This window comes from Panthera uncia (assembly GCF_023721935.1).
Source record: "Panthera uncia isolate 11264 chromosome B2 unlocalized genomic scaffold, Puncia_PCG_1.0 HiC_scaffold_24, whole genome shotgun sequence".
NCBI classification, from domain to species: domain Eukaryota; kingdom Metazoa; phylum Chordata; class Mammalia; order Carnivora; family Felidae; genus Panthera; species Panthera uncia.
In genome coordinates, this window is record NW_026057580.1 from 7,020,908 (window position 1) to 7,140,907 (window position 120,000).

The following is a 120,000-nucleotide window of genomic DNA, read 5'->3' on the forward strand; positions in this document are numbered from 1 at the left end:
CCAAAAAAAAAAAAAAAAAAAAAAAAAAAAAAAAAAAAAAGAAAGGGGCAGGCCACCTAGGCCACATGGCTTGTCTGAGATGGCCACAAGGAGTAGGTCTCCATACCTGCCTGCCGAACGTTAAAAGTGCAGTCGCATACATGTCCTTGAAAATGGCTCCCACAATGGCAATGGTGGGTAGAACATACATTCCAAGCATGGGGTGGGGGGATGAGGAGCCTCCGATTACCTAAGTCTAGCTCAAGGGTCAACCAACAGTCATGTCCTCTTGCTTACCTCCTCCAACAGGAAGTATATTCAGGCTGCAAATGATTACAGGAAGCAAGTAAGTGATTGCCATAGAAGTCAGGGTGGTGGTTCCTGTGAACGGGAGGAAGGGGCTGAGGCTTTAAGAGACTAACAATGTTCGGGGCGCCTGGGTGGCTCAGTTCATCAAGCGTCCAACTTTAGCTTGGGTCATGATCTCACGGTTTGTGAGTTTGAGCCTTGTGTTGGGCTCTGTGCTGGCAGCTCGGAGCCTGGAGCCTGCTTCGGCTTCTGTGTCTCCCTCTCTACTCTTCCCCTGCTCGCACTCTGTCTCTTTCTCTCTCAAAAATAAATAAATATTTTTAAAAAATTACCTAGAATCTAACAATGTTCTATTTCTTGGTATAGATGAGGTTACCTAGGAGTTGGCTTTATACTAATGCATTAACTTGTACATTTATGTTTTATTCATTCTTCTGTATCTATGTTATCCTCCACATAAAGGTTTTAAGTGAAAAAAATCTCCCCACATGATTCTGATGAGCAACCACCTTCAGGAACCCCTGATCGAGAGCCTAGTTGGAGTAACACTAACAGCCAGGTCCATTTCAGGCGATAGAATCCAACCCTGACTTACAAGACTTAGATATTGATTCATATATCTAAAAAACCCAAGGTAGTTTCAGGAATGGGTAGTTCCAGATACTCCAACAAGATGATTAGGAATTTCCTCTCTTTGTTCAGCTTTTCTTACTGTCCTGCAGGCTGTCTTCCCCAGGAAGGCCCCTGGCCAGTCCAGGCTATGTCCTGCCATCTGAGCCACATGAGCAGAAAGAAAATACCCCCTTCCCTGAAATCTCAGCGATAGTCCTGAGGTTGACTCTCCCTGGACTGACCAGATCACAGGACCAACTGCTGTCGGCCAGGAGTCTGAAATATGATTGCCAGATGTGCTTGCCCCTGGAGTTGAGGGGGGTAGAGACAGCCCCAGCTGAATCATAGTATCCATATCAGGATGAAAAAAATAAAAAAAAGGAATTTTCCTCCAAGGAAAAAATAGGTGCCATTACCAAGAGGAAAGAAAAAAGATGCTGGGCAGAATTGGGATCGATGGGCTGGAAGTTCCAATGGGGTCAAAGCAGAGGTGTGGTGGAAGAAAGTGAGCAAAGGATGGCAGGTGGCGTGTGGGAAGACTGTCATCGGAGTGGGATGTCTGAATTGTAATTTCAGAGGTGGAGCAGTTTCGGGTGATGACAGGGTCCAGGGTGTGTCCCTGGCAGTGGGCGACAGGACTGTCAGGGTGTTGGAGGCTGGAGAGCTCATGCCCCCATCTTCATGAATAAGGGTGGAGCCCTAATAAAACACAGTCCCATGTGGTTCAGTCTGAGAATGGTATCTGACCCAAGATACACAACCAAAAGCCTAAAGTAATTAACAAGCAATTACATTGTTTAGTCACGCTTCTTTTTTTAATGTTTATTTATTTTTATTTTTTTTAACATTTACTTATTTTTGAGACAGAGAGAGACAGAGCATGAACGGGGGAGGGGCAGAGAGAGAGGGAGACACAGAATCGGAAGCAGGCTCCAGGCTCCCAGCTGTCAGCACAGAGCCTGATGCGGGCTCAAACTCATGGACCGTGAGATTGTGACCTGAGCTGAAGTCAGACGCTTAACCGACTGAGCCACTCAGGTGTCCCAATGTTTATTTATTTTTGAAAGAGAGAGGCAGAGCATGAGCACAGGAGGGACCGTGGGGGGGGCGGGGGGGGGCAGGGAGAAAGGATCTGAGGCGGGCTCTGTGCTGACAGCAGAGATCCCGATGCAGGGCTGGAATGCAGGAACTGAATGATCTGAGCCGAAGTCAGATGCTCAACCGACTGAGCCACCAAAGGGAGTCAGATACACAGTTCACAGCCACCCTAATTAAAATCCTCTTTCCTCCCTTCCCTCATTCCTCATGCCCGGAAGCTACTCTGTGCTGCTCATTTCCATCTCCATCTCCCACCAAATAACAATAATGATTAATGATAATAAATTAAGACTCCTCTTCCATACTCAGATTTTTTAGCCGTTTTTCCCACATAGAAGAATCAGTCCTCTTTAGGAAGGGAAGAGAGATGGCAGAGAAATTGGACTGGCGATTACAGGACTCTTTGGTGGGCCAGGGGAGAGGGAACATCCCTGACCAGCCGCTCCCTCACCATTGTCCCACCACAAAGAGTGGGACCGAGATGTTACAAAGTAACAGCCACTGGGAGCCCATGGCGCAGGGAAATGAACAGGAATTTTTGCAACCCACCGACTGGCCGGCTGGTCCCCAGCCCCACCCCTCTGCCTTGAGAGCCTCCATTTGAGACCCCGAAATTCCTGAATAAGCAGGAGAAATCAAAGCAGAAGTCACTTCCCCCTCTCAATAGCAGATGTAGTAGTTTTATTGATACACTTTAACAATAAATATGGATTTGTTTTATTTAGTATAATAAATTGGCAATTAACATATTGGGGGAAAATCATTCCAAGGTTGTCAGTGACACTAGTAAATTTTGGACCTTCCACTTTATAACTAATAAATTTTAACGCAAAGTTAAACAATAATGAAGTATCATCTCTCATCTGTTAAATAAAAAAAAAGTAAAATGATAAAACCAAAAGTTGGCGACATTTTTGGGAAAAATACATTCATACGTTTTTAGTACAATCCTTTTTTGAAGAGAGAGGTGATTTGATAGTATTCCTCAATTTCCATATAATATTTATTCACAAAACCAAAAGGTAAAGGAGGGGTGCCTGAGAGGTTCAGTCGGTTAAGCACCCGACTTTGGCTCAGGTCCTGATCTTGTAGTTCATGGGTTCAAGCCCCATGTCAGGCTCTGTGCTGACAGCTCAGAGCCTAGAGCCTGCTTCGGATTCTGTCTCCCTCTCCCTCTGCCCCTTCCCCAGCTCGCGCTCTGTCTCTCTCTTTCAAAAATAAACAAACATTTGAAAAGATTAAAAAACAAAGATAAAGGAAATTAGGGCACCTGGTTGGCTCAGTCAGAAGAGCATGTGACTCCTGATCTCAGGGTCCTCAGTCTGAGCCCCATATTGGGTGTAGAGATTACTTAAATAAATAAATATAAAAAAAGATAAACCGGGGGTACCTGAATGGCTCAGTCGGTTAGGCCTCCGACTTTGGCTCAGGTCATGATCTCACCGGTCCCGAATTCAAGCCACACGTAGGGCTCTGTGTTGACAGTTCGGAGCCTGGAGCCTGCTTCGGATTCTGTCTCCCTCTCTCTCTCTCTGTCCCTCCCCTGCTCATACTCTGTCTCTCTCAAAAATAAGTAAACATTTAAATATTTTTTTAAAAATAAAGGAAATCATACTTATCTTCTCACTACTCATCGCTGTCACTCTCCAGGGCTAGGCACAGATTGTGGTCATCTTTTTTTTTTTTTTTTAATCTAGAGAGAGTGAGCCCAAGTGAGGGAGGGGCCAAGGGAGGGAGAGGGAGAGAATCCCAAGCAGGCCCCAAGCTCAGCACAGAGCTGACCCGGAGACCATGACCTGAGTCCTTATCAAGAGTCGGACACTCAACCGCCCATCCAGGCGTCCTCCGATATTTTTCACTGTGGTAAGATAAACGTAAAAATCAACGATTCTAACCATTTTTAGTGCACAGTTCAGGGATATTAAGTACATATGATTACGCAACAATTCCCACCATCCATCCCCAGAACTCTTTTCATTTTCCCACACTGTGTAGCTGTTAAGCACTAACTCCCCGTGTCCCTCTTCCCCCACCTCCTGGCACCCACCAGTCTACTTTCTGCCTCTGCGAATTTGACTCCTCTATGTACTTCATAAAAGTGGAGTCATACAGTATCATCTTTTTGTGATGGGCTTGTTGCACTTAGCATCATGTCCCCAAAGTTCATCCATGTTGTAGCATATGTAGGTCAAAAGTTCCTTCCTTTTTGAGACTGAATAATATGTAATTGTATTTGTAAGCCACATTTGTTTATCCATTCATCTGTTGATGGGTTGCAACCACCTTCCGGTTGTTGTGAACAAGGCTGCTGTGAACGTGGGTGTTCAAATATTTCTTCGAGACCCTGCTTTCAATTCCTTTGGGGATATGCCCGGAAGGTGAATTGCTGAATCATATGGTGTATTGTCTCATCTGTTTTGGGAAGTGATCTGGCTTCTGGATTTCAGGGTATTAGGAGCTTGGAGGAGACTGGCTGTGTGACCTTGAACAGGTCACTTTACCTCTCTGAGAACAGATCCATGTTTCCAAGCAGGGACTTTTGTTAACCACACACGTTCCCAGGCCTCTTTTCCTGGGACGTTCTAATTCAGTGCCTAGCCTGGGCCCCAGGAATTTGAAATTTTTCTGAAGGAGCCTCAGGTGATTTTTATCATCAAACAAGTTTAGGAATCACAAGACCCGAGAATTTCCAAAGGCCCTTGCAGCTCTGACCTTTTATGACCTCAGTGGTTAGGAGACTAGTATCTGGAGTCAGACTGACCGGGTTTAATTCCTAGTTGCCAGTTATCAGGACCACCTGAATTTCTTCACCTGCTAAAGGAGGATAAGTGCCTACCACAGGACTGTTGCACAAAGTAAATGGAAATAAAGAAATGAGACGTTAGCATATACCTAGCACTCAGGAAAAAAAAAAAAAGTCCTCTAATAACTGTGTTTTTCCCAGTCTTCCTCTCCTTAAGACTGGGGTGTCCTCCCCCAGTGGGTGGGTTCCTGTTGCCACCTGGTGGCGGAGATAAGTCAGTGCACTCCCATAGGCATTTCCTCTTTTCCCACCCCACCCTGCCCCAACTCCAGCCTGGCCCATTTGATCTCAAGCTCCCCCTATTCAGAATCGTCAAGCCCCTCAGTGAGGGCAGAAGCTCAAGGTGGGAAAGCCTGGGGCCTGAGGGTCCCAACAGCCCCTAAAGTCTATTTCACAGCCTCATTTTAATGATGGTGAGTCACTGGCGTCCCTCTTCCTTAAGGGTGGTCCTGCCTTGGTCTGATCCTGCAAGAGGCCAGGGCTTGGTCTGTTCTGCCCCCTCCTTAAATAGTAAGGATAGAGCTGAATGCCAGCTCTGTGCTATGGGACTTACAGACACCTCATTCAGGCTTGGCAATCCCTACATTGTCTTTTCCACCGATCTTCTTCCACACATGAGGAAATGGAAGCTCAGAGAAGTCAAGTAGCTGGCACAAAGTCACACAGCTTGCAACGATAGGGCCAAGTCTCAAACCCAGGTAGATCTTGACCCACAGCTATTCCACTAAGCCAGAAGGCCTCTAAACTGGTGGTTCTCCACCTTGGCTGGACATTGAATTCACCAGGAAAGCCTTAAAGAACACCAAAGCCCCAGGGGCACCTTGGTGGCTCAGTCGGTTAAGCATCTGGCTCTTGATTTGGGCTCAGGTCATGATCTCACAGGTGTGTGAGTTTGAGCTGTATGCTGACGACGCGAAGCCTCATTGGGATTCTCTCTGCCCCTCCTCAGCTTGTGCTCTCTCTCTCTCTCTCAAAATAAATAATTAAACTTAAAAAAGGAAGAAGAAGAAGAAGAATACTGGAGCCTGGGCCCTACCTCAGACATTCTGGTTAATTAGTCTGGGGTGTGGCTTGACCACTGGGGTTTTGTAACACCCAGGAAAAGTATTCTTGTGGACAGCCAGGGTGAGAACCACTGCTGTAAACTCACGCATTCTGTTTTGGTCCTTGGGGCTTTGCTCAAGGGCGAGTGGGCCATGGGACAGCCCCCAGCCTGGAGCAGGAAGCCTGGTTCTACTGCACCGAGCTTGGAGGAGAGTGTGTTCCCGTGTACGCCAACAACCTTCTCTCTGGAGCGAGGCCTTCGGATGTGGGACCCCCGGTTCTCCTTCAAACTGGCTGTGTGGCCTTGGGGAGGTGACTCTGCGTCTCTGTGAAGTTGCCTCGTATATTAAACGTGTATAAAAGTAGCATCTACCACGTAAAACGGTTGAGGGTATTAAACGAGCTAAAGCACTTAAGGCAGGACCGGGAACCCAGCAAACTCTCAATTCGTGTTACAATGGCTGCTACTACACCAGTAGCTATAACACCGCTAGTGTTACTATTATTCCTGACTCTAACAATGGTTCCCTCTGTGGACTACTCACCAACTGAGAAGTAGCAGAAGCCCTCTTTCCCCTTTTAGTGTTACCATACTCCCTGCGGGGGTGGGGAGGGGGGGGCGGGCTAGCAATTACAGGGAGCCCCTCCCACAGGCGGGCCCAAGACTCGAACTGGCCAATCGGGTACCCCCTCCCTCTTGGCCTAAATCAAGTCATCCAAGGAGAAGCACGTGACCCAAGTGGAGCCACTCAGGCCCCGCTGGGGAGGGGCGATGGTGGAGTCCTATGATCAGGAAGTCGCCAGAGGCCCCCTTTCCCGCCACCTCAGAGGAAAGCAGAGAGGGTGAGAGACTTGAGGACACCTTTTGAGCCCCTGGGTTCGGTTCGGCTTGCCCGAGGTGAGAATGTTCCCAGCTGGCCCAGTTAAGGGGCCAGGCAAGCAGAGTCCTGCCTGCCTTTAGGTTGGTGCCTAGTCCCTGCTCATCCCCGAGGCCACTGGAAATTCAGCTGAGATGATGTGCAAGGAAGTGGCTTCTTACCCCGAGGTTGAGTCCCGAAGGCAACTCTCAAATCACACTAGTTGAAAGTGAACATCCCATGTAGCACCTTTCCTCTGGACAACCCCGCACAGATTGAAGAGGACTAGGGAGACCTTCCAACCAATGCACAGCTTGGTCCTGGACCCGTAAAAGCCGTTATTCAGTTAGCAAATGGGGTCTTTGGCCAAGGGTACTGCAGAGTTCATTAGGCTAGTCTGGCAAGTTACGTGTAAATTTGCAATTGCAGGATAAAAAGGGGAAATCTCATAAACTGCCTGTCAAGTGTTGCACCAGGACGCGCTCATGCACCACCCTGGAGACGCACAAACGGACCAGGGACAAGGGCTGCAGGCGGTGCTCTACCCGTGCTGGGACCCGTCCATGTCTTGGCCCCTGAGCTCCAGGCAGACAGGCAGGCAGTTAAGGACCCATTTGTTTCGGAAATCTGTATCTGTAAACACAGGAAACACTAGACTCAGTTTGTGGAACCAAGAGAATAAGAGAAAGGCAGGGTCTCACCTTCCTGTTCACAGATAGTTCTCTCTGTCTCTCCTCATTCAGTTACTCAACAGGGGCTCTGTGCCAGGCCCTGGACGGACAGCTGCGAACAGGATGTTCAGAGTCCCTTCCCTCATGGAGCTTGCCGTCCACAGCTCATGTGACGTGGCTCCATCATTCACAGAAGTGTGGAGAACTACCCAAGGGGGAAGCAGTTATCAGTCTTTTCCTGAGGGACTCCTGGAGACAGCGCTGTATTGCAGTGGTTCTCAAATGTGAGCGGGCCTTCAAATCCCCCAGAGGGGTGCTAGAATGCTGATTGCTAGCCTCCCCCCCCCCCCCCCCCCACCCCCCAGAGCTGCTGATGGTCAATGGTGAAGTCTGAGAATTTGCACTTCCGGCACGTTCCCAAGTGACGCTGATGCTGCTGGTCCGGGGACCCCACTTCGAGAACCACTACTTTATTGAGACTGAGAATTTCAGGCACCATAGAAGGAAGGCTCTGACTGTCTAAGGAATTTTTAAGACCCCTACTGCCGAAGCCCCATGGCATACTAATTAACTGGGAAGTTCTGGAAGATAAGACATTGGCATTTTTTTAAAAAAAACCCTGAATGGGGGCACCTGGCTGGCTCAGTCAGAGGAGCATGCGACTCTTGGTCTCAGGGTTGCGAGTTCAAGACCCACGTTGGGTGTAGAGATTACTTAAAAAAAATAAATAAACTTAAAAAAATACCCCCCCCCAAGTGATTCCAATTCACAGCCACGGTTGGGCACCACAGCCCCAAAGTAACCCAAACCCAGACTGAACTTTAGTTTTACCCAGATTTGCCTTCAGCTTCGCCCAGAGCTCTGAGGATATCCATTTCCCCCAGTTGATCTCCTCTTGGGCCAGCTCTGTGCTAGGCCATCTGCAAACTGTGTTACCAATCTCCCCACAGCCCTGCAGGGCCTCTGTCATCATCCCATTTCATAGATGGAGAAACCGAGGGCGTTCATCCACCCAGGGAAGAACGTGGCAGAGCAGATTCAAGCCTAACGCTGCCCAGCTTCCTCTTTCTCCCCTAAGCTGCCTTACCTGCGTTAGTGTTTCCTGGGAGTGCGTGACATTTGGGGCAGGACCACTGTGCCTGCTTCCCACATTACAAGACGTCAACTCCAGCTCCTCCCTCTAAACACTGTGAGCAACCCCTCCTCCCAGTCTTTGTGCCCTGCCTGAGAGCCACTGCATCAAACATTAACCCTAAGCACCAGCTGCATCCCAGAACCCTTAAATGTCCATTTAAAAAAAAAAATGCTTATTTATTTTTGAGAGAGAGAGAGAGAGAGAGCAAGTAGGGGAGGGGCAGAGAGAGGGAGACCCAGAATCCCAGACAGGCTCCAGGCTCTGAGCTGTCAGTGCAACGCCTGACACAGGATTTGAACCTACGAACCATGAGATCACGACCGGAGCCGAAGTTGGACGACTGAGCCACCCAGGCGCCCCCATTTCTTTTTTTTAATGTTCTTTTTTTTTCTTTAATGTTTATTTATTTTTGAGAGAGACAGACAGACAGACTGTGAGCAGGGGAGGGGCAGAGAGAGATCGGGAGAGAGGATCCGAAGCGGGCTTTTTGCTGACAGAAGTGAGCCCTTAGGTGGGGCTCAAACCCACCAACCGTGAAATCATGACCCAGGCCGAAGTCAGACACTCAACCGACTGAGCCACCTTGGCGACCCTTAATTGTCCGTTTCTAAGTGTGCCAAACACCTCCCGTGACACCTAATCCCACCCTTGCAACTCTTCCTGTTTCTGACCTGAAATCCAACTCTAGTGTAAACTTCAGCCCTCAACCTCACCCCCACCCGACTCTAACCATGATCAAGTTCCCGGACGGTTGGTTAAATTTAATGCCGACCTCACAGCCTTCCTAAAATCTCATGTCCAGACCCAATCCTTCAGATGCTGTCATTGATCCAAGTCTCCTCACTTCAGCTGTCTCCTGCATGCTCTCTACTTATTCTCCACAGCCTTCCTGAATGTACAGTTCCTGTCAGCTCATATCCTGTTCCACAGCTTTCAAAGGCTTCTTAGCACCCACCAATACCCACTAGCATTAAATATCATTTTGGGCATGACCCAAACATAACTTTCCACTTGTAGCCATTAGCATTAGGTCTGATTACAAGTAACGGAAAATCCCCATGTCACAGTGACTTAAACAAGATGGGTTTCTTTTCTTTTCTCTCTCTCTCTCTCTCTCTCTCTCTCTCTCTCAAATCAAGGCTCCCAGCTGCTTGCTCCACAGTCGCAGCTCACTTCCCCCAAAGTTACCTCATGGTCCAATATGGCTGCAAGAGCACCAGCCGCTAGGTCCTCTTGCCAGCCAGTAGGAAGGAAAAAGTAACCAAGAAGGAAAAAGTAACCAAGAAGGATGCACCCCTCCCGTAAAGAACACTTCCCAGAAGTGACAGGCACACTTCCACTTACATCCCAATGGCCAGAATTTGGCCACGTGGTGACATGGCTGCAAGGAAAGCCAGAAAATACCTTTTTCTGGGTGTCCTTATGTTTAGCTACAAATCAGAGGGTTATTATTAAGGAAGAAGACATATTGGAGGACAAGTAGATGCGCCCAGACCATTATCTGTCCCTCCCTCACCCTAAGAAGGGCCTCAGTTTTGAATCTCATATCATCTGACTACACCGTTCTTTGAAGATTTGGGTCTTGCCTCGCTGACTCTCCTTCATGTCCCCGTGCTAATTCCTGGCGATTTCCGCAACCAAGTAAACCTTTCCAGTGCCCAGCCTCTCAGTCCTCTCTGATCTTGTCCTCTGATCCTTTCCTCTCTGATCTTGTCCCCAACTTGCCCTCTGCCACTAGATTCCATCACTGCTGTGTCACAGTGAACCAACCCCTCAGGATCTCCATTTCATACCTCCCACTCTCTGACCCAACTCCCTCCCTCCGGCCCCCCAACTCCCACCACCTTTCAATCCCACCAGAAACTACATCCACTGAGGAATCTGTCACCTTTCCCTGTCCCTTTAACTTACAGATATGTTATTTCTCCCAACTTAAAAGAAAAAAACAAAACAAAACAAAACCTCCCTCTCAAATCAACTCTACCCACTAGCCACCACCCCCATCTCTGTACTCTCCGAGACCTCCTCGTTCCCTGTCTTCACATTGTCTCTTAAACCCACTCCAGGCAGGATTTGGCCACCCCACTCCTCCCAGCAACTCCCTTGTCTGCACCACCTGCAACCTCCATGGCAGGACAGCCAGCAACCAGCTTCCTTGCTCACCTACCGTGACCCGTCCCATCATGTGCCCGATGGGGACAGCCCTGGTTTATGTTTGTTGCTCTGGTGTGATTTTGTTTTGTTATTAAAGTTTATTTGAGAGAAAGGGAGAGAGAGGGCACGTGTGCAAGTGGGGAAGGGGCAGAGAATTCCAAACAGGCTCTGAGCTAACAGAGCGGGGCTCGAACTCACGAACTGTGAGATCATGCCCTGAGCCGACACCAAGAGTCAACTGACCGATTGAGCCACCCAGGCGCCCCGCTCTGGTGTGATTTTGAATAGGATTCCCCTTCACTGCCAAGTGTCTGGGCTTGGACAATAAATTGCACCTGCCGCCCTCTCCCTCAGCAGCGTCTGACAGAGTGGCTTGCTCTCCTCCTCCCACACTCCGGCGTTTCTTCCTCCTTCCCTCCCTGGCTTCTCAGGATCCTCGGCTGGTCCCTCCTCACCTCCCAGGATCTTCTGACATCATGGTGCCCCTGGGCTCAGTCCTCAGTCGCTCCTCTGCTCTATCTCCACTCATTCCCTCAACCATCTCAGCCAAGTGTTTGCCTGCAACTATGATGTACGGACTGATGACTCCTAATGTTACATCTCTAGCCCAGACCGTATATCCGGCTGCCCTCGTGACATCACACGTAGATGTCCAATTGGCACTTTATTTTTTTTTTTAAGTTTTTATTTATTCATTTAAGTAATCCCTCCACCCAACATGGGGCTCAAACAATTCTGAGATCAAGAGTCACATGTCTTCCAACTGAGCCAGCCAGGAGCCCCTCAGGTTGGCAATTTAAACTGAACATGTTCACGGGCGCATGGGTGGCTCAGCATCTGACTTCAGCTCAGGTCATGCTCTCGAGGTTAGTGAGTTCAAGCCCCGCATCGGGCTCGGTGCTGTCTGCACAGAGCCTGCTTCAGAGCCTCTGTCCCCCAACTCTCTGCCCCTCTCAAAATAAATGTTCTCTCTCAAAATAAATGTTTGTGTTCTGTCAAAAATAAATGATTTTTAAAAATAAATAAATAGGGGCGCCTGGGTGGCTCAGTCGGTTAAGCATCCAACTTTGGCTCAGGTCATCATCTCACAGTTAGTTCGTGGGTTTGAGCCCTGCGTTGGGCTCTGTGCTGACAGCTCGGAGCCTGGAGCCTGGATTCTGTGTGTCTCTCTCTGCCCCTCCCCTGCTTGTGCTCTGTCTCTGTCTCACCCCCACCCTCTCTCTCTCTCTCTCTCTCAGAAATAAATAAACATTAAAAAAAAAAAGGAAGAAAAAGGTATTAGGGTTATCCGTGTTCCTGATCTGATTCTTATATTTAAACTGACCTGCATTTTAACCAAAATCTTGGTGCTCAATCCTAAATCCACCTCTCACCCAAATCTGAACATTATTTACATTGTCTGTAAATTCCCCACACATGCTCTCCAAGACCCTGAGGAGGGTCTTTTTATTCTTTTTTATTCTTTTCTGAATTCTCCTTTGCTACTTTCTCTTCCTATCATGATCTGGACCTGCATTACTTCTCCAAGTATTTTTTTAAAAATACAATTTCAGGGGGCGCCTGGGTGGCTCAGTCGGTTAAGCGTCCGACTTCGGCTCAGGTCATGATCTCAAGGTCCGTGAGTTCAAGCCCCGCGTCGGGCTCTGTGCTGACTGCTCAGAGCCTGGAGCCTGTTTCAGATTCTGTGTCTCCCTCTCTCTCTGACCCTCCCCCGTTCATGCTCTGTCTCTCTCTGTCTCAAAAATAATAAATAAACGTTAAAAAAAATTTTTTTAAAAATACAATTGCAGGAGCACCTGGGTGGCTCAGTTGTGGAGCGTCCAGCTTCAGTCATGATCTCACATTCGTGGTTGGATTTTCTGTCTCCCTCCACCCCCACCCCTCTCTCAAAAATTAACATTAAAAAAAAAAAAAGGATACCAATGCTAATTCATGAGAACCTTCAGAACACAAAAAGAAGCAAGAAAAACGGATATTTTATTATGCAAATATCTATCAGATTCATGCAACCTGAGAGGAGAGGTCTGAGAAATGAATTTATCTTTTCTTTCACTTAAGAGCTTCTGTGTTCGGAGCGCCTGGGTGGCTCAGTCGGTTAAGCGTCCGACTTTGGCTCAGGTCGTGATCTCACGGTTTGTGGGTTCGAGCCCCGCATCAGGCTCTGTGCTGAACGCTCAGACCCTGGAGCCTGCTTCTAATTCTTGTCTCCCTCTTTCTGCCCCTCTCCCACTCACACTTGTCTCTATCTCTCAGAAATAAATAAACCTTAAAAATATTAAAAAAAAAAAAAAAAAAAAAAGAGCTTCTGAGCACCGTCCTCTGAAATGGGCCGCCGCGCCCACACCTCTCCTGCAGACTGCACAGTCACCTCTGGTTTGGAGAACGGGGCAAGCACCCTGAGCACTGTTAGAACGTGGATGTTTACAGTTCATCTGGTCAGCATTGAGCCCCAGTCGTGTTTTTGTCTGGGGGTTTGAGATCCTCAGGAACTCTCTGAAGTGCGGCTCTTGGAGCCCTGGTCGAGGGGGCACCACTGCCCTATTGTGCCAAGCGCTTTGCCAGCTGGGAATTTTTGCATAGCTGTGACCTATGCCTGGAAGGCTCTCATTCTTAGTCTCTGAAAGCCTTCAGGTCTCAACTTATTTTATTATTTATTTATTACGTAAACTCTACCCCCAACAGGGGACTTGAACTCACAACCCTGAGACCAAGGGTGGCATGCTCTACCATTGAGCCAGCCAGGTGCCCCTTCAGGTCTCAGTGTAAAAACTTTTCTTCTCAGACAGCTTGCTCTGTCCTCTACATCCAGCCCGAATGGTGCCTGCTGTTCTCCTGGAACCCAGTTCTTTTCCTTCTTGGCATTTATTACAATTAATAGCAATGAGATTGTTATAACTAATTGGTGTATTTATGTCTTTACTCTCTGTCTTCCTCACCAGAATGTAAGCTCCATGAGGGCAGGGACCACAGCGTTTTGTCCATCACTGTATGACCAGGGCTTAGCATACTCTTTGGCACAAAGTTGTGCTCAGGAAGTGTTTGTTGGCCAATTCTCAACCATGAGTTTCCTCCCCTTTGATATCAGGGTGTTATCAATGTCTGCCTCATAAATGTTATCGTGAGGGTGGAGAAAGAATGGGAGCAAGGAAACTGACACACAATAGGTGGTCAATAAATTCTATTATTATTATTATTATTATTACTACCGTGCATTCAGAGGTGAGTGAGGACTGAGGAATCTTGGAGGTGGGGACTTGAGGACTACTTAGAGTTGGACGGGTTTCCTAGAATCGAGAGAGCATTCCAGGTGGGAACAGCTGAAGCAAAGGCTTGGAGGAGAGAAAATATGAAGGCTGTACCCAAACCTATGTGGCTGTATGAATAGTAGGGTCATGCAGTTAGAAAGGCAGATTAGGGCCAGACTAGGGAGAGCCTTGAATGCCAACCCAGCACATTTAGACTTGATCCTTAGGCAGTAGGGAGCTGATGAATATTTTTGAGCAAAGGTGTCAGGTGAAGAAGTGGTATTTTGGGGCGCCTGAGTGGCTCAGTCGGTAAAGCGGCCGACTTCAGCTCAGGTCACGATCTCGTGGTCCGTGGGTTTGAGCCCCGCGTCAGGCTCTGTGCTGACCGCTCAGAGCCTGGAGCCTGTTTCAGATTCTGTGTCTCCCTCTCTCTCTGCCCCTCCCCCGTTCATGCTCTGTCTCTCTCTGTCTCAAAAATAAATAAACGTTAAAAAAAAAAATTAAAAAAAAAAAAAAAAAGAAGTGGTATTTTAGGAAGACTGAATATGGCAAATCTGGATCAGGTGGACCAAGGAAGTGAAAAACAAGTGTGACTGTTTCATTGAAATCTCCTCTCTAGGGGCGCCTGGGTGGCTCAGTCGTTAAGTGTCTCAGGTCATGATCTCCAGTTTGTGAATTCGAGCCCTGGGTCAGGCTGTGTGTTGACAGCTCAGAGCCTGGAGCCTGTTTTGGATTCTGTGTCTACCTCCTCTCTCTGCTCCTCCTGTCTCACTCTCTCTCTCTCTCTCTCTCAAAAATAAATAAACATTAAAAAATTTTTTTAAATCTCGTCTCTAATCCTTGTGACTGAATGAAACACGCACAGGTTAAGGACAAAAACCCTGACAGGAGTTCTATCTGGATTCAAGCCCCAACAAAGCAACTTTAGGATCTGGCTGACCCTGAGCACTTCCCAAGCACTCACTTCTCCTCCCCAAGCCTCAGTTTGCCCATCTAGAAAATGGAGATAATAACCTCTACCCTGTCTCACTGGACTCTTGTAAGAATCAAATGAAATTAAAAATGCACTCATTAACCCATTCAAAAAACGAACCCAATCGTGTGTCAAGTTGTGTTGTAAATGCAAAGGAGAAAGAGATGAAATACAAGTGCACTGAAAAGGGGTACATAATATTACCAAGTACTGAGTGCTCACTGTATGCCCCTTTCCACCTGCCCATTTCACTGAATCGGAACAATACCCTCACCAGGTCGAGCCCATTTTATAAATGAGGAAATGGAGGCTCAGAGAGGCTAAGCAAGTCATCCAAGGACGTTCAGCCCTTAAGTGGCAGAGCTCAGGGCTGACCCATTCGTGAGATGACTGCCTGCCTCATAGTGCTAAACCTTTGAACACATCTGGCCATGTCCCACTTCTAGGCCTTTACCTTGTCCCTTTCCAGGTAACCCATCCCACTTTTTTTTTTTACCTGTAGAACTCCTATTCATTATCTTTAAATTTTTTTTAAGTTTATTTATTGACTTAGAGAAAGAGAGAGAGAAAGAACATGAGCAGGAGAGGGGCAGAGAGAGAGGGTGGGAGAGAGAGAACCCCAAGCAGGCTCCAAGCTGTCAGCGTGGAGCCTGATATGGGCTCGAACTGTGAGATCATGACCTGAGCCAAGATCAAGAGTTGGTCACTTAACTGACTGAACCACTCAGGTGCCCCTTTTCAAGTTTTAAATTTTAGATCAGACTGCAGGAAGCCTCCAGGACACCTGATTGGAGCCCCTCCTCTGGGCTTCCTCAGCATTTAACCAAACTCCTCCTATGATATAATCACATCAACACTATATCTTTGCGGGGCACCTGGCTGGCTCAGTTGGTAGCACAGGTGATCTCCGTGCCATGCGTAGGGTCGTGAGTTTGAGCTCCACCTTGGGCACAGAGATTACCTAAAAAAAAAACAAAAACAAAATTTAAAAAAACCACACACAAAGCACAAAAAATACCATATCTCTCCTCTCTAAACTTTTAAAAAAACATGTTCCCTATCTGTAAAAAAAAAAAAAAATTAAGTGTACACCCACGATTAGTCATATTTCTCAGTAAAGTACTGTATATACACAGCCTTCTGTTGATCCATATATATTAACTATTAGTAAATCCTAGTTCTTATTTTTTATGAAAAATAAAGATAAATACAGGATCTGGTCTAAGATTTTCTTCCACACCCCACTGTCCCCCAGCGAATTACAAATCAGCACGTCTAACCCAAAGCTGGGTGAGGGGAGGGTGGCGCTGACACAGTGATGGCATCTTTCAGGCTGCAGGGTGGTCTGAGAAGGACTTGGGAGTTGGGCCTCTTCCCTCAGTGGGCTGGGATTGGTGGTGGAGGGGTTCGTGGGCAGGAGCACCTCCCACAGTGCTGCCACCCCCTTGAGCCAGCGGGAGGTGGGGTGAAGTTGAGCCTGGATTAGCCTGGGGGGGGGGGCACTGGGAGGCTCCTAGAGCTGCACGGTGGCCAGAGAAGGTGGTGTGGATAGGCGAATGCACCATGCCGCTGCAGGACGACACCCTCCGAGAGGTGTGGGCCTCGGACAGGTCCGGAAGTGTCCCCCCCCACCTCAACCTACCTGAACCCTGGGGGGCCCAGGTGGAGGGGCTGGGGAAGGGCAGGAAAAGGGGAGGAAGACAGTCTGATTCCTTTGCTACCCTCAGCGGACATGAGGAGGAAGGCTCGGATATCCAGCAGCGCCCCAAGCAGGTATGTCGCCCCTGCTTGGAAAGGAGGCAGGGAGAGCCCCCCCTCGCCTCAACTGCATGTAAACCTCCTCAGGGTAGCGGATCTGGGAGTGAGACGCATTCCCTTTGGGGCAGCGTCTGGAGGTTGCTTTCCTGCAGGGGTGTGTGTGTGTGTGTGTGTGTGACTTCGAGGAAAGGGATGTTTGGGGGCATGGGATGTCCAGGGGAGGAATTGGGCCTTGGGGCCTTTGGGGGTGGCCATGGTGCACGGGAGGGGTCATGGTTCCCCACCCCAAGAAGGAGGCTGCTGTTCCCCTCCCGATAATCCGCGGTTATTTCTGGCGGCTCAAGAGATTAGAGGGTCATGGTCAGCCCTCAGACCCCCCCCCCCTTCTTTCCTCTCCCTCTTCCTGACCCCCCTTCAGCAGCGACCCGCCAAGGGGCAGAAGTTGAGGAAGAAAAGGACGGAAGCCCCTGAGTCCCCCTGCCCCGAGGGATCCAAGCCCCGGAGGAAACCTGGAGGCGGGCGGGGGGCCGAGCCCGAGGGTGCCCCCAAGGGTGAGGGACGCGGGAGGGCTGCGGCCGGTCCTGGATTCTCGAGGGGGTGCAGAGGAAGGGAAATGGAGGGGTGGGAGCCGGCCGGAGTAGAAGTGCGTGGGGGCCGGGCGGGCGATGAATGAAAGCCGGGGGGGAGACCCCCACGGCGAGGAGCCGGAGGGGACAGCGGCCAGGGCTCGGGCGCCGTCGGAGGAGGGGGTCTGGCCCTGCCTGACCCCGGCCTCTCGGCTCAGCCGGGCGGAGGGGGAAGCCGCGGGAGGAGCCCGCCCCGCAGCCGCCCGGGGCCCGGACGCCGCAGACCGTCTACACCAAGTTCCTCAGAGACCCCGAGGCCAAACGCGACCCGCGGGAAACCTTCCTGGTAGCGCGAGCCCCGGACGCAGTAGACGGTGAGAGGCCGGCGGGAAGGTTGGGAGGGGGGCCCTGGAGAGAAGGAGCCAGGTGGCTGGACAAGAACAGCGACAGAGAGGCGGAAAACTCGGGAAAACAGCCTCCCCTTCTCTGGCCTTCTCTTTGAGCCAGAAAACAAAACAAAGAAAACCCTTTATTTCCGGATGGGGAAACTGAGGCACGGAGGGGTTGAGAATTTTGTCTTCAACTACAGCTAGGGGCCAGAGGTAGCCCAGATGCGTCTGGCTGGAGGTCAGAAACAGACAAGGACAGGGAGCAACGAAGTAGGAGAAACAGCGAGAAACAGCCCAGGTGCGGTCACCGGGGCAGAGAAGGGCCAAACTGGAAGACAGGCAGGAATGTGTGAGGAGGTGAGTCCCAGAGAAAGAGAGAGGGGAAGGTGCTACAGGCAAGGGCATCCCCCCAGAACAGGATTGCCTAGCCCCTAGCATTCCCCCCAACTCCAGCTCACTCCCCCAAGCAGCCTGAGGTCATTCCCTCCTGTTCCAGGAGAGCCTCCCGCCTCTGGCTCTCATTTCCCAGCAATCTGGAGGGGACTGAGCCCCCAGCTAATGGGACACATCCCAGCCCCCATTATGAGTTTCTGCCTACAGAGGATGAGGAGGAAGAAGAGGAAGACCATGAAGAGGAAGAGGAAGAGGAGGAGGAGGAAAAGAAAGAGAAAATCCCTCTGCCTCCCAAGAAGCCTCCTAAAGAGAAGACTTCCGCAGGCATCAAGGAGAGGAGGGCCAAGGCCCAGGGTCAGAAGGGTGAGTGTTGAGGGTAAGAAGGGAGCACACAGACGTGTAAAACTAGCCCTGTCCTTCAGCGACTTGGGGGCCTCGTGGATATGCCAGAGCTCACACATCAAGAAGTTACCCAGCGCCTGGACACGAGAGTTTCTCTCCCTGGTGGTGTCGTCCCTGATGGTCCTTAAGTGCATAGCCTGCCTGGGGGCTCTGTGAGCCAGGGAGGGCAGAGGATTTTAGTTTTCGTTGTGATTTTTCAGCTTTTTAAGAAACTCAATATGAATTATTGTTATAATTTCCATAAAAGCATCTAAGTGATTACTGTAAAAATCAGTCAATGAATAAATGCTGTGATGGCTCTCTGGCCTGGGCACCTCACCCTACAGGTACCCCAGTCTGGTTTAAAGGTGGACAGGTAGCTGGCACCTTGGGCCCCTGTGGGAGAGGGAGAGAGTGCTCTCTGTATCACCTGCCAGAGGGGGTTTTCTGGGGATGGCATGGGAGCTGGGTTTCATTCATTCATTCATTCATTCATTCATCATTCATGTATCCATGTATTCTGTAACACCTATTAAGCTCCTGGTGTTTGTCCAGGCCTTTATGGACTCGGGATTAAAACTTGATGAGCGGAAGACAGACTCTGGGCCCTTGTCAGGCCATGAGGAGTGGGTTGGAAGGTGGCCTTCAGCCCCAACAGGCTCTTCTTTGTCTAACCCCTACCTCCATTTCCAGGGGACCTGGGAAGCCCTGTCCCCCCATCCAAACCTCTTCGAATGAAGAAGAAGGAGGTACCAGCGGGGGAGGGGACCAAGATGAGAAAGACAAAGAAGAAAGGTGAGACTAGCCTCTGGAGGAACAGGGGACTCCGGGTGTGGTGGAGGGTGACTCCTTCACATCCACACACACAGGGTCTGGGGAGGCTGACAAGGACACCTCAATGAGCCCGACCAGAGTGACAAAGAAGAGCCCAGCAGCCATGTTTCTGGTGGGGGAAGATGGCCCCGCTGAGAAAGCTCGGAAGAAGAAAGGTGGGTGGCAGTGGCCTCCGGTATCAGGACATCTAGAGGCAGTCCTGGGGGTCATGGAGTCAGAAGACTTGGGGGGCATCTTGACCTGCCCACGTTAATAGCTGTGACTATTAAGGCAGGTATTGTAGCCTTTCTGGGGCCCCTATGATAGTAATGTGGGATGATTCTCTTGTGGTTGTGGGGAGGGTCCAAGTGAGACATGGGTGTTAGATGTACTTTGCAAACCATGAAGTGCTCTGCAGGGTAAGGGGTTAACAGGCTGGTTCCCACTCCACGCCCAGGCACTCCCAAAGGCTCAGAAGAGGAGAGGAAGGAGGAAGAGGAAGAGGAGGAAGAAGTGACAAAGAACAGCAATCAGAAGGGCAAAGCGAAAGGAAAAGGCAAAAAGGTTGGGGCCCAGAGGGGAAGGGGACTGATGTCCTCAGGGAGCAGTGGCAGGGGCCTGGGTTTGGGGGACTGGGGTGTGGAACCTCGCTGGGGGGCTGGGGCCATGAAGTCACTTGGGGTTAGAATCATGACTCCCTCTCTGATGACAGGCTAGGAGGACAAAGGGCACCAGACTTGTGAGAAAAGAAAAGGCTGTTGTGGGGTCACCATGCTGGGATTGGTGCCCTGGGGGCCTGATGTTATCTGGGCTCTAAGCCCTCCCCTCCGCAGCCTAACATCAGACATGATCAGAGAGGCTCACACAGCCCCAATATGAAGAGACCCCATTTTCTTTTTCTTTTTAATTTTTTTAAATGTTTTATTTTATTTTTGAGAGAGAGAGCACGAGCAGGGGAGGGGAAGAGAGAGAAGAAAACACAGAATCTGAGGCAGGTTCCAGGCTCCAAACTGTCAGCACAGAGCCCGATGCAGGGCTTGAACTCACAAACCGTGAGATCGTGACCCAAACTGAAGTTGGACACAACCAACCGAGCCCCCCCAGGTTCCCTGAGACACTCATTTTCTGTACCCGGGAGGTAGAACTCACAGGCAGACAGGGACACGTGTACTCACCGGTGGGCGCACTGGCTGGCTGTAGGAGTTGTAAGAATATTTGCATGCTACTGCTCTAAGTTCTCCAAGTGCTTTCTGCTACCCCACCCCGGACCACCCAACCTTCCAGCAACTGAAGGGTTAACAGTGGCTGACAGGGGCCTCCTGCGCCCTCCCCCAGGCCCACCAGCATCCATTCTGACGCATTCTCCATGAGCAGAACAGGTTGTTAACAGTTTGAATATTCCTCTTCCTCACAAATAGGACTCAGGTACCGACATGCACAGGCGGGACCAAGCAGGAGAGAGAGGGCCAGTTGGAGAAAGAAAGCGATGGAAGTCTTTGAGAAATTGGTTTCCACAAGCAGAGAGATCACCATGAGGGCAGGGCTGGGGGCTTGGCCATGTGGGCTTATGAGTCTGTTCAAGAGCGGTTGGGTCTTGGGGGACCTGATTCACATGGGCCCACATCACCAGGTACCGATATATAGACTGCAAGGCCAGTTTATTATCTCCCATGGGGAATATAACCGCGGCACAGCCTTCAGTACAGTAGGCTCTAGAAATTGACAGCTGTGGAGATGTTTGAATAAGTTCTGGCTTTCTCCACATCACATTCCAAACATAGTCTTGTGTTTCCAAAGTTTCTTCTGGAGCAGCCCGGAGTGGAGAAGATGTTCAAGGGTCCGCAGGCTAAGGGCCTGCTTGCTGCCACCAGCCTCACCTCACACACAGTCCCAACCTGCCCTCAGCAAAAACAGCCAACCACAGCGTATCGGGGATTCCCAGTGACTCTCACGTAGCACACAGCCGGGCTGGCAGTCCCTTGCCCCCCGCTCTTGTGAGGGATAGCACATGAGGGCAGACGGCACCAGGCTTGTGAGAAGCAGAAGGGCAGCTGCGGGGTCGCCAGGCCAGGCCAGGCCAGCCTACGTTGTAATGCAACCAAACTGCTCTGAGGAGTTTTTCCCTGAGCAAAATAAGCTTATTTATTCATTCATTGTCTTACCTCTGTATTGCTGTGTAGCAAACCACCCCAAAACTTAGTGCCTCAAAACAACAAACATTTATTTTCTTCATTCCTGTAAGTCAGGAATGTAGGAGTGGCTTAGCGAGGCACGTACTTCTGGCTCGGGGGTCTCATGAGATTGCAGTCAAGATGTCAGCTGGGTCTGCAGTCACTCTGAAAGCTTGACTGGAAATAAAGAATCCACTTCTAGAATGGTTCACTGTCATGATTGTTGGCTGGGGCCCTCTCCATAGGGCTGCCTGACTGTTCTCATGACAATGGCAGCCAACTTCTCTCAGGGCTCAAGAGTGGCCCAAGAGGGGCGCCTGGGTGGCTCAGTCGGTTAAGCGGCCGACTTCGGCTCAGGTCATGATCTCGCGGTCCGTGAGTTCGAGCCCCGCGTCGGGCTCTGTGCTGACAGCTCAGAGCCTGGAGCCTGCTTCAGATTCTGTGTCTCCCTCTCTCTGACCCTCCCCTGTTCATGCTCTGTCTCTCCCTGTCTCAAAAATAAATAAACGTTAAAAAAAATAAAAAATTAAAAAAAAAAAAGAGTGGCCCAAGAGAGACAGCAAGGAGAAGGCACAATATCTTTCATGACCTAGCCTTAGACTAATCACTTAGAAGTGACCCATCACTTCTGCTATATTCCATCGGTCAGAAACACCGACCCTGATACAGTGTGGAAGGGGACTACACAAGGGTGTAAATACCAGGAGGCAAGGACCACCGGGGCTCGTCTTGGAGGTTGGCTACTACATTCACTGAGTATTTACTACACACTATAATAATAGCAGTAGCTAATACTGTGGTAACACTATGTGCTTAGAACACAGCAATTCATACCTTCGGCCTCACCTCAGTTCACCCCTTGACATCGTGTCCACTGAAGGAAGGTCTTTCTAAGGCCCTGGCTCTAACAGGAGGCTGCACAGCATTTAAAGCCTAGTTACACTTCTTACTAGCTATATGAACTTGGGCAAGTTGCTTAGCCTCTTTGAGCCTCAGCTCCTTCATCAGTAAAACTGGACAACTACTTCAGTAGTTACTGAGAAGGGAATTAAACCATGTAACATTTGGAAGATCCTTAGAACTATGCCTGGCACATTGGTAGGCTTTATAGGAGTGTTTGTTTAATATATCAATTAAGTAAGGTCTGTCCCGGGTGTCCAGCCCCAACTTATGCATTTCTCAGATGAAAACACTGAGTCACAGTTAAACTGGGTAAAGAGTTGGGGCGCCTGAGCAGCTCAGTTGGTTAAGCATCCAACTTTGGCTCAGGTCGTGATCTCGCAGTTCGTGAGTTCGAGCCCTGCAGCGGGCTCCGTGCTGACAGCTCAGAGCCTGGAGCCTGCTACGGATTCTGTGTTTCCCTCTCTCTGCCCCTCCCCTGCTCACACTCTCTCTCTCTCTCTCTCTCTCTCTCTCTCTCTCAAAAATAAACATTAAAAACAAATTAAAAAGGAAACTGGGTAAAGAGTTAGTGGTGGAATCAGGATTTGAATCCAAGCTGTCTGGTTCCAGAGCCAGGCTCTTAACCACAAGCTAAGCAAAAAAGAAAGCGCCAAGCTCCCCAGAGCCTCCTAACGTGGGCTGCTGAGCCGCTGGGGAAGTGTGAGGGGCCCAGCCCACTGTAGCTGGCCCGTCTGTTCTCTTCCCACACAGAAAGCGGTGAGTTGTCCGGCCCACCCTGCCTGTGTCCCAGCTCCGGGGACCTGCTGAGGGCAGAGGAGCTAGTGCTGTAGGCTGATACATGCTGTGCCCCCACCCAGAAGGAGGAGAGAGCCCCATCTCCACCCGTGGAAGTGGATGAACCCCGGGAGTTTGTGCTTCGGCCTGCCCCTCAGGGCCGGACAGTTCGCTGCAAGCTGACCCGGGACAAGAAGGGCATGGATCGGGGCCTGTATCCCTCCTACTTCCTGCACCTGGACACAGAGAAGAAGGTGGGTAGGGGAGAGGGGGCAGGGGAGAGAGAGGGCAGGGGGCAGGACCCAGGCTGAGGGTGGAGCTAGAGCCAAATTGGGGGGTGGGGGGAGTGGTGGATACAGGACAAATAGGCCTTCTCTCTCCCCCCACCCTTCTCTTTCCTTCACCCATCTTCGCCTCCCATCCTCTGTCACCTGTCTCCCCCTGTCCCCAGGTGTTCCTCTTGGCTGGCAGGAAGCGGAAACGTAGCAAGACGGCCAATTACCTCATCTCCAGCGACCCTACCAATCTGTCTCGAGGAGGGGAGAATTTCATTGGGAAGCTGAGGTAGGGCTGGGAGGCCCAGGACTGCAAGAACGCCATGGCGGGTCACTTTGGTCTCCCTGTGCCCGGCAGTGTCCACCACACTGGACACTCTGGAAACGTCCCCTGACCCAGGGGTTCCCACACTTTAAATGGGTACAGATCACTTGGAAGTGTTGTTAAAATGGCTCAGTGGGTCTGGGTTTGGGGCAAGATTCTTCACTTTTCTTTTTCTTTTTGAGAGAGACAGAGACAGAATGCGAGTGGGTTGGGGCAGAGAGAGAGGGAGACACAGAATCGGAAGCAGGCTCCAGGCTCCGAGCTGTCAGCACGGAGCCCGACGCGGGGCTCGAACCCACAAACCGCGAGATCATGACCTGAGCCGAAGTCGGACACTCAACCGACTGAGCCACCCAGGCGCCCCCCCTTTTTTTTAATGTAGATTCTTCACTTTTTTTTTTTACGTTTATTTATTTATTTTGTGAGAGAAAGAGAGGGCAAGTGGCGGGGGTACAGAGAGCATTTCAAGCAGCCTCTGCGCTGTCAGCAGAGCCCGATGTGAAGCTCAGTTGCAAGAACCCTGAGATCAAGAGTTGGATGCTTAACCGACTGAGCCACCCAGGTGCCCCTCTTCATTTCTAATAAGCACCCAGGTGATGCCCATGCTACTCGACCCTGTACCTCACTTGGAATGGGTCATAAGGTCCATGAGGGCAATGCCCATGCCTGTCTTGTTCATGGTTGAATTCCTAGCACCTGGCACATAGTAGCTACTCAATAAACATTTACTAAGTCAATGAATAAACAAATATCTGGCACCTACCCTGTGCTGTGTCTCCCCATATATCTCCTCTAATCCTCACTGCAAATCTGAGAGGTAAGGGGAAGGTGAATCCCTGAGTCAGGCCTTATTTCTTTTATTTATGTGTTAATAAACACATACAGTCCACCTATGTGTCAGGCATAGTTCTAATTTCCAAATATTAATCCATTTAATCCTTTTATTGGCCAAATGAGGAAAATACTGTTATTATGCCCATTTTACAGAGGGGGAAGTTGAGGCTCAGAGAGTTTAGTTTGCCTAGGGTCACACAGTAAGAGATGGATTTGAGATCTGAAGGCTGCCCAGTGTCCTTCCAGATCCAGCTTTAAAGTAGATCTCATGAGGGAAGCGTGGGGCAGAGGACATGAATTGCTCTGTCCTACGACACCCATACCCTTGACACAGGAAGCTTTCCGAATTGCCTGGCTGGGACGAAGGGTCTTGGAGGAGGGGTACAGAATCCCCTCAGCCCTGCCCCCAGCTCCACCCTGTTTGCAGGTCCAATCTCCTGGGCAACCGCTTCACCGTCTTTGACAACGGGCAGAACCCGCACCGCGGAGGCAGCACTGATGTGGGGCGCCTTCGGCAGGAGCTGGCAGCTGTGATCTATGTGAGAACTCGGCCTGGGCCCCCTGGCAGCACCCTCCCCTTTGCAGGGGCCGACCTAACAGGTGTGTCCCTCCCAGGAAACCAACGTGTTGGGCTTCCGAGGTCCCCGGCGCATGACGGTCATCATCCCAGGCATGAATACGGAGAACGAGAGGGTCCCCATCCGGCCGCGAAATGTGAGCCCAGCACCTCCCTGACGCCTCTCCCTGAGGGTCCTACTCCCATGTGACCCACCCATGACCCACTCCTGGGGAGCTGGGGGGGTGGGGGCTCAGCTTGCCCACACCCAACTTCCGGAGCACACTCATCACCCCGTGTCACAAATTCATTCTGGAAACTTGTGGAATGAATTCAGGGGTTTCGTCATTGAATTCACAGAAACAAATGCAATGAGGACTTTTTTTCCAGTTTACCCCAGATCATCCATTCCTATATTCATTCAACACATGTATATTGAGTGCTGAGGATTATTCTAGGAAACTGGAAGATGTCAGTGAATAAAACAAAGATCTGCCCTCATGAAGCCGGCATTCTAGTGGAGGAGACAGTAGACCGTAATTGTGATAAGCAAAAAAATTGTATAGTACGTTAGAAGGCGATAAGTGGTATGGGAAAAAAAAGAAAACGTCAAACAGGAGAAGAAAGATGAGATGTGTGTGCGTGTTCCATATTAAATACGGTGGTCAGAGTAGGCCTCACTGAGAAGGTGACATTTAAGCAAAGACCTGAAGGAGGTGAGGGAGCAAGCCTGTGGATATCTGGGGAAAGAGCATCCAGGCAGTGGGAAGAGCCAGTGCAAAGGCCCTGAGGCAGAGTGGTGCCTGGTGGGTTTGAGGTGAGAGGTGAGAGTGAGGGGTAGATTGGACCTGTACAACTGGTTTCTACCCCTGGGAGAAACAGGAAGCCACAGCAGCGTTCTCAGGAGTGACATGATTTGACTTTTATTTTAAAAAGCAAAGGTTGCTTGTTTTTGTGTGTGTATGTGTGTGTGAGGGAGAGGGTAAGATGGAGAGATGTCCTGGGGAGAGGTGGCCTCCTTAGGTGTCAGTCCCTTGCTCTGCTGCTTTAGCACTGCAAGTCAGTGAGCCCAAGGTTTCACAGACAGCCCCGCTGGGGCTGCGTGGCTCAGTCCCTGGATGTTTACCGGATCACGTGGCTCCGCCGCGCTCACCTGCGCGGCCGCGGCTTTGTGTTGGGGAGCAGGTTGCTGCTTTTGGGGAAGTTGCTGCCTTTGGGGAAGGCGCTGCCCTCTCTGAGCCTCAGCACCATCTTTGACCACATAGAGGTTGCGCTATCAGTGGTTTTCAAACTCCAGCAGATTAATTCTCCCTTCAACACAGTTTTTCTTACCCAGGGTATCCCAGTATCTACCCCAGGCTGAATGAAAAATCAGCCACCAGCTGATCACGCATCCTTCCCTGCTGGAAAGTCACACCGTATTGAGAGGCCGGGCCAACCCATGGGGCACGAGGCATGTAGGGTCCCACAGTTACTCCTTCCATGCCTGGAACAAACACACAAATGCTCCAGAGGCAGTGCGTCCTGAGCATGTTTGGGCTTCATAAGAACCACCCCGTGCTGCTTTAGGTAACTGTTTTTCGCTTCACAATTCATTCATTCTATGATCATTCATTAAAGCCAGGCACTGAGGATCCAAAATCAACACAACAGTTACCATCAGAACCATGATATTTACTGAGCATTTACTCTGTGCCAGGAACTGATCTGAATAACATTCCATGCACTATTAACTTATTTAATCCTCACAATACTCTGTTGTGAGGGAAACTGAGGCACAGGGACATTAACGAACTATTATACCCGCCCTTAGAGTATCTAATGTTGTCCATTAGAGTACAGTGGGAGAAACCATAAAAGCAAGGTGTCACGGAGACTCACAGCTAAGACATCTAAATCAGACATGGGGTCAGGAAGGCTTCGGGGAGGACATGATCTTGAGAGGACTCACTCTAAGCCATGAATGTGACTCAGGAAACTCGGGAAAGAAATATTTCAAGAGCACTATCATATAGACACCATTCCTTCCTTCAAGAAACTCTCTTCCAGGACATCTTATTTTAACTGTTTACCTGTCTCAGCAAGCGCAACTGTGAGCTCCTTGTGGGTCCCAGAATGTCTGGTTCATCCTTGTAATCAGGTACCAGCATGTGGCCATTCCTAAGACCCCTTGGGTATCCACAGCCCAGAGCACCTTCTGTGTGCCCGATGCTACTTTCCATTTTCCAACCTTCCGCTTTGGCATCCCACAGCAAAACCCCGTTCCCACAGATGTAGCCCATGCCCGCAAGGACACCACAGAGACCAAATGTGCTCTCAAGGATCCCCTGAACGGATGTTGATATCCAGGCTGCACGCTAACACAGACACGCAAAGCCGTGCTCAGGTTCCTAGGCCCCTTCCCCTCAGTCCCGAGATACCTCGGCCCCCTCTAACCGCCCTCTTCCTAATTCTCCCCCTGGCACCCCAGACCAGCGATGGGTTGCTGGTGCGCTGGCAAAACAAGACACTGGAGAGCCTCATCGAGCTGCACAACAAGCCCCCCATCTGGAATGAAGACAGCGGCTCCTACACCCTCAACTTCCAAGGCCGAGTCACACAAGCCTCCGTCAAGAACTTCCAGATTGTTCACGCCGATGACCGTGAGTGTCGGAGGGCCCGAGCCACCACCTCCAGAATCCCAACCCTCACTGAGGCCCTTTCCCCACCTTGCGTGCGTGCTCTCACTCTCTTGCTGCCCCCCCCCCCCAGCTGTCCTTTATTGCTAGAGCCAGAACAACCAGGAAGGTTACTCCCTCCTGCAGGGGCATTGACACCATGCTCCCAGGAGCCTCAGATATTCCAAGCAGGTGTCTTGGGGCTCATTGTTCCAGGCCTTCCTTCTAGCATTGACCAGAGCCTGGGGTAGATACTGGGATACCCTGGGTAAGAAAAACTGTGTTGAAGGGAGAATTAATCTGCTGGAGTTTGAAAACCACTGATAGCGCAACCTCTATGTGGTCAAAGATGGTGCTGAGGCTCAGAGAGGGCAGCGCCTTCCCCAAAGGCAGCAACTCCAGGAGGTTCCACTGGCCATCGAAATTTATTTCAAAAACACTTGCACAGTGCTTTCCATGTGCTAGGCACTGTTCTCTGGACTTTACAGATACTGAATCATTATATCTTTCAATAACCCTGTGAGGAAGGTATTTTTGTCGCTATTTGGCAGATGAGAAAACTGAGGCACAGAGAGGTTAAGTAACTTCCCCAAGGTCATAAAGCAATTAAGAGGTAGAGCTGGCTTAACGCAGGTGGTCTGGCTCCAGAGCCCCAGCTCCTAAACCCTTCAGGTTGGCTGCCTTGTAGGGGTAGGGAATATTAATCAAGCATTTCTGAATGCCTACTCTATTGTCCTCTCTCAAGTAAGGTCAAAGGCCTGGCCTCGAGGAATTAGGGAAAAAAGATATGCCCAGAAAACACAACTAAGTACAAATGTCCCTGTTACAAGCCTGGGGGAGAAGTTCCCACTAGGGTTAAGGAAGTTTGGGGATGGAAAGATATCTCCCAAGGGACACCAAGGTTCCCAGGATTGGCTACCATTGAGCAACTTCTCCATCCCCCACTCCATCCTAGGGATGGTTCCCCAGTGTCACCTGTCCCAAGGCCTTGGAAAACTGCTCTCCAGATCACATTTCTGGTGGAGCCTGGTCTGCAGAGATCAGGGGTATTTTTAGCAACTTCCTGTCTCTATGGATGCTGGGGGAGGTGTTGGGACTAGGGTTGGGAACCTGGACCAGATATGGGATGGGGTTGAGTGGAGCCACTGGATAAGGAAGGATTCAGGGGGCTAGTTAAGAGATAGAGCCTGGCAGTCTAAGATGGGACTTGGTGTCTGGGGATGGGAAGAAGGAATGAGGCCAGAGACAATGGAAAGAAAAGGATTCTAGGCTTGGGGAAGTGTGACAGGTTCCTATATTTAAGTGCCTGTCATACACATAGCCCTAGGTGGCAGAAGATAAGGCAGGGTCCCTGCCCTCAGGGGCTTACAGTCAGTCAGAAGTCTGGTAAACCGGCAGGTGGGACTGGTTGGGCCAGATAAGAAGGGGTGGATGGGTGGAGAGGTGAATACTTGAGAGGGTGGCTGAGGATTGGTGTTCCAATACAAGGGAGGGGAACTCTTCCCGGTGTTGAGGGGGCTGTCTGCCAGGAATGGGAACCCAGGAGGTCGTGGGCCACCCCACCCCTGTCTGTGTCCACAGCCGACTACATTGTACTGCAGTTCGGCCGCGTGGCCGAGGACGCCTTCACCCTAGACTACCGGTACCCGCTGTGCGCCCTGCAGGCCTTCGCCATCGCCCTCTCCAGTTTCGATGGGAAGCTGGCCTGCGAATGACCCCAGCAGCCCCCAGCGCCCCCCAAAGGTGGGGGAAAGGATTCAGTGGAGGGTTGCAGTGTCTATTCACCAAAGCCCCCACTGAAGACTCCTCTCTTGTCGGGGGCTGACCCCTCACTGTCTCTGAGTGACCTCCATCCACTCTCCAGCCTGGCACAGGCCGAGGCAGGGGAGGAGCTCAGACGGCGGTCCGACAGAGATGAAGAACATCTGGAGTTGGGAGCCACACATCTGGTCGCGGAGCTAGCCTGCGCCGCTTCACCAGCCGCCCCCCTTCCCCGCCCCGCGCCCCAGTCACTTCCTGTCCAGGAGCAGTAGTCAGTGTTGTTTTAACCCCCTCCGGGATCGTACTAGGGCTCCGCGGAGTGGGGCGGGTTCCGAGGAGGGGGTAGGTGATGGGGGACGAAGACCGGGTACCCACGTCCCCAATAAAGCCGCGTCCCAGGCCCAGCGAGCAGTGGTTCTTCAGCGCGTGCCGAGAATTGGGCGGCGGGAGGGGTCCGGAGCGCGGGAGAGGTCCGGAGGGCGGGCTGGAGGCCTCCCTCCCCACACCCCCACCCCGCTCCCGCCCAGGCCCGGGGCACTCCCGCGTCCCCTCCCCCGCGCCCAGCGCCGGTCCTACCGAAACTCGGCGGGCTCGTGGTGTCGAGACGCCCCCCCGCGGGGGCCCCGGGCCGAGAGGGAGGGCCCCGGAGGTCCGGGAAGAGGGGGAAAGGGAGAAATTCGAGAAACAAGCCTCTCGGGGAGAACCAGACAAACCGGGTCCGGGCATGGAGGGCGCAGTCGCCAGGGCGGGGCGGGGTCTGGGGCCCCGGGAATTGGGGGCGGGCTCTCGGGCCGGAGAGGGTGCTCCGCCTCGGCAGCTCCGGACTCGTGGGGGGGGGGTGCGGGGGGGCGGGTAGGGAGCCCTGAGGCCCGTGCGCTTCGGCCCCCCGGGGCTCCTCGTGACGCGGCACCCCGACGGGAGTCCAACCGGCTAGGCGGGAGCTCCGCCCTCGGCCCCGCCCAGCCCCGAGCCCCAAATTGCGGTGGGGTCCTGGGGAGGTGGGGTAAGGCCCGGCGTGCAGGGAGAAGTTGGGAGCGTGGCACTGGCAGGCGGGGAGCGAAGCGCCTAGGCGCGGGAAGGCCGGGAACAGCCACAGGTCGCGAAGCCATGGGGTGGGCAGCCCGAGCGCCGACTGGGGGCGGCCCCGCGCGGCCCGGCCCCGCCCCTCCCGGTCGGTGCCCGCCCCCCTGCGCGCCCCGCCCCCTCCTTCCCCGCAGCCCCCACCCCCCGCCCCGGCTCCTCAACACAAACTTTCCGTCCCGCTCGCTCCCTCCTCCGCGCCCGGCGCCTCCCGCTCCGGCCCGGCTCATTCCGCACATTCCGGCCAGCCCCCTCCCCAAGACCCCCCTTCCCCGGCCCCCCTCTCAGCTTTTTCGGGCCCGGCGGAGCGGCCCGGCCGGAGCGCCCCCCCCGAGCTCGGACCAGGTAAGCCGGGAGGACGCCGGGAAGAGGCCGTACTGGGAGAGGTGGTTTGGTTGGCTGGTTCTGGATTGGGGGGGCACTCGCGGGGGGCTAGATCCCCGAGCTATTGTCCAGCTTGAGCCTGAGCCCCGGATCTGGGTGCCGGGAAGTTTAGAGGGAAGGGGGGGAAAAGCTCTCCGGGAAGCCCCGCCCACCCCTCCCACCCCTACCCCCCTCCCCCCGCGACCCGGACGAGTTGGTTGGGGGAGGTCGGGGAACCGGGAGATTGTCTCCGGTGCCTTCGTCTGTCCCACCGTCCGAGTATGGGGTGCCGAGGCAGGGGTCTTGGGGGCGCACGGTTCGGGGCCCCTGCCACTGGGGAGCTCGTACCCAGGACTCCCAGTCCCGGGCCCCGCCGCCCTTTGGACTCCCGGCTCGCGCTCTCTCCGAGCCCGCCCGGCTCCAGCTCCACGCAGGCCTCGGGCCCGGCCTCCCGGCGTCCAGGCCGGCTCCTGCGCGCGGTGCCTGTGGCTGCGCTGGATTGTGGAGGGTGACTGGGAGCAGAGCTGCGCGCCCTGGGCGTGTGCCCCCTGAGAGGCAGGGGCTTAAGCTCTAGTCCGGTTCTGCCCCAGTGGGTGGGGATTCGGAGTTCCAGACCAGGGCTCTAAGAGCCTGGCTCCAAAGGGGGCTGGTTTTGGGGCCTTATTTTCGCTACACTTCCTCAGAGCCTTGTTTAGACTTTAGAGGGTTTGAAGGAGGTTTGTTCTCCCCCCTCCCTCCCTCCCCACCACCATTGTCTGTCATGCCCTTTACTCCTGCCTGGGGAGGAAAGGTCAGGAGTGCCTGTCTGCATTTGGTTTTCAGCTAGCCAGGCCCCAGGCAAGTGTCATTGAGACCCCACTCTGTCACCTTTTTGGGAGAGAGGCCCTGATCCAGGGCTCAGAGATTCTTTCTGGACAAGAGAGAATGAGGCCTTGAGGGAGGGCTTCTCAGGGGGCACCTCCCTCTGTGCTTTCTCTCTCTCCAGGTAGAGGCAGAACCAGGTCAGGCCTGGACTTGTAGTCCAGGAAAGCAGGGGATGGGGGTAGGGACTGGACACAGCTCTAGGGGCTGGTGCCCATGGTGGCTCTGTGTATCCCATCTCTTGTGGTTGGTTCTGTGTATATACATGTTCCACCCCAGTGCAGGGGCGAGGACACCTCCTTGGTTAGCATGTTGGGGACAGCCTGGGACAAGGAGAATATCCTAAGACCCCAAAAGTTGGAGATGTGGGAGAATTATGTTCTCCTCCCTTCCAGATTCTTGTAGCTCCTTTTCCAAGAACCGCCCCCCCCCTCCCCCCACCAGGAGGGTGTCACTTCAGGACATGGTTCTATGGTCTTCTGGATCCCTGCTCACCCTGTGGGTAGGGGATGGACAGATGTATCTTCTAGGAATAGGCTGTCAGGTGAGGGTGACTTCAGGGGCCCTGATGCCCCCTCTTCAGGGAGAGGTTAAGAACCAATTGGATTCTCAACCTCATGAGCCTTTCTCCCACCCCCCTAAGGGAGGGAACAATAATTAATGCTAATTAGCGTATTTGGACTGGGGAATGGCTCAGTGGGATGGTCAATGATTGGCAGGACAGAGCTGTGTGTGTGTGTATGTGTGTGTGTGTGTGTGTGTGTGTGTGTGTGTGTCTGCATCCTGGTCTGTGCTCCCACCCTCACCCTCAGGTGCACCCTGTGCATTCTGCCGGTTGAGGAAATATTAAAACGAGAAGGGGATATCTCAAAGAGAAGGTCAAGGAACTAGAGATCTGGTCCCAACTGGGCTTTTAACCACCTGTGTCATCTGGGCCCTCAGTTTCCCTGCTCAGAATAAATGACTTCTCAGGTCCCTTATCTTTGAGCACCTTCCAGAGTCCCAGCCTCCTAGTCAGCTGGCCTGCCTTCTCCTTCCATTATGGAACGTGAACCTGGTGAGGTCTGGAGAGGTGAGTGGGTGATCCAGTGGCCTAAGGAAGAAGGTGAGGACAAACCAGGGGGTGACTGAGGAGTATGTAAACCAGGGGAGTACGGCTGAAAGGGTCACAGGCAGCAGGCAGCAAGGGACAGGGAAGCCAGGCAGAGCTGAGGAAACTTGTCCTCTGAAGTGGCCCTGGGGTCTGGCAAGGCTGGCCAGGGTGAATTGTGTTGAGAGGTCACTTGGATGGCCTGCCCCTCAGCCAGATTCCTGGACCCCACTAGGGGCTCGGGGCAGAAGCTGGAAGGGAACAGAAGCTACCAGTACCCCCTACCTCCTCACTTACGAAGGGATGAAGAGCTGAAGAGTCCACTCACAGTGAGGAGAGGGGAAGGGATCTGGGGTGCCAGACCCCAAGGAGCCAGGGAGCCATGAGGGCTATTAATACTGCAGCTTAAGAGCTGTGGAGGAAGCTAGGAGGTCACAGCCTCTTCTTCCCACGTGGGGGCTGCAGAAGCTGTGGGGTTGGAGGGGTGGCCTTGAGGAACCAGGTCTCCATGGGCCTGTGGGGCAGCCCTGGGGCCATGGCGGGAACTTCTGTGGTCAGAGGTCAGCAGATCACATTCAGGCCTGTCCTCAAGGCCTTGCCCTGGCCTCACCTCTCTCCTGGTGTTGTGCCAGCCTAGGCTTGTCTGCAGGAGGGGTGCTGCCCCTCAGAGGAGGACCCGAGAGGGGAAAGGACTTCCTTGCCTGTCCTCTAAGGGTCCCGCAGAAGCCTGGAGGCCAGAGAATCCTGTGAGGCCACGGGTCTCCCTAAAGCCTCAGCCCTTGAGGTTTCCTAGAGTGCTGATTGTTTCCTGTGCTCCCTGCCAGTCCCAAAAGGACAGGAAGTGATAGAGGGAAATGAGAGTGCAGCCATGTGTGACGCTGGACGTGTGTGAGACAGAGGCTGAGTGGGACATTCTGTGTGGGTGACACTGCGTGTGCGGGGGGTGTGCGTGTGACAGAACCGGCTAAAACCAGCTTGCGTGACTGCATGTGAGGCTGGACTTGTATGCGAGGGAAGCCTTATGTGACATTGCCCGTGACTTTGTAACACTCGTGTGAGTGACCAACACCGTGTGTATGTGGGAGCCACCATGAACGACAGGCTCAGCGTGTGTGTGAAAGAAAGCCATACACGCGGTCTCTGTGTGTGAGTGGCCATCATGGGGGACGTGTTTTATGGAAGACCCAACAATGTGAGCCTCTGTCTGACATCGGATGGGATCCTGATGCTCGGAATACATGAGGGACGCTGCGATCGTTTGATGCCGTGTGTGTGTGTGTGTGATAAGCAGAATGAGCCACCTGCGTGATGTGTGATGCAGTGGTGTGACTACGTGTGTGTGGGTGTGAACAGCATATGAAGGAGCCTCAGGTGTGTAGGAACTCGGATAGGCTGTGTGTGCCACTCTTCGTGACACATGAGAAAAACTAGGACAGGACGTGGTGTGTGTGAGGAGAAGCCATCCTGACACGGTGCTGAGCGGCCGTCGTGATAAGGGGGTGGGAAATAGGCGTGTAGGTGAACCAGAGCTCCAGACCCTGCCCGGGCAGCGCCGCGTGGCACGGGAAGCGCGGGGCGTGACTGAGGCGGCCTCTGTGGCTGGGCACTATCTGAGGTTGCTTGGGACCATAGAACAGTGTGGGTGACAACTGTCAGGGCTGTGCCAGGCACACCCCGGATACCGTGTGTGATGAACTTGAGGGCCTGGGACCCTGATTTGTGGGGCGTCCACAAGGAGGAGCGTGAAAAAGATAACCGTCCGAAACAAAGAAGGAAAGTTGGTAAATGCCGCTGAATGGGGCACTTAAAAATGGCTAAAATGGTAAATGTGATGTTATGTATGGGTTACCACAGTAGAAAGTTTAAAAAGGAACAAAGGCTAGAGACGCAGGTAACAGTGACTGTGCAGGACAGTGGCTGGCGGGGCGGGGGGGGGGGGGGGGGGTTTGGGCGGGGGAGAGGGGGACCAAGAGGAAGCCTGTGTGTGTTTATAGAGGACACTGTGACTCTCATAGTGGGGGGATTGACCGAGGGACTGGTGGCAGCTCAGTGCGTGACGTCACGTGACACAGGGTACCAGGGGCCTGGGTGCAGGCAGGCTGAGGCGGGCCGTGGGCATGTGAATGGAGAACTGGGAAACCCACTTGCCCAAGCTACCCATTGACAAGCTGGATTCCTGGTCTTCGCTGCAGTGGGACAAGATGAGGAGACAGGGATGCCTGGCTGGCTCAGTCAGTGGAGCATGTGACTCTTGATCTCGGGGGTCATGGGTTTGAGTCCCACGTTGGGCATTGAGATTACTTAGTTAAAAAAAAAAAAAGATGAGACAGGACAGAGTCCCAGAGTAGGGGTGAAGGGAGGTCTGGTCACTGGGCCCCTTCTATCTGCAGAGGTTTGAGGTCGCTGAGACTCTACCTCCCACTCTCCTACACGGGTGGGGGGCGCAGCGCTGGGACAGTGAGGATCAGCTTTGGGGAAGGAAGCCTGGGGGGCTGCTTGCCCCCTCTGTACCCCAGGAAGCCTGTGCCCTGCGTAGTGGGGGTGGGTGTAGAGAGTCTTGATTCCCAAATTGGAAGCACATTAATAAGCCGGAGGGAGGGGAGGAGGCCTCCCCACCTCCCTCCTAGGGCTCTGCAAATTGCTTCCTCCTGTAAAAATCTGTACCCTACTCCAGGGAGGAGGGTACTCCCTCCCCAGCCTGGCAGGGTGTGGCCACTTGGCCGGGTCCCTCAGGGGTCCTTGTGCTGGAGGTGGGGGAGGCAGACACCATCCCCCTCCTGCCCCCTCTGCAGTCCCAACCGGAGCATGGCTACTTCTAGGGTGGGAGCTTCTGGCAGCTGGAGAACAGCTGGCCCCGCTGTGGGGGCGGGTGAGAAGGAAGCAGGGAAAGGCAGAGGGGGTGGGGAGGTTCCCTTAGCCCTCATCAACTGCCCTCCCATCCTCAACCCCCTGGCGGGTCAGCCCAGCCCAGGGTTGGGGGTGGGAGATTGGGGGTGCAACTGCTGATTTCACTAAAATCCCTCTGCCTTTTGACCAATGTTCTCACTCCGAGTGAGAGCACGGGGAGGCCCTGTGGTCCCTGCAGAAGTGGACAGCAGCCGGCCCCTAGTCCAGGAGGGTCACTGGGCTAGTTCGTCCTCCCAGTGGGGCTGGTATGGAAGGGAGGGGGCAGGGGGACATGGGGACAACACCCACCTGCCTCCACTGGCCTTGTCTGAATCCCCAGTCAGGGCAGTCTGGGGGAGCTCTCTCCTCTCCTCCCTTGAAAGGGAGGTGTGGGCTGGGTGGTTTGGAGGCTGCGGGCCCCGTGGGGGTGGGGGCCTAGGGCCCGTGCGTGCGGCTGCCCAGCTCTGGCCTCCCATCACTGGAGCTGTCCAGCCAGTTATTCCAGCAGTCTGGCCCCAGGGTGGGGAGTGGGCAGCAGGGTGCCCCTTATCTCCCCCAGGGCCCCAAAGCCTGCTCACCCAGCCTCCTAGCTCCTAGCTCCCAGCTCCCATCCCTGCCACCAACAGAGGCACCTCTGACCTCTGAAGGCTGAGGGCCCTGAGACAGTGGAAGCAGGAATGGCTGGTCAGACCGGGGGTAAAGGCAGTGGGCCACAGCCTGCAGTAGTAAAGGGCCACTGCAGAGGGAGATAGGAGGTGGTCTCTAAGAGGGACGGAGCAGATGGGACAGGAGTGGGATGCCCTGGACATGGCCCTGTTGTGGCTTCCCTGCCACTCCTTCCTTCTAGGTCTGTCCTGAACTCTGGGTCTTTCCGTTGCCGGCTCCTCCCCCCCCTCCCTGCCCGACTGTGTCTGAGTTTATTGATATTTCCCCCCCCTGCCCCCCCCCCCCCCCCCCCCCCCCCCAGGCTGTGTGCCTCTGTCTCTCGGGATCTTGGTCTCTATCTGTCTGGGTCTGTTGGTCACTGTCTCTGGGTCCAGCTCTGTCTCTCTCTGGATCTCTCCTTCTCTGGGTCTCACTCCAAGGTTTTGTGGGGGTTTTGTCTCTTATTCTCTGGGACTCTCCTGTCTCCCTTGTCTGTCTTTCTTGTCTGTCTTGTCTATCTGTCTCTGTCTACTTTACCCCACCCCCAGACTCTTCCCAGGCTCCACCCCCTTGCCCCTCACTCAGGTCTTCCTCCCTGTCTCCCACCCCTCTTGGTGGCCCAGTCCAGCAGGCAGACGCCCTGGACGGCTGGGTGAGCACCGACAAGCAGCTGGGGGCTGCCATCCCTCCCCACCCCACTCTGCACAGCGGGGAGGAGACCCTGCCCCCGGCCGCCTCTCACCCCAGGGCACCCCTCTCCGTTCCTCCCTCCACCGTGCCTGAGCCCCACACGTGTCCAGCTTGCAGCCGTCTGAAGAGCCCGCAGCCCCGGAGCTGGGTCCCCAGTGGTGTGAGGATCCGAGGTTCGGTCCTCAACCCACAGCAGTAACTCTGGGAAGACCAGAGCAGCTGGCCTAGACTCCTGAGCGCTGCCCTAGGACAGAGACCCCAGCTCAGCCCCCTGCCTGGCGCAGCTGCCTGCTCGCCGACCCCCACGGGTGTGCCTCAGCCTGGGGGGTACGGACATTCTCATTTGGATGTCAGTCCAGGCACCCACACAGCATACCTGTGCGTGGCTGTGTGGGGCAGGGGTCACCTGTGGGCCCCTGTGTTGGCGCCTGTGCCCACAGGAGTGTTCCTAGAAAGTGAGCCTTGCCCGTGCCTATGAGCCAGCGGAAGGGACGGTGGTCCCACTGTCTCCTTGACTCGTCCTTGCAGCCGCCCCCTGGGCTCCCCTCCCCCTCACCAGCTGCCAGCGGTCCCAGCCAGGGGCCGCCGCCCCGCCCCCCCCAGTCTGTCCCAGCTCCCAAGCACTGCTGTGTTCGCCATATTTGGCCACAGTGCTCCTGCGGGGGGCGGGGCGGGGCTGACATCACCCCGAGAAGGGGGGGGGGCCACCGCCTGGAAGAGGGGAGGCGGGCAGAGACTTGGGGGAGGCAGGAAAATTGCTGTAAAAAGTCTGGGGCTGCCAGGGCCCCCCATGCGCTGGGCCCCTGCTGCTCTGAGGGAGGCCTCAGGAAAGGATTTGGGGGGAAATGCGTTGAGGACTCTGTTGGGAGGGGTCTTAGCCCACTGTAGCCCCTCTTCTGCCTCCCCTCATAGCCTGTGGCAGTGTCGGATCTGGGAGGAGGCCCTGCATCTCAACTACCTCAATATGGGAGTCACTGGGTCTCCAGAGTCTTGAGTCTCTGCCCTCTCACATTTTTATTCCAAGAACGTGGCCTCAGGAGTTAAGGAGGGGATGGGGATATAACTTCCGGTGGGGAGAGACAGGCTGGGAGTAGAGGAGTTGGCCGTCTCACTGGTCAGGAGCATGGCTTCCTCTCTCCCTGGCCACCCCTCTGGTGTGGGAGAGCTGTTCCTCCTGGTCTTGGAGGCCTCACAGAAAGGGCTTCAGGAATATGGGTGTCCTTGAAGTTGCCCCAGCTACTTGGGCTGGGGGGAGGCCCCTGGTCTGGACCCCACTGGGTGGGCTCAGAGTGGTTGCCATGACAGCTGGGCCTCCTTTCTGGCTCAAGGTGGTGAGGCTTCTCAGCTTCATCCCCTTGGTTAAGGGACTGAAGCCAGATTGCCTACGCTCAGAGCCCAGCTCCAGCACTTACTAGCTGTGTGTCTGACAAGTTGCTTAACCTCTCTGTTCTTTGGTTTCCTCATCTGTAAAGTGGGACTAGTAATAGTCTCTACCCCATGGGTTATTTTGAGGATTAAATGAATCAAGGCGGGTAAAATCCCAGAACGGTGCCTGCCATATAACAGGTGCTCTCATTAGTAGTCTTTTTTTTTTTTTATTATTTATTTATTTATTTTTTTTTTTTTAGTAGTCTTTTTTTTAAATATTGATGTTTATTATTAAAAAAAATTTTTTTAATGTTTATTTTTGTGTGTGTGAGAGAGAGAGACAGAGCACAAGCAGGGAAGCGGTAGAGAGAGAGGGAGACACAGAATCCGAAGCGGGCTCCAGGATCCGAGCTGTCAGCACAAAGCCCAACATGGGACTCGAACGCACGAACCGTGAGATCAAGACCTGAGCTGAAGTCAGACGCTTAACTGATGGAGCCCCCCAGGCGCCCCTCATTAGTAATCTTAAGTCTATATCCTTCTGACATTTAGGCCTCCTAGGCCCTCCCCATCCTTTGCCACTAGCCACACTCTTCAAGCCTCCCTAAACAGGTGGCCCCGCAGAGAGGACCCTCTACCCATTTGGCAGGACCTGGAATTCTTGTCTGAGAGGAAAGGATTCTCTTCCTTGGCTGCAGAGGGGTCTCCACATCTCTTTCCTACCCTACCCACCCCCCGCTTTCCCTGCAGGCCAGAGCAAAGTCCTTGGATGTAGCCGTCTTGGGCTCCAAGGCTCCCAGGACCCTGATAATGCATTGGCCATGCAGAGTCTGAGGCTGAAGGGGGTTGGGGGTGAGCCTTGGAGCTGTGTGTGTTGGGGGCACTGCCGGGTGCGGTCTAAGTTAATAACCCGGTCTGGCGTGTGCAGGGAACTCAGAGTTTACAGAGCCCTGGCCCATCTGCAATGTGGGCCAGGGCAGGGGCAGGCGTGTGGGTGGTTTATGGGCTGCTGTGGGGCCGGGAGGTGCAGGAACAGGAAGTGGGACGGAGGAGCCAGTGGGGTTGAGCAAGGCTGTTGGCCAGGCACCTTCTCAGCTGCTTCCTTGCCAGCCAGCATCCCTCCCTCCTCGCAATTCCTGGGACAGTCCCAGCCCCCATGTTTAGGTTCCTTGTGAGTTATCTTTTAGGGAAGTCAAAACCACACCCTTCCTGGGTCAGGGACCCTCCCCATCCCGCATAATGGGTCTTCAGCAGGGTTGCACTGGGGCAGGGGGAGATTGAGGAGGTGGGGGGGGTCCCTGGCTGGGGATGCCCAAGCCCCGAGGAGGAGCAGGCAGAGTCAGAGCCGAGCAGCCCCTCTGAGAGCTGCAGACACACCGGGCCCCACTCCTGTTTCTCCTCTCCACTCATCACGATGCCTTTGGCAGCCGCATAACCTTGGGAGCCTCAGTCTCTCATCTGAATAATGGACACCAGTCCTTGCCCTCCCTGCCTTAGCTTTGAGGATTAAATGAATTTGAATATGCTTCTTCCCCACAAAAGTGCCATGTAGATATAGGCATTATTATTGTTGTTATCGATCACCACCAAGACTATGTCTTGAGTGTTTTATGAGTCAGGCATTGGGGGTTGGTACTTCGTCATGATCTCATTTCCCTCACAACCTCAAGGAGACCTTTTCCTTGTCTTATAGGACCGAAAGCTCAGAGAGGTGATGTAGCTCGGTCAAGGTCACACAGCGCTGAACAGGCATAACCTCTGGTTACCTCCACCCTGCCCTGGAGCACCTGCCCCTGGGGTGGGAGATTGCTGTGATCTGGGAGAAGCCTGGCCCTAACTCCTCTGTGTCTGCCCCACAGGCTCCGGCTGCCCAGTGGGCTCAGGCCCAGAGCCCAGAGCAACCAGCACAATAGCGTCCAACAGCTGGAATGCCAGCAGCAGCCCCGGGGAGGCCCGGGAGGATGGGCCCGAGGGCCTGGACAAGGGGCTGGACAACGACGCCGAGGGTGTGTGGAGCCCCGACATCGAGCAGAGCTTCCAGGAGGCCCTGGCCATCTACCCGCCCTGCGGCCGCCGCAAGATCATTCTGTCAGACGAGGGCAAGATGTACGGTGCGTGCGGGGAGGCACAGGGACACTGGACAGGACCAGAGAGGTGGCCTGGCCCTCCCTGGCACCTCCCCCTGCTCTCTGCCCCCTCACCGAACCGGTTTGGCGAAGTCCTGTGAGGCCGCCAGCCTGCCACGGGCGAGTCTGGGCGTGTAAGCCTGTGTGTCTGGATCCATCCTCCTCATAAACAAGCCAGGCTCGCCCCCTCCACCAGAGTGAGGCCCACACCTTGACACCCCCCCGGCGGCTCCTCCTCTCCTCCCCCTGCTGGCCTACAGGTTTCAGGGTGACTCAGTGGACACAGGAAACTGGGTCAGTCCAGTGTGCTCCAGGCTAGGCCTGGGACAAGGTCTTTCCCCACAGAGGGTGGGGAAGCCCCAGGGTAAGACCTGGGGTGTCCTACTGGCGAGTTCCCTCCAGTTCCTGGGTGTGGGATGGGGGCGCTGTGCGCTGGTGGGAGGCCGCACGGCGACAGGGGCCTGGGTTAGGACGAGGGCTGGAGAGACCAGGAGACGCCTTCGTTCCTCAGACCACCTCCCAAGTGTCTCCTGCCCTCCTGGCCTGCTCTCTGCCACCTTGCCCATCCCTTGCCTCCAGAAGGGAGTGTCCCCCTCTTGTCCAGCCCTGAGAGGGCTCTCCCAGAGCTGCATTTTTGGGATAACTCAACCCTTCTGGGCCTGGCTCCTTGCCGGCTCCCTCCAACCCTCCCTGACGGCCTATGGCTGACTGAGGCAAGCCCTTAGCCCATCCCCTCCCAGCGTCCATGACCGTGACGGGGGGCCAGGAAGGAGACAGCTGGGCCAAGTGGTAAGGACTGCAGTGTCCCTTGTCCCCACCCTCTGTGCCATGCTCGCCCTAGCCCCAGAGCCCACTCGTGGGCAGGCAGATGTTCCAGAGCGCTTCCATAGGGCGGGGGCTGCCTGTCCCTACTGCTACCTCCCAGATGGCTGGGGCAGCCCCACAGGGTATTTTTAGACAGGGCGGAGGGAGTGGGGTGGAGAGGGGCAGGCAGGAAGGGAGGGGCAGTGGGGCTGGTTCTGTCATGGAAGAGGAATTTGGAGAATGTGGCCCTTCTGGGGAGGTGATGGGGTTGGGGGCCAGGGAGCCTGGATTTGGGGGATAAAAGGTATTGGCTAAGCATTTGCCGGCATCTCAACAAGTCAGGAGAGACACTGGTAAGCCGTATCATGGCGGTGACAGGCTCGAGGACACAGTGATGTGCTCAGTGACATCTTGACACAGGCTGTCAGGGTAGAAGGTGTGGTGGAGACCATTGGGTCCTTCCTGCCTCTTTCACCAGAGAAGGAAAGGGACTTGTCCAGGGTCTCTCCTCATGGCAAGGACAGCTAGGACAGGAGCCTATCCAGAACTCCATCAGACACCCTTGGGGACGTGTGCCACCTGCGGCAGGCCTCACTCACACGTGAACACTGGTGACAGGCACCGGGAGGAAGGAAGTGCTGCTGGAGCTAGGAGTGAGCGGCCCAGCTGTCCTGCCGCACTTTGGCCGCACCTGCCCCTGTCTGTCTGCAAGGAAACCTGTCAGGCGGCCTGACATTGCCCCACCTTCCTCCTCCCACTCTGTTGCCCCCTACTCACTCCCCCAGGGCAGTGCGGGGAGCACCTGGGACTCCCCCTACCCTCCATCTGCCCCGCTCACTCGTGCCCTTGGGGGGCGGCTGGAGTGAAGAGGGTCGGGGGAGGGAACAGAAGAACAGCGTTGGGGGAGAGGCCTGTGGGTTTCCCAGCTTGGGGCGGGGAAGGGCGGGTCTTGGCCTCTCTTCATTCTTCTCTCACCCCAATCCAGGTCGAAATGAGTTGATTGCGCGCTACATCAAACTGAGGACGGGGAAGACGCGGACGAGAAAACAGGTAGGGAGACACAGGTGCTGCATCCCCGCTGCCCACACACACTCCCCAGGCCGCTCTTGCCGCTGTCGTAGAGAAAGGGGCACTGTCCTCTCTGACCGGCCACCACCACCCCAACCTGAGTGACCTCCGAGAAGCCCCGTGGGGCAGCCTCAGCGGTGCATGGTCACCGCCCTGAGTGGCCCACTGACCAGCCAGCGAGACAGACGGTTGCAGTGACAGGAGTGCGGAGCAGGGCGGCACGGCCAACAAAAGAGTGTGGGCGGGTGGACAGGGTCTGACCTGGACCGGGCAGGGGAAGGGAGGAGGGGGGCCCCCGAGGCTTTCTGGAGGAGGTATCGCCCAAGATGCATTTTTAAGTAGGAACTTAGGATTTAGGCAGGCAGAAGAAGGGGAAAGGATTCTGTTAGGCTGAGGAAGTTGGATAGACGTATAATAATTGGGAACCCATACAGGGCTTACTCTATATTAATATATTTATTCCTCACAGTAACCTTATGAGGTGGGTATAGTAATTACCTCCATTTTACAGATGAGAAAACTGAGGCGTGGGGAAGATAAGTAACTTCCTCCAGGTCACGTGGCTGGTAGGGGTGGACCCCGGACTGAACCCACCGGGCAGGAAAGAGCCACCAGTCAGCAGCGCGGTGGGTGGGGAGAGGGGCGGGAAGAGCCGAGGATGGTGGCTGGAGGCCCGAGGGACAGGTTTCCCCTCCGGGCAGCTGGGTCCACGGAAGGGAATAGAACAGGGAGTGGCAGGTGGCAGCTGTCGAGGAATGTTGGCCCTGGAGCAGCTGGGGCAGTGGATCAGGGAGGGCCAGGCAGAGGCAGGGACCTAGATCCACAGCGATGGTGGCCTGGGTAGTGGCAATGGTGAGGGTAGTGGTGGCGGCATGGAGAGATGATCGGGTGGCTCCCCGGGCCAGGGAGGGCAGCTGTGTGCTGACGGGAGGCCTGAAGGGGAGCTGGTTGGGGTGGGTTCCGTGTGGGGTGCCTGGGAGAGAGGCAGGCTGGGCGCACAGACGGGAGGACCGGAAGCCGCCTCTGATCCTCAGCTCTTCTAACCTCCCTGTCTGGTGGGGTTTGGACCTTGCACCCACCTCCCCGGATCCCCATGTGCATATGACAGAGCTGACCTGTCCCATCCTGTTGTCTCAAAGGAAGGTTTTGAGTCCACCCCCTCAGCGTGGGAGCAGGAACCTCCCTCGTTTATTCAAGCATTTATTATTTTTTTAAAAATTGTTTTTCATGTTTATTTTTTAGAGAGAGAGAGTGTGAGTGGGGGTGGGGCAGAGAGAGAGAAGGAGACAATCTGAAGCAGGGCCCAGGCTCTGAGCTGTCAGCACAGAGCCTGATGTGGGGCTCGAACTCGCAAACCGTGAAGTCATGACCTGGGCGGAAGTCGGACACTTAACCGACTGAGCCATCCGACACTTAAACGCCCCTGTTCAGGCCTTTATTAACCACTTTCCCTGGGCCAGTTCATACTGCACCGCATTTACTCATTTAGCGAATCAGTGAGCTACTACTTACTATGTTCTAGGCATGAGGGATACGGCAGGGAACCAGGCAGACAAGGGCCCTGTTCCCAGGGGCCTGGGACTGACTGTCAGAGGTGCCGACTGATCATGCCCCCAAGTTCAGATACCCTCGCCGCTACCTGCAGGGAAGGGGTACTTTGCCTCTCAGGCTCTTCCTCTGCCATTAAATTAGCTATTATGTGAAGACACTTAGAACAGAGTGGGCACTGTAGAAGAATTTGCCGCTGCTATTGCTGTTATTATTCTGTCTTTATAAGCAGAAAGCCAGGGCTCCTGACTGGCTGAGTTGGAGGAGCATGTCACTTTTTTTTTTTTTTTTTTTTTTTTTTTTCATTTATTTTTGAGAGAGAGAGCACAAGTGGAGGAGGGGCCGAGAGAGGGGGACAGAGTATCCAAAGTGGGACTCGAGCCCACAAACCGTGAGATCATGACCTGAACAGAAGTCGGATGCTCAACCAACTGAGCCCCCCCGATGCCCCTAAGAACTTGTGACCCTTGATCTCAGGGTTGTGACTTTAAGTCCCATGTTGGGTGTAGAGCTAACTTAGTTTTTTAAAAAAAGACTAAACAGAAAGCCATTGCAGACACAGGAGAAGGGCACTGTCTCCTGCTTCACCGAAAGAAATGTTTATAGGAACGTGTTTGTCAGAGTGGGAAGGGGTCAAGGGACCTTTAGGCTCAGTCCCTTTGACCTGAGGTGTAGGGAGGGTAGTAGAGCCTCTTGATTCAGAGGAACATTGTACCTGCTCCTGGCCAGGTATCCCAGGAAGGCTGGCTGTACGATGATGTGTTACAGGCCAGCTGGGGGCAAGGTCAGAATTTTAAAATTTGGTCATTTTGCAAGGGTAGCGTTCCTCTAACTTGATTCTTTCCTAGAACTCTGATATCTAATATCTCTGTAAAAGAGGACCCATCTCTTATGAGTTTGAGCCCCACGTTGGGTGTGGAGATTACTTAAGAAAATAAAATTTAGGTTGCCTGGGTGGCCCAGTCAGTTGAGCGTCTGACCCTTGATTTTGGCTGAGATCATGAGCTCATGGTTTGTGGATTGGAGCCCCACATCAGGCTGTACGCTGAGCCAGCTTGGAATTTTCTCTCTCCCTCTCTCTCTCTCTCTCTGCCCCTTCCCTGCTCGTGCTTGTGTGCTCTCAATCTCTCTCAAAATAAATAAATGGACAATAAACTAACAAAATAAAATCAAATCTTAAAAAAATAGATGTATGGATGGATAGATAGATAAGACAGACAGACCCATCCTATGGTTGTGAGGACTAAGCATGTCTTTATGTGTTGCAAAGAGCAACCAGATGACAGGCAGGGGTTTTCTTTGGTTGTTTTTATTTTACTTTTGGTTTAAAAATGTGGTTTTAGAGTTTTTACAGACACATACAGCAATTAATAGCAAGTACAATGCCTCCACATTGAAAAAACAGCTAAGCATTATATTAGGATTAAGTTCCATGTGACTTCCAGCTGTCACCGAGTTGAGCATTCGGCGGTGGTCCTCTGTGCTAAGGGTCCAGAGAATCCTGGCAGCACAGCTTGGTGGCAAGTGGGCTCTGGACTCAGGCCACCTCGGTTCAAATCCCAGCTCTAGCCCCCAGCTGTGTGACCTTGGATAAGCTGCTTCACCTCTCTGTGCTTTGGTTTCATCATCTGTAACTCGAGGGATGATGTGAGTACTGACTTGTCCGTGTCTCTATGAAGGTCAGATGAGGGAGGTGTAGAATGCTGACAGCAGTAATAGCTGTGCCCACGAAACATCACTTACTGTCATGATATAGAGCGATCAGTAATCTCGCCGGACACGTGTCTGATTGCTGTGCACGGTGAGGCAGCACGAGGAACACCCAGCCTGGGCCCTAACCCAGTAGCAGAGGGCTGCCCGGCATCACTTACACAGTAACTTGTGGTATATGATTAAAAAGAAAAAGAAACGGTTTCTTTGTGGGGATGAAAACAACTTGCAAAGAAAGCCCACAGCCATTGCTGATAATGCCTGTGTGAAGCATCCTGGAAGGATCCATGTGTCCCCTTGTGTTTCGTGGGAAAACAGTGACCTTTAGGTTCTCTCAGGCTTAGGGTTAGACCCTTGTAATACGCTGGAGAAGAAATGCTATTAAGGGCACCTACTGTGTGTGTGTGTGTGTGTGTGTGTGTGTGTGTGTGTAGATATATACATGGCCATATATTTGTCCAAGGAGAAGGAAGGTATGCTGGGGGAGGAAGCTGATGAGCAAAGCAGGAGCAGGGCCAGGCCTGGTTTTATCGGCTGGCAAGCTGTTGGGGTTGACACAGGATGTAGGCGGTGGTACAGGGGGAGATCTTTCGTAGAGGATATGGCCTCGATGTATAATCTGATGGCCCGCAGGAGCATTATGGCCATGGGTGATGACAATCAGAAAAAAGTCTCAGGGTACCTGGCTGGCTCAGTCAGTAGAGCATGTGACCTCATCACGGGGTCACGAGTTCAAGCCCCACATTGGGTGCAGAGATTACTTAAATACATACATATGTACATACATACATAAATCTGTTTTAAAAAGAGAAAGGGGCACCTGGGTGGCTCAGTCGGTTAAACATCCGACTTTGGCTTAGGTCATGATCTCACATTTCTTGAGTTCAAGTCCCATATCGATAGGGCTCTGTGCTGACAGCGTGGAGCAGCTTTGGATCCTCTGTCTCCCTCTCTCTCTCTCTCTCTCTCTCTCTCTCTGTCCCTCCTGCTCTCTCTCTCTCTCTCTCTCTCTCTCTCAAAAATAAATCAACATTTAAAAAAAAGAGAGAGAGAGAAACTGTCTCCTCTGAAGACATCAGAGAGAAAAAGTCATCCTGTTTTGGAAAAATAAAAAGATACCCTTCTGGGTTAGAGGCAGCCCTACTCCAGGGCACATAACTTGAGCAGCAGACCTTGGGCTGGATTTTAGTCCTTGCTGATTGATTGACTGATTGATTGAAAATGTTTTTTATGTGTTTTTTTTTTTTTTTTTTTTTTTTTTGAGAGAGAGACAGAGCATGAGCAGGGGAGGGGCAGAGAGAGAGGGAGACACAGAATCAGAATCAGAAGCAGGCTCCAGGCTCCAAGCTGTCAGCACAGATCTTGCCTGACGCAGGGCTTGAACCTATGAACCTTGAGACCATGACCTGAGCCAAAGTCGGACGTTTAACTGACTGAGCCATTCAGGTGCCCCAAGTCCTTGCCGACTTAGGTTCTCTTGTGCAGTGATCAACCTATACAACTGTACATGGTGGTCCTGGAGGCTACCATAGGCCCTTGATCAAAACAGGGCCAAGAAGAGAGCAAAGAACTGGCAGGGCTCAGGGCCCCATAGTTTCCCCCACTTCCATTTGGCCCCAGAGACGAGGGCTGGGGTGCTCCTTGCCCATGGCCGCCCCATGCCGTGCCTCCTCACTCTCTGTGTTTTCCTCTCTGACGGGGCGCGGGGCGGCCCCTAGGTGTCCAGCCACATACAGGTTCTAGCTCGGAAGAAGGTGCGGGAGTACCAGGTTGGCATCAAGGTATGTCGGGCGCCTGACTAGGGCCTCCAGTCCCTCCTCGGCACCTCCACCGCTATCTCCGCGCAGCTCAGGCCTCTGCCTCGGCGGGCTCTCTGGCCCCACTGTGCCTCTTTTCTGGCTTGAAGCTCTGTTCTTGCCTCTTCTTCTGCCCTTTCTGCTCTTTTTCTCTCTTTCTTTCTCTTTCTACAGGTCTCTAGCCACTTGCAGGTTCTAGCCAGGCGGAAATCTCGAGAGATTCAGTCCAAGCTGAAGGTAGGGGGTCCCCGCCTTTTGGCCCGGCCCTGCTGGTTTCTGAGACCAGCCCAGGGCAGACAGGTGGCTGAAGAGTATGGAGGGGTGGAGGGTGTCTCAGAAACACAAACAGCAGCATGAAGTCTAAAGGCCACTTCAGGCTACAGAGGGCCACAGCCTCTGGAAACTAGGCAGAAGCCCAGGGGGACCGCCAGCCCTACAATGAGGGAGAGGAAGACCATCTGGGGGCCACTGCGGCTCACCTCTCTTCTTCGTTTTCCTTTTTCTCCTTCCTCCTAATTGCTGCTTGTTAATTGCATGGGGCCTTCGGTGGGCAGGGGGGAGACACGGGGGCATCGGCTGGCAGAGCTGTTGTGGTGGGCATGGCTGTTCCTTGCATTGGACGCTCAATCCTGATGCTCAATCCTGACTGCCTTACGGCTGAGGATCCCAGAGCATAGGACTCAGGGCCCCTGTAGGCTGTGCCTTCCCCTTACTTCATAGCTGCCCAGCAGACTAAGCCTGCCGCTCTAGGCCCCATGCCTGTATCACAGCTCCAGAGGACCTGGGCAGCCCCCCCGGGGCACCAGCTTGGTCCACCATCTAGGTCTCCAGCATGCCCTCCCTCATTCTGCTCTTTCCAGGGCACGCCCACTGGCAAGCTCTCGCTCTGGGTAGCGGTGGGGTGGGGTGAGGGTCCACAGCGGCCTCTGAGCTCCCTTGGGTTCCTCAGACCCGAGAGCCGGGTGGCCGTTGAGCGGAGGAGGGTGAGAAGACAGGTCCCCGCCCTACATGGCCCTCATGTGTGCCTCTTCTAATCCACCTCCCTCTCCTTCACAGGCCATGAACCTGGTAAGTAGCCTGCCCCTCCCCAGGGTGGGAGATGGGGGGAGAGCACCTAATACAGGATCTTCAAATCGTGAATTGTGAAATCAATTGAATAGGTTGCGACCAGCATGCTTTGAAAATGAACACTGATAGTGGTTCTCAAACTCGAGCCTGCATCAGAATCGCCTGGAGGGCTGGTTGAAGACAGATTTCTGGACTTCACCCTCAGGGTTTCTGATTCAGTGGGTCTGGGCTGAGGCCTGAGAATTTGCGTTTCTAACAAGCTTCCAGGTGATCCTGGTGCTGTTGGTTCATGGACCACGCTTTGAGAACCGCTGATGAAACAGAATAGAAAATATGAGTGCATGACACACAGCATAAGGGGAAGCGTTTGGGTATATACTGGGTTACAGAATAAAGTAAAATTATTTCTCACCAAGGATTGTGCTCAGAGGGGTGATGGACACTTAGGAGACCGGCCCAGGTGGGGGCTGGGACTCCCCTGAGCCCGCATAGCAGAGCCCTGAGGGCCTGGGAGGGGCCCTGAGGCAAACCCCAACCCTGTCTCTGGCCTGGCCTCACACTGCCTCTCCCCTCCCCAGGACCAGGTCTCCAAGGACAAAGCCCTCCAGAGCATGGCATCCATGTCATCCGCCCAGATTGTCTCCGCCAGCGTCCTACAGAACAAGTTCAGCCCACCCTCCCCTCTGCCCCAGGCCGTCTTCTCCACTTCCTCACGGGTACAGGGGGCCTGGGAGGTGGGGCTGAGGTGAGGGAGTGCCTTCGGGGCTGGGCTGTGGTGGGGGTCGTGGATGCTGAGGGGCCGCTGGGCTTTGTCCCATCTCTGCAGTTCTGGAGCAGCCCCCCTCTCCTGGGACAGCAGCCTGGACCCTCTCAGGAGTGAGTATTGTGGCACATCCTTCCCACACCCTCGTCCCTGGCAGTCATCTTCCCCTTTGATCAGGGTTCCAGCAACAGCTGGGCAAAGTTTTAATGCGAAAACAGAGGATGGAGAGCACCAGCAAGAGAGCAGTGCATCTGTCTATTCATTCATGTGTGTGTTCACTCATCAACCCACTCACCCACTTGTCGCCTGTCCTTCAGCTCCTTCTCATTCAGTTGCTCTCCCAGTCGGTCCCCTAGTCAGCACGTCAGGTAGTCGAGTGAACTCGGTTCCCTCAATTCTAAGAGGACTTTCATCCTCAGACACACCCTCAGTTTAATGAGCAGCTCGGGGTGGGGTCAAAAGGCTACATTAAATGTGCACATCAGTTGTGAGATACAGCAGGATTTCACAAATGCTAAAATGCGGAGAAGACAAAAAGCTGGTGAGTTAGCTTGTCAGCATGCATTTCTGGGCCTTTGCAGAAAGGCTGGGTGGCTCCCTATTGAGACCAGATGAGACTCCAAGTGACTGGACCAGGTGGAAGGTGGGCTTAGGGGTGACCCTCTAACCAGGCTGTGCTCCTCCTGTCTGCAGCATCAAGCCCTTTGCACAACCAGCCTACCCCATCCAGCCGCCCCTGCCGCCAACGCTCAGCAGTAAGTTCCCCACACAACATTGCCACCGACTCCCCTCTGCCCTTCCCCATCTGCTGAGAAGAGCAGGGGGGGGGGGGGGGGGGGGGTGGGCAGCAAGGCTGTGCCTGTGTTTACGCTGGGAGGGAGAAGTGGGTGGTGTCTATAGGGGATTGGTACAGGAATAGGCCCCTCACCTTTTATAGTGTTGCTTCCAGAACTCTGCTACTAACTAGTACACACCAACAAAAATACAACATTTATATATGTATATGTGTATGTGTGTGTGTGTGTGTGTGTGTGTGTGTGTGTATGTGTGTATAAAATTCTCGCGTGGAAACATACCAACATCTTAACAGAATTTCACTCTCTCTAGGTGATGAGATCCTGGGTAATTTTTACTCTCCCTATTTTAAAATTTTTTTATTCATTTAAGTAATCTCTACATCCAATGTGGGGCTCGAACCCATGACTCCGAGATCAAGAGTCATATGCTCTTCTGACTGAGTCAGCCAGGCACCCTATTTTTCCCTTTTTACTTGCCTGCATTTTCTGTTTGAATACATGTTAATAGTGATATAAAAATTCCACTGCTATGTACTACTGGGGCCACTGCAAACAGTTGTGCAGGTTGTACACTGTGCAAGAAGCCGTGGAAAGGGAGTCAAAATCCAACCCGTGTTCTACCCAAAAGGGGTGCCATTTTCTAGTTTGCACAATGCTCTGCGCAGCTGGAGGCGGCTCTATGTGTAACCACGCACACACAGCCATGCAGATGAGGGTCCATCTCGCCCTCCCAGGTTACGAGCCCCTGACCCCGCTCCCCCCCAGCTGCTGCCTCTGTGCCCGTGTGGCAGGACCGCACCATCGCTTCCTCCCGGCTGCGGCTCCTCGAGTATTCTGCCTTCATGGAGGTGCAGCGAGACCCCGACACGGTAATGTGGCTGGGGGGGGGGGGGGGGGGGGTTTGTGCAATCATGGAGAGACCCTGGCGTGGCGGTCCAGGGCCACGGCTCAGGGTCCTGGGGTGGGGAAGCCACAGGGCGGCTCTGTCCCGTGCAGCTCTCAGGCCTGCACACTTGAGTGCTCTCCTGACCCAGTACTGGGCCCTCCCCACAGTACAGCAAACACCTATTTGTGCACATCGGCCAGACGAACCCTGCCTTTTCGGACCCGCCTCTGGAGGCCGTCGACGTGCGTCAGATCTATGACAAGTTCCCAGAGAAAAAAGGGGGACTGAAGGAACTCTATGAGAAGGGGCCCCCTAATGCCTTCTTCCTTGTCAAGTTCTGGGTGAGCTGCCCTCTCTGCTCCCACCAACCCCTGCCCCCCAGATGTGCAGCGTACCCGGGTCCCCCTGCTGACCCCTGACCCTGCCCTCTCTCCCTGTGGCCTGTGGGCAGAGTGCTGGGGACGGGTCCTTGGGCGAAACACTGGTGTGGCACGCCCAGAAGCCTCCCTCTGGCCTCCGCCCCTCCTGACACCACGCTCGCTTCCCCCCATCTAGGCCGACCTCAACAGCACCATCCAGGAGGGCCCGGGAGCCTTCTACGGGGTCAGCTCCCAGTATAGCTCGGCCGATAGCATGACCATCAGCGTCTCCACCAAGGTGTGCTCCTTTGGCAAGCAAGTGGTGGAGAAGGTGGAGGTGAGTGGGGGCCCAGGGTGGCACGGTGGGGCCGGGAGCAGGCACGCTGGGTGACGCCCTCCTCGTGGCCTTCCACAGACGGAGTATGCCAGGCTGGAGAACGGGCGCTTCGTGTACCGCATCCACCGCTCCCCCATGTGCGAGTACATGATCAATTTCATCCACAAGCTGAAGCACCTGCCGGAGAAGTACATGATGAACAGCGTCCTGGAGAACTTCACCATCCTGCAGGTGGGGGGGGTGGGGGGCAGCCGGGGAATGGGGGGCACAGGGGCCTCAAAGTGGGGGTGGCCAGACCCATCGCTCAGGTGAGGAGACTGCTATCCAGAAAGAAGGGTCTTCTCGGCCCCTACACCTGTGGCTCTGTGCCGCCTGACCCCTTGAATCCTCCTGCCTGGCCCCCAGGTGGTCACGAGCCGGGACTCCCAGGAGACCCTGCTTGTCATTGCTTTCGTCTTCGAAGTCTCCACCAGCGAGCACGGGGCCCAGCACCACGTCTACAAACTCGTCAAAGACTAGGCTACCCTCTGCCCCCACCACCAGGATCCAGGACGAGCGTCTGTTCCACACACCTGCCTGGCCCCCCCTGGAAGTCTGGGATTGAGGACTCACCCGCCTGCCAGGCCTCAGGCCCAGGACCCAGGAGGCCTCCCCACCTACCCCCAGCACACACACTCCCTGCCACTGTTCTGCGCTTTAATTGTGGGAGAAGAGAGGAGGGCTCAGTGGTGGGGCAGCCCACCCTAGATGCTGAACCATCGCCCAGCTCTGCCCAGCCTCCGGTGAATGGGAGGACCCCTTTGGGCTCAGGCACGTGTGGCCGGCAGGGGAGGGTGGAACGGAGACCGAGGGAGTCAGAGTGCAGAGGCCCCAGGAAGGAGAGTGTCGAGTTGGAGTTAGGTTGAGAAGAGAGAGGGGCCCATACTTTCTTGCACCTGCTATGTGCCGGGCCCGGTGCTAGGTCCTATGTGTACCCAGTGCCGTTCTCAGACCGCGTGAGGCGAGCACGGGTCGTGGGTCTTGGCGTCTCATGATGTGCTGAGACTTGAAGTTGAGCGACCCTTGCAGGGTGGGGCAGAGTTGGAATTCTCATCCAGGGCTGCCTGTCCCCAGAGCCCAGGTTTACACTACCTCCCTGGAGGGAATGGGAAAGAGGGTCTGTACTAGGGGCTGGGGCCATCCACGTTGGGAGCCTCCTCCCAGGGGAGCAGCTGCTTCTGACCAGGCAGGAAGAGAGGAGCAGCAGGTACTTGGCACCTGTTAGGTGCCCTCTGTCAGCCCCTGTGCTGACCTCCTCCAACCTGCCCTGGCCCAGATCCAGTGCCTGAGCCCGTCAGCAGCTTCCTGATGGGAGAAGGCCCCCAGGGGCAGACTCCAAAATAGCTTGGAGCGTCCTGTAGAAAGATGGAGCCCCAGCCTCAGGGCAGACCAGTGTTCCAGGGACAAGGGGTAGCAGAAAGTCTTTGCTATTTTTTAATGCCCAAGACTTGGGTTTGGTCAACCCTTGGTGGGCGCCACTCCCTTATGTTTTTCTCCATCTCAGTCTCCCAGGACTCGGACAGCAGCTTCCCAGAATCAGTTCTGGGACTGAAGGTTAACCCTTCCCCTGCTGGCCCTTCCCAACACCCAGGCCCCTCTGCCAGCTTGGCCTACCAGCCACCTCTGGGCATTCACGAGTTTCGTATGAAGTACTGTGCCCCTTCCCTTCCTTACACCACCCGCCCCTGAGCTTCCTGAAGGTCCTCACAATTTGCATATCGCTCAGGCCACTTCCAAACCCAACCTAGGTTTTATAATGTATATTATATTTTTTGTGTATTTTTTAAATCCAGCTGTGATGGGTTATATCATAAACGTGGCGTGCGGCTGGGGCAGGGGCCCTCAAGGCCCAGCTCCTGCTCAAAAAAAAAAAAAAAAAAAAAAAAAAATTAAAGTTATTTGTTTGTGGGTTAGTTGTGTGACCAGTGTATGCCAGACCTCTCTGGGTTGGATTAGCTTCCAATGGGTGCTCCTGCTAGGTTAGCTCCTGGTGGGTCCCCCCACTCCATCTCTGCTGGAGGGCCCCCAAGCCATACTTGCACTCAAGGTCCCATGAAAGTTTTGCAGACTCCCTTTCTCCCACCCACTCCTGCCATGAGTGGAGTGCTAAAATGTGCCCAGTGCTGGCCTAGGTTCTACTGCTGCATTGTCTCTTTGAAGTGACCTGCCCAAGGTCACACAACTACTGAGGCCCCCTGCTAAATCCCCAGTCTTCGTGGTGGCTACTGCTGGTTCTCTAGCCTGTTCTCACTTTACACCAGAGAAGAACCTCAAGGGGGAAGAGTGCTTTCCCAAGTGGATGGCTGCTAGCAGGGGAAGCCAGATTCCAACCTGTTCTCTGCCTGGAAAAGCCCTACTCTCCCCTCTGAACCATCTTGTGCTCATACAGCAGGGACCACAGAGTGGGGAGGGTGAGGAGACAGTATCTTCAATGGATATGCATTATCTGAAATTCAAATTTAAATAAGCATCCTGTATTTTCATTTGCTCAATCGGGTAACCCTACTCTAGAATCGTTTTCTAGATTATTCTGGTTCAACCTCCAGATTTGCAGATGGGGAAACACTGAAGTTAAATGCTGTATTCACTCAGCCAGTGGCAACACCAAGATTTGAATCTGGTCGGCCTGACTCCAAGACCATGCACCTGGTAGACTAATCTGGTAGCTTTTTGTCTTAGTCCACAGCATTGGATGGCCACCAGACTCACTTGCAAGATGGGGAAGGTGCCTGGAGCCCCGGCCAGGTGGTTGTGGCTCCTGGAGTCAGAACTTGGTTTATGAAGCACCCACTACGTGCCCAGCCTAGGACTGGATCCAAAATCTGATCTCTGGGCTTAACAGGTAATTCTATCTATTGGATGCTTGAGGCATCATCACGTGTGCTGTTGCCTTCTCTCTCCCGGAGTAAACAGCAGTAAACAGCCTTCGGGTGATTTAGAATCATGTAGATCTCCTGTGGAAAATCCAAGTGCAATATGGCCGCCCTCTCGCCCATCTCCCTACTTCCTTGCCCCCACATGCAAATGTAACAGATCCAGAGGTGGGTGATGTCTAGTTTCAAGGTCCCAAAGTAAGGCGAGGATCAGAATAAGGGGAGTCTTGTGAGGCTGGAGCCCAGGACTCTCCTGAAGTGGCTCTTACCTGCTCAGGATTCTGTGGGAAGCTTTAAAGGGCCAAGATGGCTGGATCCCAGAGAATGGAGCTGAAGTTCTGCCTTTCCTACCCATTTCTGTTGTCATCTTGCCAATTCTAAGGTCAAGGCCTAGGTGCTACTCTGAGATTTCTTAGGGGCTCTTTATTTCCCTGTAGTGCTAATGCTGGAGAACTGGGGCTCCCCAGATAGCTGAACCCTGAATTCTCAGGTGCACACAAGCTTTCGACGGATCATCCCAGAGGCTGGAATTTGATGAAAATAGCTCAACCTTCTTTCACAATGGATCTGTCTCCATGTCCATTTTCCATTTGCTTTCTCTTCTGCTACCTACTCTTTATTGTGCTGCTGGGGGCCTCTTGAGAGCAGGCACCATGGCTCTAAACAGGTTCCCCACTGCCCAGTAGTGGGTCAGCATTTTAGTATAGTTGGTAAGAATTCCTACCCCAGTAACGTAAGGCTTAATAAATAGAATGGGTTTGATTTAAATCCAGGTGATTCAAATCAATCCAGTAAGACTCAAGTCCCTAAGTATTTCTAAAACACCCACTTAACCTTTCCCTGGAGTTTCCAAACTTACAAAAAAAATTTTTAATCCTTGGCTCATTTCAAACAGGAAGGTGTGTCTAATTCTAAAGCCATCCTGGTCTTTCTCCCCACTCACCAGCATCTAAATTCAACTGAACCAGACCAACAGACTTTACATACTATGACCAAACACTACGTAGGTAGCTACATGTGATTGCTATTTAGCAACTGCTGTTTTAGGAACACTTCCTGGAGAATTGCCTTCTGATTGGTAGGATACACAGGATCATGAATGAGAAACTGCTTCTAAAAAACCCTTGGCTCCACAGGCATTGCTCAGTACTGCACCACTGCTGGCAGGAACAAAAGGTCTCTCTGGTCTTAGGCTCTGGGGTGGTTTGCAGGTTCTGAGAGGCTTTGCCCACTAGGGCCCTTGGGACTTGGCGCTAGAGATGCAGCTGGGACCCATCACAGCAAACTCCAGTGAGGACTTCGGTTTTATGCTTCTGCCTCATGGCTCTGCCTTTTTGGTTGTATTCAGTGCCTAATAAGCAGCAGTGCGAGAGGCCAGGCGTTAAGACATACTTACACTTGCAATTTTCGATTATATTCCTCTAGTCAAAGTATCAAACTTTCTTGCCTTCAGTATTGCCTTTTTCTTTCTGATTACAAACATGACAGAACTCCAGGAAATCCCAGGTAATCATTTTACTCCCAGAGTTAAACATGGCCAACATTTTGTTAAGTCAATTTCCGATCACTTTTACTATGCATAAACTAGGACCCCAAATTCCGGGCTTATCACAAGACTGCAGCTTTTTTGCCAGTAAGCAAAGTTACTAGCAGTTACTAACTTAAAAGCTAAAACAATAAAAAAAAAAAAACCCCAAAGATCTTTGGTGAAAACCTCGGATTGTTCATGGTTCAAGCTTGTTTCAAGGTACATTTTTATATATACTTTGGATTAGCCTTTCAGCTGTAATAAGAGATGGAGGGATGAACCTGTTACTTTACCAAAGTTAAATGAAGCAGGTTCAAGTCTAATGTTAAATCACAGGTATTTCCCATTAAAAAACCAACTTCCCAGTACTGGGTGTTGGAGGCAAGAACAGGGAACTGCCTGCCACAGAGCCTGCCCAAGTACAAAGATCTAAAAGTTTCCACAGTCCAATTCTACCCGCTTGCTAAGCTCCCCCAAAAAACAAGGTTGGTGAATTACAGTATTAATACAGATCTATTTGTGTTTTCCTAAACATCTCCGAGTAAATTACTACCCCTGAATATACAGTATTCAACTTGGGGTCACACAAATACTAGATCAGGATTGCAGACAAGAATCTAAGGATCCAAACTCCATTTGGTCCTTGTGATCCCTACAGACTGAGCCTCAACACATCATTTAGAGGGATAAAACCAAACAAAAAAAGCCCACAGAAAGAACCAATGGTGTAAAAGGGAAGCAACTTCAGCGCACAGGTTAAGCACGCTGCCAAGGACAGAGTCAACGTCCTCAGTGAAGGCCCTGACTCCATTCTACTAGTAAGCAGGAGCACTACAGGCTGGAGTCCTAGCCTAGATCAGCCCCTCCAGGGTACAGAAAAGTTTCAGTCCCTGTTAGTAGTCCTATACTGTCACATGTTGTAAGCATCCAAAAGACCTAAATTTTAAGGTAGATAGAATGCACTTCCTGGTTTGCAGCACGGAGAAAAGGACCAGCCATCACTGGGTGCCAGGAACTGCAGTCATCAGCACAAAGCTCTGGCATGCAATGTCAGCTCACAGAGCACTTCCCTCTCCCCTAGTCACAGGCAGACAGATAATGGCAGGTAGCACTAGGGTTTATTAAACTGTGCCTTAGTACAGGCGTTGGGGCTTGCCCATGGTGCTCTTGATGTATAAAGCCCGGACATTCTGCCAATTCTTCTTGAGCAATGACACCAGGAAATTGACAGCTAGGTGGATGTTATACACAAGCTCATCATCTGTCATCTTCACGTGGCCAACAGCCACTGCCAGACACAACACCTGTGGGAAGAGTAAAGTCAATCAGGTTGGTGGCTAGATGCAACAGAGTAAGAGAGTAGGCACAACTACAAGCCAGATGGTCCAAATTGACCTCCAGTCACTAATAAACCTACTCTGACCCCAGGCCAGGAAGACCAGGGCTATGTTAAAAGCTTCAACCCTGCTCAGTGACTGTGACATGTCCTAAGTATCTACAGAAACACAAACCAGGGCTCCCATGTAGAGAATTCAGAAAAAATAAATGGAAAACTTATTTAGAGAACTCCAGGACAGGTGGTGCTTAACCTATGCAACCCAGCCAGCCTTCCTTACCTTCTTCATCTGGAATTTGATTGTGGACTTCACTTCATCCACTTTGGCCACCATATTTTCATTGTGGGTCAGCAAGGAAGGGAACTTGCCAGCCTTATTCAGGCCAGGACCCAGGATTCGTGGAATCTGCTTGATCAGAGATTCAGAAGCCAGAAAGGCATCATACTTCTTGGCTGGTGAAGAGAAGCAGTTGGATGCTTAGGATCTGGCCCCTGAAGGCAACTCCAACCAGGGCTCTGTCAACCAAACACGAAGCGGCCCCTAACCACCCTGCTAACCCCTCTCTCCAAGTACCAAGTCTTTTTTAATCTTCTCACTCCAGTTTCTCTATCCTCTTGAGTTTTACTGGTCCAACATTCACATGAAACCCGGTCAAAAGCCCAGGCTGACCCACCCTCATGTTCAATAGAAAATACACATGCTCGTTAAGGCTGAGTTCAAATCCTGCCTTCCTACTTTCTAGATTCACAGTAACTAGGGCACCTATTTCCTACCTGTAAAATGCTTACACAAAGGATAAAAACGAAAAAGAAATCAGTTTTAAATAGAAATCCCTAATCAAAACATACCAGCACCTGACTAGTCCATCTGTGAGAGCTAACCCAATTAGAATCTTCAAAGCCAACATAAAAAGGAACATTTAAAAGGTTAAAAATTATCAGAAGTCAACTAACCACAGCAGATCCTTTCCATCACGATTCTACTCCCTCTCCCATCATTTAAAAAATCCAAATGGGGGGGAGGGGGACAGGGGCACCTGGGTGGCTCAGCCGTTAAGCTTCCTATTTCAGCTCAGGTCATGATCTCATGGTTCAGGAGTTCAAGCCCCACACTGGGCTCTCCACTGTCAGCGCAGAGCCCAATTTGGATCATCTGCCTCCCTCTCTGCACCTCCCCTGTGCTCTCACTCACTCTCAAAAATAAACATTAAAAAAACAAATAAATGAAAACCCCAATGGCAGAAATACCACTCTTCTACCATTCCCATGGGAACTGTCTGCCCAAATACAAAACCACAGCAAGCCACACTCACCCAGCTTCTTGACTAGCTTTTTATTCTTGTTGAGTTTCTTCAGAGCCTCAATGTCCATGTGGGGAATATCCACAGCCTTCGCCTCATCACAGTGCTGTTGGTCCCCCAGCACACATACGGAGAACTTGGGGCGGGGAGTGGACTTAAGCCTGCGTTTTGGGGGGACAGAACAGGTCAAACCCAGCCTGGGACTCCAAGAGCAGGTGAAGGGGTCTGGGATCGCTGCAGCCACTGAGCCTTACCCAGAAGGTCCACATTCACCAACAGCTAGTCTGGCTTCTCAAACTAGCCGGCGGGCTCGGCCAAGGCCTCCCCACGCCTCCCCTCTTATTTTAAGACCCAGGGTGGGGGTCCGTCCAGCCACGCCTGCCCGGAGCAGGGGGTCTGAACTACCCAAGCGCGTCAGTGCCGCACGTGCCCGCCGCCTCGAGCTCAACCGGGAGCCCGAAGGGAGGCGACGGGCACGGGGTCACGGAGGGCTGGGTGGGATCAGAACGGTGCCAACCTGACGGTGCCCGAGAAGCGTTTGTCCTTCTGAGGATCATAGTTCTTCAAGCTGATCTGCAGCTCCACGGTCTCCAAAAACCTTAGAGAAAGTAACAAAGTTAACCAGCCGACCGCGACTGCCCAAGCCACCGCGCTACGGGCCCGCCCTCCCCGCGGAGACGCGCGCTTACTTCCTGCGCTTGCGCTGGTTCCCGTGCAGGACTTCCCGCACCGCCTCGTACAGGGTATCGCGGGAGACTTTGCTGCTGCGAGAGAGAATCAAGACGAGCGATTAGGACGCGGGAGGCGCCGATCAACACCCTCGGCGTAGTCAGAAGTCTCAGACTTTGAGACGGAGAAAGGGTTCACGACGCACGCCAAGGGGCTTCCGGACACCAAATCGGGAGCTTTGGGTGCGATAAAGGTGGAGGCCAGGAGGAAGAGATACCTTCCTAGCGGTCGGGCCTGGCGCTCAAACTCGAACGCCGGGCCTGCAGGGCGGCGTCCGGCAAGAAATGCCCCTCGGCGAAGCAGAGGCAAGGATCCCCCCGATTCAGCCCGCAAGTCTCCCCCCACCAAGGTGCCAGGGGGCGCGGATGAGTGTGGATGGCTCCCTAAGTGCCACTTACCTCATAGCGCCACACACAACAGCAGGAGAAAAGAATAATTCAGTTCGCGCATGCGCTCAAATAAGGCTCCTGTTCTCGCGAGATGTAGCTTTCCTTCTGAGCGCGAGGGCCGGGACACGCAATCCCCGGGGAGCCCAGCCGTTTGCGGCCGCTGGAGGGCGCTGCCGCGTGTTACACAGCTAGAGTGGCTCGAACACTGGGAGATAGCTTTCTGCGGTCCTGGGAGCCCCGTGGCCCGCGAGAAATATTCTCGTGGGCGCCAGCCACTGCCAGGCACTTAATAGGCTGGTACTGGGCACCGCACCGTAATGGTCGCTGAAAGCATGCAGTTCCCCCATGTTTGTCTCTCCAACCTTTTCTGCCCTTTTCCTCCGGTCCTGTACACCTGCTTCGGGTCTCAAAAGCGGGTTTTGCTCCTAACCTCTCCCTCACCATCTTGCTCTGGGGCTCAGGGCTTCAGAGGATGTTGTGAGAAGGGAAATGTCACGAAACTTCGGTTCCTGGCCCCTCAAAGCCTGCAGTGGGGAAGAGCTGGGAAAGTACTGTAATGAATTTTCACTTGATAGCTGATTCAATGTCATCTACCCATTAAGTAGTTACTATACACAAGGTGCCTCCCTAGCTACTACAACACACACGGCCAGCACTGCACAACCCTTTCTGCCCCTTCCTCTGTCCAACCGGCCCCATCCTCTTCTCTGCCCATAGAAACCCCAGGAGTCCTATAGACTCCTCCTCAAAAGCCTCCAGCTCCAGACTGAGCTGCACCCACCTTCACGGCCCCATTCCCCAGTGGTCAGTGCACACTTCACCTATTCAACAGACAGCTCTGATAGGGCCGAGGTGAGTGGCATCACACCTTATCGCACAGAACTGTGAATGAACGAACCTGAGAACTGTCACCTTCCCCTCACAGAGGATTTCACCAGGAAAAAGATGCCCCTTGTCACTGAGTAGGTGGGTGGTGGTGGTGTGTTGGTTTCAACAAACACCCAGAGTTAATAGGAAGGCAGACACTGCTTTGAATAAGACATTAAACTTCCTGCTTTTTATTAAATATCTGCTTTTTAATAAATTATTATCCAAACCAGAAAGAACACAGAGGGTCATAACATACACTTGAGCATAAGATATTTGTGCTGAGCACACAGGTCACCTCCAGGGCTCCTGAAGCATCATTCATCTATTCTGGGTCTGCTTTGACTCTACTGAGGCCTATCAGAAAGTTTCTGTCCCGGCAGCCTGAAGTAAAAGTGACAAGGAGTGAGCCCATCCAACCCCTCTAGCCCAGGACCCTGCCTGCTGGCTAGAAGGCCAAGATGGCCTCTCTGCATCCTGGAACAGGGATGGCAGGTTCCGCCATTAGCCCCAGGCAAGGGGTCAGGGAGAGGTACTGGGGGCAGAAGTATCCTTCAGGAAGCTGGTGAGGGAGCTCCAGGAGTATGGTCCCTTAGCTGGATGGTCAGGGAGCCAGACGTCTCAGGGCGGCTTGCAGGGACTTCCTCAGAAAAGTGGTGTTGAGCTCTAGGGCTGTGGCCAGGCCCAGCCTCTGGATTTCAGTGATCTGGGGAGAAGGAAGAATAATTATCAGGACTCCAGCAGCTGATCCTTCCCTTTCCCCTCTGCCTCGGGGCACTATTTAGGAAGGAGAGAGGAATCTAGGACACCAGGACAATGGAGGAGATATCTAAACCCATTATTCTACTATGATTAAGTAAGTTTTCGGGTTCAAGTGAACCAGGGGTCAGATGTTAAGTGTACAACTTACTAAGTCAGCCACATTTAAAAAAAAACGTTCATATATTTATTTTTGAGAGTGTGTGCATGCACATGCACCCAAGCAGGGAAGGGACAAAGAGGGAGACAGGAAACAGAAAATCTGACAGTGCAGAGCCTGATGCAGGGCTCAAACTCAGGAACGGAAATCATGACCTGAGCCAAAATCAAAGAGTCCGATGTGTAATTGAGTGAGCAACCCAGGTGCCTCCCCCCCCCAAGTCGGCCATGTTAATAACAGTTGACAATTATTGGGTGCTTTCTATGTAGGAACACTTTATAACCATGACTTCATAAAATCTGTACAACCCTATTTTACTAAAAAAAAGGTTTTTTTTTTTAATGTTTATTTATTTTGAGGGAGAGAGACACGGAGTGTGAGCAGGGGAGGGGCAGAGAGAGGGAGACACAGAATCTGAAGCAGACTCCAGGCTCTGAGCTGTCAGCACAGAGCCTGATTTAGGGCTCGAACTCATGAGCTGTGAGATCATGACCTTGAGCCGAAGTCAGACGCTTAACCGACTGAACCACCCAGGTGCCCCCCTCCTATTTTACAGAATAGAAAACTGAGGGTCAGAGATACTCCATTGTGACTGCCACATTCCTTCTGGGCCAGTGTTTCTTCCCTGATCTGTTGCTACAACCTCCTGACAGATCTCTGCCCTGTCTTCTCTTGAATCCCCACTCCTTACAGATGTCCGAGGCTTCTTTATAAAATGTACAACTGACCAAGACACTCCAGCTGAAAGCGCTGGGATAACTACTGATGCCTCACATTCGAGGACCTTCTTCCAGGATCTACATAGGGTCTTCGGTGGATCCAGGAGCCTCCTGAAATTGTGCATAAGATGTGTGTTCATGGTTTCATTTTTCTGAGAGGATCTATAGCTTTCATCAAATCATCAGATGGGCCTGTGACTCCCCCAAAAAGGTAAAGAGCCAACAGCCAAGGATGCCTGGCCTTCAAGATAACTCCATGCTCCTCATCAAATCCTACAGCATCCTCCATAAGATGCTAGCATGGCCTGGCAATGTGAGTCTCAATTTCCTCATCTATAAAATGGAGCTAATAATGGTACCTTCTTATTGGGCTAACACATGGAATAAACTAGCAAGTTAGCATAAGCAAAGGGCTTAGAACAGTGCCTGAGACGGAGCAGGGGCTACGCAATATTAGCTCTCAGTATTTTAACTCTAGCCTTGAACCTCACCCCAACTACCATCTGCTCTCACGTTTTTAGGCCTCAGCTACAACAAACTACCTGTAGACCCCTTGGACACTCACTGCTTAAACTGTTTCCTTTGCCTGAAATGCCCTTTCCTCAGTCTTGGCCCCTGACCACCATTTACCCTTTCAGAGTTGAGAAGCCTGTCCCAATTCCCAACCACAAGCAGGGTTTAGTTGCACCCCACTTCCTCTGCCACCCAATGCCCGGCACCCACACCTCTCACCTGGCACCTACCAGATATTACAGTGATCTGGTTATCATCTCTCTCTTGCCTCACTAGCCTGGCACTGGTGGAGAGTGTCAAGTCAAGGACAGGGACTGCGTCATGGTCACTATTCATTCCCCAGTGCCCCATATAACATCTGGCCCACAGCGGTGTTACTGGGATGAATGAACTCCTAAGCAGTCTCATTCCCCAGTCTTAGGCTTGAACTCATAGTTTCCCTGGCTAACACTCAGGGTGTCTTCCCCAGCAAACACTAGACATACACCCTCGTGGCACACTCAGAGCAGCAGGACCAGCCCTCATGGCCCTACTGATACTCACATTGGCCTGATACTTGGTCATCACTGTCAGCATGAGCTTGGCATAGGCCACGGACGTGGCGGCTGCTGGCCCCTCTTTACAGAGCTTCTCCATCAACACACTGAACTTCTCAGGGGTCATCTCCACCTGCACACATTGGGAGATGGGACAGAACAAGAAAGGGCCCCGGATTTAAATCCCAATTCCACCACTTCCTAACTAGGTAACCCCGGTAAGGTCACTTAACCACACGAAGCCTCAGTTTCTGCATCTGTAAAATGCGGTTCATGATATCTAATCCTAAAGATGGCGAAAAGGATTAAATGAGATAATGCACATAAAGCCTGGCACATAGGTCTTGGCCTGGCTTGGTGGTTTAAGGTATAAAGGAGTGAGGAGTCCCAAGGGGTACTGCCAGCATAGTAACAATAGCTCTCCTTAATAATAATGTAATCGAGGGGCGCCTGGGTGGCTCAGTCGGTTAAGGGTCCGACTTCGGCTCAGGTCATGATCTCACGGTCCGTGGGTTCGAGCCCCACGTCCGGCTCTGTGCTGACGGCTGAGCCTGGAGCCTGTTTCAGATTCTGTGTCTCCCTCTCTCTCTGCCCCTCCCTTGCTCATGTTCTGTCTCTGTCTCAAAAATAAATAAAACATTAAAAAAAAAATTTAAAAAAAAATAATAATGTAATCGATATTTATTATGTATCAGGCACTGTTCTGAGCACTTTACACCAATTATCGATTTCAACCTCACCCCAACCTTGGGTGTCATCACTTCCATTTTGTAGATGGGGAGACTGAGGCATAAAGAGGTCAGGTCTACTACCTAAGTTATAAAAAATGAGGTAGAACTTCAGGTAGTGATATGGAAAAATTGCCAAAATATACTGTCAGGTTAAAAAAGCAAAGTACAGAGAACTGAGCTTGGTGTGTTACCATCTATGTAAAAAGCAAGGAAAAAGTGAACTTAAACACACGTCCTTATACAGAAAAACCCTCTGGGAGGGTTCCCCTGGAACTAGTAACACTGACTAGCCCTGGAGAGGGGACCTGGATGGCTGGGGAAACATTTTTCACCATATCCTTTGGGCTTTACAATTTTTGAACAAATGAATCTATAACCTATTCAAAAATAAAATTAAATTTATACACAAACACATCAAAAAGTCCCTCCCCAAGGCCACACGACTAGTAAGAGGCAGAGCTAGGACTTACCAGGCAGTCAGCTCTCTGCTACCAGCCTTTCCGGCCCCAGGACTCCCTTACCGTCAGGGGGCACCTGTTCTGCTTGCCCCTCCACCACTGGAGGGATCAGAAACCCGGGAGCCCCACGCCCGGCCACAGCATTGCAGCACTTCTCGGTCCACCCCTCCCCAGGGCAGCCTGCTCACCTGCCGTTCCAGGAGTGACTGCAACACCAGGAACGTCTTCTCTTTCCAGGGCAGCTCCAAGATCTGTCTGCAAAAAACACAGGCTCCAGTGAGACCGGCCCAAGCCTGGGAATCCATTGCTCCTACCCCAAGGCAGTGCCAGGCACTGGAGACAGCTAAGATCCCCAGCCAACCAAGGAAGTACTCAGAGCCCCCGATGCTGGCAGCCATTCAGTAGCCAGCCCATACTCGGTGCTGGGAAGACTACAGCCCAAGACTCCTGGAAGGGATGGTGAAGGATTTGGCGTGAGGTGTACAAAGGTTCCCTGAAAAATAAGCAGGAGTGGAGAGAGCATCCCAGGTACCAAAGGTGAGGGTGAGCCAAGGATGCAGTGAGATGATACCTATGAAGGCTTTCTAGAGAAGGCGGCATGCCCTGCAGAGCACAGGGAAAAAGTAGACCACAGTGGGGGCCACTCTACTGTGCTTCCTGTTCTACCACACAGTCCTCTGCTTGCATGCACGGGCAGTGCATCACATGGAAACAGTGTGGCTTCGTGGGTAGATGGTCTTGAGTCAGATCCCAGGCTTTATCCCTGGTTGGCTGTGTGACCTCTGACCACGTCCCTTAACTACTCTGAGCTTCAGTTTTTCCAACTCTAAGGCAGCAACAGCACCTACCTCACAGGACGGCATGAAGACTGAGATAATGAACCTAAAGCACAGACAATGTACTCGATAAGTGGTGGCGGACGTTGTTTTTCAGGCCGCCCCCTTCTCATGTTACAGTTAGCGTTTTACATTTCACATTAGTGTCCAATGGGGTTGTAGCTCCCCATTGTTTCTACATGTCTGGATTGTGACTCCCCAGTTTTAATACCCAAACCAAACACCAATTTAATAACAATCTTTGAGCACTTACTAGGGGCCAAATACTGTGCGGAGGTCTATGTGCATTACCACATTTGATATCTAGAAAAAATCCCACGGAGCGAATATCATCCCCATTTTTTTATATGAGGAAACAGGCTCACAGAGATGGAATAACCTGTCTGGATTCACCAAGGCAAGGCTGAGATTTGAAATCCTGTCTGTCTGACCCCAGAGCCAGTACTCTTAACCACTGTGCCAACTACACTGTGCACTACTCAGGAGCAGGGACCCCAGCCTCTTCTCTACCTTCTCCAACGTACCCAGAATGGAAGACTGAAACCCTGGCCTTGGGAAGGTTCACAGGATGGCAACTGGCACATGCCCACGGGAGGGCGGACAGGCCAGGCAACAGCGAGAGGGGCATCAGCTGTGCAGTTGCCACTCTTTCGGGCACAGGGCCTGGTACCCAGCCAGCTCCAACTCCAGAATGCCGGGAGCCAGCCTGGCCAGTGGGAGCGGGTGGGGGCAGCACGGAGGCCTGTACACTTACCCCAGCATTAGAACCTGCGTGTCTGGCTCCAGGGCCTCGTCCTTCATAAGGCAGCAGAGTAACTCTGTTTGAGCTGGACCTGGGTAGAGGACAGCAGAACAAGGGAAGTCTGGGAGGAAATGGTAGGAGAGGATGGAACAGGATGCCTGGCGCATTACAGGGGGGCATCGTCAGGGAAGCAGCAGGTAACCTTACCGACTGAATACACAACTGCCAGGGCCACCCTGGAGTGAAGGGTGCTGGGAACAGAGAGGGAAGAACTACCGGGCCGGGGCTCGTTCCAGAATTACCAGTTCCTGGGGCCTGGAGCACGGGGCCAAGAAGGGTTCTGCAGACAGGATAAGCATACTTGGCACAGAAGGAGGTCAGGGCAGTCACGAGCAGGCGGGAGGCCGAGGAAGTCAGGGACAGAATCTACAGCCAGTGGGGAGGAAAATATTAATTAATTCATTTCTTCTTCCCTGTAATAAATGCTTATCAGACATATTTCAGATGGTGATAGACGTTACAAAGAAAAAACAAAAATTCTTTTATTTAGAACTCACATGGGAAGACAAAAAGTTCCCTTCCCCAGCTCCCAAATCCCTTCAGCTTCTGGAAGGGTCTGGGGCCCACAAGGGAGGAATGTGATGCCATGTGGAGAGATGGCCTGGAGGTCCATGCTCTTTCTGTGCCCCAGGCTGCCTTGGGAACCCCTTCTCCCAAGCACACTCTTCTGCGGGCTCACATTCTCTCCCCCACTGTCCCCAGCATGCCAAGTGTATCCCAGTGCACCTACCCGTCTTAGAAAGAGGCTCTTGGTCAGAATGGTAGCATTGCTGAGGCTAAGGTCTGGTGAAAGGGACAGAAGCCAGGTGCAGAACTGCAGGAGAGCTGTGTCCGAAAGCTGCAGGAGCTGCAGCTGGGCACACAGCAGTTCCATCTGCCAAGTAGGAGGGAAACATAGACACTCGGTCTGTCTCTGCTAGGCAGTCTCAAGCCAACTGGGCAGCAGAATGGGTGGGGCAAGGACACTCCAAGGTAAGGTAAGGCAGGGAGAGCTGCCCTATGGTGAGGGTCCAAGGGCTAAAAGGAAGCACACGGTGACCCCTGCCCAAGAGACCAAAAACCCAATAAAATCCCCTCCCCAAATTCCCACACGAGGCAAGGAAACACAGATGTAAGTAGAAAAAGGCTGGGGACATATCCTCAGGCCAGGCCGTCTTCCTGGACTCACCTGGCTTGGACTGCATTCGTGGAGAAGCTGTAGCTCAACTGGAGGGGCACCTTCCAAGCCCTGGAAAGGCAAATCCCATGTTAGGGCTGGCAGAGCCCTTGGTGACAAGTCAGAGACCACCCCTTTGTCTGGCACAGTGGGTGGGTGAGGACCCTGGATGCTATCAGAGGAGAGGGACTGCTCTGGGGTTAGATGACATATCTGGACTTGGGTCAAGAAGAGCCCCTGCGGCTCTTCAGACCTTCACCTCAGACCTTCACCCTGACTCTCATTGTCCAAACAGCCTGTGCTCTCCTGGGCGTGGCTGAAATCCAGGCAGAAGGTGGAAGAAGGGCAATGCTGAGCAGGGGTCAGTTACCTCCCCGAAGGTCTTGAGCAGCTGCTGCAGCCTGGGAACCTGGTCCTGCAGAGGAGAACCTGATCACTGCTGAGTCCCTACCAGCACAGTGTGGCCCCAAGCCCAGCCCTAGCTCCCTCTTCAGAGAAGGCCCTGGGTCAGTGGGAGCTAGGGGGCAAAGATGATTTACGAAGACCAAGAACACAAAGCCTAACCTTGAAAAGTACTTAAGAACTCAAAGTAGACAAGGCCCATGGAAATCCAGCTGTCTAGATTGACCTCTCTGCACCCACCCTAATGGGGGTAAGACCCAGGCCTTGGGTCGGGAGGACAGGCCGAACACGGCACAGTCAGTCCCACGCCCTCTCCATAGGATAGCTCTGGAGCTTCTCTTCTTGCTTGGCACCCTTTAACCTCACATTGTACATCATTAGGCCAAAGGTTCCCCACCTCCAATAACTCCCTTCCTACCTCATCCTCAGAAGCTGTGGAGCAGAGATTATATTCCCTTAACCCCACCCTCCTACCCCTTGCTCCATGGACCACAGTTATCCCAGTTGGGAAATGGTCTCCCAACCAGCTTTGACCCTGGATAAACCCCCCACTCCTGGAGGATCCCTCTAAAGCCAGCCTCCCCACCCTAGTACCTGGATAGCTTTGGGCAGCTCCAAATTCTCAGCTAGGGCCTTGGCATCCTCCAGACTCTGACCAGCCACACTGGGCTCAGCCTGGACAGGCTGGTTCTTAATGGGCAATGTGCCTCCTCCATCTGCCAGGGATTCCAAAGATTCAGGTTCGTGTTTCTCCTCCTTGTGACCTTCTTCCTCCCTTTCCAAATATCGGAACCTTTTGGGGGCCCTCTCCCCCTCAGGTCTGGCAGGCTCTTCCTCTGGCCCCTTTCTGCGTTTCCCAGGCCAATGGGGGTCCTCGTCCTCCTTGTCCTCCTTTTCTTCCTCTCCAGGATCCGGAGTCTGGAGCAACTTCAGCCTCCTGCCTCCCTGGCCCAGCTGCCTACACAGGCCTTGGAGCTGTCTCTGGCAGCTTTTAGACAATGGGGATGCTCCCGCAGTCGATACCCCAATGTCTAGATCCCTTCGCAGCAATTCCCCCAGGGCCCGGAGCCAGGTGTCAGGGTCAGGGCTTTGGTCTTGCTGTGCAATCTGCAGCACAGAGAGCAGTCCGCTTTCAGGCAGCGACGGCCAAACAGCCATCAGCAGGGACATCAGGTTCCTCTGGCATAACTGAGGCAATCGCAGCAGCAGTGGCTTCCTGGGGAGCAGGAGGACAAGCAGTCAAGAGCATCTTCCTGGAAGGAGCACAGGACAGACTGCATAGAGCTACAGGGTAGATGGCAATGGACAGACAGGGTAACTAGGAGGCAGTACCTGCGAGTCAGTATGGATGGAGGGGGACAGCATGACAGTCATTCAACAAGCATTTATCGAGCGTGTATTTTACGTTGTTGTTAAATCAGCTTGAGTTCATTTTACTATTACTAAACAGCCAAAATTTCTCTGAACAATTCAATATTTTTTAAATTGAGCATGTATTCATGTATTCTATGCTAGGCTCTGCTCTTTGACATCTCCTAGTTCAGCTCAAAAATTCACGTTGAAACCTACTCTACAAAAGATCTATGCTTGTTTTACAAAAAAAAAAAAAGTCCCTTCCCAAACTTTACATAAAAATAATACCCCAGGGGTGCCTGGCTGACTCAGTCAGTAGTAGAGCATGTGACTCTTTTTTAATTTTGTAAAATGATTTATTTATTTAAGTCTACACCCAATATGGGGGGGGGGCTCAAACTCAAGACCCTAAGATCAAGAGTCACATGCTCCACCAACTGAGCCAGCCAGGCACCCCTAGAGCGTGTGATTCTTGATCTCAGGGTCATGAGTTCAAGCCCCAGGTTGGGCACAGAGCTTACTTAAAAAGATAAATAAAATTAGGGCGCCTGGGTGGCTCAGTCGGTTAAGCGGCCGACTTCGGCCCAGGTCATGATCTCGCGGTCCATGAGTTCGAGCCCCGCGTCGGGCTCTGTGCTGACAGCTCAGAGCCTGGGGCCTGTTTCAGATTCTGTGTCTCCCTCTCTCTGACCCTCCCCCATTCATGCTTTGTCTCTCTCTGTCTCAAAAATAAATAAACGTTAAAAAAAAAAAATTAAAAAAAAAAAAAAAGATAAATAAAATTAAACAAACAAAAAGAATGTGCTGTGGGATGGACCAAGGCCCAAAGTAAAATAATAACACTCTAGGATGCTGTGCAGTGCTTATTCTGCAGCCCTGTGCTCTCCTTGGCAATCCCCTGGAACTCTCAAGGTTACATCAGTCTAGCTGTGACATTCCTTTCACCCAGCTGAGTTCCTGAGAGGCACAGGCAGTGTCTCCTTCCTCCATGTCCCAGTACCCAGCATAGCATCAGCCCACATCAGGCACTTGGTACACACTTTATTGAATGAATTAACTCTCAGAATTAAGTGTCCAGACATCGGCAAGGACTACTGTGGACAGAGCAGTGTAGCCATCTGTAATGTTGTAAAGGCACGAATCCAGATGCTGTGGGACCCGAGGCTTACTGGTGTGGCAAGTCATGGGTACACCAAGCCCACCTGCCATCACGCCTCTAATCCTCTCTATGGGACTTTGCAGGGCTGCTTATCATCATACACAAGGGGCACCTGGGATGAGTGAAAGAGAAAAAAATCTGACTTTTATTTCTTTGTGAAAACCAACCACTTAAGTGAGAGAGAAAACTAAAGTAAAAGTTAAAAAGATGATCAATTTGGGGTACCTGGGTGGCTCAGTCAGTTAAGCCTCCGACTTGGCTCAGGTCATGATCTCATGGTTCGTGGGTCCTCTGAGCCCTGGGTCGGGCTCTGTGCTGACAGCTCAGAGCCTGGAGCCTGCTTCGGATTCTGTGTCTCCCTCTCTCTGTGCCCCTCCCCTGGCTCATGCTCTGCCTCTCTCTCTCAAAAATAAATAAGCATTAAAAAAAATAAAAAAAATATATATGGTCAATTTGTGGTAGAGGATGATTAGGAGTACAGAGGTGGGGGAGACCCTATCCTAACTTCAAGGACTTTTAACTCTTGTGTGTGCACGAACCCCCTTATCAAAATAAGTGTTAAATGCACAAAATACATGAGATAATGAAAGAAACCAATTATACTGAAGTAAAGTTGTACCCAGAGACCTTAGATTAAGTCCCCTCCTCTTATTCTGTCTGGAAAAAGCCAGACAGCTGGACAAACATTTCTATGACCTCCAATCTGGGGATGCAGAAAGTCCTCCTGAGCCATTTCTTGAAAAAAAAATTCAAAGTGGGGTGTGGGAAGCCAGTATTAGAACTTACATTTCTACTTACCTAAAACATAAGAAGTTAGTTATCATAAATATTTAAGGTATGGAATGGCCCTTCACCTTCCAGGCTCCAGCCCAATTTTGAGGGAGGGGTATCCAAGTGTGCAGAGCCCCCTAGAGGCTGAAGGCAGCACCTCAGTCACTTTTTAAATTTTTCTGTGTACTTTAATTATGATAATTAAAGGAATTTATGGATACGGTATTGTTTTTTAACAACACCAACCTCACTAAATGGACACACAACTTATAAGGACGACTGAAAAGAAACTGAATGCCAGTAAATGACGCACACCAAATAAGAAAATGGCAGAGCTGACCCTTCTCCTAGCAGAAATTGTCACATTAAAAAAAATTTAAAAAAAAAGTTCAAAGTCATACCAAAGACTATAATTATCAAAAACACCATCCTTAAGAAAAGTGATTTTGCCCTAGAATGTACACTGTGCTTTGAAAATTCGACATTATAAAGCCATTCCAACAGATGGTCCGTTTTCTCACCACGTTTTAAATGTCTATTTTTGTATACTTTATAATGTGCGCTACTTTTTTTTAAGTTTTATTTATTTATTTGGGGGTGGGGCAGAGAGAGAGGGTGAGAATCCCAAGCAGGCTCCACCAAGTCAGCACAGAGCCGGACCAGGGGCTGGATCCCATAAACCATGGGACCATGACTTGAGTCCAATTCAAGAGTCAAAGGCTCAACTGACTGAGCCACCCAGGCACCCCTTGGGCATTATTTTTCCACTTGTGTACACTTTGTTATAGGTAGGCATGCGTTCCATTTCTTTAGAGATGGGAATCTGCGAACAGAATCTATTTGAGCCCAGTGTCGTCTTTTTTTTAATTTTTAGTTTTTAAATATTTATTTTTCAGAGAGAGAGAGAGAGAGAGAGAGAGAGAGAGAGAGACACGGAGCGTGAGCAGGGGAGGGGCAGAAAGAGAGGGAGACACAGAATCCGAAGTAGGCTCCAGGCTCTGAATCGTCAGCACAGAGCCCGAGGTGGGGCTCGAACTCATGAACCACCAGGAGCTCATGACCTGACCTGAGCCAAAGTGGGACGCTGAACCAAACTGAGCCACCCAGGCGCCCCCGGCCCACTGGCTTCTAATTACTCATTTACACTCAGCGGAAGGCGGGTGTCTTCCAGGCGGGTTCGCGGCTCCGGCCCGGCACCCAGAAGGTTCTCAATAAAGGTCTGTTGGATGCTCCTCCCTACAGGGTGCGCGGCAGGGACGCCCGGCTGAGGGGAACCAATTAACCGCTCCGGGATTCGGTCTCTTCATCTAGAAAAGTGGGCGGCGCCAGCCCCTGCCTCACACGACCGTGGAGAAATGCCGCGCCCCACAACCAGACGACTTACAGCTCAAGGCGACAGTCCGGGCCCTCCACGACGGGTTCCTCCTGGCACAGCGCCTCGAGGACGTGGCCCCAGCCGAAGGGCTCCCCGCCGCGACTGCCCAGCGCCCGCAGCAGGCCCAGGCCGCGCCGCGCTCCATCCGGCCCGGCCTGCAGCGCCTGCAGCAGGAGCCGGGCGGAAGCATCCAGCTGCGCCCAGGGCGCCGACCCCGAGCCCTCAGGCAGGGCGGGTGCAGCCTCCGAGGCTGCCATGCCTGGAACCCGGGTGCTGCGCCAGCTGCCGATCTGGTTCCTGACCTCAGCCTCGACAACTGGGGAAAGGGAGCAGGACCCCAGCGCCTGCCCCGACGCCGCGGAGAGTGTCCGCCCGCACCTGCCACACTCCGCGCTCGGAGACGCACACTGAGCACCACCAGCCGGTGAGATTCGCGCCGTGTTAGAAAGGTACCGAGGGGGGTGTGGCTAGGGGCGGGGCCGGACGTGGAGCGAGCGGCCAGGGTAGGCCGGAAGGGGCGGGGCTAGCAATGATCCAGGCCAGAGAGTCTGGGAACGGAGTAAGGGGGCGGGAGGAAGGCCCCGCGAGATCCGCGGACGGGGCGGGGCCGCGGTGAGGGCAGGGCCACAATGTGGGAATTCGCTTGTAGCTTGTAGGAGGTGTCCTGCCGGAGATAGTGGAGTGGGGCGGGGCTTGGTGAAGGGGTGGATCTTTGCCTGTGACCTACACCTTCCTTCCTCCACACTTCCTGAAGTAGTTGGGCGGGAGGTGGGGGTGCTGAGTGGATGTGAGGGTTTCTGTTGTTCTTTTTTTTTTTTTTTTTTCAATGTTTATTTTTGAGGGAGTCAGAGCGGGAGCAAGGGAGGGGCAGAGAGAGCGGGAGACACAGAATCCGAAGAGGCTTCGGGCTGCCCCCAATGCGGGACTCGAACCCACGAACCATGAGATCATGACCCGAAGTGCGTCGCTTAACTGACTGAGCCACCTAGGCGCCCCAGAAATCCTGTTGTTCTTCAGGATCCAAGTATCATTTAATTTTATCTGATGTCCATGTTATGTGTAGATCACAAACTGCGATAGGATTTGGTCACCATTTACCAACCTGCCTTGATGTCACCTCTTCCACAGGCCATCAACTGCCATCATTAAGGTTTCAGTCCTCTGGAAATATTTGATGCACAACTATCCCTCAGAATGGGGTGGTAGTAAAACCCAACACTATATGGCCAAAGGCCTTGCTGTGAACTTCCTCACAAAGTCCAAGAAGCCCACTTGCTCTGGTTGTTTACAAGGAGCAGGGAGTGGCTCCACCTCCCAAGGTTCCAGTTTTAAGGAAATTTGCTGGAGGAGGCAGACTTCTACTGAAGTAGCAGGCTAGGAGGAATCACTACAGAGGATAAGAATAGAGAGGGGAGAAGAGCTCCACAGCACCCCACAAACCTCACTTTGGGTTCCAGTTTACCATTCTCCCAGCTTCTGCAGTCACACACACATCCATTCATTCAGTCAATCTTTGCTGAGCACCTGAGGCTGGGGTTTCAGGGAACAAAACAAACACCTCATTGTTGCTGACACTCCAGTGAGGAGAGACAACTAATAAGTAAACAGTAGAATGTTTGATTGTGGTGAGTGCTTTCAAGAAGAATATAGCAGGGAAGCAGGGGTGGGGGAGGTGAATTTAAATAGGTAGGCAGGCAAGATGAACCTGAAGAAGTTAAGGGAGCAAGTCAGGTAGAGAGATCTGTGGGGAGACATCTCATGCAGAGGAAGCAGCACATGCAAAGGCCCTGAGGCATAAGCATGACTGGAGCAGAATGTACTTGGAGAGTAATCAGAGAAGAGATCAGAGAGGTAACTGGGCCAGGTCTTCTGAGGCCTTGAGATCAGAAAGAGGACTTCAGTTTTCACTCTAAGTAGTATGGTAAGCATAGGAATATTTGGTTTGTTTAAGTAGTCTCTACACCCAATGCAGAGCTTGAACTCATGGCCTTGAGATCAAGAGTTGTACATTCTACCACCTGAGCTGGCCAGGTGGGCATGGTAGTGGTACGGTAAGCCATAGGAATATTTTGAGCTGGATCTGATTTTCATTGGAGCCAAACTTTTGTTTTTTCCAAAATAATTTCAAGGGAGCTGTTGGGAAAGACTAAGGAGTATCTCTCAGATAGTGACTGCTTTGCAGACACCACATTAGCAGAAGTTTTGTGCAGACATCTCTGTCTCAGGTTAGCTGTTCTAACTTCATAAGAGATGTTTTCAGTCTTCAAATGACCAGCTGTTGGGAGGACAGGCCCTGACAAGTAGCGGGTAGGGTCAGGAATGCTAAATAGCCTTCAGTGACTTGCCAATCCTCAACTACCAGCTTTACCCTCTGGTGGTGGCTCTGGCTCATGCCCACCAAGGTCTGCATTCTAGCCACTGGGAAGGAGAATGGAGGGGAAAGTTCTGAGAGTGGTTAAACAACCCAGGGGGATCCTGGAGACCCTTTCATGGGATTCTGATGTCATTACTATTTTTATAATACTAAGTTGTTATTAATTTTCTTTTCCACTCTCGTATTCTTATGAGCATAAAATGAAGTTTTCCAGAGGCTGACAGGTGATATTGCAACAGAATGAATGCAGAACCACCCCCCTTGGTTTAGGGGGAGGGTATCCGGGCTATGAGCAGACACTTTTTAGATACTAGCAGTAATGGCTTAGATGCATTTTATTGGTTTTCTTTCAGAATCCTACAAAAAGCAAAGTTAAAAACCAAGTCCCTGGCAAGAAAGTGAACACCTCCTCTTTCCCGAGAGCCCCCCACCTCTCCCCCTGTTCCCTAGCTGGGTCAGTACTTGTTTCATGGGCATGGAGGGCTTGCTACTTTCATCCCCCACCAAGTCCCAAAAGGGGAAAGACCTACCACCTAGCAACCCCCTGCCCCTCAGCCCCATCCCCCACATGTTGATCCTGGTCACAGAAAGCCAAGGTAAGAATTATTGCGATCCAGTAAGAGTTCTGAACCCCAGAAGGCCATGGCCAGGGCACAGTTCATGAAGAATGCTTCGTCCTCCTGCTCGGTGCCCCCTTGGAACCCTGTTGGGCCCAGTACCTGGGAGTAGAGAAAGAAATCAATGAAAACCCATCACCTTCAACCCAATTGCCCCAGGAACAAGAGAATCAAGGCTGACACATAAGGTTGAGCAGGTTGTACGTAGAACAAAGATGCCCCATCTAAGCAGGCACCATTATCCTTATGGACATCGTGTATAGGTCTTATATTTATCACAGACATTTATTGTAAACAGGGCAAGCAGCCTCCCTGTCCCACATTCCTGCTGTTACCACCTCACTCCCAGAGGTCAGCTGCATACTCTCAGTCCAGGGAGAATCAGAGGTCAGGGCTTTATCCGGTAGCTGGTGCAGATAAATACAATCAGACTTGAAGGGGCAGCGGCCATTCCCCTGCATGAAGAACCGACATCGGATCTGGCTATGAGAGGACAGAAGGAGAGAAGACCATTACTTCAAGCCCTGTTGCCCCAGGAACAAGGAGCACTGAAGGCTGACGCGTAAGGCTGGGTAGGTTGTACGTAGCACAAAGGCACCACTTGTACGCAGTCACCGCTGGCATCATGGTGTAGATTTTACATTTATTACAACTATTTTCCAGCAGATGGCAGTAAAGTGTCTTGGGGGGGGTGCCTTTCTCTAAGCCTCCACAAAGTTCATTTGGGCTAGCTGGGCATCTCTTTTCCTTCTTTGAACTAAGTTTCAACAATACCACCAAGAAAAGATCATCCTAAAATGTGTCTCTGTAACCAACTTAAAACAATGTCCTGTTCTGAGGAGTGGGCTTATGATTTGGCAATTGCTAGCTCATGAAATGAAATTGATGCCCTTTCTCTTCTTCCTCCTCCTATTTACTCAAACCTGGCGACAGAACCCCCTCCATCTGGATAGCCTACAAAAACCCCACACGCAACCTATCCACATTTCCCATCAGCTTCCTTCTCTTCACCCTCATGGGACAGTGACAGTCCTGGGACCACCTATGCTGAAAGTATTAGGCCTCTTAAATCTTCCTTCTAACCTCATGGTCACTTGGCCACTTCCTCTCAATACCCCCCATTCCTTCCAGTATGCACTAGGAGTCAGAATGCTTGGCTTCAAACCCCACTTTCTCACTTAAGTCATACAGACCATGCCTCAGTGTCTTCTTCTGCAGCATGAGGATCTTAGGACGCCCTACTTCACAGAGTTTATGATGTGCAAAGTCTGTCATATATAATAAGCCCTTCATCTACATCATCTCCTATCCTACCTGGGCCTGGGTGCTCCCTTTTGGCTCAGACAACTTCTAAAGACTCCCGACTGGTACCCCAGATGCCAATATCTCCTCACTTTGACCTGTCTCTGCCTGGAGTGCTCTCACTTTTCTCCTCCAGAGGAGCCCCCTCCTCCAACCCACAGCTCAAATACTTCCTCCTCTGTGAGACTCACCCAAGAGCTTTTCCCCACTTTGTTGAGTCAGCTGTTATAGTTCACAGCAAAATCCGGTGCCTTCTCAACAACGTCGAATGTGTCACAGGTAGAGACAAGACCTTCTTTTTTGATCCCACCCTTTATCCAAATAGACTTTGCATATGTAGCATATAATAAGCCCTTTGGGAAGGTGAAATTAAGAGCCTGGAATTGTAGTTAATTCCAGATCTGGATGTATGCCCACCCTCCACAAGAGATTAAAACCTACTGACATTTTCCCTGTCTCCAAGGGCTGCCTTTTGGTCTCTTTCTCAGAGACCCCATGTTTTCAAAGATCATCTACACAAACAGCATTCATATCAATTTATCTCCTTGCTTAAAAAAAAAAATCAGAAGTAAAAGCCAAGGAGGGTTTCTCATTGCACTGAGAAAAACAGTTACCCTGCATTGACCTTGACCTTGAGCCAGGCTGGAAGGCTTGATCTGCTGTCTCGGTCACTCATCATTATTTATTGGGCTTTCTGAAATAGTGGAAATAGCTCACATCCTATCAATAGCTGCCATCTCTATCATTCTGAACTTCTGGGATTTGGGGGATCCCAGGCTGGGAACCACGGCTGAGCCAGAATGGAGCAGAGGCTGTCTTCTCCTCTTCCCTAACCTGGGTCATGGTCCCTCTGCCAGCCTCACCTGGTCCGAGCCTTGAAGTTCCTGATGAGTTGCTCCTTCTCAGCCCCCTCGCTCACCCAGAATTTGTGGGGGATGATGTAGCTGGAATGGACACGGCACTGGGGACAGGCCCTGCCAAGGCGGGGTGGGAGAACAGTCACAAGCCCTCACCTCTCTGAGGCGTCTCCCTCCCTCCCTCCCAGGCTCCTCCTGACACTGACTTGATGACAGCCAGCGGGAAGTTCTGTTGGCTTTTCCGCCAGGTGCGCAGGCAGCCCAGGCAGTGGGCGTGGGTGCAGTTGGGTAGGATGCCGAAGATCCGCTCGGCCTCTGGCTTGTCCCACACCTTGTCCATGCAGATGCCACACACGACGTCCCGACTGTCCTGCTCCCTCTGCAGCCACACACAGGGTCAGGGCACATCCATGTCCACCCCCTCCCCCGACGCATACACACTGCCATCCCCAATACAGCCCAGGGACCATACAGCCCTCCTCCAGCTGGCCCGGGCATCTCAGAGGTCCAGCATGGCATCCTCTGCCACTGCCCCTCCCCCGCTACCTGCTGCAGCTCCAGGCCCAGGCTCTGAAGTGGGGCCATGAGCTCCCGGACAGGGTCTGACTTAGGCTGAGGCTCCTGGGAGTAACAGTGATCGTCGTCAGCAGCTGTTGGGGAAAACTGGATCCATTCATTCATTTACTCATTCGTGTAACATCTGCTGAGTGTCTGCTGCACATAGAGCTCTATGGGCACACAAAGTCTTGCCCCCAAGTAACTGGGAATCCAGTCAGAAGCGTAGGTCTCTAATACACCATTTACAGCTATGCTGTCCTATACAGCAGCCGCTGGCCACATGTGGCTATTGAGCACCTGAAATGCAGCTACTCTGAACTGAGATTTTGAAGCTTAGTACCAGAAAGGACTCTAAAATATTCCATTAATAACTTTTTATATTGATTACATGTTGGGATGATTTTGGATATATGTTTTTTGATATATTGGGTTAAATAAAATATAATATTAAAATTAAATTTCACCTGTTGCTTTTTACTTTTTGAATGTGGCTCCTAGAAAAATGTAAATTTCAGGGGCACCTGGGTGGCTCAGTCAGTTAAGCATGTGACTCTTGATTTCAGCTCAGGTCATGATCTCATGGTTCATGAGTGTGAGCCCTGCATCAGGCTCTGAACTGACAGCACAGAGCCTGCTTGGGATCCTCTCTCTCTCTCTCTCTCTCTGCCTCTCCCTCTCTCTCTAAATAAACATTAAAAAAATTTTTAATGAAAAAATGTAGATTGCATATGTGAATTACAACCACTTTAGAAAACAGCTGGGCACGTCCTGAAAATATTAAACATGGAGTTACCACGCGATCCAGCAATTCTACTCCTAGGTATATAGCAAAGAAATGAGATACACGTCCACACAAAAACTTGTATACGTGCACGCTTACAGCAACATTATTCATAATAGTCAAAAAACAAAACAACCCAAAGGTCCATCAACTGATGAATTAATAAAACAAAATGTAGTATTTTCATATAACAGAATAGCATTTGAGCATAAAAAGGAATGAAGTACCCATTCGTGCTACAACATGGATGAACCCAGAAAATGTGATGCTAAGTCAAAGAAGCCAGACACGAAGGGCCATATAGTGGGATTCCATTTATATGAAGTGTCCAGAACAGGCAAATCCATAGAGACAGAAAGTAGACTGGCGGTTTCTAGGGGCAGGGAGGAGTGAGGGAGAGGGAGTGGTTGGCTCATGGGTTTCCTTTTGGGGTGAGGAAAATCTTCTAAAATTAGATAGTGGTAATGTTTGTAGAACTCTGAATATACTATATCAATTCTTTTTTTAAAATGTTTTATTTGAGAGAGAGAGAGAGAGAGAGAGAGAGAGAGAGATCGATCAAGCAGAGAAGGGGCAGAGAGAGAAGGAGGGAGAGAGAATCCCAAGCAGGCAGAGCCTGATGCAGGGCTCGATCCCACAAACTGTGATTATGACCTGAGCCAAGATCAAGAGTCGGTCGCTTAACCAACTGAGCCACCCAGGCATCCCTGAATATACTATATTACATTGGATTGTATACTTTAAACTGGTGAATTTGTGAATTATATCTCACTAAAGCTGTTAAATTATATAGGTGACTTGTGTTCCAGCTGGACGGCGCTGAATTAGAATAATTTAAAAAATAACTGCTAACATTTAGTGTTTACTCTGTGCCAGGTACTGTGTGCTAAGCACATCACATTTATGAATTCACTGCACCCTCACAAGACCTGAGACAGGTACTGTTATCACTGAGGACACGGAGGTCCAGAGAGGTTAAGTGACTTATCCAAGCCCACACAGCTACTAAGTGGCAGAGCTGGCATTTGAGACTAGGTGGTTTGACTCCTCAGGCACCATGAAATTCTGCTTCTAGCACACAGACAACAACAGAGCTGGAGGTAAGTTTCCCTCTAGTTGGGAATCTTGAGGTGGGAAAGAGGTAAAAGGAGATATAAACCTTGCTCAGAGACAGCACAGGAACCCTGGTCTCAGATCCCACTTGTGCCCACCTGCAGGGCCCCTGATGACTCACATGATGGTGACGGGGACTTCCAGGAACTGCCATCAACCTCCTCCGCCTTGCCGGCCAACCCCACCAGGCCAGGCTCCATACCCCAGCAGGCCCCCGGCCAGTCCCAACCCACAGCCACAGAGGGCAGGTAGGTGGGCTCGGAGCCCCTGCGGGTCAGCCCCAGCCGGGGTCTTGGCAGGGTGACACGTGGCTCCGAGTGGCGCCGGCCCCATTCCAGGTGGCCAGGGGGCTGAGGGTGCTGATAGCTGCAGTGGGAAAGAGAAGAGTGAGGAGACACGGCTAGATCCGCCAGGGCTCAGAGCTAGCTCAGCCTAGAAGTCGGAACTGAGAGGGGAGAGGAGGCTTTGGGAAGATGCGTGGTCCATGAAGGGATGATCCTTCCTGTGTCCCCCACCCTATTCCTTATTTGAGGACAAGGGCTGCTTACCTGCATTGATCTCCGTGGAAGCAGAAGCCTCTCTGGAAGTATCTGCAGACCTGGGACACCTTTCTGTCTTGAGCGATGTAGCAGCTCAACCCCCAGTGACAGGCCCCTCGGGCGAATGTCCTAAGAGATTGTCTGAGTCATGCTCAACCTCGTTTTAGTTCCTGCCTTTGTAATCCTTAGAGAGAGAGGCTGTAGGATAGCTGAACACAGGCTCTGGAGTTGGTCCTGTGCTCAAATCCTGCCCCTTCTAGGGAGCCCTGGGTGGGTAACTCAAACTTTCCTAAAGCTTGGTTTCCTCACTCTTAAAAAAAGAGGGCACCTGGGTGGCTTCATCAGTTAAGCATCTGACTCTTGATTTCAGCTCAGTTTGTGATTTCACAGTTCATGAGATTGAGCCCCGTGATGACAGCATGGAGCCTGCTTGGGATTCTGTCTTTCTGCCTCTCCCCTGCCTGTGCTTCCTCTCCCTCTCTTTCAAAACAAACAAATAAACAAACAAACAAACAAACAAAAAGAGTTAACAATGCCTCTTTGTTACCTCAGAGTTGTTGCAAAGTTTTTGTTTTTGTTTTTGTTTTTTAACATTTATTCATTTTTGAGAGACAGAGACAGAGCATGAGCAGGGGAGGGGCAGAGAGAGAAGGACACAGAATCCGAAGCGGGCTCTAGGCTCTGAGCTGTCAGCACAGACCCCAAAATGGGACTTGAACCTACAGAGTGTGAGATCATGTCCTGAAGTCAGATGCTTCACCGACTGAGCCACCCAGGCACCCTGCAAGGGGTTTTTTTTGTTTTGTTTTGTTTTTTAAGGTTTTGCACAAGGCACTTAGTGAGTGCTCAGTAAATCATAGTGATTACTATTCTGTCCTCCAAGTACAGAGTCTTGTAGGTTCTGGAATCAGAACTCTGGGTTCAAATTCTGCTACTAGGACCAGCTTCATGGGCATGGATATTTAGTCACACAGGGGCCCGACACTTGCTTTAATGATCTGCTGTTGCCCACCTGAAATGATTAAATTTTTTAACAAGGGCCGTGATGTTCATTTTGAATGGGGGCCCACAGATTACACAGCCTGTTCTGCCTGATACCGCTACTTCTTGGTTGCTTGAGCTTGGACAGCCTTTTTATGCCTCGGTTTCTTCACTTGTAAAATGGCGATAATATTTGTACATTGACATGAGGGATGTCAAATGTAAATGAGATAATATATGTGAGACACCTGGCCTATAGCAAGCCCTCAATAAAATAATAGCTGTTGTCTTCCTCATCATCACTATTACAGGGGCTTTTGAGGGTCAAGGTGGGAGATGGAGAAGGGAAGGAGGAGGCTGGGTTTGTTAAGAATCTACCACATGTTCAGGCCTGGGCCAGGGCTCTGGGACAGCGGTCCACTTTTGTCATGTGCTTCCTTGCCTGGAGGGCGAATGAGGCCACACATGAGGTGGGCAGGGCATCAGGGATGGGGACAGAGGCTTTATTCTAGTCCCAAGAGAACACAGATTGCCAACCCGAGCTAAGGGTCTGCCATAGACTGGTGGGCACCACTCCCTCAAGAATGTCCAATGGTGAGAGGCCCCAGCAGAGAAGTAGGCCAAGGGAAAAAAAGATGGGCGACAGGACTTGTTGGTGAGGGTTCCAGATTGTGGGGCACGTGGTCCTTCATATTCAACGATGGTGTGGAACTCCTGGATGAGGAACCTGCCTATGGAGCTCCTGCTGAGGTGACAGAGCACACAACCAAGAAACCAGGGCCAGGACTAGCGGGAGGAGAGTGGGTACTCACCTCAGACACAACAACTCAGGGGATGCCAAAAAAACAAACAAACTAACTAACAAACAAACAAAAAACCTCACCAATAAAAGAAATCATATTTTAAAGATCAAAATTAACGCAAAAAAAAATCTACACTGGACAAATATCAAACTTTTAAACAAAGAGAGGGTTCAACGCCACACAAGCTATTTGCCTCCCTGGCCCCGCAAGGACACAAGTAACCAGGACAAACACAGACCGTGAAAAGGGTTCAGACAGAAACAAATGGCTGGCAAGGTGGGCACTCGACAGGGTGGTCAGGGAAGGCCTTTGAGTGTAATGTAAGATCACTAAACAGTACTTTTTGATGAGAGTACTATGTAATTTTTGCCATTTAATTCAGAGGAAATGCAAAGAATTCAGTGCCCCAGCAGAACAAATCACCTTTCATTCCCATCCACTTATTTATGTGAACAAGATTTCATAGTGCTTCCATTTACAAAAACTGAAAATAGAAACTGATGTTGGGGCACCTGGGTCGGTCAGTCATTTTAGCATCTGACTTCAACTCAGGTCATGATCTTGGGTTTGTGGGTTCAAGCCCCATATTGGGCTCTGTGCTGACAACTCAGAGCCTGGAGATTGCTTCAGATTCTGTGTCTCTCTCTCTCTCTCTGCTCCTCTCCTGTTCACACTCTCTCTCTCAAAAATAAATAAACATTTAAAAAATTAAAAAAAAAAAAAGAAATTGATGTTGAACGTTGGCTTATTCTAGCAATAAGTAATATTTATATCCATGGATACATGAGCTTTCTGGGGAGCAGAAAAAAAAAGCAACTGTTCCATCTACCTCAGGAGAAAATTTTCTAAAGAAAATTCTTTGTTATTTAGTAATTAACTGTTCAGGTTATTTGGATCAGTTGAGTACTACCAATAACTAAATCCAGAAAAAAAATTAATTTTGTTTCACAAATATCTTTGTTGCAGAAACATATAATATTGTGATCAGCAAAAGACAGCATCTGAGAATAAAAATATGTTAGGATAAAATTTTGGGGGAAAGTGAAATGGAGGAGGCATGCAAGGAGAAAAGGGAATTATGTAAAACTCTAAGAGCCTGTATATATATTTTTTTCTTTTTTTCTTTCTTTTTTTTTTTTCTTTTTTTAGATGGATGACATTGGATACATGGAAAGAAGAATGGACTTATTCACATCTACCCGCTTACCTGCCATTACTGGTCTGCCTACACAGCAAGTGTAGGACCCAAAGCAAGCAGGATTCAGATTTCTACCCAGAGCTACAGCCTGCCCCAGCCCAGTGCTCTGTGGTGCCTTGTAATCATCCTCACTGCCTGGCTTGGAAAAAATGAGAAGCTGCTACAGGAAGATTGAGGGCAAGTTCTTGTGGGCTGAGGGCTTTGAACACATCCCTCAAAATATTGCCTGAAGGGCCAGCCTTGGAAAGGAAAGATTCAGAAATGACAAAATGCATCTGATTTAGTGATGTAACTTGTCTCTAAAAACATCTTTTAAAAATAGCTTCTGGAATTTTTTAAAAAGTAATTGTTTTATTTTAAAATGGGACTATTTGTAATACTTTAGAGACAATCATCTTTTGCAACAATTCACATTACCACATAAACCAGTAGGTAACGTGAAGTGTGGAGGGGACATGCGGTTGTCCAAATTTCTTTTAGGAGGTTTGTGGAAGGTGCCTGGTCTGCTCTGTTTTTGCTCCCAATTACCATGTCGGGGGAGTAAACACGAAAAGACTGGGTTGGGGTAGGGACCAGGCCAGTAGGTGACAACCAAAGTTCAGCAGGGCTGAGGATGGGGGAAATGGAAAAGAAGAGTCACCATGGAAGGGGGGGATCCTAGAGCAAGAGCCAGTAACCCTCAGAGGAAGGGTTTGCAGGTCTCCTCTTCAACAATGGAAGCCTCCAGAAGGAGAGATGTGCTAGGGAAACTTTGCCTTTCCCTAAAGACCACCAATGAGGCCAACTTCCAGGACTGCCAAAACAGGGGCCACCAAACTAACTCCTGAGAGGCTCGGTGACCGGAGGTCTCCAAGCACGTCCACGGGGGGCTCAGCCCCTTGGATGAGGCACAAGAAAAGGGGCTAGGGGCTTTGCGATCAAAGCCACATTTGAGTAACTCTTCCTTCTATATTTTCTTCAAGCCGTGTTGTGTATTGCTTACTGTATGTGAACGTATTAAAGGCTCTGGTAAGCCCCGCAAAGGAACCTATTTGATTTAACCCAGCATTGCTTAAACCTATTTTTATCGTTAATTGTTTAGGCCCTCCACCCCCACACTCTTAACGTACTGATGAAACACATTTTGTTTTTGGAAATGTCAAATTAGTTCATTGAATCCTCAAAACAAGCCTTAAAGTCAGGAGTCATTTTTGTTGTTTTGTTTTGTTTTCAAAAGCTGAGGCTCAGAGAAGTAAAGTAACTGGCCTGGGCCCCGGAACAAGGGCCGGGACCGTACAACCCAGGTGCCCTCATTCAGCCCAATCATCCTCTAAGTAAACAAGATTGACTTGTCAGGGGTGAGGTCTGCAGGCTTTGGGAAATTTCTCAAGTCAAGGTCTGAGGCCAAGGAGGAGGGACAGAGCAGCAGGAGATCATAGGTAATCCAGGCCTGGGGAGGCAGCCAAAGGGCCTTGGTGTTTGGGGTGCTGGAGCCTTGGACCCCTGAGTAGTGAGCCTGGGGAATCAGGACTGCACTGTGGGGGGCTGGGTACAGGAGGAGGGACTGAGGAATTTAGGGTTGGGTATGGTATAGGGGGAGGTGGAGCCTGCCAGATGAGCCCTCTGACTGGGGTTTTTAGAACTGAGGGCCCAAACTTAGTCTAGGCTGTCACCTTTCTGGCCCTGTCCAAAGCTCAGGAAGGAACAATTGATAATCTCCTTCAGTAAACATCTGTGCCTTCCTCTTGCTACCTAGCTGCCTTTCTTCCCAGCCTGGGAAAACCACTTCCCTCTGAGACCCTAAGATCTACAAGTATCCCATCCTTACCCAAATTTCAGTTCTCTCTGGGGGAACTGAGCTCTTCAAACTGTTGGTAAAATGAAGTTAGGCTAAGGTATGAATGTTTGAGTCAGCATGCCCCAGAGAATGACTCTCTAATGGTGTAATGTTCAACCTGATATGTTTCCATTTAAATGTTTATGAACACCTGGCTTCATGCTAAATTCTGGGGCTAGAGAAGTGACCAGGTCATTGGATCCCACCCACAGGGAGATACTTGGTATTCCTGGGCAGAGAAACCTTTGCTGGGTGGAAGAGAAAGAAGGCAAGTGGGGAATACCTGTTCTAAATGATCAGACCTGAGCTAGCCCTGACTCAGCTGTGCAGCCTTGGTGTGCCTTTTCTCCTCTCTGGTCTCAGTCTCCTCCTCTGGACAATGAGGGCATGGGAAATGATCTCTAGACCCTTCTAACATTGGGGTGGGGCAAGGAAACCCCTCCTCCCCCTGATGCACCCCAAATTCTTAGAGACTGGGCTTTCAAAGGCCAGGCCAAACCTCAAAGACTTTTCTCCCACCTTCCCCATGTACCCTGAGGCCCGTACCCCTACCTGCATGGACGCTGGGAGTGGGGGCTGCTGTCTTTACCATGGCCGCTGCCATCTGACTCTGTGGGGTCCATTCCAGCTGTAGCCACTAGTGAACGTCAAGCAGGCCTGCTCCAATGCTCCTTTATCCCGCCCTCTCCAGGCCGGGCCCAAAGGAGGAGGGGCTCCACAGCCAGGCCTGCCCCTTCCCTTGGCCGCAGGCCTGCAGGAAGGAGGGATGGAGGGCAGAGGCAGGATGGCTGGGAGGCTCTGGCGTTGAACTGCCCAGTCCAGGCTCCAGGATGTGGGTGGGGTGGGGCACGAGGACCTTCAGGGATCCCTAGGTGATTACTGAAGGAAACTGGTGAATGGGTTAAAACTTTAAGGGTCCAGGAAGGCAGGGTAACTTGGGAGGAGATATAAGGACCTGGGACCCAGGGCCAAAGTTCTCAGAGGCTCGAGTCTTGGGGCTGAGGAACTAACTTGTGGTATCTGAGGGAAGTTTATAATAGAGGAGGCCAGAGGGGGGCCTCCCCCAACTCCAGGCTACATAAACTCCACAGGTGGAGCTGAGGTTGGTGGAGAAATCAGAGGGCGGGCTGGGAGGCTTGGGAGGCTTCGGGAGTTGGTGTAAGCCAGGCATGGGGTACAGGGAGGCCTGTTCCAGAGGGGCCGTGTACTAGACAGATCCAAGAGACTCTGGGGACTTGCCTCCAAGACCAAGATGTTCTTTCTAGAAAAAGTCACCGTGGCCTGGTCTTGAAGCCAGTTTGCTATCCTGATCGTAAGAAATTAGAACAGTGTTGGTGCCTCAGAAAGGGCTACCATGAGAGGTGGCCAGGAGGGGGATTGCCCAAGGCTTTATTCAAGGAGGACACCTCGAATCGGATGATACTAAATCCGCCAAACAGAGCGTCCATCTTGGGCAGCATAAAGCCCTGGTGTATTCAAAAGCTTGTAGTGGGGGGAGAGCAATGGGCTGGGCCCATTGAGGATGGGGAGATAGGGCAAGGGGGACCATGAGCTTTAAGAGTCTTTCCCTTCCCATTCTATTTCTTTTATTTTTTAAAGTAATCTCTACACCCAACGTGGGGCTCAGACTCACAACCCCAAGATCAAGAATTGCATGCTCTACTGACTGAGCCAGCCAGGCACCCTCTGGTTCTATTTCTCTTTTCTTTCTTCTTTCTTTCTTTCTCTTTCTTTCTTTCTTTCTTTCTTCTTTTTTAATTTTTAAATGTTTGCTTGTTTTTGAGAGAGAGACAGAGAGAGAAAGTGGGAGTGGGGGAGGGGCAGAAGATCCAAAGCGGGCTCTGCTCTGACAGCAGTGAACCCAACATGGGGTTCAAATTCATGAACCATGAGATCATGACCTAAACTGAAGTCGGACACCCAACTGACTGAGCCACCCAGGTGCCCCTGGTTCTATTTCTAATACCCCCTCAAGTCCCATCTAATACCCCCTTAACTCCTCCAGAGCCCCTGTTGTCTCCGCTAGACTGCACTGCCCTGGGTGGAAGAGAAGTTTAAAAAGACCAAATGAGAGGAATTCACTTAAAAGGTAAAGCAGAGGGGTGCCTGGATGGCTCAGTCGGTTGAGCATCTGACTGTTGATTTTGGCTCAGGTCGCAATCTCATGGTTCATGGGTTCAGGCCCCACTGACAGTGCAGAGCCTGCTTGAGATTCTCTCTCTCCCTTCTCTCTGCCCTTCCCCTGCTCTCTCACTCAAAATAAATAAGTAAACACTTTTTATAAAGTTAAAGGAGAAGTTTTAAAATTAAATTTAAACAACTTCTTATATCTATCAGTAAATTGAGACCATAGACTGGGAAACCAATAATCTTGGACATCTTTGTTATTTCTTTTACTTTTGCTGGATCAAAATTATTTATAAGGCCACTGCTTTAACCACTGAGCTATGGAGCCAGTTTTGGATCAAAATTATTATTTTTTTTAATTTTAAGTTTTTATTTTAATTCCATTTAGTTAGCATACAATGCAATAGTAGTTTCAGGTGTACAATATAATGATTCAACACTTCCGTACGTCACTTGGTGCTCATCACAAGTGGCCTCCTTAATCTCCATCACCTGTTTCACCCCCCCCCCCCCCCCACCTGCCCTCTGGTAACCGTCATTCTCTATAAAGAGTCTGTTTCTTGGTTTGTCTCTTTTTTTCTCTTTGTTCCTTTGTTTTGTTTCTTAAATTCCACATATGAGTGAGATGGTATGCTATTTGTCTTTCTCTGACTGACTTATTTTGCCTAACATATTCTCTAGTTTCATCTACATCATTGCAAATGGATCAAAATTATTTTTAAAAATTTGGGGGGGTGTGCCTGGGTAGCTTGGTCGGTTAAACATCAACTCTTGATGTCTGCTCAGGTCATGATCTCAGGGTTCATGAGATTGAGCCCCGCATGGGGCTCTGAGCTAACAGTGAGGAGCCCGCTTGGGTTTCTCTCTCTCCTCTCTCTCTGCTCCTCTCCCACTCTCTCTCTTTCTTAAAATAAATAAACTTGAAAAATGTTTTATAGGTGCTGCCAATCTTCCCTCTATGGAGACTATGTCCATTTATACTCCTACCAACAACATGAGAGTGCCTGTTTTTGCACACCCCTGCCAACACAATGTTATCAAACTTGTTAGTATTTGGTAATTTGGTAATTAAACAAACAGTATCTCATTTAGTTTGAATTTATATTTCTCTATGAATGAAATTAAGCATCTTCTCATATGTTTGTTTTTAAAGTAATCTCTACACCCAGCATGGGGCTTGAACTCACGATCCAGAGATCAAGAGTTGTACACTCTACCACCTGAGCCAGCCAGGCGCCCCCTAGCATCTTTTCATATGTTTCAGAGGCCTTTCTTTCTCTATTGATTTCCTTTGCCCATTTTCCTAACAGGTTGTTGACATTTTACTCACTGATTTATAGGTGTTCTTTATTTATTAAGGAAACTAGTTCTCTGATTATGCCACACCTTTTTTCACATGGTTGACTTAAAGTGTTTTATGGTTTTTGCCCCAGGAAGAAAATTTTAAGATGTATACATAGTAAGATTTTTCATTTTTTATCTGATACATTCTAAGTTTTGTTTATGCTGCATGAAAAGTAGAAAGTTTTGTGTATACAATACACTTTGGTCTATCTATCCACTTTATATAAAAATCTTTCCCCATGTGTTTCTTCTAGTTCTTTAAAAAAATTTTTTTTAAGTTTATTCATTTTTGAGAGAGAGAGAGAGAGAGACAGAGCGTGAGTGGAGGAGGGGCAGAGGGAGAGGGAGACACAGAATCCAAAGCAGGCTCTGGGCTCTGAGCTGTCAGCACAGAGCCTGACACAGGCCTAAAACCCATAACCTCGAGATCATGACCTGAGCCAAAGAAGTCGGACCCTTAGCCGACTGAGTCACCCAGGTGTCCCAAGTTCTTTTTTTTTTTAAACATTGTATAAATATATCAAGTATATCCATTGTCCTGTTGATGAACACTATTTCGTTTCCAAGTTTTTGTTATTGCTGCAGTGAAAATGCATAGGACTCTTTATAATTTAGAGGGTCTCACTTTAGGGTGTGTGTCAGGTTGGCTTCTCCAGTAAATACATTTGGAGGTTTACGTGCAGGACACTCACTAGGGAGTGCTCTTTGGTACAACAGCTGTAAGGAATTGGAAAGAAGCAGGATGGTATGGAGAGAAGTTAAACTGCATTGTAGTTACAACAGAAGCCTCAACTCTGGAGCTGGGGTGATTCTTCAGGCTGTCCCAAACTAGTTCAGGGTAGGCACGCCTCGGTGGCTCTGTCGGTAAAGCGTCCAACTTCGGCTCAGGTCATGATCTCGCTGTTCCTGAGTTCAAGCCCCACGTCGGGCTCTGCCCCACTGACAGCTCGGAGCCTGGGGTCTGTTTCAGATTCTGTCTCCTTCTTTCTCTCTGCCCCTCCCCTGCTTGTGCTCTCTCTCTCTCTCTCAAAATAAACATACGTTGAAAAAAATTAAAAACGAAACTAGTTCAGGGTAGCTTGGCTTCATAGCCCAGTGTTAGCTATAGGCTACCCCTGGGGATGTGCTTATCCTGGGCAAGGCAACTCCTTTGAGCAAGAGCACTTTCCTGAGAGGAAGTCAGCTGTGAGCCCAGCGGCCGTGGAAACTAGTGCCTGGGTTCTGGGTGGTAGAACCTCTTGGAAGCTCCACAGCCTCCATAGGCACAGTCACATTTTCGCTTTTTTTTGTTTGTTTGTTTTAGACAGAGAGGGAGACAGAGAGGGGGACAGAGGATCCAAAGCAGGATCCAGGCTCCAAACTGTCAGCACAGAGCCCAACACCAGGCTCAAACCCATGAACCAGGAGACCATGACCTAAGCCGAAGTCAGATGCTCAACTGACTGAGCTCTTCAGGCACCCCTAGCTTTTCTAGGTTTTGCCAACTTGTTTTTCAAGTGGATTATACCAATTTCTATTCCCTTCTCAGCATATAAGAATTTGTACTGCTATTCTTTCTGTCGACATTTTCTTTTTTTTTTTATTAAATTTTTTTTTTCAATGTTTTTTATTTATTTTTGGGACAGAGAGAGACAGAGCATGAACGGGGGAGGGGCAGAGAGAGAGGGAGACACAGAATCGGAAACAGGCTCCAGGCTCTGAGCCATCAGCCCAGAGCCCGACGCGGGGCTCGAACTCACGGACCGCGAGATCGTGACCTGGCTGAAGTCGGAGGCTTAACCGACTGCGCCACCCAGGCGCCCCTCTGTCGACATTTTCTATGTTGGTCTTCCATACTATTTTCTGGGATATTTCCATAGATCCTTCTTGTGGTGCAAAAATGATCTCTTTGATGGTGTCTAACCTGTTTTGTTTAACTCTTTTTTTTTCCCTTTTTCCCCCTGGAAGTTCCAGGTATTTCTTTTAAAATGTTTCTTTTTGGGGGCCTTAGTTGGTTAACTGTCTGACTTTAGCTCAGGTCATGATCTCGCAGTTCATGAATTCAAGCTCCACATCAGGCTCTCTGCTGTCAGCAGAGCCCCCTTCAGATCCTCTGTCTTCCTCTTTGTCCCTCCCCCACTCGCACTCACTCACTCTCTCTCTGAAAAATAAATAAACATTAAAAAAAAAATGTTCCTTTTCTTGGGGGTGTCTGGGTGACTCAGTTGGTTGAGTGTCCTTGATTTCTGCTCAGGTCATGATCCCAGGTTGTGGGATGGAGCCCCACGTTGGGCTCTGTGTTGAGTGTGGAGCCTACTTGGGATTCTCTCTCTCTCTAATAAAAAAATAAAAATAAAATAAATACAATGTTTATTTCTTTCTTAGAAAACAAACTGCTCCTTACAGTGTTGATTTTTTTCTTTGTATTTTTTAAAAATATAAGTTATTTATGATTTTATTTTTTTATGTAATCTCTACTCCCAGTGTAGGGCTCAAACTCATGACCCTGAGATCAAGAGTTGCATGCTCTCCTGACAGAGCCAGGCAGGCGCCTTTATTTATTTATTTATTTACTTACTTTTTTTTTTTTTTTTAATTTATTTTTGAGACAGAGAGAGACAGAGCATGAGCAGGGGAGGGGCAGAGAGGGAGACACAGAACCCGAAGCAGGCTCCGGGCTCTGAGCTGTCAGCACAGAGCCCAACGTGGGGCTCGAACTCACGGAGTGTGAGATCATGACCTGAGCTGAAGTCGGACACTCAACCGACTGAGCCACCCAGGCGCCCCTATTTATTTCTTATAATGTATTCAAGTTATATTTTTGGATGTCCTGGGGGTTCTAATTTCACTGGTTGTTATGGCTACGTATTTTCATGCAGGATTATTTTCTTCATTTTTGTAATTTTGTGGGAATTCTCAACTGCCAGTATGTGTCCTCCAGAAAGGTTTTGCATGTTTCTTCCAGGCTCCCCAGGGATATTACCAGCCTGAGACCCCATTTCTTCCTTCCTTCCTTTCTTTCTTCTTCCTCCCTCCCTCTCTCTCTCTTCCTTCCTTCCCTTCCTTCCTTCCTTCCTTCCTTCCTTCCTTCCTTCCTTCCTTATAAGCTCCATACCCAATGTGGGGCTTAAATTCATGACCCTGAGATTAAGAGTCGCATGCTCCACTGACTGAGTCAGCCAGGCACCCCTCTTTTCGTATTTTTTCTCTCTCTCTTCCTTCCCTCCTTCGTATTTATTTATTTTGAGAGAGAGTGAGAGAAAGAGAGAAAGAGAGAGAGAGAGAGAGAGAGAGAGAGAGAGAGAGAGCTTGAGTAGGGGAGGGGCAGAGAGAGAGGGAGAGAGAGAATCCCAAGCAGGCTCCACACTGTCAGTGCAAGAGCCCCTAACATGGGGCTTGATCCCAGGAACCATGAGATCATGACTGCAGCCAAAATCAAGAGCTTAGTTGGCTGAGCCACCCAAGCACCCCTTTCTTTCTTTCTTTTTCAAAAAAATAATTTCAGAAGTTTTAAAGAACTATCACAACGATAGTATCTTCTAATTCTCTTAAGGTTGCTTTCTTCTCTTTTAGTCTAAATATTTGATTCACTTATTGTCCTGAGCATCATTAAAAGGAGACTGGGTGACTATTGCTCCCTAAGTTTTGCTCACAGGTAAAAAGCAGATGGCCTAAGGCCCTGGAACAGTATGCCTCATTCCAGCTGAGTGACCCCAGCCACACTTGCTAATCTCTCATTGTGCCTCACCTGCAAAATGGGCAGGTGATAGTATTTACCTTAGGGTAGTGGTGAGAATTAAGAGGTGATGTATATAGAATGCCTGGCTCAAAATAGGTGCTTAATAAAGAATATCACTTAGTGATAGCAATAATAAGGTGCCAGAGCGAAGAGATGCTATCTCTTTACAGCACCAGAAGCCAGGTAACAATAGAAAGCTGGTGGGGTGCCTGGTTGGCTCAGTTGGTAGAACATGGGATTCTTGATCTTGGTGTTATAAGTTTGAGACCCACACTGGGTGTCAAGATTACATTAAAAATAAAATCTTACAAAAATAAAAAAAACTGGTACTGAGACTTACCTTCTCCTCCCTGAACTGAGTGTTATTTAGTTATTTGGTATCCTCTGTCCTTACCTCTTTAGCACTGGGAAGAGGACTGGCCTTTAACAGCTGAGCTAGTCTTCAACTATTTTTCTACCGCCTAGTGTGTGGGAAAGGAGAGGGAAGTGAGAAAAAGAAACCAAGCAGATCAGCAAGCAAGGCTATCAATTTCAGAGATGCCCCTGTTCCAAGCATTCCTTGTCCTGCTCCTCACTTCCTCCTGTTCCCCTGGGACTGTCACTCTCCTGGCTGAGATGAACCTCATGGGACTTGACAGTTCAGATCACTCTGGCCAGTAACAGAGAAAACCAGGAGGCAAGTGTCACACTTGACCGTCACCATAAGCTTGAGCCTCCTGGGGCCGCTCCCCTCCAGCGGGTGTCTGCACTTTGTGCTAGTTAATCGCTGGCTCTGGGCTCCTGGTTTCTGCAGCGTCGGTGGAGGTCGGTGGAGGTTCGAGAGATGCTGGCCACCAGATGATACCATTTCCCACACGGCCCCGGGGGTGAGAGTGTCGGCCCGTTACTGGTTACTGATGTCTGGATGACCTCCGCTTTCCCCCTTTTGATCTTTCAGTCCTTCCAATGCTTTTGTAACAACTTCCTGTAGTAAATTCCCCGTTTTGAAATTCTTAGGGGTGTCTGCTTTCCTGGCTAGATAAGCACTGAAACGTACCCCGAGCTGGCCTCACCGCGGCCCAGCCCACTGGCTGCTGAGGGCTGGGCGCTCCTGGGGCCTCTGTGAAGATGGCACCTCTGCAAGCAGAGGAGAAAACTGGGGTGTCGGCTGAGGAAAGTCCTGGTCTCTTGTGTGGGTGGCCAAAACTGGACAGCGAACGACAGGTTTTTGGCTTTGCAGTTCCACACACCACTCAAGGCCCTTCTGAGACCCTCCCAGGCCCTCCTCACACCACCCTGGTTTGTACCGTGACACCAAGGGGGTGTGTGTGTCCTTTCTGCCGCCTCCCGCCCCCCACCCCCCGCCGGTACCCCGGATGTTCCTTGCAGGACGGGGATGGCATCTTCTCGCTCCTCCGCCCCCGCTCGCTCACTGACGGATGGTGGGCAAAGCGGGGGATGGGGAAAGGTGGGCAGCTCTCACAAGCCAGAATCAACTCTCCTGGCCTGCACCCCAAAGTCTCACTTGCCCAGCCAAGTTTCCCACTTCGTGCGCTGGACATGGAGGAGGGGGAGGGGTCTGGTCAGCCGCCTGGGAAAAACATGTAAATAACTGAGTCAGCCTAAATCAACTCTTAAATATTTAATTCCCATTTATTTAAAGTTCTGTCAGTCTGTGTACACTATTTATATTAAAAACACAGGAAGCTGGGGCTCCTAGCAAAAATATACATTTCGATTTTGGAGATTGTTCAGACACTGAGAAGAGCTATATCCTCAGCACCAGACCTGGGTGGGGGGTGGGGCTGGGGGTCAGGCACAGCGTCTCTCCCTTTACAGCGCTGGCTCAAAGGGAGCACCCCAACCCCAATCCTTGGTCAGCCGAGGGTGGGGGTGGGAGAGGGAAGTATCTTGTCAGTAGAGAATGAGCCCAGGGCATGGAAGGCAGGGGCAGATGGACGGGACCCAGGAAGCCTGGGCTCTGGCCTCAGGCCTTCCCCAACCTTTCTCATAGACCCTCACCAAGTCCCTCGCCCTTCCAGGCCAGTCTCTTTCCTGGAGAAGCAGCCTGGGTGGGCTCTCAGCTTTCCTGCTCAGACACAGCATCCAAGCTGGGCTTCAGCCCCTCTTCCCAGGCTTAGTGCTTCACGTGGGAGGAGCGGGACTGGGCCCGGCAAGATCTCTGGTCACCAGAAGCGGCACAGGGTCAGTGACCAGCCGGGCCAAACACGGGAAGGGGAGGGCGGCAGAACTGTTGGGACGAATGGACGTCACACTGAGCAGTCACACGTGAGCAGGTGCTGGGCTGGCTCAGCTGACCCCTGGCCACCAAGGGATCTGGCCCAGCTCTGCCCATCCGCCTGTAGGCCTCTCTAGCCCATCTGTCTCAGGGAAGGGAGGGAAGGGTGAAGGGTGTGGAACCAGGTAAAGTGAGTCAGTGCTTGTGTGTGTGGAGTGGCAGCTCCAGGGAGTGTGTGTGTGGGGGTGTGGGCTTCAGCTGGGCTCCTGGATGCATCTGAGGCCGGGTCCTGGCACTGAGTGGAGAAACAGGAGTCATGGTCAGTGGCTGCTGCAGAGTGGGAGTAGGGGGGGTGGGTGCCGATGACACCAAGGCCTGGGGTCAGAATTAAGTACACCGCCTGCTGCCTTCCCTGCCAACCTCTGCCTCCCTCGAGGCTTGCTCCTCTTCAGTGGGGGTCCCACCTGGAGGGACGTCCACCTCCTTCCAAGCTGGGGGTGTCCCCCAGCGGCCAGCGCAGGGGACCATCAGTGACACTGACCTGGAAGACTGGTGAAAAGAAGAACAGAGAGGGCATTGGTATCAGTGGGGCTGGGACGTGCTGCTAGAGAGGGATTGGCTGGGTAGGGGAGGGCGGTGATAGTCTGGGGGAGTGACTCGGTGACTCGGGCTGTTGCTGCAGTCAGCCCAGGCCCTGCGTGGCTTCCCCAGGAAGCCTGGCCCAGAGAACTTAGTGTTTCTTTGGATGGCCCAAATCCTTTGCTGTGAAGACAGGAGAAGTGAGGCCCCTACCCTTGCAGGTGACTGTTGGTACAGAGGGCAGGCCCATTCCTCCTGCTCCTTAGGGGACAGGGGACGGGGTGGACAAAGGCAGAGGACCCGTTCCATGCTGCTGGTGAAGTAACACAAACTGTCTCACAAAAGGAGGGACAGACACAGGGATGGGGAGAGAGAAGGGGAGGGAGGGAGGGAGGGAGGAAGAGGCAAACCTACAGAGAGAAAGGAAGAGAGGGAGCGCAAGGAAATTAGAGAAGAAAGAGGGACTGAGACCGAGCACGAGGAAGAAGGGAGCGCAGGGAGCAGAGCAGGGGCGAGAGACCGCGTGTCTGAGCGCAGGACGGGATTCCACGGCTCCCGGTGCGGCTCCGGGTGCAGTGTGGAGCCAAGCGGCGCCGGCGCTCAGGGCTGCTCTCCGGAAACGTCCCGTGGGTGGTGCCCATCCCTGCTCTGTCCACCTGCCCCTGGAGGCCCCAGGCGCACACCCTCAGTACATGTCCTTGTAGATCTCCTGGAGCAGCGGGTGCAGTGAGGTCTCCGTCTCAGTCTTCTTGATGCGCTGCATCATCTGGGCGTGCTCGGTGACCAGCTGCCGCAGGTCGGCCATCTTCTGCAGCAGCTTGGGGAAGAGGTACTGGGCGTAGGGGTGGTTGGCCTGCAGGTGGAACTCGAGGGCACGCAGGATGGTGTCCTGGATGGCCTCCACCTGGGGAACGTTTATGAGGCCTGGCCGGTCTGTGGGGACACAGGGCAGAGGTGTGGGAGGGGGCAGGCACGCATGGGGACATAACGGGGTCAGAGGAGCTCCCTTACCTCTACCCTACCCTGTGTGGGTGACTCGGCCCGGGGGACAGCAGACCTATTGCTGTGATGGACCCAAGCCCTGGCCTGTCGGTGACTGCCCCACTGAGTATTCTAGTGTCTCCACCCCGGGTCCTGGCCCATCTCCTTTGCTTTTTTGTTTTTTCTTCTGAAAAAGGCAGTATCCCATCAGCGTTAAGAGACTCGTTGCCTGGATTCAACTCCCATCGCTACCACAGACTAGCGATGAGGCTATGGGCAGGCCACTCAGCCTCTCTGACTTCAGTTTCCTCACCCGTAAAATGGGGTAACAGAAGCACCTTCTGCACAGGGTTGTTGTGAGGATCAAATGAGTTATACTCTAGGAAACAGAACAGTACCTGGCATGAAGTAAGTTCTGTGGCACTGTTAGCATGAGTACTGTATCTATTGTATTGGAATCTGAAAAACGCAGGCCAAGGATGGAAAATTTCTCTACCATCAGAAATAATCCCCATGAAGGGGCACCTGGGCGGCCCAGTCGGTTAAGCGTCCAACTCTTGATTTTGGCTCAGGTCATGATCTCACGGTTCGTGAGTTCGAGCCTCGCATCGGGCTCCACACTGACAGCACTGAGCCTGCTTGGGGTTCTCTCTCTCTCTCTCTCTCTCTCTCTCTCTCTGCCCCGACCCGCTCGTTCTCTTTCTCTCTCTCAAAGTAAATACATAAACTTCAAAAAAAAAAAAAGGGAAATAATTCCCATTAACATATTGGCACATTCCTTTTCAGTCTTTTTTCCGTCTCCTCTCCATCTATAAGACAGAGCCGGTCCTCCACGTACAGTTAGTGCCTCGTGTGTTCCACTGCCATCATCACATGGACACTTCCCCATGCTGCTCCAGCTTAGGCTTGGCGCCCTGCAGTGAGGGCCCAACCCCCAGAAGGGCTGGGTGTGTGGGGCAGGCCTACCTGCCCCACCCTCACTTACCTCCACAAAGAATGATGGCCGCAATGAAGAGAGCCAGGTCACTGTCATCAAGTTCCAGGGCATTGAACTTGACAGCAAACTCAAACTTGGGCTCGATGATGTCACTGAAGGGCTTTCGGAGGCTTCGCAGGAACTCACGGGTGACAAAACCAGTGCCGTTGGCCACCAGCAACCCGTCCTTGTTGACAATGGAGGCCAGCATGGCAAAGATGGCCTCATGCACACCATACTTGAGAAGTGTCACCTGGTCGTTGAGGAAGAGGTTGCTGAAGCTGGGTATGCTCTTGGCGAACTCGGTGAGCTCACGCACAGTCTCTACTGTGGTGCACTGGCAGCGGTAGAAGACATGCACGCTGATCTCCTTGTAGGGTGGCAGGCCGTTCACCAGCTGCTTCCACACCAGGCCCTTCTCTGCTTGCCACAATGTCTCGATGTCGTGGATCACAAAGGGCTGAAAACCAGGCCCCGTTAGAGGCCAGGCCTTGGGGGACCCCCGCCCATATGCTCCCCAGACCCCCTGCCTGTACCATGAAGTTAGGGGAGGGAGGAGGCCCGGTTCTCCCAGAAGTCAGGCAGGTGGCAGCAGGGCCCAGAGCCTGGGACCGCCAGGCCGAGCAGTGACACTCACCGCCGTGTGACTGGCCTTGCCGGTGAGGATGCCGCGGGCCTTCTTTTTGGTCATGTTGAAGTTTTTCAGGTAGGCGTTGTAGATGTGCTTGGAGAAGGCCTTCAGGTCGGCCACCTGCGGGTTGTGCTGATTCCCCTCGCTTGCTGTCAGCCCTGCCACCAGCTTCCTCTTCTCGGCCTCTGGCATCCGGCCAAAGCGAATGGCTGTATTGTGGGGTGGGGGTGAGGGAGAGGTCATCGAGGAGCCCAGGCAGGGGCTAGCACCTCTGACCTCCTTGTCCCACTACAGCTACGTGGGTCAAAATGGAAACATACTTTTTGACCTCAGGACCCTCAGAAGCTCTAGAGCCACAACGTTGGACATGTTGGGGAACTCCTCCGGAATGTAAGCTCCGGGGGGACAGGGATTCTGTCTTGTTCACAGTGCCTGGCACACAAGGGCCCTAACTCATGGAGTTGACTGAGCCTCTGTGGCTGGAAGGCAGTGCAGTGTGACAGGTAGGAAGATGGTCTCCGGTGTCAAAGGCCTGTACTCGAGTTCCAGCTTGGCAGCTTACTAGCCATGTGACTTAAGGCAGGCTATTTCACCTTTATTCATAAGAAAAATGGGCCAATACTTCAACCTCACTGGATTGTCAAAACAGTCGTGAGACTGACGCGCTGCCCGCTGTGCTAAGAAGGCAGCTTCAAAACAATTAAATAAGAATGTTCACACGGTAAGCACTCAAAAACTAGTCATTAGTGATGGAACAGGATACAAATCTGGCTTCTCTAAAAGAAAAGGTGAGAAGAATGGAGTTGGCCCTGGGATCTCCTAAGAAATCCCCTCAGCCCACCCAAGGAATGGAGCCCAGGCGTTTACAGACTGAGGGGAGGGATCAAACCCCAGACGTGCCAGGCCCCAGCACCTAGGAAATGTTTCAGATGGAGGGCTTGGGTCCTGCCACCATCTAAAATGTAAGAGAGGGTAGCTGTGGGTGAAGACCTTTAAACAAGAAGGCTCCCCCTTGTCCCCTGGGGGTGGGTGACCCAGATAGGCAAAGAGGGGGCAGGTGGGCCGCAAAATCCTACTGTATGGGGTCTGAAGACAAGACTGAGGGAGGCCTGGCGTGCAGGGCAGGCTCTGACTCCCAGGAGTGGCCGGCCTCCAGGAAATTCCTGCCTGGCTTCTGGCAGCTGACACATATGGTCACTTGGTGGCTCCTGCCCGCCTTCGATAACCAAGAAGGGCTGAGGTGATCCCAGGCTTTGGCAGTGGCTTTTCACCCTCTGTCAGGCCATCTGAGACAGGCTTGAGGTTCTAGGAGTGATGTTTCCAACACTACTGGAGCTGGGGTCCATTCCCAGTTCCCTTCTGGGCCACAGAGGCTAAGCCTCAGGTACTGAGAGGTGGTGACTGCCCGGGACCCGGGACCCGGGACCCATGTGGGCGTTGAGCAGCCTGGGGAAGGCAGGTCTTAGGCCGGCTGGTACTGTGACATGTATGCAGTGCCTGCTGCGTGCCAGGCACTGCTCCGAGGGCACTCCCTTTCTGGGCTCCCGGGAGCCTGGTTCCAGGCTGTGTGGAGGGAGCCAGCATCCCCTGTGCCTTGCCCAGGTCGGCTCTCACCATTATGCGACATGCCCAGGGCCACACATTTCTGGAAGCGACAGTACTGGCACTTGTTGCGGTTCTTCTTCTGGATCTTGCAGATCCGCTCACACTTCTCATATTCCAGCTTCATGCGGATCGTCCGACGGAAGAAGCCCTGAGGGACAGTGAGGAGGTGAGGAAAAGCCATGAGAAAGGGAGAAAGTTGGGAATCCCGCTCTGCCCAATGGGTTACGTCAGGGGCCCCAGTTACGTGTAAGGATGTAAAAATCCCTGAGCTCTGGAAGTAATGCAGGGAAATTTTTTTGGAGGGGAGAGGGAGAAGGAAAATAAATAACTCGAAAACTTTTGAAATATATATTTATATATCTTAATTATTTATTAAATTTTTTTTAAAATGTTTATTTTTGAGAGAGGGAGAGAGACACACACACACACACAGAGAAGGAGAGCAGGGGAGGGGCAGAGAGTAAGGCAGAGAGAGAGAGAGAAAGAGAGAGAGAGAGAGAGAGAGAGAGAATCCCAAGCAAACTTCGGGACGCCCCTTATTTATTTTACGTGCTTCTTTGTTAGTTTGGTAACATAAAATTGTATCCTGGATAACTTGATTCATTCAGAAATGTATCTGGTTCTGTGTACTTTCCAGGCAGTGGTTTAATAAAATGATATGTGAGGGGCGCCTGGGTGGCTCAGTCAGTGGAGCGTCTGACTCTTAATTTCGGCTCAGGTTATGATCTCATGGTTTGTGAGTTCGAGCCCCGAGTCAGGCTCTGTGCTGACAGTGCCGAGCCTGCTTGGGATTCTCTCTCTTCCTCTCTCTCTCTCTGCCACTCCCCTGCTGGTGCTCACTTGCTCTCGTTCTCTCTCTCAAAATAAATAAATAAACTTAAAAACATATATGTGACATTTTGATGGGTGTGCAGTTGGGAGGACAATCCCAAAAGCACGACTGGAAAAAGAAATGTCAAAGAGCCCCTTTCAGGCCTCGACATGCTGGAAGCTCTGATGTCAAGGAGATGGTTCAGCCCAAGACCCTCATTCTGTCCTGCTGGTCTTCTACAGCTGCGTCCCCAGGGGTGCCAGCAGCCAGACAGCCCATGTGAGCTGCTGGGGTGGCGCCCAGCAGGGCAGGCCTGACGAGGGACCAGCAGGACCCAGAGTGGAGGCCTGGAATGGGCCCAAGGGCCTGGCTGCCTCCCAGGTGGGAATTCCACTGGAGGCACTGTCAGGGCCCGGCCTCTCTGGCAGCTCAAGTCACCATGTAATCACAGCCCCGACTGCCAGCCCCCACTCGCCATGGCCCCTACCTTGCACCCCTCGCATGCGTGAACACCGTAGTGGAAGCCTGATGCCTTGTCCCCGCACACACGGCACTCCATGCTGAGGCTGCCACACGAGGCCCCGTCACAGCCCATCTGCAACTGGTCCAGCAGCGAGGGTGGTGAGGAGCTCTGGGAGAGGTCTGCAGACACACACACAACATAGGGGTGGCTTCACACGCTGCCAGGACTGGGGCCAGGGGATGTGGACAGAGCCTGCGGGGGCAGAGCAGGCGGTGGGAAGAGCCCATGTTTCTGAATCACACAGCCCTCAGCTCAGACACTTGAGGGCTATGTACCTCAAGGAGTCGACCTCTCTGAGGATTGCTTTCTTCATCTAGAATGTGGGGATTCTCTAGGAGGATGGCAAAACGTTTCCAAAGCATTTCCCCAGGTCTGACATACAGCAGGCATTTGGGAAATGGCAGCTCTACTCTCCAGGGTCAGAGCATTCCTGGGCTGAGCTCACCGCTGGGGAGGAGAGAGAGGGTGTGTGCGTGTGAGTGTGTGTTGGGAGAAGCGACTGTTTTGGGAAGAAAGGAGCAAGAGGGAGGAAGCAGACAGAATTTTTTTAGACCATCCTTGGGAAGTAGCTCTCTCAGCTTAAGAGGCTCCACTGTGTGGACCATGTGGGGTTGTGTGAAATGTGTTTTGTGGACACTGAATTAGTGCAGACCTCTGCAGAGCTGCCCTTCACCCCCCTCTGCTGGGAAATGTGATTCCTGCGTGGACTCCAGAGATGCTGTAAAGGATCACTCAAGAAGTTCAGATTCATTCTCACAAAACTTCTTGCTCAAGTACAAAGAATGCAGGTATCAGTCATGTTGACTGGGAAGCATACTGAACTTCCCCAAGTTTTTTTCTATTAAATGTACAAGATGTTCAAACCAGGCGTTGTGAGTGTAAGCGCGGAAAGCACTCGGCCGTGGCAATGACTTCAGGGTGTATGTGCTGCCAGATGACTTAGTAAGAATTTCCGGGAATCCCTTCTGAATCTCTCCCTTGGGCACTCAGAAACGAACCCTTCCCGGGGAAAAGGGACGTGCCCCGAGCCCCAGTCTCCCAGCCCAGGGCCAGCTGCATGGCCCCACGTGCCATCTGGCCTGCCATGCTGGCCTGCCAATCTGCTCTATTCTCTGCTCTCTTTCCTGATGACCAAGCAACCTCATCGGCGGCACAGGCCAAATCCCCAGACCGGAGAAGCAGTGGCTCAGAGCAGGATGGTACCTTAGGGAGACTCAGACCATGGAGATGAGCCCAGATTTAACATTTCCCAGGCTGCTGTTCCTACCTCTACGTAATACAGATTTAGGCCAACTCCACAACATATCTTGACTTCCCTCCCATGGAGTAACCCACCCTCCCAGACCAAAGTGCACTCCACTCTTCCCACACCTTCCTCAGCTCTCCCTCGGGTCCTAGGAGTGACAGAAGAGCCTTCAGCTAGACCCCATCTCGGCCACAGGGAGGGGCACACAAGCACCAGACCAGACCCCAGCAGGGAGGACCGAGCGGTCTGCTGCCATCCTGGGCTGGTGACACAAGGGCAGGGGTGACACAAGTCCCTGGTTCCTAAAATGGCCTGTCCTGTCCCAGAGACTTAGCTCCTAACCTTCTGTCATTCCACGGGGTGGAAGCACCCACCTCAGCCCACAGATGGGGGCGAGTGGGCTCCCTTCCTCTCCTGGGCACAGGGCTGTAGGGGAGCCTCCAGCCGTGGAGGGCAAAGCCGCTTTGGTTTTCTTCCTAGCCTTTTGTCACCACATGACAGACTACGTGTGTTTACTCAGTGTTGGGCGCCCTCCACCAGAACGTAAGGGCCACGGCACAGGAGCTCTGCCACCAGGGTGCTGCCGGATGGGGAGCCGGCACTCAGTGACTCTGGAATAAGCGGTCCTTAAGGTCCCTGGGCATCCTGAGCTCAGCACCAACTGGCTAGAGGAGCTGGGCAATATCCACCACTCCTAGAGGCATTTTAATAGGGCAGGAGAACTCACAGGGCGAATTGTTGGGAGAAAACGAGACCTGAGCAGATGCCAGGCAGAAGGGTTTCCGGCACTTCCTCCTCTGATCTGTGTGGTCTGTATGCGTGCTCACTTTGTGTCACTTCTTGTAAGCAGTGTTGTTTTTGTGGCTGACACGTCTGCCTCCTCTGCTAGACTTGGGACATCTCTAATCACGTTGTCTTTGGGTCTCAAAGCCCACCTCCACCACCGAGTCTTGTCCACAGTAACCAACCTCTTGGGTGGTGCCTTCCTTGTTTTCCCTCGTGACCCTGGAGGCTGGGCAGGTGTCTGGTCATTTGTACTGCAATGCCACCCTCTCTTTTCATTCAATAGACATGTGATGAGCACCAGCTGTGTGCAGGGTGGGATCGGACCCTGCCCTGGACTAGCTCAGGTAAGAATGAGGTAAGAAAACTGGAACACAACATGGCGAGTGGCATCACTGGCCGAGGGGCAGGCAGATGACACAGGACTGTGAAGGAGCCACCACTCAGACATGAGACTGTCAGGGAGATTGCTTCCCTCTGGGCTCAAAGGTGAGAGCTTTGGGGGTGCCTGGGTGGCTCAGTTGGTTAAGAGTCTGACTTCAGCTCAGGTCATGATCTTACAGTTCATGAGTTCAAGCCCTGCATCGAGCTCTCTGCTGTCAGCACAGAGCCCACTTTAGATCCTCTGTTCCTCCCTCTTGCTGCCCCTCCCCTGTTCCTTCTCTCTCCCTCCCTCCCTTCCTCTCAAAATAAATAAATAAACTTAAAAAAATAATAATTAAAAAAAAATGAGAGCTTTGGAAGACCTCCAAATAGCTTCCAGATGCTCAGGAACAGCAGGCTTGAGAGTTAAGAATGTGACTCAGGAGCCATGTGGTCTGAGATCAAATTGGTGTCTTGGGCTCAAAACCCAGCTCTGCCTTCTGGGCCTCAGTTTCCTCCTCGGTAAAAGAGAGATAGATGACAGGCACATCTATCTGAGAGTCATGGTGAAAAGTAATGGAACTACCACAGACAGAAGGCCTAGAACTTGGAAGAGGCACGGAACTATCAGTGTTAAGTTAGGAGGATGCCCGTCAGCAAGCTGCAATTCTGCCCTCTCCAAGCTGTGTACCCCACACAGGCAGGGACCTTCCTCTTTCTGGCTGATTGTACCCCTTCACCCACAGCTTCACAGAAATCCAAGGTTGTGGGGGAGGGGAGCGTCTCTGCTTATGAGACCCGGAGAGGCCCCAGGCCAAGACCAAGCGTCTCACTTCCCCTGGCCTGCCACCGGCCCTTGGCCCAGGGGCATCAGGATCACCTGGGAGACGCCAAGCTGCTCAAGCCCTACTAGCCACCAAAACCACCTGAGCTCTGCGTCCTGAGGAGAGACCCTGGGTGTGCATCCCAAGGGAAGTGCTGCAAATGGGGACTGTGGAGAAATAGGCCCAGGGCGGTGTCAGGGCACTGGGAGATGGATGTCCTGCCCCCAGGTGGTGAACAGGCACAGGCTGCAGAACTTGAAAGCAGTCAGCGAGGCTTGGTGGTAGCAGGCTAGTGAGACACAGGCACCCACTGCCCATTTGAGGGGAATAAGAGAACAAAAAAACTGACCCAAGAGGCAGAAAGAGGCAGAGGAGATGAGGGGCTAGGGTGGGCAAAAGCGTATGCATTCTCCAGGGGGAGGTTTTGTGGCAGTGTGCATGTGCTACTGGAGTGGTGGTGATTCGGGAGTGGGTTTTCTAAAGATAAAAGATAAAGAATTTGGTTTCTTCCTGGTTGACCACCTGGCTTAAGGGTTTATCCTTGAATCACCACCCTACCTAAAAGTAATGACGGCAGAATGCTCCGCGTTCTAGGGACCAGGTTCCGAAGGCCCCACAGCCTCACCATGAGCCATAGGGTTCCAAGAGGCCCTCCCATATCAGGAGTCCCAGCCTTGGTGTCCCTCAGGAATGCTGGGTGGAGCCATTAGGGCATGCCATTCCGAGGGCTGCCTGCCTGCACAGCGGGCCACTCTCCCAAGCCGGCACAGCACAGCCCTCCTCCCGCTCCTCCTCTGTTCTCAGCAAACGTACTTGCTCACCTGATGGCCATCATCTGGGCCCTGAGCCCCCGCCTCTGAACTTCCACTCCAGCCGCACCCTGCCTGACCTCCCAAACATCTCCTGAGGGTCTACCTCCCCCTCTACCGCAGGAGGGGAGGGGGAAAGAACCAGCATTTATCAGCCCCCCACTAAGAGCTTGTTAGTATCATTTCATATCACCTTGGAAGACAGAACTGACCCCATTTAAGATGAGGTTAAGGGATCTGCCCAAGGTCACCTAATACACGGTGGGACCAGGACTTGAACCTAAACCTGACTGCCCTGTAAAGACTGTGTATTTATATGAATAACAGCTCTTTTTTTGGGCACGCCTACTGTGTACCAGGCGCTCTGCTGGATACGTTGTACCATTAATCCCATGTGAACCTTAAATAACCCTTCAGGCAGGTCTACTTATCCTTTTATAGGTGAGGAAAGTGAGGTTCAGAAGGTTAAGTAACATGCTGACAGTGGCATTAACCAGATCGTTAATTTTACATGTCCTCTTGGCCAGGCCATGATACCCATGGTACCCAGTTTTTGATCAAACACCAGTCTAGATGTTGCTGTGAAAGTATTTTTTAGATGTGATTAAAGTTTTTTTTTAATTTAATTTTTTTAAGTTTATTTATTTATTTTGAGAGAGAGAACAAGTAGGGGAGGGGCAGAGAGAGAGAGAGAGAGAGAGAGAGAGAGAGAGATTGAGATTCCCAAGCAGGCTCCGAGCTGCCAGCGCAGAACCCAAAGTGGGGCTCAAACTAATGAAACTGAGATGATGACCTGAGCTGAAACCGAGTCAAATGACTGAGCCACCCAGGCGCCCTTAGATGTGATTAACATTTAAATCATGACTTTCCATAATGTAAGTAGGCCTCAGCCAATTAGTTGAAGGCCTTATGAAAAAAGACTGAGGCCTCCCTAAGAAAGAAGAAATTCTGCCTCGGGACTGCCTTCAAACCCGAGTTACGGCATTAACTTCCCTGGGTCTCTTGTCTGGTGGCCTGTCCTGCAGATTTTCAACTTGCCAGCCTTCACAATGGTGTGAGCCAGTTCCTTAAACACACACACAGGAGCGCCTGGGTGGCTCAGTCGGTTAAGCGGCCGACTTCGGCTCAGGTCATGATCTCGCGGTCCGTGAGTTCGAGCCCCGCGTCGGGCTCTGTGCCGACAGCTCAGAGCCTGGAGCCTGTTTCAGATTCTGTGTCTCCCTCTCTCTGACCCTCCCCTGTTCATGCTCTGTCTCCCCCTGTCTAAAAAAAAAAACCAAAAAACAAAAAAACACACCAAAAAACCACACACACACACTCCCTCTCTTTCTATGTATGCACACATCCTATTGGTTCTGTTTCTCTAGAGAACCCTGACTAATACAGCAGCAGAGTAAGAACTGGAACCTAAAACCATCCAATCCCTTGGGCTGAGCTCTTACTGTACTCTATGACTTCCCATAAGCATGTATATGTTCATTACTATTAAATCAGTAATTCATGATTATGATAAATGATGAGACATGTCACTGCTGAGGATGACACCGTGCCATTATTCAAATGTTTGGACTCAGAGTAAACACTAAACCCAACTCCCAGAGAGTGAACGAACAATCAGTTGTACCATCTTGGATTACAAGTTCAGCAAATAGACACTACTGACCTTATTCACATCATTTACGTATGGATGAAGGTTCTCGCGCATATCTAGTTTCCATCACTGCAGGTATGCTGTTGTCACACCCATGAGAGTGGCCAGGAGGGGCCAACACGGTTACCTTTGCTGGCAGAGCCCCATAGGTAAATAGCTTCTGAAGTGTCAGGGCCAATTCTGTGGGACTCTGGAGCTGGGGTACTAAGCAGCCTCCTTACTTCTGTTGTCCTGTTCACTTCACAGTGGGCTTCTCAGGGCTGCCGCACAGCCTTGTCCTCAACTGCACAGCCAGCCCCTGCCTGGACACCCACCACATACTTGCTGAGAGAGGAGGTGCCCAGGCCAGGAGGAAGGACGCCTGATCTTTCTCAGCTCCATCCCCACATGAAGACCCCTGACTTCTTTCTAGGGTGTGTCTGGGATGCCCATCACTAAAGCAGGAGGGGACAGCAACCCTTGCCATGAACCAGCAGGGGGACACTGGGCATAGGAGTTTCTTCATTGCAGGCCCGTCCTGCCTGCCTTCTCAGGTGTTGAGCTCGGTATAGACGCAGAATCAGTGCAGAACCTCTGAAGGGTCAGAAGAGAAGCAAACTGTGTGATCTTCCTTCTGTTTCAGGGCTTGAGGCTGTGTCCCATCCTCTTGAATTCCTGAGGGGACTCCAGAGGCCAAAGTCATAGACTCATGGCAGAGAACCTTACCCAGCCAGCCCTTGAGGTGGGCACACTTTAAAGGTAGAGACTGAGGGGCGCGTGGGTGGCTCGGTCGGTTAATCGTCCAGGTCTTGATTTCAGCTCAGGTCATGATCTCACAGTTCATGAGTTCAAGCCCCACATTGGGCTCTGCACTGACAGTGTGGAGCCTGCTTGGAATTCTATCTCCCTCTCTCTCTCTCTCTCCCCCTCCCCCGCTTGCTCTCTCTCTCTCCCTCAAAATAAATAAAAATAAAATGTAAAAGTAAAGACTGAGATTGGAGAAGTGAAGACTGAGATTGGTGAAGTGAAGTCACCAGCAAAAGCCACAGCTCATAATCACACAGACTTGAGATCCCTGCTCTGGCTCCCCAAGGTGAGGCTCTTTCTTCCAGGGCCTTTCACCTGCTGGCCTTTTTTGGGAAACAAAACTACTTTAACTTTTTGTTTTTAATGTTTATTTATTTTGACAGAGACAGAATGCATGAACAGGAAGGGGTAAAGAGAGAGAGAGAGAGAGAGAGACAGACAGACAGACAGACAGAGAGAATCTCAAGCAGGTTCTGCACTGTCAGCTCAGAACCCAGATTGGGACTTGATCCCACAACCCTGGGACCATGACCTGAGCCGAAATCAAGAGTCAGACATTCAACCGACTGAACCATCCAGGTGCCCCCAAATTACTTTAACCTGTTAAAGAAAAGCAATGCGTTTGCTTCTTAAATTAGGAGAGTACTGTAGATTTGAGAATAATACATAATGGCATGTACCAAAGATCCTACTCCTTTGAGTTAATGGCATAGTCCTTTGTGTGCATACTCTTCTAGTGCCTTCCATGATACTTAAAGATTTTTTTTTTTTAAGTTTATTTAAACTTGTAGGGGTCAAACCCACGAGCCGTGAGATCATGATCTGAGTTGAAATCAAGAGTTAGACGCTTGACCGACTGAGCCACCCAGGTGCCCCGATACTTAAAAGATTTTTGAGCAATGGGATCCCCAATTTGTCAGGAGCTGTTTTTCCCGTCAGTGTATTCAGACCTACCCTATCCTTGTTAATGACTACACCGCATTCCACAGTATGGCTCTACCACAGTTTATATAACCAATTCCCTACGATGGGAGCTTGCCAATTTTTTGCTTCTATGAGCAGTGCTGCAGTAAATAAGTGTGGAAATCTCTGCGTGTTCTGTGCGGGTATTTACATGGGATACATTCCTAGGAGGGGAACTGCAGGGCCAAAGGAATGTAAAAAGTGTTGGCCTGCATAGCCAAACTGCCCTCCACCCTCTTAGCTGGAGGGCCATGTCTTCCCCCTCTGGCCAAAACGGTTCTCTTTGCTAATCTGACAGGCTAAATGACATTTTATCTTGAAGACATCTTCTTTGATTAGTGAGTAGACTGAAAAACATTTTGTTTTCTGGCCAGCTGTATTTGTCCTACCATGAACTGCCTGTTTCTAGTTTTCGGTTGTTTGCCTTATAGAATTTGTGGGAACATTTTTTATACTATGGCTTTAACACATTATGATTATGTTAAACAACCCCCTCCTGTTTCAAATCCTGAGCAAGGAAGTCTTCCTATCTCTCCTTCATCGATTTATTGATAAATGGAATATATTAAATACCACATCATACATAGCACCGCAAGGGCGGTTGGGCAAATTTCCCCCCAGACATCTCCCTGCGTGCCCTAATCCCATGGATAAAGCTCCCTGAGATGCCATCATCTTGCCCACTCGCCCTGCCTGGGCATGCAGGCACTGTACTCTGATCTGTACGTGAACAGCAGTATCATGTGAGGATATGGTCCCACAAGGCTGTGTAGGAAACTCCAGGACAGGTCATTACTTCTGTGTGCCTGGCCCCAGATGTGGGGATAGGGTGGGCCAGGCTGGGTGGTGAGGCCACAAATCCCATGGCCTTTTCTTCCCTTTTCACTCTTCCTCAGTGACGTAGTTTGCTCATTCTTAGCCCCTGGTGTCTTCCTTCTGCTTCCTAACCTTCCTTGCCCGTCTCAATTTCAGAACAGTACATGCTATTAGCACTAAGTGACCGATCACCTCTGGTTAGCTATTCCTTTTCTGAGAAAGGCTCGGTCTCCAACTTCATCCCAGTCACCAGCCAACACACAGGGAATAGGTTACCGTGGGGTTTGGGGGATACTTTCTCCTAAGGCCTGAAATCACACCAAACCCACTTTGGTCACTCCTGGGTATGTGGGTGGGCTCAGAGGGATGGGATAATGGCCTTTCCCTTACCCCCGCCACGTGCCCGGAAGAGGAAGAAGCGCTGCAAAATCCAGGGACTCGTTTTGCAGGTTCAAAATAGTGTGGCTCAAGGATTTGGGCCTTTCTTAGCTACAGGCTAGGCAGGAACCTGTTCTACCTCAACAGCCCCTGCCCCAACTCTGACACCATCTACCTCCTCTCCACGCAGAGATGGGCTCCAGAGTCCATCCTTGTGGGGTGGGCCTACTCCTCCACCCTGAATCACCACCATCTGTGGTCAGGATCTCCTTCAGCGGAAACCAGTAGCAAAATCAGGATGTCCCCTCCTGGAAGTACATCCTCTCATGACACCGAGTTCCCTCTGAGGGAAGGGAGCAAGAATCAACTGAACGTGTTGGCACTTATGTGGAGGGAGAAGGAGAGGAGTGGTGGGGAGGGCGCTGGGAGCAGGGAAGAGGCAGCATCAGCAGCAGGGAAAACCAGGGGCCAAGAAGTGGATTCTGAGTGCCCCTGAAGGTGGATGTAACATCATGACGGTGACAGGGACAGAAAGGTACAGGGTCCCAGAGAAGAATGTCTACCCTGCTACTATCAGTGGATAAACAAAAGGGGAACCAACAAGCGAGATAAGAGAAGCTAAAAACTGTCTGGCTGCACAAAAATAATCTTAATTACAGTCATTCATACTAACCACTTAGCATTGATGCCTAATTATAGTGCAGCTCGATGACTTGTATAATTGGCACCAGATCAATGGAGTTGGGTGTTCTGACTGATCATTACAGTCACAGGTATAGTCGACCTTTCCAGTGTGTTGTTAATGTAGATTGGCTCCGGATCCCTTGGGCAGTAGCAGTGGGAATAATACTGATGACACGCATGACAAATGCCAGCTCATTTAATTCCCACAAAACTCCCTGTCCACATCCCCCACAAGCCCCGTCTGTTTTACAGAAAGAAGAAGTGCAACTGCCTGAGGTCTTGCAGCTGATGAGCAACAGAACAGGGGTGTGAACGGAGGCTGTCTGGCTCCAGTCCTGAACCACTCTGCTACTCTGCACCCCATGACGTTGTTTGCAGAGGGCATTTCCTGTTCTGCCTGCCGTGCTGCCTCCGCCCCATGTCCCCTGCCGCGCCCTCACCTGTATAGCTGCTGGAAGGAAGCGAGCGCTCTGGTCCTCCGTTGAGTTCTGGGCCTCCTTCTGCCTCTGCCACTTCCTTTTTCTCCTCCTCTTGCCGGACCTCAGGGGCTTCCCCTGGTGGCTGCTCCATGGCTGATTTCCCCTCGGCGCCACGCCTGCAGGCCCGGTCATAGCTCTGGCATCATCTGGGTCTGGACGCAGATGGACCTCTACAGGGAAGTTCCCATCAGCCTGGGCCAAGGGGCAGACAGGAAGAGGATGAGAAGGTGATGGAGCAGGGCATGCGTGAGGGCTAACACCTGAGGAGCCGGTATGGAGGGGGCTCCCCTGCTCCTGCTCCTGCGTGGCAGGAACGCCTCCTCCTGCAGTGCTATCCTGTGGTCTCCACTCCTTGCACCACGAGGCACTTCTCCTTCTGCCCTGTATCCATTTGGTTCCTGAGACAGGTTTGTGGGGTTCAGAGCAGTCTCCATGAACCAGACAGGGCGACAAGCCACCACATCACTTTTCCCAGCCTCCTCGGCCCCATCCTGCTCTTTGAGCCAGATCAGAACGACTTCAGGGGATTTTTTCAAGCTCCTGATAAGCACTGCACCTCCTAACCACCATCCTGTCCCTACTCCCCCACCCCCCGCCCCCGCCCCCCAGCACTCAGGCTCTCCTAAGCCACAATTCTTGAAGGGAGCGGATCCTATCCTTCCTGTGTTTGGGTGTGGGGGGAAGAGGACATGAGTCCCTGCTGGGTTAGGCTCACAACTGGCAGCAGATCTGCAACTAGACCCTCAATAGCATAGCCATCAGGCAAGGGGAGATGCATTCTGTCCAGGACTTTCCAAGATGGGTTACTGGGTGGTGACCCCCACATCCTTATCACCCAGGAGGAGGCAGTTCCAATCTCCAAATAAAATATTGCCCACAAATGCCACAGTCAGCGGTGGTAAGATCCTGAGGTGTTGCTGGTGAGGGTCATCCTGGCAGGGGACAGTAGGCAGAGGCCTTGAGAGTGGGGTAGATTTTGACCAGAGATGGCATGAAACTTGTCTTGGAGGTACAGCACGAGAAAAGACTCGGAGGCAGCACAGTGGGGGAACCGTAAGGAGTCCTGGTGACCAGGCAGTGGGTGCTGCAGGAGAGAGGATGTGGAGGGAGGGCTGGGAAGGTGGGCTGTATCTAGGCACGTGCAGGCTGTGGGAGGATAGAGAGAGGAAAGGTCTGCTTTACAGAAATTCAAGCATCTGTGGGACTTCTCCTGCATGTGCCATGGGCAGCTCAAACTCAACCTATCCAAACAGAACCCATCATCTTCCCCCAAACCCACCCTTCCTCTGGTAATCCCCACTTGAGTGACCCGTGTGCCCATCCACCCACTTCTCAAAGCCAGAAGGCAAGGGTGAGCTGAGACTCTTCCCTCACCCACGCTGCTCTACACTTGCAGACTTGGCTGTACGCTGGAACCACTGGGGAGTTTTTAAAATGTGGATGTCTGGGCCTGTCCCCAGAGCTTCTCATCTGATGGTCTGGGGAGCAGCCTGGGCATTGGGATCTTTATTTCTAATTTTTCTGCTGATTTTAATGTACAGCCAAGCTTGGGAATCAATGTTCCACAGCAAAGCAACTTCCAACTGACAGTAAATCTTCCCTCTCATCATTCCTTTCCATCAGGCTTTCATTTTTTGTTCAGACTGACAATAACCTCTTAGTTTGTCAACAAAAGGCAGTTTGGAAATCCAGCCCTAGAGTCTAAGAGCTGGGGGGTTGGGAATCTGAAGATACAGGGAGTGTCCTTGTTGATTTGACAGTCACAGGAAGGGATTCAGTTCACCAAAGGAGATAGCAACATGTCAAGGAAGGTCAGGGGCAAGAGAGACTGGGGACAGCCGGACAACTCAGAGTCATGGGAAGGGCTGTTTCACAGCGGAGGGCTCAACCATCTCAAATGCTGCAGAGGTTAAGGGTGATAAACTGACACATGACCCCTGGATTCGGTGACTACCAGGTCGTTGGTGACTTTGTGAGACAAGTTTTAAGTCAAGTGGTTAGGACGGAACCCTGGGCTCTGAAGAATAAGTGGTAGTGAAGAAGGTAGGACAGTGAATGGAGACGAGCTTTTTTTGGTAAATATGTCAAGGAAATAAATGTACAAGAGGATACTGCCTTGAGAAAGTGCTGAAGCCAGGAAGTATTTTAGACTAGGGGAGACTCGGTCTGTGGATAAAGAGGTCTGCAGAGAAAGACAGTCTGAAGATTCAGGGAGGTAGCTGTGGCAGAATAACTGATGCGAGGGGAATAATTCAAGGGCACAGGGTGAGCAAAACACAAAGAAGTATCATAGCAATTGGGGAGGGGGTGGTTAAAGCTCATATGGAATGGCCTCACTCTTTTAGTTAATAAAGTAGAAGAGAAAGTTGTCTATGGAGAGTAAAAGACGGGACTTGCAGGAAGCAAAGAGGCTGGGTGGAGGCACTTTGGCAAACATGACAGGGAATTCACGGGAGAGGAATAAAAAGAATTACAGTAAAGCCACAATAATTAAAACACCGTCGCACTGGCACATGAACAGACAATCAGTGAGAGAGAATACAAAGAGTCCATAAATAGATGCAAACACATACGGAACTTTAGCATATTATAAAGATAGTACTTCAAACCAAAGGAAAAAAATGGATTCTCCAAGAAATGGTACTGGGACAACTGAATAGTCATCTGGAAAAACTAAGATGGATCTCTGCCTCCAACCTTACACCAAGACAAGGTCCAAAGAAGTAAAAATTTTAAGTTAAAACAAAATTATATGGGGGCATGTGGGTGGCTCAGTCAGTTAAGCGTCCGATTCGACCCAGGTCATGATCTCACGGTCTCATGAGGTCGAGCCCCGCATTGGGCTCTGTGCTGACAGCATGAGCTGCTTGGGATTCTCTCTCTTTCTCTGCCCTTCCCCCACTCATACTCTCGGTCTCTCTCAAAATAAATAAACTTTATGGGGCGCCTGGGTGGCTCAGTCTGTTAAGCGGCCGACTTCGACTCAGGTCACGATCTCGCGGTCCGTGAGTTCGAGCCCCGCGTCGGGCTCTGTGCTGACAGCTCAGAGCCTGGAGCCTGTTTCAGCTTCTGTGTCTCCCTCTCTCTCTGCCCCTCCCCTGTTCATGCTCTGTCTCTCTCTGTCTCAAAAATAAATAAATGTTAAAAAAAAAAAAATAAAGCACTTTCTTTAAAAAAAAAAAATAAATAAATAAATAAATAATAAACTTTAAACAAACAAACACAAACATACATGAACTATTGGGCACGTGGCTGGTACAATCAATGAGACATATAACTGTTGATCTCAGGGTTGTGGATTCGAGCCTCACACTGGGCAGAGCCCACTTTGAAAAAAATTTTTACATATTTGAACTATAAAAATACTCTTGAGGTGGGGAAGAGCTAAGCATGACACTAAAGCTGTAAAAACTTTATGTGTTAAAAGATTATGGATAAAAGATTAGTAAATTTGATTACATGAAAATATAAACTTTCTACATGGTAGAAAAAAAGTCATAAGAAACAAAATATAATAAACTGGGAAAAATATTTGCAACTCTCATCAAAGGACTAATTTCTCTAAAATATTTCCTATGAATAAGTAAAAGGACACCAATCTAATAGATAAATAGGCCCGGGATATGAAAATGTATACAGAAAAGGTACCCATTTGAAAGGCTGCTGAATATCACTCATAAAAAAAAGAAACTCAAATTAAAACAATACTGAAATATACTTTTTACAATCAAATTAAAACAAAATGTTAGGGCACCTGGGTGGCTCAGTTGGTTAAGTGTCCAACTCTTGATTTGGCTCAGGTCATGATCTCATGGTTCGTGGGATTGAGCCCCCTTGTTGGGCTCTGTGCTGACAGTGTGGAGCCTGCTTGGGATTCTCTCTCTCCCTCTGCCCCTCCCCAACTTGCACACATGCTTGCTCGCTCTCTCTCAAAAACAAATAAATAAACTTAAAACAAACAAAAGCTAACACGCTGCTAAACATGTGGGGAACCAATCTCACACATCCCTGGTAGAGAGGTAAGTGGGCACAACCTCTGAAGAGGGTAATTTGCCTACATTTATCTAAATTACAGGTGCACATTCCCTTTGACCCAGAAATGCCACTTCTACGTTGTATTCTACAGCTGTTTCTACTGCAGCAAAATGACCCAAAGTATTGGTTATTCGTGACAGTATTATTTGACTAGTAAGAGGTGGGGAACAAGCTGAATGTCTATTAACAGGGGCCTTTGCAAATAAATTATGATACGGAAACAGGAATTCTGCACAGCCACATATAAGAGTCGTGATGTTTATGGACTGAAATGGAAGTATCTCTACGATATATTAGTAAGAGAAGACAGCAACTTGCAGAATGAAGTGAAGAGCTACAACCTCATGCAAGAAAGATCTACTGAAGCTATGTTTGCTCATGTGTGTGTAAGCCAGGAAGGCTACACAGAACTGGGAACACTGGTTGCCTCTGGACCACTAAAGGGAGAGGGGTATTTCACGGTACCTTTCGTACCTTTTAAACTCTGAACTACAGGCGTGTTGCCTGTTCCAAAAACAATTTAAACTGGAATAAAATAAAAAAGGTAAAACATACAAATGACAACGTGGAAGATGAGAGGGAGGCAGCTGGAAGTGCTGATGAGCTTTAACAGTTCGGGCAAATATAAATGGAAAAATTTCTAAGATGACCACTAAGACATACAATACATACACACATACATACATACATACAATAGCATGTATGATTTCCAAATTATTATCGTGGAGTAGGAAAACTTAGAAGCCATGTAAAACTCTACCTTTCTGACTGAGAAAGTCTCACAGATGGGAGACTATGGTGACATAGAAACTAAATACGATGTAAGATGGACCCTGGAACCGAAAGAAGACAGTAGAAGAAAAACTGGTAGGATCCGATAAAATCCACTTGGTTTGTGGCACTGAACCAGCGTTCGTTTCTTAGTTTGGGTACGTGTCCGGAGTTTACGTAAGATTGTGCACATTAGGGGAAGCTGGATGAAGGACATATGGGAACTCTGTGTGATCGCTGTGGTATTTCCATAACCCTACAGTTTTTTCAAAAAACAGCTAAAAAACGTTCTGGCTTTCTGGCTTCTCTTGAAAACTGGGCAGACCTGGCCACTGGGTGCCTGCATGCCCCTGATACCACGCAGAACCCCTTTACCTACACACGTGTTCACCTCTGGTCCCGTCTCTACTACTTCCTGCTGTCACTCCCTAAAGGTGTCCCCTCCGGCAGGAACCTGAGTTTGGTTAGAATAAATCACTTCCTCAAGGATCAATCCCTGATCATCAAACTTGGCAATCACCAGACCCAGAGTAAGGCAGTTCCCATGGCCAGCCCTGTGGCTCTGATTACCACTGGTGGCCTGGGGCGATCGCTTCTAGTTGTCTACCTAATTCCACTCCCCATCTTCCTGAGTCCCAATCTCTTTGGATCAGCCACGCGCTTAGCTAAACACTCAATTTCCTGAGCTCTTCTGCAGCTATCCAGTTCATGTGACACAATTCTGACCAACGATATGTAAACAGAAATCTGTTGGGAGGGCCTTCTGAAAATACTGTTTTTCTCCTGATAAAAAGTGACAAAGGTTTACCTTCTCTCCTTCCTGCCCGCAACAGGAATACTGTGCCTGGAGGTGTAACTGCTCCCTTCTGAGCAGGAGAAGACAGGTTAGGAGGGTGGGGCAGAAAGTATGAAGGGGCCTTGTGCAGGGACTGACCTAGCCCCAGAAGGCCTGTCTCCAGACAGCTTGGGGAGGTGAAACAACGAAATGCCTGTTTTACAAGGCTCTGTTTGCCAGACTTCAGCCGCATGCAGCTGAACACAATCCTAACTAAAACAGCAAGATACAGGACACTTAGCCAAGGAGGAGAACAGGGTTGTGGAAGCCGGATGGCGACAACACCGGGAAAAGGACCCTGGTGATTACCAGGAGCAGTTTGTGACTAGTGTGGCATGTAGTAAACGCTCTAATTAGTTACTATCTGAACAGCAGGGGCCGGGCACACGGAATCTTCATTCTCCACAGGACTGAAAAGTCTGGAGGTGGAGGAGGCTGGGGCAGGTGAGGCGTGAGAAACCCTCAACCAGGCCAATGGCAGAAGGGACTACAAGGAGGCTTGAGGAGCCACAACGAGAGTATGGGCAGCATGGTGACAGAAGGGTCAGACAATGTGGTTTCTCAGAGCTACAAGCACAGCGGTGGCAATGACCACAGGGTAAGAGGCGTGAGGCTGATTAGAACCAACTTTTTGGATCCGTGTAGCGTGGATGTCAGTGGAAATGCACCCCGGACCGTGGTGGTGAGAGCTGGGGAGACAGGGACATGAAGATTTGGGGTCCCCCTTGGCAGCTGGAAACAGAGGAGGGAAAACCACAACCCTGCCTCAGACAGATACTTGACAAAATATTTTCTCACTCATTCCCTCACACCCTCTGATCCTCTGAGTGACTCTGGGGAGACGGGACGGAGTTCATGGTCAGGACTGAGTCCTGGAAGGAGGGGTGGGTGCTGACTGAGCTCCCACTACACGTCACATCTGGCGTGTGAAAAACAGGCTCTGCCAATCCTCACGAGCTCCCACGGGCGAGCCTTGTGAGCTCCCCTAGGGAGATGAGGGAAGCGACAAAAGCTCAGTCCTGTGGAGCCTGACAGGGTGTCTCCTGGAAAAGGTGCCAGGCTTCTGAGGAGCTGTGGGCAGTGGGCCACCTTATGTACCTCTGACACCCTGAGCCTCAGCTTCTGCTCCATATCTCAACTGCTGGAAGGTTATTTCCGGTGACCAGAGGAACTGTTATCAGTTGGGGGGGGGGGGGGGAGGGTGCAAGTGATCACCTCTTGAAACAGATGTGGTTCTGGACTCTCGCCAGAGTTCTGCATTTGGGGCCAGGATCCTCGGATTCTAGGCAGACGGTCCTCCCCAGACTGGAATGGTCTCTTCTGGCTGTGACCAGCTGAAGGGGGAGGAGAGCAGCAGTCCGGCTGTTCGAAAACCCACACACGTCCCTTGGGCTGTTTCATATTTAGATGTAACCACTGTGCTGCAGCCCATCCCTGCATTTTGCCAGAAACCATCCATTTTCACACAGCCCTGACTGTTCCATTTACAGCTGAGGTCTGCCCACCTCCCAGCGGCCAAGGCCGCCCCCACCCCTACCACTGTTCTCAGCCTGCCCAGTCAGGAGCTACTTTGATCTCCCTGGGCCCTCCCCGCCCCCCGCCACCCCGGGCCCAGGCCCACAGGCTGGGTTTTCACAGGTGGCTGCCACCCCACTACCACTACCCCTGCAATGGACCTTATTTCCCTTCCTTTCTTCAGCCCTAGCACTGAAAGTAGCATGCCCTGGCACTAGGTCTGACTTTTAAGTGGCTGAGAAGCCCAGGTTTTAGCTATTGCCACCCCCCAGGGCTGTGCCAGAGTCAGAAACCCTTTGACTGTGTCACAGCCTCCCCCTATTTGGGAGGTTGGTGCTGGAGTCAAACAGGGCAAAGTTCCCGCAGCCGGCACGAGGAGGCGCTGCTCTGCTGCCCTTGGACAAAAAATGGAGTCCCCAGCAAAAGAATTTCTCACACAACAAATGCCTGGACTACTCTGCTTCTGGCACGCACGCACGTGTGTGTTGTGTGTATACGTGCACACACGAGCCTGTCGCGCAAGCAAACCAGTGCTCCCATCCCAGCACCCACTCTCTTGCCCCAAGAAGAAAGTCAGGCCTTCTGGCAGCAGAGGTGGGGGGAGGCACACACTTCATCCATTTCCCATCTGCCCATCCCACGGGCAGAGGTAGTTAGGAGCTTAACCCAAATGACCCTAGGGAGGCCTGGTCTGGGGTCTGAGCAACCACCACCTGGTGCCCCGATCCATCCCTAGCCGTCCTCAGGAGATGGAGCATCCCTGACGCCCCCCGGCAGGCCGCATGCTCCGACTGGGGTCAGGCAGAGTGCCGGAGCCCCACTCATCCCTCAAACCTGACAGGCCTCTCTCTGCATCAGAGCCCACGCTGGGTCCCAGCCTTAAGCTTCCAGCCCACCGCCTCCATCACAACAGTACCGCTTCCATTCTCCGAGGGCTTACTACATACCAGGTTCCGTGGGTACAGACACATTTAACCCTCACAACGACCCTAAGACTCAGATGCTGTTATTATTTCCATTTAACTGATGAGGAAATCGCACCCAGACAGGGAAGGTAACTGACTCAAGGTCACACAGTAATTGGAATAGCAGGATTGGAGCCCAGGCAGGTTGGTTTGGTGTTCATCAGTGCACTGTGTGCCTTGCATGTGATGCCGGGTGAGACTGGACCAGAAGCTGGTATGTCCCTGCCCTGCTGGATCTAGAAGCTGCTTTTAGCCTCAGTCTGGAGCCATCACTGCTGAATTCTTTGTCTAGCTGCCAATCCCCTACTGTTTTTCTGTCAACAGTACCCTGGGTCAAAGCCCTTCTGAATACTCCCTGCCAGAAAATGACTTCTGTGTGCTAAAGACAGCCATAGGCTCTGGTCCCTGGCTCCTTCTCCAGTCCCATCTCACCTGCCCCTGTCCCAGCATCACTCTCTGAAAGTGGAGGGACGTACAGGCCTCAGCTTGGAATGCTGTCCCCTCTACTAGTTAAGGCCCATTCTTCCTTCAAGGAAGGAAGCTCTCCCTGAGTGGTCCCATTCTGTTCCTTCCTAAGGCAAACCTGAGCCTGGCTCTCCGGATCTGCGATTACTGCAGCAAACTGCAATGTCAGGCAACTGGTGTGGCCTCACCATGTTATGATCAGTTTCCCAGACAATGCCCTCTATCTTGCCGAGTGAGGTAGGTCTCCAGCACCTGACACCACGCCTGGCATTTAGTGGGTGCACAACACACACTTGTTGAATGAACACACAGAGTACAAACATTAAGCTCAGGCACAGTGTTTTCACTTGTAGCTTTTGCCGCTCTATCCATTTTCATGTGTCACTGCCCCTGAGATGCAATACTCTATAGAAGTTAATTCCAGGGGCTTCTGTGTCAGGCCTGGGCTCTAACCTTGGCTCTGCCCACCCTTTCTGTGACTTGGGGGAAGAAACTAACTCTTCAGAGTTTCTTAGCCCTGAATTTGGGAAACTACCACTTAACTTGAACAGACGTCATAAGTATTAATTAACCACACAGCAAATACTTAACAGTGCTGAGTATATGGAGCACCTGGGTGGCTCTAAGCTGATCTTGGCTCAGGTCACTGTCTCACAGGTCGTGGGATCAACCCACTGACAGCACAGAGCCTGCTTGGAATTCTCTCT

At 51.5% G+C, this 120,000-nt stretch overlaps 5 protein-coding genes and 1 long non-coding RNA gene across 11 annotated transcripts in view; 3 read left to right on the top strand and 3 right to left on the bottom strand.

Annotated features, from left to right (window-relative positions):
• The first annotated feature begins 16,443 nt into the window (after positions 1 to 16,443).
• TULP1 (TUB like protein 1) lies at positions 16,444 to 30,121 on the top strand. Its single transcript, XM_049653197.1, has 14 exons — positions 16,444 to 16,653; positions 17,057 to 17,189; positions 17,423 to 17,578; positions 18,194 to 18,349; positions 19,061 to 19,162; positions 19,237 to 19,356; positions 19,638 to 19,744; positions 23,005 to 23,010; positions 23,112 to 23,282; positions 23,480 to 23,592; positions 24,890 to 25,001; positions 25,078 to 25,176; positions 27,489 to 27,660; positions 29,257 to 30,121. Exons 1-14 carry the CDS (start codon positions 16,444 to 16,446, stop codon positions 29,388 to 29,390), a joined length of 1,791 nt encoding a protein of 596 aa, XP_049509154.1. The 3' UTR covers positions 29,391 to 30,121.
• Positions 29,786 to 53,628, top strand: TEAD3 (TEA domain transcription factor 3). The gene is given in 15 exon segments (XM_049653198.1): positions 29,786 to 30,274; positions 30,654 to 30,861; positions 40,279 to 40,530; positions 42,335 to 42,399; positions 47,394 to 47,456; positions 48,528 to 48,539; positions 49,118 to 49,255; positions 49,366 to 49,415; positions 49,996 to 50,057; positions 50,834 to 50,861; positions 50,863 to 50,968; positions 51,153 to 51,326; positions 51,541 to 51,681; positions 51,760 to 51,912; positions 52,087 to 53,628. Coding segments are annotated over 15 exon segments (2,055 nt in total). The 3' UTR covers positions 52,201 to 53,628.
• Positions 53,629 to 57,222: 3,594 nt separating this feature from the next.
• Positions 57,223 to 59,983, bottom strand: RPL10A (ribosomal protein L10a). The gene is made up of 6 exons (XM_049653384.1): positions 59,886 to 59,983; positions 59,448 to 59,522; positions 59,276 to 59,356; positions 58,771 to 58,919; positions 57,738 to 57,910; positions 57,223 to 57,425 (listed from the first exon to the last, which is right to left on the bottom strand). The coding sequence occupies exons 1-6, from the start codon at positions 59,888 to 59,890 to the stop codon at positions 57,255 to 57,257; spliced, it is 654 nt and encodes a 217-aa protein (XP_049509341.1). The 5' UTR covers positions 59,891 to 59,983; the 3' UTR covers positions 57,223 to 57,254.
• Positions 59,984 to 60,908: 925 nt separating this feature from the next.
• Positions 60,909 to 73,120, bottom strand: FANCE (FA complementation group E). Its single transcript, XM_049653383.1, has 10 exons — positions 72,483 to 73,120; positions 68,410 to 69,031; positions 67,784 to 67,828; positions 67,426 to 67,485; positions 66,988 to 67,131; positions 66,500 to 66,623; positions 66,210 to 66,288; positions 64,808 to 64,874; positions 63,438 to 63,563; positions 60,909 to 61,449 (listed from the first exon to the last, which is right to left on the bottom strand). Exons 1-10 carry the CDS (start codon positions 72,728 to 72,730, stop codon positions 61,348 to 61,350), a joined length of 1,617 nt encoding a protein of 538 aa, XP_049509340.1. The 5' UTR covers positions 72,731 to 73,120; the 3' UTR covers positions 60,909 to 61,347.
• Positions 73,121 to 93,092: 19,972 nt separating this feature from the next.
• The window catches only part of PPARD (peroxisome proliferator activated receptor delta), an 83,907-nt gene continuing 56,999 nt past the window's right edge, over positions 93,093 to 120,000 (bottom strand). For 4 of the 6 annotated variants that reach the window (XM_049653395.1, XM_049653394.1, XM_049653397.1 and 1 more), the window contains 6 exons: positions 110,669 to 110,899; positions 100,890 to 101,044; positions 99,601 to 99,739; positions 97,993 to 98,195; positions 97,365 to 97,815; positions 93,093 to 96,331 (listed from right to left, as the gene is read on the bottom strand). In XM_049653395.1, the coding sequence (XP_049509352.1) occupies positions 96,084 to 96,331; positions 97,365 to 97,815; positions 97,993 to 98,195; positions 99,601 to 99,739; positions 100,890 to 101,044; positions 110,669 to 110,798 (1,326 nt within the window). In that variant the 5' untranslated portion in view covers positions 110,799 to 110,899 and the 3' untranslated portion in view covers positions 93,093 to 96,083. Of the gene's footprint in view, positions 96,332 to 97,364; positions 97,816 to 97,992; positions 98,196 to 99,600; positions 99,740 to 100,889; positions 101,045 to 110,668; positions 113,641 to 120,000 lie in introns of those variants that run through there. The other 2 variants (XM_049653399.1, XM_049653398.1) reach the window with 2 other exon arrangements.
• Positions 99,687 to 110,566, top strand: LOC125938330 (uncharacterized). Its single transcript, XR_007462670.1, has 4 exons — positions 99,687 to 99,757; positions 101,243 to 101,343; positions 103,241 to 103,301; positions 110,481 to 110,566. It is a non-coding gene; the product is annotated as an uncharacterized LOC125938330 (long non-coding RNA).

Bases quoted from the DNA above. Each gene is read 5' to 3' on its own strand.
- TULP1 (XM_049653197.1), top strand. From the start codon at position 16,444: ATGCCGCTGCAGGACGACACCCTCCGAGAGGTGTGGGCCTCGGACAGG. The intron at 17,190-17,422 runs GTGAGGGACGCG...CTCTCGGCTCAG, and splicing joins GCCCGAGGGTGCCCCCAAGG to CCGGGCGGAGGGGGAAGCCG. The intron at 19,163-19,236 runs GTGAGACTAGCC...CCACACACACAG, and splicing joins GAGAAAGACAAAGAAGAAAG to GGTCTGGGGAGGCTGACAAG.
- RPL10A (XM_049653384.1), bottom strand. The intron at 58,920-59,275 runs GTTGGCACCGTT...CCCAAAACGCAG, and splicing joins CGCTTCTCGGGCACCGTCAG to GCTTAAGTCCACTCCCCGCC. The intron at 57,911-58,770 runs GTGAGTGTGGCT...TCTCTTCACCAG, and splicing joins AAAGCTAGTCAAGAAGCTGG to CCAAGAAGTATGATGCCTTT.
- FANCE (XM_049653383.1), bottom strand. From the start codon at position 72,730: ATGGCAGCCTCGGAGGCTGCACCCGCCCTGCCTGAGGGCTCGGGGTCG. The intron at 67,486-67,783 runs GTAACTGACCCC...TTGCCTTTCCAG, and splicing joins TGCTCAAGACCTTCGGGGAG to GGCTTGGAAGGTGCCCCTCC. The intron at 66,624-66,987 runs GTAGGTGCACTG...CACTGGCTGTAG, and splicing joins AGAGCCTCTTTCTAAGACGG to ATTCTGTCCCTGACTTCCTC.